This window comes from Miniopterus schreibersii, assembly GCF_964146895.1.
Source record: "Miniopterus schreibersii genome assembly, chromosome: 17".
Classification (NCBI taxonomy): Eukaryota; Metazoa; Chordata; class Mammalia; order Chiroptera; family Miniopteridae; genus Miniopterus; species Miniopterus schreibersii.
In genome coordinates, this window is record NC_138117.1 from 26,505,496 (window position 1) to 26,649,674 (window position 144,179).

At 36.8% G+C, this 144,179-nt stretch overlaps 3 protein-coding genes and 1 pseudogene across 10 annotated transcripts in view; 1 reads left to right on the top strand and 3 right to left on the bottom strand.

The window, feature by feature from the left end:
• LOC308546960 (large ribosomal subunit protein uL22 pseudogene) overlaps positions 1-30,288 on the bottom strand; it is a 45,114-nt pseudogene extending 14,826 nt beyond the window's left edge. The window contains exon 1 of the transcript in view: positions 29,937-30,288. The product of the transcript in view is annotated as a large ribosomal subunit protein uL22 pseudogene (transcript). The remainder of the gene's footprint in view (positions 1-29,936) is intronic.
• TRAM1 (translocation associated membrane protein 1) lies at positions 837-27,031 on the bottom strand. Of its 2 annotated transcripts, none has more exons than XM_081117203.1 (11): positions 26,738-27,031; positions 19,405-19,468; positions 18,111-18,232; positions 17,880-17,996; positions 16,488-16,546; positions 14,558-14,642; positions 9,242-9,312; positions 9,031-9,135; positions 8,098-8,241; positions 7,636-7,793; positions 837-2,417 (listed from the first exon to the last, which is right to left on the bottom strand). In XM_081117203.1, exons 1-11 carry the CDS (start codon positions 26,858-26,860, stop codon positions 2,344-2,346), a joined length of 1,122 nt encoding a protein of 373 aa, XP_080973329.1. In that variant the 5' UTR covers positions 26,861-27,031; the 3' UTR covers positions 837-2,343. The 2 variants fall into 2 exon arrangements, with proteins under 2 accessions (XP_080973329.1, XP_080973330.1); XM_081117204.1 differs by having other exon boundaries at positions 18,111-18,229; positions 26,738-27,030.
• Positions 30,289-36,822: 6,534 nt separating the features above from the next.
• Positions 36,823-59,559, bottom strand: LACTB2 (lactamase beta 2). The gene is made up of 7 exons (XM_081117205.1): positions 59,296-59,559; positions 54,900-55,063; positions 50,001-50,127; positions 43,338-43,516; positions 41,047-41,195; positions 38,631-38,712; positions 36,823-37,974 (listed from the first exon to the last, which is right to left on the bottom strand). The coding sequence occupies exons 1-7, from the start codon at positions 59,415-59,417 to the stop codon at positions 37,931-37,933; spliced, it is 867 nt and encodes a 288-aa protein (XP_080973331.1). The 5' UTR covers positions 59,418-59,559; the 3' UTR covers positions 36,823-37,930.
• A 21-nt stretch (positions 59,560-59,580) lies between these two features.
• On the top strand, positions 59,581-84,258 carry XKR9 (XK related 9). 6 transcript variants are annotated; one of them, XM_081116750.1, is made up of 6 exons: positions 59,581-59,881; positions 61,887-62,108; positions 62,564-62,635; positions 67,275-67,800; positions 80,209-80,429; positions 83,610-84,258. In XM_081116750.1, exons 4-6 carry the CDS (start codon positions 67,529-67,531, stop codon positions 84,236-84,238), a joined length of 1,122 nt encoding a protein of 373 aa, XP_080972876.1. In that variant the 5' UTR covers positions 59,581-59,881; positions 61,887-62,108; positions 62,564-62,635; positions 67,275-67,528; the 3' UTR covers positions 84,239-84,258. The 6 variants fall into 6 exon arrangements, with proteins under 6 accessions (XP_080972876.1, XP_080972877.1, XP_080972873.1 ...); XM_081116751.1 differs by having other exon boundaries at positions 59,612-59,760; XM_081116748.1 differs by having other exon boundaries at positions 59,862-59,881; positions 62,037-62,108; positions 83,610-84,257.
• The last annotated feature ends 59,921 nt before the right edge of the window (positions 84,259-144,179 follow it).

Below are 144,179 nucleotides of genomic sequence, written 5' to 3' on the forward strand. Positions count from 1 at the left end.
TCTCTCCCCTTTCCTCATCTACACAAGCTTTGCTGCGGGATTAGTCCTGAACTTAAGGACTGTGGTTCACTTAATTTTAGTGAACACAGTTAATTTCTTAAACTCACAACCATATTCTAAAATGCAGGCAAAAAGGCATTTTGTAGAGGGAAGTCTAAACCCTAGAATGGCAAAGCAAGTAGTTCAAGGTCACTCAATGAGTCTAAGAGCTGTCCAGGTTCATGGGCCTACCCTGATGTGTCCTGCCACGTTTTAACGTTTGACCTGAGGCCAGATGACACTGGCAGACTCTGCTGAATCTGGAGGCCAGTGAAGACAGACTTTGCTCAGAGCATTTGGGAGAAGGAAGTCTAGGGCTTCTGATTTACTGTTACACTTGTGTATTTTAGTGTCTTATAAAGTTTTAACTACACTATCAAGGGCTTTTTTCCCCTTCCCCTAAACCCACAGCATATGCTGCAGAACACAAATGCTGTAAGTAATTCCACAGAAAGAAGTTTCCACAATTAAATGAGTTGGAAAACTGCATATTATATCTCTACTGCCAACATTCTTGGTACATCAGAAAACACATTTGTATATAAAGGAATCAATAGTCCTGTAGTAAAGAAACACCTTGAAGTTTGTTTAAACCAGTAATAGTCCCTGAATTTGGTTACGAACCATTTTCCCCCAAAGTAGCCCCTGATCATGTTTTATAGAAAACACTTTCTGGGAAAGGCTTTTCTAAGTGATTATTAAGAGTGTACTCTGTAAATAGGGTACATTTTTAAAAGTTTACATTCTAAAATAGCATAAAAACTTGCTAAAAATGAAGAAAATGTCCAGGATACCGCTTGTAAAAGTAAAAATTTTTATTTTGATTGATTTCTCAATGAATGGTTCAATATAATGCCAGTTTTTAATGGCAAAAATTTGGTTCCAAACTCCATGATGCTACAGAGAGCTACTGCTTTTCCCAGAAGTAGGTGAACAGCTGGAAACAGAAAGCACAACTTCCTAGCAGCATGGGAACTCCTTACCTGCAGGCCCAACAGGCTGCACCTTTACACTGAAAGTAGCACAAAGATGAGCTGGTGACAAAAGTGAGAAGTGGGAACAAGATGCGAACATCAAAAGGAGCAATACATGTACTAAAGACAACAAAAACCCAACACAGCTACACAGATTTTAAAGGATAATTATAGAAAAGAGAACCACATATTTTACTCAAATGTTTTTTAGAGACTTTCTGTAGAGATACAAATATATATATATATTTTTTTATCCAAAAATATGTTTTATACAGATAAATGCTTCTCAATTAAAGATGGGACCAAAGCTATAGTTGTAACATAAAGCACTATCTCCTTTTAAGACTATTTATCCACCTGAATTTTCAGTTTCTTTAAGGTTAGTACATTAAATGTTTTCCAAATATAATTACCTGACATTCTTTTTATAGATATAAATCAAGTAGGCATTATTTTTAAAAAGGGTTTGCAGGTTAAACAATGTTCTTCTAAGATGCTGTGCATATTGTACTTATGACAGGCCCCATTAAGAATCATTATTAATAAACATATCAAAAAGGGCTATATCAGATTTTCTTCTTTATAGTAAATATTTAATTTTCTGATTTCCCGTTTACAAGTGTTGAAAATGCACAAGAAAGATTTTACTTCACAGGTACTTTTATGTTAATAGAAGATATTTTGATTCAACAAATATGATAATAAATCTCCACATTGTAACCAAGAGTATGTGTTTTTTTCCTTAAAAAAAGAAGAAAAAAAAGGGATGTAACACTAACAACCATTACCTATAAAATAAAGCACACTATTATTTTGGCGAATTTACAAATTTTTCCCCCCTACAAAAAATCCTAAAAACTCCTAAAAATTAGAGAACACTGAAAACATATTAAAGTTTGACATCCAACTTTATATTATTTCCATTTTACCCTGAAAGATAACTTAAAAAATATGACCTGGCTGGAAGAGGCCATCTTGCTAATATAAAAAAACAGTGAGAGCAAGAAATTGTATCATTGATATGTAGAATTTTTGTAAATAGTTCTCTCTCCAAATCATTAGAAAAATGTTGAAAGATAGAAAACAAAGTAAAATATGGTGGTGGTCCCTAAACTATTTTAAAGGCAAGGAGCTTAGTCTAAGCTAAAATAGTTCTCATTCAATAGTAATTATCCTCCGCTCAACTGCCCTTTAAAAAACGCATGAAACAGTACAACAGTGAGAATCAAAGAGCACAAACTGCATTTTCAAGAAAAAAAATCTCTAGTGCTGAAAGATATAGTACAAAGCAGATTTCTTTGGGGACATTAATCAATTAGATTATAATTCATTATGAAGATTTCTCTTTTCTATTACGGGGAGAGTCTGCTCCATTTGAAGTTACTGTTCCATTTACACCATTTTCTGAAAAGAGAAAAGAATCAGTGTTACTCTCTTTTATGAAGAAACACAAATATCTTTATACATAAAGGTACCTTCAGAGAAGAAAACTTAAAATCCAATATATACTTTGATGCCCACAGGTGAAACTTATTCACCAGTCCTTAATCTTTACTAGCGTTTAGCCAATCATAAAACCTGATTTAAACATTTAATTGAAAGTGGCAAATCAAAAGCAAAGTAACTATAATGTCATTAGATCTCAATAAAAAAATAAAAAAGTAACTATTATTGAAAGCAGAAAAAAGTGGTTACAGATAAAAAACTCCAAAAAACAATTACAGGAATTTTTAGTCTTCAGAATAGTACTTTTGGTAGAAATAAAGAACCTTTTACATTTGACAGTAGACAAAGTTCTTGGGAATGTTTCCTTATAACATACTAAAAGTTGGCATTTAGGATAATAACTCTTATGTGTAAGAGTATATCATGGCCTTCTTTTTCAAGCTATGATAGAATAACTGATTCCAAAAATACCCATAGAAGTTGAATACACAAATGGCTCTTTAAAGGTACTGGAAAGAAATCAAGGCAGCTATGTGTATTTCTCCCTCAAGATATTTGCCGACTATTAAATGTGCAGGCAAGAAATCAAGCAGAAAGCAACTCCTAAGGACAAAGCAAGCTACACAGAGATTTGAGGAGTCTCACAATGATAGGAAGACAAAAACCTGAATTTGGGGCCCATCAGGGAAGACAGCCCTTATATATAATTTTTGTCCTGAAAATGAGGGCAAACTAGAAACAGATCAGTTTGAAAGAGATAGAATGCTCTACCCTCAAGGAGATAGAATGATCTACCCATACTCAACTCAGAAGTTAAACAAATTCATCCCGATCCTCCACATATTTTACCCAAAACGTCCAATATTAAATTAAAAATTACCAGGCATGCCAGAAAACAAGATCAAATGACTAAAAACTAAGAGAAAAACAGTATCAGAAATAGATCATCAGGTGATTCAGACTCGTAGTTGTCAGATAAGAACAATGATTAATAAAAAATAAATAAAAAGATGGAGATTTCACTAGAGAACTGAAGTCTTTAATCCCAGAACTTATTATACAGTAATTAAAATATAAATTTAATAAATGAGTTTAATAGATTAGGCGCAACAGAAGAGATTAGAAAACTAGATTAATACTCAGATTAAAAGAGAAAGAGGTAGAAAATACAGAAAGTCTGAAAAGATACAAGGGACAAGGTAAAAGGGTTTATTTAACTCATATACTGGTGTCCCAGAAGGACAGGACAGGAGAAAGAGAATGGGGCAGAAGTGATACCTGAAGAAGTAATGGGCAAGAATTTTCCTAACACCATAAAAGAAACCAAACCAAGATTCAGTAAACTCTACATAACACAGAGCAGGATAAATACAAAGAAAATCCTACCCAGGTACATCACAGCATAACTGCCAAAACAAAGACAATAATTATCAGACTGAGTGAAAAAAATCCACTTATGTGCTGCTTAAAAGAGGCACAGTTATATTTAAGGACAAAGAAAGGTTTAAAGTAGAAACATATACGAAAAGCTACACCATGTAATATTTCACCACAAGAAAGTTGCTGTAACTCAAGTAAATTCAGAAAAACTAGAGATGAAGATGGACACTTGATAATAAAAAAAGGACAAATTTTACAGGAATTTATAATGACCCTACATTTTTATGAAAACCTTTAACACGTCATCAAAATAATTAAAGCAAAACCTTACAAGTTATGAGAAATGGTCAATTCCTCTTGCAGTAATTGACTGAACAAGCAAAACTCCTTTAACCAAATCAGTAAAGATAGAAAAGACTGAACAACACAATTAACAAATTTGACCTGCCTACAGAACATAATATTCCAACAAATGCAGATCATGCCTTTTTTTTTTTAAATATGTTTTTACTGATTTGAGAGAGAGGAAGGGAGAGGGAGAGAAAGAAACACCGATGATGAGTCATTGATCAGCTGCTTCCTGCACGCCCCCTGCTGGGGATTGAGCCAGAAACCCGGGCATGTGCCCTGACCGGGAATCGAGCTGTGACCTCCTGGATCCTAGGTTGATGCTCAACCGCTGAGCCACGCCCAGACAGGCTACACCTCCTATTGAAGTGCAAAACTGAATACATGATGAGCCATAAGGAAAGTCTCAACAAATTCCAAAGAACTGAAGTAATTCAGGGTATGTTTTTTAACCAAAGTGGAATTAAACTAGAAATCAGTAACAGAAAGAAAACTAGAAAATGCCTATATATTTGTAAACTTAACAATGCACTTATAAATAAGGCATGGGTCAAAGAAAGAAATCACAACTGGACACAGACAATGGTGGGTAGAGGACTGGGGAGGGGGGTGGGACGGGGTGGAATGGGTCACTGGGGAGAAAAAGGGACATCTGTAATATTTTAAACAAAACAAAACAAAAAGAATGTGAATCTATAGTTAAAAATCTTCCAATAAAGAACACTCTAGATGACGGAAGGAAGCTTGACTTGGGGTGGTGAACACACAATACAATATACAGATGTATTATAGAATTGTACACCTGAAACCTATATAATTTTATTAACCAATGTCACCCCAATAAATTTAATAAAAAAGTTAAAAAATAAAGAACACTCTAGGTTAGATTTGGTGAATCCTTCCAAACACTTAAATAAAAAATAATGCTGATGTTACACATGGAACAAACTGCCCAAGATTTTCTATAATGCTAGAGTGACCCTGATACCAAAACCTGACAAGATTATTACAAAAAAAAAAAAAAAGAAAAAGACAATTACAGGCCAATCTTTTACATGAACACAGATACAAAAATCCTCACAAAATTCTGAAAGAAATTAATGCAGGCAAAAGGGATGTGTTATTATCATCACCTTTGGTTTATGCCAGGAATGCAAGATTAAATTAGATTTGAGAATTAATACATTAAAAAATACACATCAATATCCTTCATGAATGCAGATGTAAAAATGCTCAACATCCCCGCCCCCCAAAAACCTAGCAATCCGAAACAAGCAACATCTGAAGAGGATTATGTGCCATGACCAAGCAAGATTTATCCCAGGAATGCACTATTGACTTAACATTCAAAAATCAATTAATGTAATTTATGATATCAATAGAATAAAAGACAAAAACCACTTGATGATTTTAGTAGATGCAGAAAATGCAAGTGACAAAATCTAAAAGCTTTTTATAATAAAAAATACAAGTGAATAGAGGAAACTTTCTCAACCTGAGAAAGACCATTTAGGAAAAACCCACAGGTAACATCGTACTTAATGGTAAAAGACTGGATGCCTTCCCCGTAAGATCAAGAACATGGGAGGACATCTATCTGCTCTTGCCACTTCTAGTCAACATTTTTCTGGAGGTTCTAGCCAGGGTATTTTGTGAAAAAATGAAATAAAAGGCATCCAACCCTAGTCAGTTTTGCTCAGTGGTTAGAGTATCAGCCTGTGGACTGAAGGGCCCCAGGTTTGATTCTGACCAAGGGCATGTACCTAGGTTGCAGGCTTAATACTGACCCCAGCTGGGGTGTGTGAGGGAGGCAACCAATCAATGTGTCTGTCTCACATCGATGTTTCTCTCTCTCTCTCTTTCGCTCTCTCCCCCTTCCACTCTCTGAAAAACAATGGAAAAAATATCCTTGGGTAAGGATTAAAAAAAATAAATAAAAGTCATCCAGACTGGACAAGAAGTAAAACATTCTCTATTTGTAGAGGACACGATCCTGCGTACTGAAAATACAAAGGTATCCACACAAATACTATTAAAATAATAATAATTTTTTATAAACCTAGTTAAGTTCAGCAATGTTGCAGGATACAAGATTAATATGCAGAAATCAATTGTATTTCTACAATTTCTATACTGGCAATGAAAAATCCAAGACTGATATTAAAAGATAGTTCTATTTACAAGAGCATCAAAAAATAAAATACTTAGAACAAATTTAACGGAAGAAGCGTAAGACTTAAAACATTGAAAATACAAAATTTAACTGAAAGAAATCAGAAATGGAAAGACATTCAGTTCAGACTCCCCAAGGGAGTCTACAGATTCAAGGTAGTTAGCTTTTTTGCAGAAATTGACAAGGTGATCCTAAAATTCACATGGAAATGCAAAGGACACAGAATAACATAAAAAAGAACAAAACTAGATAAAACTCACATTTCCTAATTTCAAAACTTACTGTAAAGCTACAGTAATTAATACAGTGTGGTACTGATATAAGACAGACATACAGATTAAGAGAATAGATTTGAGATTCCAGAAATAAATTATTACTTTTAAAATCAACTGATTTTCAAAATGAGCATCAAGACAATTCAAGAGATCAGTCTTTTCAACAAATGGTGCATATGCAAAACAATGAGTGGTTCAGTCACTTTGGAAAACAGTGTAGCAGTTTCCCATAAATGTTAAATACCCATTTACTACATGACTCAGCAATTCCACTCCTAGGTATATACCCAAAAGAGTGAAAAACAGGTCATCAGACAACAACATGTACAAGAATGTTTACTGCATTATTCCTAATAGCCAAAAAGGGGAATAACCCAAATAATCAGCAACTAATACACAGATAATCAAAACATGGTATATCCAAACAATGGAATATTATTTGGCCATAAAAGGGAATGAAGTATCAGTACATGCTAAAACACGAATGAACCTTAAAAACATGCTAACTGAAAGAAACCAGCAGCAGAAGATCAGCTATTGCATGACTTCATTTACACGAAATGTCTAGAGAAGGACCAAGCAGCCAGATGCTATTAAACACACACAAAACTATTCCACTTGGGACTCAAGGGCAGAGGAGAGAGTTGTAAAGAGGTTTTGCTTTTTAAATATGAGTAAGATGCCTGGAAGCAAAAACTATACTTTCTAGGCCAGTTATTCACTGAAACTGCCCATATACTTTGGTCCACAGTGGTTCAAAGTAATCAAGCAGGGAAAGCCTGTGAGAAAGTGAGTAGACAGCTTCTGAGGGAAATAAGTGACCCTACGGAATCACCAAATTCTAGAGTAGGGCAAGATTATTTTGCCTCTAATTTTGCTTAAAAGTAGAATAAAAATTTCTTTATAGGATTTTAAATCTTAGTAAGGTTATAAATAAGACCCAAAACATTTTTTTTTATGTTTTCTACTCTAGGTTTTTCATTGTTTACTGAATACAAACCTGTTCCTTTTCTAGATCTGCCTTTTGTCACTGCTGGTTTCTTCTTCACAGTTGGTGCCTGAAAAGCAGAATGTTCCCTCCACCTGCGAAGCTGAAAATTAATGAACTTCCACATCATGAATGCTTGGGTGATGCAAATCGATGCCAGAACTGCAATTCTGAGAATATGAAGAAAAAAACAAAAGATTAGAGGGCATCAAAACAATGCTACTGAATAAAGTGGTCTATCTTGTTTTGATAGTATTTAGTGCTAAATTCCCAAATTATTATCCCATTAATAATAATCCCAGAAGTTAAATAAATGCTTTGGTATTTAAATTTAGACATACAAAACAGGTATAATATCAAACCAAATGAGTATTTTCCCCAACCTCCATATTTTTTAGGTAACTCATATCATAAACTGATATAATACACACTACACAGCTGTACAAAGTGAGGAAGATTTCAAATGGACCATACCTTATACCCAACACATTGAAGTTTCCAGTACTGAAATCCAGCTTCTGGTTCTCTGCTCTTGCAAGACCAAAGCCAACAGTGAGAACCGAAAGAATTAAAGTCAGAAGTCTTCCCAAAACAAACAGAACTGCCCACAGAGAAAATCTGCAAGAAAAATTGCAACAGTAAGAAAATATTCTAGTAGGAATCAGATTCTATTAAGTAAAGCACACTAAAACAGCATTTATTTTTCTGCAAAAAGAATTCTGCAAGTAAAATGTTTGGAAGATGCTACATTATATATCACACTCTGAGAGATAACATATTAGCATATTTAAGGCTCTAGGCAGTCCAGTAAAGAAATGTTTTATTTTTTGTTTAGCTGATACTTTTTTTTTTACATAACTACTATTAATGACCCTCACAACAACGGGTATATATAATAATTTTGAAAACTGCTAGACAAAACACAACAAAAGCTGTGCTGTAAGTAGGACACCAATTCTCTTATTTAAGAGTCCTAGTTCTACTTTTTTTTAAAGATTTTACACTTTTATAAGTCATGCCGCTTCAATTCTGTTTTCAGTTCAATTTTCCCATCAAAATATTTTAATATTTTTAAGGTTATATAATCTATTATTTCATTTTCTTCTGAAAAGTTCACTTCCCTCTTATCCCTTGTCCAAAAGAAAAACATGTATTATGCAAGATTGGAGAAGTTAGAAAAGTAAACCCAAAAAGCCTTCAGAATTACAAGTTCCCACATTATATCTCTCTAGCTTAAGACAGACTCCATTTTAGAGAATAAAACACCAACCTGAATTGCTATTAGTTTCATTTTATTTAAAGCTGCTACTAACAACTTATAAAGTAATAAAATGCCCACAGCATGGGCCTTGGCAACGCAGGCCCTGGCCTCAATTACAGGAAGACGAGAAAGGCTAACCAACTTACCCTTTCTGGTACTTTTCATCAGTGAAATAAAACAGGCGGGAAATGTGGAAAAGAAATTCAACAAAATAATGCGGCACCAAAAGAACAAGTCCTAGATGATTCAAGCTGTTAAAAGAATAAATTTAAAATGTAAAAGTTACTTATCAATTAAAACAGATTAGCATACTATCTGCCCAGTCCACATCCACACCCAAGAACAATCCCAACTTACTTCAAAAGATAAGCTCCAGCAATGTGAAAGAGGTAAAGACCTATGTAGACAAGCTGCCGAGGAATATCCTCCTGTAAGTAGAAAAGCGCAATGTAGATGAAGGCATGCTGAAATACTTCTGTTCCTTAGGAGCACCGTGGCAGGGTGAAAAACGCACTATTACAGAAGCCCTGAAGGTGATTCTGCCCCTGCACCCTCTCCAACCACTCATCCCAATTAGCGGCATGGCTCCAGCAAGTCATTTAACTTTGTCTGGCTTCAGCTACCTCATCCATAACGTGTGACTAATACTTGGGTTTGCCTGAGTCAGATGAACTCAAAATCCCTTTCAATGCTAAGATCTACGTTTCTTTTTATAATAAACATTTATTAAATGACACACTATTAATGCCCATGATAATGTCCTTCTAATACTAAAATTGCTATATTTAGCAGTAGAGATGCTTTTGTTTTACCTAAAACAGTATTTACATTTTTAGCTCATACTTTTAATCCCTTTCATTGTTGGTTTCAGTTAAAATTTTATCTTCTCACTTAGGCTATCACCTAATTGTGTATTCTTCCTCCTCTTAATAACCCTGTGAGCCAAGTATGCACATTTGAGTTTTGCCTCTTTTATTCTTCTATAGTCCCTAGCAACCTGATTATCTTAGAAACAGTGTGACGTAAGTGAAGACATACTAGTGGATCATAAAATCAATTTAGGGGGTCACACTAACCTCTTTTAAAATATGAAATAGAATAGAAAATGCTAGAGTGTACAGCAAGCACACTGTATTGTTTCATGAAAATTTTATTCCATATTGTACACACACACACAAACACATATACACAGAATCCTGATGTAAAATCTAGTTTTCATTTTGGGTTGCAGTAAAAAATATTCACAAAATAGCGATGGGTCCAATAAACGCTAATTTATGAAATGCCTGTACCCTGGCATTTCTACTGTCTCTGGTTTTGGCAGTTTTCCATATACAGGTATCCCCCGGCATTTCCAAAGTTCACTTTATCCCACTTCGCTTTTATGAAAGCCCTACATTATTATCTGCTTTTATAACCAAAAGAAATCCAAAGAGGATTATATGAAAAATAGCCAACAAGTAAAAAAAAGTGTTCAGCATGTTTGGCAGAGAGCCCTTAGAGAACAGCAGGTGGTTCCACCAAGCTCCTTCCCCAGGAACTACACCCGGCATCTCAGCATCGAGCCGCCATGACTCTGAACTGTGTCTGTGAGCATCTGTGCTTTGAGTTATTTTGTGCATCTGTAAGCAAGGTAATTAATTGTTTCTTTGCTTTATGGCATTTCTTCTTATGAATAGTTTCACAGGAGCAATCTACTTTTGGATAGCGGGGGAAACCTGTGTATATATATGGCTATGTTAGTCATTTTAGTAGAGAGTTACTTCGTTGAGTCTTCTAAGAGTAGAGATTGTACAACTCTAGTTTTGAAACTGAAAACTCCCCTCTAGTAAGAATGGTACAAAGATCAAGTGTTAGAAAGGTGGGACATAGGACAGTTGAATGGTCCCATAGACAGTACTAAGTTTACAGTGGTTCTTCCAATTGCAGAGAAATATCTCTGAGAATAAGTTGTCTTAAAATCCTCTCCAAATAATTTTCAAACTTCAGATAAAATATTTATCCTTACTAAGGGAGAGAGGGAACCTCTTTCTTCTCTCATGATTATTTCAGAACAGCTCAACTGTAGTGTTATAAATGTGATCTGATATGCTATACACATGCTTGATACATGATACGCTATATATGATTTTGTTATATAAATAAACTTCTCCTATGAGGAGCCAGAAATGAGGTGTTACTTATTTGTTTGCTTAAAGATTAACAAACATTATGCCCCAGCCAGGTGACTCAGTTAGTTAGAGTGTCACCCCATATACCAAAAAGGTTGCAGGTTCAACCCCCGGTCGGGGATCGTAAGGGAAGCAACTGATGTTTCTCTCTCCCCCTTCCTCCCTTTACAATCAATAAACATACCCTTGGGTGAAGACTAAAAAAAAAAAAGATTAACAAACTTTTATATACTTGAATGGAAAAATATATAACGAAAATGAGTTATTAGAAAAGCTTTGCCATATATAAGCTTTGTTTGTATATTCTTAATTCTAATGTTCATGTAGCTTATGTAAGGATGAAATCATGGAATGATGACTTAAAATTCTGATTTTCTCATTTTTCTGAAAATCTAATAAATATAGAATACTAAATCAAACCAAATTCTAAAATTATAAATAATTTCAAGTGACATTTTTGGTTGTTACTCCAACAATTTTTTATTATATACTTTAATGAATTTCTATTTTTCTAAAAAAATGCTTTTCTTAACTATACCATACTATAAAACAAACTTGACTTTAAACTAAGCATCACATATATGCCAATATAAGGCAAAGCTTTCCCCTTAAACCAGGGATGGAGTCATCTCATATTTAAATCTTTTCAAAGCTCTCGCATTATAGTAATCTATACTGATTTGTTTATTTTTAATAACAAGTAAATGTTTGGGTAAGATACATAGCCTTAAAAACCTCAATGTCATTTCTAAATGCTTACGGGTGTCTAGTGGAGGAATCAGTAAGACAGAAGATGATGTACTTTGAAACACTGAATTAGATGATTCAAAAAGTAGCTCTAATGATGAATGACGTATTAACAAGGTTGCACAAGAAAAGTGTGAATATAACTGTCATGAAGTAGGAGTGGGGGAAAAAGCATTATTTCTAGTTTAATATACTTTATATGATATACAATTATATGTATGTATAAGTAAATTAAATAAACTAAATATCAGAAATAAAACATTTGGCTCTTCAGCCATGCTTCCCTGAAACTTCATATATTCAATTTGGCTAAGAGATCACATTTTGAATCTTATCATGGGCAAAATGGAGGATTGTTGTTTATACTGAAGCATACATATTATATGTAATTAAAAGTTTCCTTAAGAAAAACTGAGTTATTTGTGACTAACACACCTCTTGAACTGCTACCAGCAATATTCCTTTCTTTCTTCATTTCTCTGTAGGATCAGTTCAAAAGAATCACTATGCTAGTTTCTTCCAGCTAAGAGTTCTTCCAAAAATAATTTTCAGAGCAAATTTTAAGAAACTGTTTAACACATATGCAGCTGTTACTTTCAAATTGTTAATTACTTGAAACAGTTACTTTTGACTGTAATGTGTAGGTGTTAAAAATAGTTTCAGTTAAGTTCTAAGTTATGCAAATTATTCCATAAAAATTAGATTGCATTTCTGGAGAAATGCCATCTGGCAGGAACTGATAAGGAAAGTGCTTTGAGAACTAAAATGAACAATTACTTTGAAAGATCCCTCTTGACTTACATGGTCAATTGACACAATATAGAGTATGGATTAATAGTGAAACCCAGAGGTATAAAAACATATGAAGAAAACTTTCAAAATTCAAGCCATGGTACTAAGGACATCAAGAACCTATGTTATTTTCAGCAGCACTGTCCAAAAGAACTTTCTGCATTGATGAAAATGCTCTCCATTGATGGAAATGCTCTCTGCTATCCAAAATGGTAGTGTAGCCACATGTGGCTAATGAGAACCTGAGATAGGCCTAGTGTGACTAAGAAAGTGACTTTTGTTTTTATTCAATTGTAATTAATTTAAATGTGACTAGTAGCTATTGTTTGGACAGTGCAACTCTAGGATGTTTATGGTTCACACTGGGGGCTTACTGAATATGGAAGGGCTACTCGAAATTTTAAGTCTAAGAATTTTATCTTAAGACAGTTCTAGATCAAAGGTTTTATGAATTATCATCCTAATCCTTACAATCAACTCAACTAGAAAAACATTCTACAGTACTTTATTAAAGAAATCAACATAAAAAAGACTTATAAGCCATAGTACATGGACTCTAATGTGGTGCTGTTTTTTCACTGTAGTAGACACATCAATGATGACAGATACATAGGACACAATACAAACATAGAACAGTAGTAAAGCAAGACACTCATGAATTAACTATTTGCAGCATATATAGAAATAAGTGTGGCGTTTGACAAGACAGAGAGAAACTGGTCACTAAAAGGGTTGTTACACTTCTATTTGGGAAACCTTCTTAAAATAAGCAACTAAAAATGTTTTAAATGTGGAAAAATGTAAATATTTATACAACAAACAGGGAGTTAAATGAATACCCATGTACCCATAACCCAGCTTCAACAGTCGTTAACTCATGAGCAAACGTGCTTTTGTCCATACCCTCACCCATGTATAATTTCATATATGGGAATTTTAAAATAATCTGTCCCCCCAAAAAGGAAATAAAAGTGCTTCATTAATTTATCATGCGGAAAGGTATTCCAGGAAAGAGAACTGATGTGTTGGGGTTATAAAATTAAGAGATGAATGAGAATGAAGCATAGGAGAGAGAAGAGAAAGGGACCAGGGGAGGAAGCCCAGGTGAGAGACCCTTAAAGTACAGGTCAGCAGCTCTATTTTAGTTTAAAGCAACAGGGAGAGCTAGTGTAGATTTTAGAGGAGAAAGAGTTCAATAAAGGAAATCAATTGCTCTGTAATATCATGGAACTCTGACTTCACAAGCACTGAGGGTAAAGCTAAAAAAAAGAATACTGCAGTGCCACAGGAGTTTATTTGTCCAGATAAAACAAACACCTCTCCCACATGCTAAAAAGAGAATGCTCCACCCAGTTCAGGAAAAGCTTCACTGGTGAACATTTAACTATGGTTTACTTTTTCAATACTGAATTTTTCTTTGGGAATTACATACAGACCATTAATTGTAGTAAATCTGATTAATCTTTATATCAATTATATGAAATTAATATTACACTCCAAAATTTAATTTATTTTAAATTACTATTAACATAATTTTAAAACAAGCAATTAGCATGTCAAATGTAAAAGATCCCCCTCTAAGTTAAAATAGTGACTAAGGGTTTTTTTTCCTTTTTTTTTTTTTATGTATCTCTTTATTGATTTCAGAGAGAGGAAAAGAGAGGGAGAGAGAGAGATAGAAACATCAATGATGAGAGAGTCATTGATGGAGCCCACAACCCGGGCATGTGCCCTGACCAGGAATCGAACCCTGATTGCCTGGATCCTAGGTCGATGCTCAACCGCTGAGCCACGCCTGGCCGGGCAAGGGTTTTTTTTTTCAATAAATACTTAAGGATACCTAGTTTTTGTGGAAAGAGGGGAGCTAAGAGAAGAATGGGGTAAGAGTTGAGGTGAGAGGGGGGTTAGAGACACTAAAAAAAAAAAGACAAGATAATTTTAAAATCACAAAATCTCAGCTTACTTTTTTGGTTTTCTGGAAGTAGAGCTCAGGAAAAGCATGAAACCAGTAAGCCAGCTGTAATATGTAGAAAAACTTCACCTGAAATCTGCATAACACAAGAAAGTAAAAAAATACATTTTAAAGCCTGATATTTTTAAAGACTAAAGTTAAAAACAAACACTGGAACTGAGGATTTACTAAGTAGTTATGTTTGTGCTATCATTTCAGGTGCCCTTACAATAAATACTCTGTGTACCTTTCAACAACTCTCCCTTAGCCACTTCCCCTGTCTCCCAGGGATATTTCTACCATGAGTCAATTCCTCTGTATTAAACAGCAGAAACAAAGACATCATCTGAAGAACCCTGTTAACATGCAAGCTAGCTGGGAGGAACCAGAGCCCCTGTCTATTAGTTAATTCATACTGATTCATGTGTCACGTTAGCTACCGAACACATAAGAAACATGACTGAGGGAGGTAGTTTCATCAAAAGGGAAGCGGGAAAGGCACAAGACTGACACAAAAGCAAAGGCACACAGATTAAAAATCACCTGAAATGGGGATAATCCCAATTTCAAACATCCTCAATTTCCTGTTAGTGAAATATGGTAACTGCCTGGTTGGAACAGGCCCCAGATAAATGGAGGCAAACCAGGAAAAAAGAGAGGAACTGGCAGGAAGCGTTCCCTGGGAGATAAATCCTGATCAGTCAATAGTCTCCTCTTTACACTGTACCCCTCCAGTCCTTCTGCTTTCTCTTTTGATTACTATTACTTTAAATAAGTTTTTTATTGATCTCAGAGAGAAGGGAGAGACAGAAACATAAATGATGAGTGTCATTGATCAGCTGCCTCCTGTACGTCCCTTACAGATGATCGAGCCTGCAACCTGGGCATGTGCCCTGACCAGGAATCGAACCGTGACCTCCTGGTTCATAGGTTGACACTCAACCATTGAGCCATGCCAGCCGGACATGCTTTCTCTTTATTCTCCCTTCTCCCACTCCTTCAGAAGTCTAAAATAGAAACCACAAAGCCAACCTGAAATAATAATTTCCGGGGGTGGGAGAGAAATACAGTCCCACACAAATGTGATGTTTATAACCCATTCTATAAAAGCTCACTGCATTGATAGAACTTTAAAAAGTTACAATGATTCAGCAGAGTGGACATTATTGCTGGACTTGAAGATATGAAGGTGGTCATGTCATGGTCATGTCATTCCCTTCATATCTTTTTTCCAATGCTCAGAGCACAGTGCATTTACTGAATGTCTAGGTGACAAGCACCACAGCCAGGCACAACAAAGGATATAGAATAAAAAGAGGTATGACTTACACAAATGACACAATTATAGAACAGTCAAAACAATGTATGGATGCTACATAAGATATTATACACCACAATGACAAATTCAGGAAAACAAAAGATAACACAGGCTAAATACGAGAAAAATCTGGAATAACTGTATTAGAACTAGGCTTGAAGAATGAATAATTTAGTTGAATGCCTTTGCCGCCACTAAGCTTCTGAAAGCACCTTATAGAAACTTTGGGGGCTAGAAAGATAAAAAAGAAACAATCCCTACCCTGAAGCTTATAGTATAAGAGAATAAAATATGGAAGGAGTGAAGAGAGTGAGGCAAAGAAAAGGAGTAAACCTATGGGGAAGATGGAGCAGGGAGACGGAGAAAGGATGAGGGAGAAGACAGGGACACGGAGTACTAAAGTAGAGATTATTGTTACAGTCAGTATTCTCAAGTTAACAAACACACTGAAAAGATTATATTCATGAAAAAAGCACAGGAATTTTCTTCTTATGGCAGCAGACCTGCCAAAGAAATACTATCGTATGAATTTGCCTAAGGTCCTAACGAGAATAAGAACAAATTCTGCTTTAGGTGACATGACCATGGTCCTTAACTAAGAAAAGCCTGCTAGAAATTACTTACGTCATCAGGTTAGGGGGATAAGACCTCCACAAAATTGTTGGGTCTGAGATGTAGTTTTCCTAAGAAAGAAGATATAAATATCAGCCTGACAGTAATGCAAAATTCTTGGAAAATAAGACAATATTTTCATTTTTTGCACGTTTACAACTTCCCACAGCAAGTTCCAAAGAGCTCCTGAAGTCAAAGATTTTATTAATTGCTTAGTTATTGTCAACTTAGCTGAATTGTTTACTTTAGAGAAGTAAAAACCAATGGACATATGAAGTCAAATAAGACACAATTATTGGCCTTCTAAATTCTTTCAGTACAGTCGAGTAGAAAATACATATATGCAAACAAACATCAACCAAACAAAAAACAGAAATGGTCCATAACAGAGGTACAACAGCTGCAGGAGAGATGGATTTTATCTTGAGTAATCAGAGAGGGTTTCAGGAAAGAGGCAGCACCAGCCACAAGATGGAAGATCAAGGTATTACCAAGTTTTACAGATTATGTCCACATACTCACCAAATCTTTTTCTTAGATAACCATATCTAGTCAGTAAGAATTATTGCATAAGGAAAAAAAACACAAAACCTAAAGTGACTATATTTAATAAAAATATTTTCCCAATGAAATGTAACGTTTTTAAAAAAACTTTATAAGATAGATTTTAAGCTAAAATGTACATATATCTATAAAGTATTGTTACAGCAGCAGTGTAAAGTGGAATGAGCACTGGATTGAAAGGCTCAGTTTTAGCCTGTCTCCAACATTAAGTGTCATACCCTGGAAAATTCACTTTGCCTATTTATTCATCTCTAACATGGTGATTAAAAAAAATTACGTGTCCTGACAGACTCAAAAACATGTTAACTCTGGAGCACTAAGATTAATACTAATACTAATACTAACACTAAGGTTGATACTGCCTTCCCCCTCATTAGTTAGAATGATACTCTCACAGGTTTAGAGAGCCTTAACTGCAAAGTCAACCAACGTTTTAAGTTGCTTGGAAAATATCTGAACTGTTTTCAAAGGGGGAAATAACTAGAATCATTACAATTCATGTAACCTAGCAGAGATATCACTGACATCTTACCCTTTGTGCTAAAACAGAGATACCTGCAAATGACTGCAAGATATAAAAATAACATTTGATTGACTAAAAATAAGTAAGGCTTTCAGAAACACTAAACATAGGTTAAAATTTTTCCTGTATAAAAACTAACTGAAAGAGACTTATCGATCAAACTTGCTTTCTATTAGTTCATTAGCAGAATTCTTAATCTTAGATAACAACAGAAGAGGGATTTTCTAAAATTAAAAAACAGGACATCATTTTTTGTTCTGGTTATATACTGTAAATACTTTAAGAGATGAAAATTTAAGCATAGTATATATACTTACAGATACTAGAATGAATGTGCCCCAAATACAAGAAAATAGGTAGAATGCACTAAGCTGACCAGATTCATTAAACTTGCTGTGTTTCGTTTTGGAGAAGTGCATTCGCCTGTTAATTTTCTAAAAATAAAAACAATCAATAATTAAGATTATAAAATGTATTTAATATATGACAATCATAGTATGGAGAGCTAGTATTTTACAAAGTATAGATTTCTAAGATTGTATACTTACATCCAACACATACTCCTGAATTATGGCATGAATAATTATCGCCACTAGCATGTAGAAGAAAACTGTAGCCAAATCTTTGATACCATAGTAATAAAAAGACGCTGATTCAGTAGCTTGTTCTTCTGAAGGCCAAAAAGGACAGGACACACATACACAAAAATATACATGAGATTATAAAAACAGCACTAGGTACAACATAATTATGGAAACAAACAAAAGATGACTAACCTAATAAATAAGTACTACAGAAACATCATGGTAATTGCTTCTGGACATCTTGAGTCATGGTAACAATGAAAATTGAGGAGACTATCTAGAAATCGAAAGCTTCGGAAATTACTTACAAAGACTTGACACATGTTATGTTAGTCACAGCCACCAAAAACCAAAAAAAAGGAGGGGTGGCCACACTTAGCTCCTTGGGAAGACTGTAAAATTGACATTATCTCAGGTGTACAGATTAGGTTACACTTAGCCCATCTGCCTGTATTTTTAAAGAACTTTTGAAACTTTCTACTTTTTACCTCTACTTTCCAACTAGACATCACATTATGATTCTAAAGGAAAAAGTGATTTAACCTGTATTTGATTTAGTTTTGATCTATGCACAGTGGAGATAAAGTAGCAACTGCTACTTAAAATTGTTTTTAACCTCTGAAATTGCTGTAACTGTTCAGAACAAAGCTTAACCAAATACTTGGGAATTGGTAAAGTGCTTCATTCTTCTCTGGTATATTCAATTTCAAAATAACTTTGTGGTTTTCAGTTATCTGGTAACTAAGTCACTAAATCAAATATTTACAAAACTATATAATGGAACAAAAACCCAACTCAATGTTATATACTTGATCTTACATTTTAAATAGAGAGGTCCAGAGCAAGTTTACTGCTTGGATATGTTAATATTTTATGAACTGAGTACCCCATTCCTCACCCATGCTAGCATTGTGCCTTCAGAAACCTTGGCTGAACAATGATACTTCAAACAAATGTAAAATATCTATGCCAGAGGGAAGAGAAGGCAAAAGAAAAAAGTTCTGACAGAATTTCAAGCCCATTTACAAAAATGTACAACAAACACTAAACACATAAAAACTGATTTCCATGTAATACATAGGGTGAAGTCAACCAAAAACATCAGATCTTACATTACAAAAATATCAAAATAATGTTCAGTCTAATCATGAATGAGATTTGTGCAATTAATGAAGAACCTAGTGTACATGGAAATTTCCCAGGTTGTCCAAGTGAACTTTTCCACTTAAATAGAAAATTCTAAAAGAAAAGCACCTACCTGTTGCAGGGAGGGTAACATTGTACTGAAGAGTAACGAAAATGATAGCAACTTTTGCTGTTATCTAGAAAGAAAAAAAAAATCAAGTCAATCTGTGACCTCCTGAAATGTTGGGGGGAAAATATTGTAACTTCTGCCCCAAATCTAAGAACCAAGGGCACTCTAGTTCCTGTGGCATCCTGGTGGCACAAATGGAATTCTTGATCACCAAGGAATTGAGGGTGGGAGTTCACCTAAGAGCATTCTGTATAATTCACTCCTAACTTTAAGGTTTCAAAAGAAACACTCTCTGTAGTTCCACTAAATGGTGATTTGACAGATAGTTTCTCTACTCTAGACCTGTCCAGGGAATACACAGTTCCTATCAAGAAAAAATTTTAATGTAAATTAATAAAAGAAACAAGCACAGTAGCCATCACAAAAATGGATCAAAGGTAGGGTCTGTGGTGTGTGTGTGTGTTAATCTCCCATACACCTGGCATAGCTAAGTGGTCAATAAATATTTAAATGACCTGACTACAGGTAAAGTAAAGTGGTCAAAACAGAGAAATGGAATGCTTACTGAATATTCATAGGTACAAGCACTGTGCTAGACAAGAAAACAGAACAAAGACGAATGATATAATCCTTGATGACTAGGAGCTTAGTTGGGCCAGGAAGACAAAATTATTATAATACTATAGAATCAGTGCCAATGGGTATTCAGGATAAACAACCTTTTTTGGTTTTGGTTTTTTCCCTGGGTGGGGAATGAGGCATGTTCTGGAAAGGCTTCTCAGAGGATGTGGTGAGGGTGAGGGAGCTGTCCCGCTGGAAAAGAAGTCAATGAGGGGGCTGAAGAGGGCAGTGCAGGTAGCAGAGACAGAAAGTGCAAAAGTCAGTAGCAGTAAACACAGGCCTGGCATGGGCACACATCAGAAGTGGTAGAAAAGGCTTGGACAAGCTATCAAATGCTAGAAAGGACCTTGTTTCTTAAGCTAAGAAGTTTAGATTTTATTTTAGCAGAACTGGAGAATTTTGAGGAGGGAAGTTCATAGGTGCTTTTTGGAAAGGTGGCTGGCTGTGGCTTACTAAGTGGTCTCTCAAGTCTCCTCGGACCCAGCTCCACATGGCAATCAGAATCATCTTCTGACTGTGTTAACACCTCTCCCCATGCCCACTCTCTGCCCCAAAATCCTTCCCTGGATTCCTGTTCTTTCTAGGATAGAGAACAAATCTCCAATGTGGCCCATACAATTCATGGTCTGACCCCTCCCCCGGGCCTCCAGCGTCATCTCAGACCATTTTCTCAGGTTCCCTTGCCCGTTGCATTCCTCCTCCCACAGGGTCTGTGCATATGCAGCTTTACCTGAAACTGCTGGGAAATATTCACACTTCAGGCCCGAGTTCCACCGCACCTTTTCAAGGAAGCCTGCTCTGTCTCTCTTAGAGCAGGTCATTTCCTTTGTTTGATTATCTGAGAACTGTCTTCCTTTCAAAACACATACTCTTGGTGTGACGATACTAACAATTTCTGTCTCACTCTTTAGAAAGTAAGCCCCATATGAGCTGGGAACATGCCTGATTCTGCTCATCACCATATGCTAGAGGCCAGCATGGGGCCTGGCACATATTAAGTGATGGATCAATATTATGGAATAAATACTAGATAAAATATAAGCTGGAGTAAGTATGCAAGTCAAATATAAAACTTCTGCAAGAGCACATGAAAGATAATAAGGCCCGAACTAAGGCAGTGGTAGTGGGATAGAGCGGACTTTTGAGGCAGAATAAGGTTTGGTAAGCAAGAGTCAACAATTATGTATTGATGCGTATAGCCTGAACAACTGAGTGAAAAATAATGCCATTAATAAAAATGTGGAATACAGAAGGAACAGCAGGTTTGGGGGAAAGGAGAAGAACCGGAGTTCTAGATAAACTTAAGATTTCTGTAGGAAGCAAAAGCCTAAGCCTGGAACTCTGAAGGGAGACCCTAGCTTAAAGATTTGGGTGTCTCTATTTACAGGTAGTGATTCAAGGTGTGGAAGTATATAAGCATCTATGGAGAGGGTACAGCATTTCGCAGGCAAGTAGGACATCAGACTGTGGAGTGGGCAGAGAAAAATCTGATGGCAAAATAAAAAGTGATCAAAGAGGCAGAAAGAAAATGAAGAGAGCTTGATATCCCAAAAGCCAAGGGGGAAACATTTCAAATAGGTGTGGTTAATAAAGTCAAAGTTTCAAAAGACACGTGGCAGGAAAAGAGTGTAATGGACCGGACAATTTAAGAAGTCATCAATGGTCACGGCTTGAGTAATTCCAACAAAGTAATGAGAGTGAAAGCCAAATCACAGTGGACTGAAGAACAGAAGAGGGACAAAGTGGTACCTAGCAACAGATGCAGGTCAAAATTTATGTTGTTTTTATGGGAGAGACCAAGCTTGTGTGCGGGCAACATGCGTGAGTGTATGCCTATCTCTGGCAACTTTTAGCAATCCACGAATGGGGAGAAACAGGAAAGATGGTGGGCTGGAAAGATGGTTGGGCATTCGCAGGGTGAATGGGGAGAAAGACCAAAGGGGAAAGGAAGCTGAGAGCCTGGGGAGAGTGTGGATAAGTAGTTAAAGTCTGCAAGGAAAGCAAAGCAATGAGGAGGCTAATATACTGGAGAAAATGAAAGGGGGCCACAGGATCATAAAAGCTTGGACTAGCTGGAGAGCAGGCATATGAGGAGAATGAGGGAGGTGAACAGGTTAGTTGTGGCTGAGCCTCTGCTACACTGGAATTCAGGACCTGGAGATAAGGCAGGTCTGTGTGATAAAGCCCAGGGTATGACACTCAAGTGAGTTGCTTAACTGTGATAGACATATAAAGGTCACCTGAATAGAAAAGGCCAGTAAGGCTTTTTGTTACAATTTGAATCATATACATGGATGCATTAGAGCAGGATGACCGCATGAATTTCTGACATAACACTGCTTCCATGCACTTATTTTTAATAAAGTTGATTACTAAACTTCATTTAAAAAATATCTTTGCTTTGACTTCATATATATATAAACATAAACACACACACACACATCCATTTCTAGTTTAGCACATGAAGTCACTGCTACATAACTAAGATAACTTTTTAAGAGTTTCTCACAAATGACAAGTGAAATTCTTCAAAAAAAAATTTAATATCAAATACCAAAAGCAAAAAAATTAGATTATCCTTTTATGCTGGGCTTCCAAATAAAATTAAAGTCTAGCCTCCAGTTAGTTTATCATGTGACATTAGTAGATTATAAGAAGTGAAAAAATACAAACTACATGCCCCCAAAAAGTTTACAGAAAAATTAAACCAGTTATCACATTCCTAGACATTTCTAGGCCCCCCAAGTCACACAACCGCAGCCAGCAATGCTTTAGTTAAACTAATTTTACAATTAATTAATAGTAAGGTAAATCAGTTTGGAATGAAATATACTACAGAAATACATAATGCACTAAAAAGTAAAAATTACTGCATTTATGACATTCTGGGCATTTACAGCACGGCTCTCCATTTACAAGGAAAAAATGACTTACTTAGATATCTCTTAAACAGGTTACCACAAACTCTAATGAACTGTTTAATTCTATGTTGTATGCAACATCAGGAATATAATAATATTTCTTTAATTAAGTAGCCACCAGTGGGAGTTGGTGTTTATTTCTTTTTGTTATACAGAGATGCTAACTATTTTGTACTTGTTAAAGGCTGATGTGACTACTACACTGACTGGGTGCCTGAAAGATAAAAGGACAATTCTGAATATCAAATTCTACTTTGTTTATGTAAAATTAAGTTCTTAAAAAAAGGGAAAGAAAATGTTGGCATTAAGACAAGTTATGCTTAAAAATAAACCTCCAAAACTATTCCAAGGTGGTTGTATAAATGTATCCCAAACCTGCACCACCCACACAACCTAGACTCCTGAATACCTGGAAAGTAACACCCTTCCAGAAAATACTCTTCTTGGAAACCCACAACTCTTCTTCTCCAGCCTCACTTTCAGAAAGCTTCCCAAGTATTCTTCCATTTTTTGACTGTTCAAACTTCCGTAACTCAAATATGAAGCCATTAATTATAGACCATAATTTGCATTATGTGGTTGGAGGCCGACTATACTAAAAACATGATTTCAAAATTTATAAGCAATTTTTGATATCACAGTTTCCTGGAAATTAAACACATTCTGCCAAAACAAACTACAACTTCCATCAATCTTTTCAGTATACGCTGGGTGGGGCAAAAGTAGGTTTGTAGTTGAGTACGTGAAACAGTTTATTCTTGTATTATTTATTAATTATTGTATTATTTTCCATATGAAAAACTGTAAACCTACTTTGACCCTACCTTGTATAATCTCTTTAGCTACTAATGGTTGGACCCTTCTCTCACATAAAAATACTGTCTTGTATTTTCCCACTTTGATAAGTATTTAAGGAATACTAAAAGCTACCACTCATGGCAAGTCTCCTGTATGCCAATGAACTAGGCAGACATTATACATATTAATTTTACTCTCAGAATTAGCCAATGAGCCCCATTTTACAGAGAAGGAAACAAGTTCTGAGAAGTTAGATGGCATGCCTTATGTCATCCAATTAGCAAACTGTAAAGTTCTAACTTAAGCTCCAGCATCTATAGTATTTCTATATTGAATCCTCATTTTGGCTAGTAATAAAGTATCTGTTATTGCTTTGTCAATTTCACCATAAATCCTGATACTTCCTCAATATATTTACACAAAGGGCTTAACAACTCTACTGTAAAAACATCTTTTCTATAATTCTAGCACAATTAACTGTCATTCTACAATTATGTTAACTTTGAGATTTATCAGCAATTATTTTTAAGTTACTTAGTTTTAATTTATTGATTTTAGAGATAGGAAGGGAGAGAGGGAGGGAGAGAAAGAAACATCAATTTGTTGTTCCACTTATTTATGTATTCATTGGTTGATTATTGTGCCCTGACTGGGGATTGAACTGGCAATGTTGCAGATGGGGATGACATTCTAACCAACTGAGCTACCTGGCCAGGGCTATCAGCAACTATTTTAAAGATCAAATAGCAAAACTAACATGGTCAATTTCTCCCCATATGTAGACAACATGCTTTTAAATCCTAACTTTAAATATGGTAAGAAAAATGTACAACTTGCCCAAACTTCCCTCTCCTATATGCTACTTTAATGTTCTTTTGAACTGACCCTAAAAACTTTTTAGATTGCTTTGTCTATTGAGCTTTACAAATTTTACATATTTACATAAAGGCGAATACCCACTCACTGTTAAAAAAAATCATTAACATGTGAGACAAGATAGAGATGGTGAACTTCCCTAGAGTTGTGATAAGACAATGTGAAATATTTTATATAAAAGCAAAGTTATCCATTTCTAAGTGTATTTTTTATTTATATCCCATTTCATTCAATGCACTGTAAACATATCTTGTAGGTAATAGTGCTCCTAAATTACAGTTTTAAAGTCAGGAGTTTTTACCATATGGAGATGGGTTAAGACAAATTTATACAAAAGTATTACTTTTAAAAAAATATTTATTGATTTGAGAGAGAGGTAGCAAGAGAGAAAGGGAAACATGGACTTGCTGTTCCACTTATCTGCACATTCATTGGTTGATTCTTGTATGTGCCCTGACCAGGGATGGAACCTGCAACCTTGGCATATTGGGACAATGCTCTAACCAACTGAGCTATATGCCAGGGCACAAAAGTATTACTTCTAATAACAAAGCAGGAAGTATAAATAAATAAAAAACTCAGAAAATGAGTACAAATGTTGAGCACTGCATTTTTAATAATATCATACATTTATATAGTACTCATATGGTGCTTTTACGCCATATTACCCGATCCTTGCATCACTGACTGTGAGAATGGCACAGGTGATGTAATTTCCTTAAAGAGAGCAAAACCCTGAAGTTTAGCCTTGGGTCGAGGGTAGGTCAAGTAGCATAGGCCCAGCCTAAAGTGAAGTGATTGACCTATGTTAGTTCCCTTTACCTTTCCTTCAGCTACACCTGCTCCCTTCTTCACAATGGACTGAGTGGAAATAAATGACACTATCAGAAACTTAAAAATCTGTATTTAGACTCAGAATAGCAAAAGTAAATGAAAATATTAAGTTACCTAATAATAACATTAAAAAACCTACATGGACTACATTTAAAAATTTTACTCATCCTTTGGCCACTGGCAGTCTCATTCCACTAGCTTTTTGTTTTTCCCCCAAGAATTCATAATGTCCCTCATTCAACAAATATTTAAAGCAGTTCCTACACCTAGGCACTATTCTAGGCACTGAAAATACAAAAAAAGTCTGCCCTTACATTCCAGGAGAGGCAGAAGGACAGTAAATAAGTAAAATAAGTACATTGGACAGGGCGTAGGGGTTATCGAGAAAAATAAAAAAGGGAAAGAAGACAAGGAATGGGCGTGTGTATTGGGGAGCGAGGGAAAGAAAACAGTAGGATGTTACGCGTTCACCTCGCAGTTTATCACCCACATTGAACAGCTGTTAAGTCGTCAAGATACTAGGTACGTGGGAAGAGAATTTACACACTCCTGACATTTCCAGCCTTTCCGACTTCAAGAAACAATAACAAAATCGCTCGACTCCTTGGCACTGCTGTTCAGAACCTCGACTTATGTATCAGATCTTGTTTCTTTAAGGAAAAAGCAAGCGTCAGGGCAAAAAGTTTGGGAACTGGCTGGCGATACCACCAGTTTGGGAGACAAGAGTCCAACAATCGGCGTGGCTCCGTGTGCCCACGCGCGGCCCCTCGCCGCCCCGCGGCCGCCGCCCTTCCCGCGGGCAGCATATGCCGGGCTCCGTTTGTTTCTCGTTCACCCCAAAGTCCGGGCTGCCGGGCCCCCACCCCCACCCCGGCACGCGTGCTCCCCGGCCCCCCGGCCGGGCCTCCGCGGCGCCCCGGCCCTCGCCCGCAGACGCGCCGGCGGCCAGGCGGCCATCCCCCAGCCCGCCCGCCCACCCTCCGGAGCCAGCTCGGCGGAGCGGGGCCGCCCCCGCCGCCGTCTGCCCCTCGCCGGCTGCCACGTAACCCTTCGCGGGAACCAGGAACTGCGCGGCCGGCGGGAGGGGGCGGCGGCGGGAGGGGAGGGCAGCGCGTCCGCAGAGGGGGCGACGCGGCGGCCCCCGGCCAGGCCCGCCCGGGCCCCGCGTCCCCAGGCCCGCACCTCGGGGGGCGGGCACCTCCCCCTCGCCGCAGTCCCCGCGGTCCCCGGCCGACGGTGGCCCGGGAAGGGGGCACCCGGGCGGTTGGGGCGCGGGGCGGGCTCACCTCGAACATGAGCCCCAGCAGGAAGACCATCGCCACACAGGAGACGATGTCCGCGTGATTCTGCAGGATGAATTCGTGGCTCAGGATCGGGGGGCTCTTGGTGCTCTTCCTGCGAATCGCCATGGTGAAGCCGCCGCCCGCGCCTGCAGGTGCTCCGCCCGGCTCGCTCTTCCCGGCTGCTCACCGACCCGCCGCCGCCGCCGCCTCCCCCTGGCTGCTCCTCACAGCCCCGCCGCTGCCGCTCGCTGGGGCTGCACTTCCCATCCCACAGCCAGTACGCAGCTGCCGGGGCCGCCCGGAAAAAAAAAAAAAAAAAAAAAAAAAAGAAAAGAAAAAAAAAAGCGAGCCCACGGCGGGGACGAGCATGCGCAGCAGGGAGACGGCGCTCGCTCGTGCCGCTGCCGCCCCTGCGAGCCCACAGCGCCGCCTGGCGACCGGAGGCCGTGGGCCCCGAGCCCGCGAGGGAAGGAGCCTGAGCGACGCGCCCCCTGCTCGGCGCCACGCACAGGGTTGAGGCTCGAGCTTCCCGCGCAGTTAGCGGCTGAGTCCCCGCCCGGCGGCTGGTGGTCACCTGCTGCGGCGTGCAGGGGCCGCGAGCATGCTTTCCCGCCCTCCTGGCCACCCGGGGCTGGCTGTCATTGTCTGCTTCCGTACTGATGGTCACTTCTTGAAAGCCACCGCCACCGTCGAGATCATCTGAACCTAGGACTCGGGCCTAACTATTCAAGGGTACGGTGTAGTCTTCTGTTTTAGCATCCGCCTTGCAAATGAACCTCAGAGTTCTTTTACACGCTCCTGGCGACTTTTTCCTACTCTTGGTAGGCTTGAGCTAGTTTTTTTTGAAAAAGAACAACTCGTATTCGGTCCCACCTACCTATTCATCCCCATCATTCCCGGGGCCTCCGACTGAAGACGACTGGATCAGTTTGGGTTTACTTGCTTTATATTTATTAACACTTCTTAGTAATTTAGGGAGAAGGTAAAAAAGGTTTGTGGATTAGACGTGTTCCTTCTGCCCAAACCAAGATTCCTTTGTATTCTTGATCCTGATGAGTTGTACCTCCATTTACCCATTTGCCAAATGTAGAAACCCGTCATCCTGGACCGACCCGGGCGGTTCTCTCCCCGCTCCCTCCTCCCACTGCCACAGCCCCAGGAGGGGTCTTACCTCTTGCCTGCGATATTACAACTCTGGTGAATCACTTTGCTTTAAGAACGCAGGGTTTTGAATCAGAATTCTGCCACTTATTACCTGTATGATCATGGGCAAGTTACTTAAACTCTATGAGACTCTATTTCCCTATTCATTTATGTATTGACTTATTAAAAAAATATATTTATTGGGTAGCTAGGCACTGGGGATACAAAACTGAATGAAAAATACAAATTAACCTATTTTTATTAGCTTTCATTCTAGACATGGGGAGAGCATCTTTAAACAAGATTTAAAAAGTCAAACATATTAAACTGAGATGAGTCCCAGAGAAAAATAAAGCAAGGATAATAGGGACCATGTTCGGAAGCTGCATTTGTCTGAAGACCTGAAGGAGGTGAGGGAGCAAGCCAGGTGGATATCATCTATAAAAAGATTACTGTAGCCTGGCTGGTGTTGCTCAGTGGTTGAGCGTCGACCCAAGAACCTGGAGGTCACCGGTTCGATTACCTGTCAGGGCACATGCTGGGGTTGCCAGCTTGATCCCCAATAGGGAGCATGCAGGAGGCAGCCAATTGATGATTCTCATCGTTGATGTTTTTACCTCTCCCTCTCTCTGAAATCAGTAACAACATATTTTTTTAAAAAAGATTACTGTAGTACCTACTTTAGCCATTAAGTGAGATGATTCAAGGAAAGTGCTTAGTAGGGGGTTAGGGCTCTATAAATATTAGCTATTATTTTCTTCCTTTCTGGTCAAATGATTACTAGTTTCACTCACCTCCAAATTGCCTTCCAATTTGTACATTAGAATGATGCTTCGAACAGGCTCAAAAGTTTTTGGTGGTTTCCCAGATGTCTAGCCATTATGATTTGCCCCCTGCCTATCCAGACAGGCTGAAACCCTGCCTGGATAGACCCCAATCGCCTAGTACCAGCATTACTGACTTCACACACTGTACGCCCTACAGCACGCTCTCTTCCCAGGCTCTCCCTGGCTTTGTGTCTGCCGTTTCTGTCTGGAATGTTTTCTCCTCTCCCCAGGACGCTCCTCCTGTCTCATCCAATGATGAGAATGAGAAACATCAATGATGAGAATCATCAGTTGGCTGCCTTTAATTCTCATTCACATGTGAATTCTTTGAAACCTTCATCAACTACTGTGACTCTTATGATTCAATTGTGTTTTAACAGCTTTGAGATATATCACACAGCTCACCTTTTTCAGGTGTACAATTTGGTTTTTAGTATATTACAAAGCTGTGCACCCATCACTACAATGTAACTTTAGATCATTTTTATTATCTCCAAAAGACATAGTCTTTGTTCTTAAAACTGATGGGTGGTTTCAAGACTTGCTTGGTGAAGGGTGCAATGGAAGTGTTCTAGGTCACTTAGAAATTAATTGTTCCATTAAAGTTGAGTTTTTAAACTGAAATGCATTCTTTCATACCTTGAAAATACCCCACTGGTCTTTCAGTCACATAAACCTACCATACTTTGGTCAGCCACAGGACCTGAGATGAGCATTTGTATTTGGCAAAACACAGGATGTGTGGTTATGTAATTGGGTTTTGTAGGAAACAGATGCCAAGACCGACTTAGAATCACAAGAGATATATTAGCAATAACATTTGTGAAATATAAAGGGGAGAGGAGTCAGTAGGGAAAGCCTTCAGACTATATAGTACAGGTCTGACATCTGTGAGAAGGAAGGACGACTGGGCAGGAAGAGCTTCAGACTGAGGTACAGTCAGAGAGAGTTTCGGTGGGCCCAGTGAGGAGCTGGGCAGAAATGGTGGGTCCTTGTACCACTCATGTGCTCAGTCAGGGACTATATGCTCCCACCCTGCACACTCAGGGTGGGAGTCAGGAGGCTCTGTCCCCACAGCTCTCTTGGGCTCTGGTAACCACTCTTTTGGTTTAGGAACAATCTGCTTTTTTTCAGTAAGATCATTTCAATGCGGCAGGGAGAGCTCATGTCTGGGTTAATCTGCCCATGAGCTCTGTACAAGTTCTGCACCATATCTTGGGAGCTTTGTTCACCTGGATATGTTCAATGACCAGAGAATCTAAATCCAAACCCTTAAGTTCAGCATTACTCCCTGCATTTTAAAACATGTGCAGCAAAAATTCAGTGCTCTTTTTGGGCCACTGACCTTGAGTCCAGCCCCACTGTTTGGCCTGGGCACACCTACCAGCTCCACCATTGTAACGACAGAACGGCACACATTGCTTCTGTAAAGTGACATCCTTCAGATACTTGGTGGCTTTTTGGATATGCATACCCTTGATGGCCTGGACAGTTCCACAGGTGTTCTTAAAATGAATATGAAGATTCGAACCTCTTGATTTGCATGTTTGTGGGGATTTCTGGGTCAAGTGAATAGTGAACCATTTTCAGAGGTCACCTCAGGCCACTTACAGAAAGAGGAGGACTCTATTTCTTCCTCTCGTTTGTGTGTTTGTTTCAGTTTGGCTTCATTTCCCCCTATTGTAAATGGATGTTATTTACATGCCAGAGAATATGGTTGCTTGAGGTTCTATCAGAGCAATACCAAGGCTTAGACTAGGCTGGCTTGGTCGTTTGATCATTTCTGGGTCAACTTTTGTGGTCCACCTTAGTCACATGATTTTTCCTATGGGTAGGGTGAGTCTATTACCAGAGTTGTGGAGGAAGGGGCTTTGGACAAATAAGTACATGAACAACCTGGTGGAAAGGTTCTGGAGGTAGAAGGAATAGCAAAAGGTGGTTGGATCAGGGGAGAAAAAAATCAACAGTAGCATGAACATGAGTGAACACGAAAATAGATGGGTGGAGTGACTTGTATTTGAGGCAATGGCCAAGGACTATGGGGATGTATGGTAGGGTGGATATCTTAAATAATCTCAGCAGACACAGATGGAGGAGGGGGGGTGTCTTAGTTTGAATTTGTTGGGCTTTCAAGAGGGTCCAAAACGGTGGTAGGTCAGCGGTTCCTGGGGAGGGTGGCACCTGCTGGACACAGGAGCATATCTGGGGATGCTTCAAAAGGCAGCTGGGTACTTACAGCTGCCAGGAAGCCAGTGCACCACTTTTACCTGAGGAGAATGAATCATTCTCTTTTGCATCATTCTGTGCAGAATGCTTTCGTAAACTGCTTCTATAATTAGAAGGTCTTATGCCTTAGGGAATTTGTGACTGGTTGAACTGAGCTGATATCTTGTAGCCATCAAAAAGTGATGTATGGCTCAGTGCCCAGTAGAACCAAGGTCTTGGGTTGGTGGCCAAGGATTCTTTGGAGCTGTTTTCTTGATTACATCAGCCCCAAGCTTACAGCACAATGAAAACAGCTAAAATGTAGACAATTCTTTGCAGTCCTCCAAGCATTGTTGATATATACATATATTAGTAATTTTAACCTTATATTAACTGGAACATAATGTTATCCCTATTTCAAATAAGGAAACAGAGGCTCTGTAAAATAACTTGTTTAGGATTTTGTAACTATTAAATTTTAACTCCCAAGGTGAAGAATGTGATTTTATATTATATAGTTATGTTAAGATTTTACTAAAGAATAGATATGGTATTTTGTGGAGCTTAAATGGTATAAGTCAAAGTAAAATAATCATAATCATAGGCAAGTGTGTGAAAATATTCTGTTAATGACAATGACAAAATAATAGCACCTAGTATTTACTGGGTGCAAAGGGTTGTATTAAACACTATGAACATTTATACTCATAACAACTCATTCAATTATTTATGATGATTTCTTTTCTACAGATGAGGAATATTTTTACTAAACTGTTACTACCACCACCAGGACGAATGGAAACAGGAATAGGCCATGTACACTGAAATAAATTATTACTACTTTGTTTTAATTTGGGAAATGAGCACTAGGCCAGGGAAGAAGAGAGAAAGGGGTAAGTCCCTGATACAGTCTAAGACAAATGATAGCCTTTGTCCCTGTGAAGCAAGCCACTCGAATTTCCTAGGCAATTTATCACTCCTTCTGAGCATCACTCACACCCACCAGCATTTTCTTTGGCCTTCAAATTGAATCTACATTCTCAGACTATAGTGCAAATATTGCTCTGCTAAGTGGAGTGGGGATTAAAAGAAATAGGAGAGACCAAGGACCCATGCAGCTTGGGACATGGGAGAATGGTGATACTATTTACCCAAATGGTGAGTTGGGTAAAGGGTGGTAATTAGGAATATAAAATTGTGGAATAAGCAGAAGAGTTTGGTTTGAAATGTATTGAGTCTCTTCACATTGATGTCTGGGCTTTGGGAGACAGTCAAATGAAGAGTTCCTCAGATAGCAAAAGACTGAGGCCTGGGGTTTTGTTGAGTGGTTCAAGTTCAAGCACATATGTGGAACTATTCAGCTTGGTGGTGATGGTTACCACCACGAACATGGATCATATCTTTGAAGTGGTGAGTAACAAGAAAGAAGGACAATGTATTCAATCTTGGGGGTGCCCATAGCAAAGGGACTAAAGGGGGACCAGGAGCTTAAGTGTGTATACGGCATTCAATAGTAATGATTTTCGGCCTGCTTTTCAAACAACAATTTCCTGTGAAGCCTCCATAAAATCTGAATGATGAAACTTTTACGCTCACAATATTCTTTCACTCTGTAATCCTAAAAACTGATTTATTTTAGGTTTAAATGCTATTGCAAAAAATGTGATGGTCCAGAGGATACTATTATTGTTATTCCCTCTGAAGTTGAAATTCATTAAAAACATACTAAATGAGACAATAAAATGGCAAAGAAAAGGGGAATAATTATATTAAACAACAGAATTCCAGGAAAAAAGTGTTGTAAGACTAGCTTCCAGGAAGCCAGAGCAAAAAGTGAATATTAACTAGATATTGTCCCATGTTGGGTTTCTGAAACATGGTGAACCATCACTCTCGAATGTGGACATCCTGATAATGGCTCTTGCATGGGGTCTGGGAAGTTGTGTATGTTTTAAAAGTTCCTCAGGTGATTCTGAGAATTAGTTAAATTTGATGAGCACTAGTCTAACAAAGGAAAAATTACCACCAGTTCAAGGAAAGACAAAGTTTTCTTCTAGCTCTGAAATCTGAGATTTCATTCCATGGACACTGGAGAACATTGAATAATAAAACCGAACTGTCCTCAATAGCGTTAAAAACAAACAGGTAGAGGTTTTATATGTGTGTACCTCATTCTGACTTCACAACCCAATACTAAATTATAATTGTTGTAGGAAAAGAACCAATGGAAACGTTACATTCCTTGGTCCTCCTCAGAAATTCTGATTCAGTAAATCTGGGTAAGGCCCAGAAATGTGCATTTGTAGTAAGAGCCCCAGCTGAGAGTGATAAAAGTGGTCTGAGACCACAGTGTTGCTGAGAATGGATGGCTACAGTATTTCTTAAAGTTTCAGGTTTAGATATAAAATCTTGAGACACGCCATTTGTGATAAGCATTTTTAAAAAATTGAAGCGGGGAAGGAAGCACGATTAATCTACTTCCACAAAGTAGGCTGGGAAAACCTCTGTGGTATAAAACCAGAGAGCTTCTTCTAGTGAAAATTTTCTTCCACCCTTGGGAAAATATCTGAGCATAGGTTGCATCATATGCCAAGAGAACAGATGTTCATCTCACCTTAAACGGAAAAAAGTTGATACTCAACAGATTAAAATCTTATAGAATCGTGGGAAAAAACATGGGAAAACTAATTGACTAGTAGTCTTTTGGTAGGGATTCATTTTACTCAAAACACTTAAGTACCAAAATATCATGGTATTAATATAACCATGCACAAAATAGGGTCATATACTTGAACCCTGAATTGCTGCAACCTACCTTATGTTTGGGAACCTCTGATTTATAGCAACACACACTTTCATTCTTCATTCTAAGTATATCAGGAAAAAATTTCGTTCCAGCTGTACTTCTTCAACTCTTCATGGGCGTTAACCACCTCAAACTTCTTAAAAACATTAGTAAAAATAAGTGAGGCAATCTGTCAAAGTGTTAGCTTTCCTGCAGAATTTGTATGGGTAACTTGACCAACCACAGAGGAAAAGTGGTGTTGGCTGAAGACTCTGATGAAGCCAAGTCCTCCCTCTTCTCTTTACATTGGTTAGTTACTGAATCCTAAATTCAGTTTAGATCTCAACAAGAGAAATAAACTGTGATAGATCTTAAATACTCTACCATACTGTGACTGGAAAACAAAGTTGGGATCTACCATAGTTATTTGCTGGATCCGGTAACGCTGGGTCTAGTTCTCTTTAGATGGGTTTCATACTACAGTGAAACTTTAAATGTCATAAAAAGTTTCCAGATCACCTTAATTCTCCAGGTCCTTCAGCCTAGATAGTAGGTGCAGAATTTCCTCTTAGGGAAAAGTTTATGCCTGAGAATTATATCCATTAAAAAATATGAACTTAAAGATTCTTATCTTTAGTTCTAGGAGAACATTAAATAAGCATGTACTTCTAATTGTTCCTAATTCCTAATAACTTTTCAGGAGAAAATTCTAGTACAAAAATGCTTGCTCCATTGGACTAAAGAGTTGAAACTCACTCTTTGCATAATGATATGAGGATTTTGACATTAAAATGTTTGGTTTGTATCAAACTAATAAATGTACCAGATTTAAAAATTAAATACTACCAACAGGAGAAAATATCTCCCCATCGTAGTTCTCTTTTTAACATTTTTTCCTGATATTAACCAGTAAGTTGCTTATACTTTTATTTCCAGATTGTCAATTTTAGACTTTATTGAGTTGGTATGATCATAGGTGATTTCATATTGTCAATTTCCTACTTCCTTTCTTCATTATAACACAATTTTTAGTCAGTATTTACATTACTGTCTGTAAAAATACAGAGGAAGATGGCATTTCATAATTATTTCCTTCATTGCATAGCTTTTGTTTTTTGGAATCAATTGCCTTTTTTTTTTTTTAATCCTCACCCAAGGATATTTTTGCCATTGCTTTTCAGAGAGATCAGAAGGGGGAGAAAGAGAAACATTGATGTGAGAGAGACACATCCACTGGCTGCCTCCCACATGCTTCCCAACCAGGGCCAGGGATGAGCCTGCAGTTGAGGTGCGTGCCCTTGGCGGAAATCGAACCTGCGACCTTTCAGTCCACAGGCCGATGCTCTAACCACTGAGCAAAGCCAGCTAAGGCGCCTCTTTTCGCCCCCACCAGTATGACTTTCTATTAACTGATTAATGTTTTGATTGCTCAGCTAGAGCTGTTGTATGGCCACCCGCAAGTTTGTATCCCTCACAAGGCTCAAACATGGCAGGTAATCTCAGTTCCACTTCCCACCCTGGAGATCTCTCGCTGAAGCCCCCACTTCCTCCTGCCCCTAGTGGAGTAGGCTTTGGGTACACCTTTGACTCAGAACCTTCTTTTGACATTTTTCTGTTGGATTTACTATTTTAATAATGTGCTTTCCTTTTTCTTGTTTATCTGGAGTACCTTGCCCAGCAATTCCCTAAAGAGAAAATAGGGAGCAAAGACTGATAATGATGAGTTTTTCTGCTGCAACAATGCCTGGAAATTGTTACTAAGATTCATGCTGATCCACTGCTCTGGTAAGCATGGAAACGCTTGCAAGGAGGGGACACTGATGTATACAGTCCTGGCAGAAGAAACAACCTCACTTGAATCTTTCCTCATCTTCTCCAGGAGTCTAGCTTCCCTGCTACTGGCCAACTTTACTGACTTTTTCTTGAAGTGACGACCTGGAGATATAAAAACACTCCCAGATAACTTAAAAGTCTTGTGGAAACACTCAGAAAAGGTTCAGGCTGCACAGAGTTGGCCCAGTCATTCTGTGAGCTGCTGCAGAGAATTCTGTTTTATACACATTGGGAAGAAAGGAGAGCTATTCGGTGAGGAATTATTAGTGGAGGAATCTTCCGGAAATACTCTACTTTCATCTGAGAGCAGACCTCACCCACTCTGGCACAGGGGTAGGCATGTGACCAAAGCTGGGCCAAATACAGCACCTCATGTTTTCTTGACCCCAGGGACTGGCCTAAGGAATGGTAACGAGATAATATAAATAATTGAGTCCTTCCCCTAGGATTTTCCAAACTGAAGCTGGAAGAACTGAACATTCATATAGTCATAGAATCAAGATTTCTTGCCTAGATTTTGCTGATAGGTGTTATTCTTAGGGAATAGGAATATTGATTTTTTGGGAGGGGGTGCTAGTGTTGGGGAGGATATTTATAGTTATTTTTTAATTTTCCATTTTAGCCATTTTAAATGTACCATTTGGTGGCATTAAGCACATCCACCTTGTTGTGTGTGTGAGATCATGACATCTCATCTCTAGAATTATTTTCATTCTCCCAAACTGTGATTTCTTACCTACTAACAGTAATTCCCCTTCCCCCAGCCCTGGCACCTGCCATTCTACTCTCTGTCTCTATGAATTTGACTACTCTGGATACCTCAGAATTGTGGAATCATATAGTATTTATCCTTTTGTTACTGGCTTTTATTACTTAGAATAATGTCTTCAAGTTTCATCCACGTTGTAGCATGTGTCAGAATTTCCTTCCTTCCAAGGCTCAATACTATTCCAATGTATGTATATACAACATTTTATTTATTCATTCATCCATCAATGGATACTTAGGCTGCTTCCACCTTTTGGGTCCTGTTAATAATTATGCCAGAAACCTGAGTGTGCAAATATCTGCTCAAGTCCCTGGTTTTAGTTCTTTTGGGTATATACCCAGAAATGGAATTGCTGGATCATGGCAGTTCTACATTTAAGTTTTTGAAGAACTGCTATATTATTTTCGTAGAAGCAACACCATTTTACATTCCCACTAGAAATGCACAGGAGTTCCAGTTTCTCCATATCCTCCCTAACACTTGTTATTTTGTGTGGGGTTTTTTTTTTTTTTTTGGTTTTATTTTTAATAATGGCCATCCTAATGGCCATAGAGTGATACCTTACTGTGCATTTCTTTAACCACTAGTGACACTGAGCAATTTTTCATGTATTTATTGGCCATCTGTGTATCTTCTTTAGAGAGGTTTCTATTGAAGTCCTTTGTCCAGTTTTGAATTGGGTTGCTTGTTTTTTTATTACTGAGTTCACAGTTACTTTGTAATATAGGATGGTTTCATGCCCTTATTCTCCAGGGCATGAGAATAAATGTTTAGAATAGTATGAAAATGCTATGGTCTTGGGGGAAAGGGCAGAAAGAAGAGAGGATGTCAAAGAAAGTTAAAAAATTAAAGTCTTATCTTTAGGGAAGAGTAAAGAAAGTACATTTTCAGGATTCTGAGCTCATCTTAGTATTGTATTTTAGAAACCTTATTTATAAGCATTTGGTGGGCTACCCAGAGAACCTAACCACTATTTAAGAACATTACTTACATAAAAATGCCGATGACTATTTATATACTAAAACCTAAACTTGGAAAGTAAGTTGGTTGTAATCATGAATTACAGAAATAATTATTTATTATATAATGACTCTAACTAGGAATCTATTATTTTTAATTTCCAAAAGTTGCTGTGCATGAATCATTTGTAGAATACCATTCTAAGAAAATAAACTTGATAAAGAGCTACAGAAGTAATACACAATCATGATATAATCAATAGAAACATGAAAACAAAGCTATTATCTGTAGATATAGACAGGGTTGCAGAAAAGGATTACATAGAAATCTGTGCTGTTACTGAAGAGAAACAGTATTATTGGCCACTGGTAATAGATAAACAATTTCCAAGAATAATATCCAGTTTAAATTACATACACTTTATTATTTTTAAAGTAATCACCTTATCAATTGAAAGTGGATAAACATTTGGTAAAATGTTGTAAGTCCTACATTAGATAAATATTCTATATTATACATGTAAAATGTAATTTATATATTTGAAAATAAATATGACACTATCTTAAAGTATATCGGGTTATTTTTAATGGTATACACTCTATATTCTCTGTAAATAATTAATAGTTAAACATACCATTCTCTAAAAACAAAACAAAACTTTCACTAACCTAAAACTAAAGATGAGCTTTCCATTTCTTATCAGGATCTGTGTTGCTAACTGTGGAAGAAAATTAGAGAGTAAAATTTTAACAGCAGATAAACAAATTCACTGGGTTTTAAGTTATTTTCTGGCTAAAAACAGCATTCATTCCTAAAATAATTTTGTTGCTCAATATAAAGTTGGGGTTTTTTTTGGTACATTTAAAAACATTGAAGCTTCTATACAAAATTCAAGCTTTGAACCTGTTGATTTTAAGGATTAAACTTCTATAAAGATTCTTAATTTGACAAATTAACCTGACACTAGTAAACAATTGTAGAGTTACTGCTTTAATATCTTTGAGTTTACTACCTTTAGTACTGCTAAAACCTTTAGCTGTTCCCAAATCTTCTACACCTAAAATTCTTGTGGACTTGTGGTCTGGGAGAAGAGAAGCTATTTTCCACTGCATGCCTTTGACTGTCATTCTGGTGGGTGACGACTGGAACCTCTAAGCGAGATTCTAATTCCTGGGGGAGCGTTTGGTTCCCACTTGTGGTCCACTGGCCTTTCACTGCTAACCCTTCCTAGTGCCTGTCTCTCCAACTTACAGTGATATTCAAGGGAGGACTCTGAGGGGTGTTATTTTTCCTAAAGGAAGCTAGTTCATTTGTGTAAAAAAAAAAAAAAATTTATGCTGGCAATAAAAGAAATAAATTTAGAAGTATACTTACATATCATTCCATCTTTTTCTAATTTTTTCAAATGAAGCAAGAGATTATGTCCAGCCATTTTATGTAAATGCTCAGGAGTATTCTAAAAACAAAACAAAATGAGAGTGAAAGAAAACATTTCTTTTTAAAAACAGGATAGAGTTAATCCTTTTGAAACTTAAAAAAATAGAACAAAAGAAAATTTTAACTTAAATTCATTAAAAAAATGTTTAGCCTTACTTTTTTTATAGTTACATTCCAGATGCCCCCATTGAATTCATTTTTATATAGTAACAGCCACAATGATTTTGGCTTGTACATGCCTGGCTTTAGGCACCATATTCTTACCTACATTCCTACAGATAAAAGAGACTGCAAACTCCATAAAGGTAGTAACGGTATGTTGTTCACTACTGGATACCCAGTGCTTAGAGTAATGGCACAGAGTAGGAACTAAATATTTTATGAATGGGTGAATAAATAAATGTAAAAATTATTCTAGATAGCTTTAATGATGCTACAGACACTGGCCCTATGGTTTATTTATTAGGTTACATGATAATAACTTTTCACATTTCCTTGATTATTCTACCTCTTTAATCATTTAGTTTTCATCCTGGGTACTCCTCCTTGGGATTTCAAACACACGCAATGCTCTTTTATTACTCCCAGTGTTTGAACACATCTTTCCTTCTGTTTAGATCCAATTAAATGACTTAAATTTCTTAAGCTTTTCCAGACCAGCCTCATTATCCTGCATCTTCACCAGGGAGAACTTATCCCTCTTCCTTTCTGCCCTGACATGCTGTGCATGGGCCTTGGAGGAAGCCTGGTGTGACAGAAACAAGATCTGAGTGTCTGTCATCTGATGTTTAAGAATGACATCTGCTAGTTGTGTGCCCTTAAAAAAGTTACTTAGCTTATACTTTCTGAGTCAGTTTTTTAATCTATTAAATTGGAATGATTTTGTCTTTATGCAGTGAAAACCTGAGGTATTTAAATTAAGTACCTCAAATTACATTTGTAAAGGTAAAGTATTTAAGGACAGAGTCTAGCACATAAAAATGCGCTAAAAAGGGAAGCTATTATAATAGTATTACAGGTATGTTTTTTTTAGTTTTTTTTAATGAGTGCACTTTCCCTTTCCACCGATACAGGTGTGTGCTGTACCCACATGAACTGAGTCCTTTGAGGGCAGTTGTCATCTTTATATCTCTGTACTAGTTCAGTGTGTGGCACATGAAAGGCAGTCAGTAAATGTTCGTTGAATGAATAAATCCCTCTGCAATACTTAATGCCACTCTATATGCAACAGGTACCTCTCACATAAACAGTGAATATACAACTGAATACAATTCTGAATGCTAAACCAGTATTTTTTAGGCACAGGCAGGTGCCTGATGAGGAGTTATCCGTGAGGGTCCTCAAAGCAGTCTGTCTGTACTTAGGATAGAAAAAAGCTCCACTGTATCAATGAATAGTCTTGAATGACTCTGTTCTAGTATTATGAGGAAATGAACTCTTTCACAGAATTTAAATATTTACACTACCTTTTTGCCAATGGCACTTTTTTATCTTTAGTCATTTTAAACCTTCATCCCTCCCTTTTCTTTCTTTTTTTTTCTTTTATCATCCCTCTCTTTTAAAACAAAACATACTGAGTATGATCTAACTATTTTTTGATAACTTGGGCCTATACGATATTAAGGCCCCTTACTGATTTTAATTGGCTCCAGGTACCTTTTCAAGCTCATCTTTAGGTGTCCTCTCATGTGTCTTCTGGATGAACAGGATGTGGTGGTGGGAGTTTTTAAACCTAGGTAACCTAATACCAAAGCCTACATTCTTAACCTCTAAGCTATACTGCCTACACAGCAGGTGTCTAATAAACATGCACTGAAACACTGAATTATACTAATCAGCTGCCACACAGTGCTGTCATATAATGATGTGCTCAGAGGCCACCTTGGTAAGGGGGTCTCTCTATACACTAAGCTTCTCCACTCATGTTCTTTACATGTGCTTCCCCCACGGTCAGGGATCACTGCTGCTCCTCACTGCTGTCATCCCAGTATCTGTCTCCAGCAGATCGCCTCTTCTCACTTGCTAAAGTAAAGGCTAGGACACCAGATAATCAAGATGGCTAGAACAGGCAAGTCCTTACAAAACTTCATCATCAGGCTGTTGGGAATGGTCTCTCCTATAGCATGAAGTATTTGGTTTAATGATGGCTCAGAATGGTTATTTCTGTTCTGCAGGCAAGGTTTTGTTTAACTTCTGTGTTCTAGAAAGTTGAGGCTGCTGGTCTTGAATCTATTCAAGTGGTATTACTTATTTATTCTGTTCAAGGAGGTGACACGTTTTTCATATCTAGTTTATTAAATAGATTGTCCTAATAAAATAGTGGCTATGTACAAATAAGGTAAACAAAAATTACCTTGTAAATAATTTTTACAAGCTCCATTACTGTAAACGATTTTTCAAAGTTATCACGAAATACTTGAAGAATCTGCTCTTCTCGAATATTTCTGTGAGAAATGTATTGTTGAATTTTAGCTTCAGCATTATGGATTACGGGGCCATGTCCTGAATTGGAATAATTATAAAAATTATTTCAACCAGATAAAAAATATTAAGTATAATTGGAGTTAATTCATTCTAATGAATGATTATTCATTAAATGATTTAATGATTATTCATTAAAAATAATCCATACAATGTATTGAAATATACTAAATACACAACAAATAAGAATTACTTGGAAATTATACAGATATGAGACTTAAAAATTATGTACAATGTCAAAAAACATTAGACAGTTATATCAAAGTTTACTTATTTATTTATTTTTAAATATATCTTTATTGATTTCAGAGAGAGGAACGGAGAGGGAGAGAGAGAGATAGAAACATCAATGATGAGAGAGTCATTGATCAAGCCCACAACTGGGCATGTGCCCTGACCGGGAATCAAACCCCGATCGCCTGGATCCCAGGTCGATGCTCAACCACTGAGCCACACCCGGCCGGGCAGTTATATCAAACTTTAAAAGTATAAAATAAAAATATATCAATAATAACAGGAACCACAACAGTAATGCTAGGTAGTATTTATAGAGTACTTACTGTTTGCCAGGCACTACCCTAAATGCTATACGTTATTCTTAGAAGGGTACCGAAAGCTAAGTATTTTTCTTATCCCTTTTTCGTAGCAGAAACTGAGGCATTCGGAGGGTAAATAACCTGCCCAGTAACACAGCTAAGGAGTGGAGCTGGGATTCTGACCCGGGAGCTTTTAACCAGTCTAGGCTCTTAGCACTGTGCTACACTTACCTATAAAAGACTGAAAAGGGGAATGTAAAAGCAGCTTCACATAAGTGACCAAGCGCTATTAAAAATTCACAGGAACCACAGTAGAGCTTTAAGAATCTTATGGATAGGCTTGTAATTCAGAAATGCTGGCAACCCAGATAAAGATATTGAAATTTACATGCTCTTTTAACAGAGTGCAAATTAATATATTACACAAGTCTGCCAGAGGGATGTTTAAAATATTTGAGGACAGAATATGCAGAAGCAGGCTAACCTATTATCATGTAACGAGCACGGGCTTTGGTTGGAATACCGACCGTCATTTGCTAGCTGTCTGGCCAGGAAAGCTGCCGAACCGTTTCTTCAGCTGTGCAACGGGGACGCCACTACCTGCTTCATTGGGTTTTTATGCGGACAGCGGCTAGCTGGAAAGGTCTCTGCAGGTACCTGATGTGTAGCAGGCTTTAATGTATGGTAGCTATGGCTACAGAACATGATTTACACATAAGCTCCTGCTGTGTTAATAAGCCAGGTCACTGGATTCACTAAAGCTAACTCTCTAAGGGCCTTTCCTAGGCAGCCTCTCAGTAGCTTTGCTTGAATGTGAGTGCATCAAACGTCTATTCTCTTCGCTTTAAAAACAGCTGTCAGCTTCCATGCCTTTTATGACATAATATTAATCCAAATGCCCACAGTGTGTTTTTTGCCTCCTCGGCAGTAGAAATTCATGAGAGAATATGAGGGTATGGAAGACACTGTATTTGCAGATCTTTCCATGGCTCTTTGGTTAGGAACAAGTTAGAAGGGTTTAAAAAATTAAGTAACCTAGTCTCTTTTCCCTTCTGGGCCCTATTGTTGGGTTCTGTATGTTTCTTAGCTTTCAGGATGGAGGGGAGATTCACATTGCAGAGCAGTGCAGTGATAGCTGGGATACTAAGAACAGGTTTCTTTTTTTTGAGAATCAAAATAAATATACAATTTTATAGTTCATATGGAAGCTACTGATATTTCAATAGTGTAAGTTAAAACAACTAAAGCTCAGAGGTGAAATATTACCCATGGTTACGTGGCTAAAATGTGATCCACAACAGAAATCAAGTTAACAAAATTGAAGATAGCTTATAGAATAAAAAAATTGTCTTGTTCCAATGTAAGTTATTTCCCTCATTTAATAGTCCTATTAATAGCTGTTTAGATGTTAAAAATAACCCTCATGTGTATATAAGAAGTTATTAATATCACTTTTGGCCATTTGTTAAATTGCATGGCTAGACAGGACTTAGGGGTATAATTTAAAGCAGCAGTTTACATGTCTGTCTTCAAGACCGAAAACACAAAGAAACACGCCCCCCCTCTCAAAATAAACCTTTCTCATCATTTGACACAAATGGTTTACCAGATTAAAAAAATTACTCACCTGGATATATAATACCAGCTTTGATTTTCAGTAACTTTTTTAGGGAGTTCATATAATCATAGAGGTCTTCAAATACAGTTGTTCCTTCCCCTAAGATGCAATCTCCAGAAAAGAGAGCATTTTCCTCTTCTAAAAGTAGGGCCATATGATCATCAGTGTGGCCAGGGGTGTATATAACTCTGGTCGAAAGAAGAAATAGAAACAATTATGAACTCTTAAGCTTAGAAGAAATTTTGAGAAGCAAATTACTCTCTATCCTTACCTCTGGACAGACACAAATAATGTCAGTGAGTTAAAATGCTCCTTTTTTCTCTTGTTGCCCACTGAAAATTATCACCCAAAGTATTTCCCCTTTAACAAAATCAAATTTCTTACTCTGAAGTGCAAACTTAATAGTTTTCCCACTTTTTTTCTTGTTTTGTAGGTAATAAATACTGATTACAACAAATTTGGAAAACAGAAAAGTACTTAAAATAGATGAAAAAAACCAATCTTTCCACTACTTAGAGATAGTACCTTTATTTTTTAAGAACATGTATTTTCTTTGTATGTCAGAAAGCACATGTCACAATACGTTTTATGGCAAGATTATGAGAAAAAAGCACTTTCATATGTTGCTGGTGGGTAAGCAAAATGGTATAGCTTATATAGAGGGGAATTTGGCATTTTCTAGCAAAATAGCACCCTCTGATCCATCAATCTCACTGCCAGAAATTTACCTCCAAAAATGCACCTTCACAAATACAAAAAAAAAGTGTATAAGTTATTCATTACATTATTTTTAATAACAAAACATTAGGTACAATCCAATGCCAACTCATAGGGCACTCTGGATAAATTATGGTATATCCACACAATGAAACACTATATAGTCATCAAAAAGAATGAAGAAGATCCTTCTGAACTGATGTGGATTAATTTGTACGATATACAAAGTGATAAAAAGCAAAGCACCAAAGAGTGTTTATAGGATGATCTTTTGTATATGAAAGAAGGGGAAATAAAAACATAAATGCATGTATTTCCCTATTTTTGCAAAAAAGAAAATCAGGAAGGATAAATAAAAAACTAATAAATATAGCTGCCCATAGGGGATAGGCAATTCGGTGTAGGGAATGGAGGTGCAAGCAAGACTTCTCTAATTAGAACAACTTTTTCAGTAGTTTTAACTTACAAAAATATATAGATTTTTATAGAGAGGAAGGGAGAGGGAGAAAAAGAAAAACACTGGTGTAAGAGCAAAACATCAATTGGCTGCCTCCTGCATGCCTCCCACCTGAAATTGGGCCAGAAACGCAGGAATGTGCTCTGACAGGGAATCGAACCAGCCACCCTCTGATGGATGCACAGGATGATGCCTAACCCATGAGCCATACTGGCCAGGATAGCAAGTTTAACTTTTAATCTGTGTAAATATTTTATATATTCTAAACAAAGAATTAAATAGAAAGGAAAAAACCTTAACATTGAATACAGAAACTGTATTCTAGAGAAACTGTACACTAGAGGTAACATAGCTACAGTAAAAAAATGGATTGATTCAAATAAGTTTTAAATACAATACCAAGGCTGTACATTTTTAATGGAATAGACCTTACCACCAAAAGAATTGCAAAGATATCCTGAACTTTACTTAATAAGTTTAACGTTGGCAGAGTTATTAATTACTGTGATTCTGAAACTATTTTGTGTTTACTGTATGTTAGTATTAACAAGTAAATAAATTGATGTTGAGAACCGAGTTTTTCACTGTGGGATAAGGAAAAACTATATATGGAATCAGGGAACTAAATTTTGGGTTATTATTTGAAGTGAGGAATCACGAATTCACAATTTTTTATCTAGCTGTCTATAAAAAGGCCCAGGAGCAATGACACTGCAGTAGTAGTAAGCACACCTCACACTCTGTTTCTAAACACCATTTCCCACTCAAAGAAACCAGGGCTGCTTACATACATGCTGGCTCCAGGGCAGGGAAAGTAAACTGTGGTATTGAGACAGCCTGTGTGACACAGCGAGGAGGTACTGAAAGATTGGGGGACTATCAAAAGGAAAAAGGAGCACTGAATAAAAAAAATAAGTCTGTAGTAATACTCAAAAAAGAGGAAAGGGGGAAATCTCTTCAAGAAGAATGTAAGCAAATAAAAAAAATCCAAACACAAAAGGAAAGTAGAAGAAATAGAATAAGAGAAGTCACAATTGTGCCACCTTCAATATGATAATTGATTAAGGCAAGTATCATTAGATGCTAAAGCCACTGGATAAAAATTGCCGGGAAACAGGACGTTCACAGAAATATGTTAAAATTATTTGTGTTAAGCTAAACTCACTGGACCATATTACTAAAAGCAACAATGAAACTCCACTAAAAAGGCGTATAAATGTCATCAGCAACTAAAGGCTCAGTATTTTCACTGGATAACCCTACCAAACATTTAAAGTCAGTTACTGCACTGCTACTTAGCTTATTCCAGAACACAGAAAAAGAAGGAAAACTTATGAATCCCAAACCTGACAAATGATGCACAAAAAGAAAACTACTGCCTGATCTCACTAATGAATATAGTCATAAAAATCTTAACTAAAATATTAACAAATACAGGGTGTCCCAAAAATGTATACACACTTTAATAGCTGATAGCTCAATTTTAAAAATAAAATGTATTTAATAACCATTGCCTTTACAATTATTCAAGGTGTGGGTATATACTGTTTGGACACCCTAGAGATCCAAAAGCATATTTAAAAATAATAACATCACGATCAAATACAATTTATTCAAAAAATGTCAAGGTATTTCAATTTTATGAGATCCCTGCCAATCATAATAAAGCTATGGAGAAGACAAGAAAGATCATCTTCTAGACACTGCAAAGACATTTGACAAATTTCAACTTTTAAAGAACAGTATTTAAGAAAACTGAAATGACTAACTTAGAAGAGTTTCTCATTTGTCAAAAAACCCAACCAAATGCTTAATGTTAAATATTGCAACTGTAAAGCCTTCGTAAAGAATCTGCTAAAAATGTAAGAGATATACGGTATGAGAACATGAGGTACTCCTGTAATGGGAGCAATTATTTTTGAGAGGCATTAAGAACTGATTTTAGGAACTATTATGCTTTTATGGTTTCTAAGTATATACTTTACAGATTGCAAATGATTACTATATTTAGTAATGGTGAGATATTAAAGAGATGTTAGAAATCATCTCTTTTGTCTGATTAAACCTGCTGCAACCAGTAAATGAAAGTATCTCATGTTATATGAAAATAATTGCAGGAGATATATTTCCAACAACTATAAAAATTCGTGGTGTGGATGTCTATCTTATCTTATGGAAAATCTTACGAACAGTAGTCACACATAGAATGTGTTTACAAATGGAAACTCAATCTTTTTTTTAATCTACAGAAACTCACTTGCAGGGCCATTCTTTCAGAGTCTGCAACTGTCTTATCTGTCAACTTGCTTGCATGCAGGAGGGAGGAGAAAAGGAAATAACATCAGAGGTGCTTTGCTAAAGATCAGAGGAACTGCAGCTGTGCCTCCCATTCATCAGGTAGAGCATTTATCTAGTTCTGCCACTTTTGCAACACAGCAGACTTTATAAGAATGTCTCTCTTCGAAATTCAGAACAGTCAACAAAAGCTGTCAGATTAACTTTGAGAACTTAAACTCAGTTCACTAGAAATTCCTGAGGGTTACATCCAGAATCTTTACTGAAAACCTTGCTAACTTTCTATTTTTTACTAATGGGTTCTTGGTGGGTATTATCTCTATCTCTATTGTTTTTTTTTTTAAAAAATTGGCAGATAGACAAGATCAACTGAACATCAAATATTTGGGAATTAAGTAAATTTTAACCTTCTGTTTACGGAACTTTTGCGTAAGAATAAGTCTTTGTGTTAATGTTTAAAACAACTGGATTTTACTAACTATAAAAATGGACATTGGAAACCACATCAACAGTAAACTAAATGTTTTATTCAGATTTTAGCATACTTGGAATTTATATTTTGAGAAAAGATTATTTACTAAGTCATTTAAAAAAAAGTGCTCTTTTTGGTTCTTTCTGTTAGTTTTCCCCTCAAGTCTTAAAATAGATTCCCATACTTAATCAGAATGCAGTGGAAAAAAAATTAAATGGTATTCACAGAATATTGAGATCCTTGGCATCAATTCACTCCATGAAACAAGACAGTATCCAACTGAGGCGGCAGCGTAGTGACAGGAAGCCAGTTTGTGGGCAGCTCTAGGGTACTGATGTTTCTAGATCTGCAAAATGCTCATATGGTTTGTTCAGTTTGTAACAATTCACTGCCTTGCACATTGATAATATGTACACTTTTCTGTTTGTATACTTTAAAAACTTAAAACGTGGTCTGTTCATGGCAGATGGGTAATATGCAGTTAACTTCTAAGGTTGAACAGTCTAATCTGAACATTAGGTATAGATCTAATATCCATGCTTCTGTGATAAATGATAAACCAGTACTGAGGGTCCCAAACCTCTGAGACAGAAGACTAGATGGAACACCTCCTCCTGTCTCTATCCCCTTCTTTAACTTGGCCTAGGGCTGGTGTGTGATGGGGGACATTCAGTATTATCAAGAATACTTTTTGAAGAAGTAGTAATGTAATGTTTGATTTTCTGTGGTATCATCAGCAAATTATACAACATATCATAATTTGAACAAGGAGCATTTTAAGAAAATTGCCCAGCAATTAGTTGGTTTATAAATTAAATTTTATCAATGGTTTAGAGGAAAAAAGAGGACACTGGTTTGAAAGGGGGCATGGATACCCATTACCTCATCTCCTCTCATTCATCATTTCATCTACTCTTTGCAGACATTTATTACATGTAGGATTACATTTGTTACATGCCTCCTATGTGCCAGGGACTGAGGATATGAAGATGAATTTGGTATCTGCCTGTGCAGAGAATGGCTCTCTTATCATCAAACCTATTTCCTCTTTTTCCTGGGCAAGAAGTTAAACTATATTTCCCAGTCTCCCCAGAGTCACCAGTGGCATGTGGCTGAACTGTCAGCAATGCAAGAGAAGGCCTGGTCAAGGAAAACCTCCCACAAATCCATGCTCTTTCTCCACCCGCTGGACTGATGAACATGGCAAGCCTGAAAGTCAAGTATTGAGGATGGACGAATCCACAGGGATCCTGAAACATTACATGCAGGAGGGCCACTCACTAATCAGGAACCATTTTTGGCCTTTATGTGACTGAGAAGTAAACTTATTTCATGTTTGAGCTATTATACATTTCTGGGGTTGTCTGCTATAGCAACTGACATTAATTAATATTGTGAACCTAGGGAATCGATTACCTTTTAAGGAGATACCTACTTACACACCAAAAAATTATAATTTAATAAGCGCTATAATAAAATAATAAAAATTATATAAACGTTGGAGGAAGCAGTTAATTCTGCCCAGAAGGGGTTCTTGAAGTAACATGTAAACTGAGGTTTGAAGAATAAATGGGTAATAATTTATCAGGGGGACAGGACGGGGGAAAGGGGCGAAGCCTAGTAAAGGGGAGGGTACGAGGACAGAATGTGCTCAGGAGTACTTGGGTATGGCTAATTGTGTCTGTGAGGGGAGCGGTAGGAGCAAAGGCCAGAAAAGTGCTTTGGAGCCAGGCTGTGGTAAGGAGAATAAACATTATCTTGTATGCACTGAGTTACTCAAGGTTTCAGGTGACAGAGCATACTAAAGGTAGACTGGAAAGGGGAGAGCTTGGAGACAGGGATATTACCAAGAAGTAGTGGGAGTGCACATGAAGAAAAAGGGACAGCAGTGACAAATATTTTTGAGGTAAAAACATAGCCCTAGCCAATGTGGCTCAATTGGGTGTCGTCCTATGCACTGAAAGGTTGCTGATTGACTCCTGGTCAGGGCACATGCCTGGGTTTCAGGCTTGATCTGCAGTAGAGGGTGTGCAGGAGGCAGCCAATTGATGTTTTGCTCTCACATGGACAGTTCTCTCTCTCTCTCTCTCTCTCTCTCTCTCTCTCCCTCTCCCTTCTCTGTCTCTCTTTCTCTTTCTAGATGTGGTGGGCAGGGGGAGGGAAAGTGATCAAGGTGAAGCGGAGTCAGCTTCTATCACAGAAGAAATAATAGAATCTTAAATACTGAGAGAAGTTGAAGTTCTGAAATCAGGAAGCCAGGACAGACGGTGGGGGAGAGAGGAGAATCATAATTAGTCGTTTTAAAATTACTGAGTTGGAAACACCTTTTTGAGTCCCTCAAATAGGTCATGGGGGATTATGGGTCTGGCCTAAAATGTATTTACTTTAGGTATGGGTCATCTTTTGAAAGTGAAAACATGAGGAAGCCCTGAATTTCCTAGCAGGAGATGCTAATCTATTTTTTAATATTTTATTCATTAAAAAATGGTAATCATATAATTCAAACAACTATAAAAGGATAGAGGGAGAAGACTTTCTTTTTCCCTGTTTCTCAAGCAACCCATTTTCTCTTCCCAGAGTATCCAGGTATCAGATCTCTTGTACTCTTCTTCCTCAGATAGTCTTCACTCATACAAGCAGACGTGGAAATCTTCCTTCCCCCTTTTATAAAACATATACATAGACTGCCTGCACCCCCACAGCTTGGCCTGGCCACAGGTCATTTACGTACCTGAGAGAGGCTCCCTCAGTCTTAATCACATCTCCATCTTCCAGATAAACATACTGTTGCTCTCCATCTCCTATCGTTTCTTCTCTATGAGGATTCCGTGGGAGTTTTTTAATGCAGTATGGAGTGTCTAGTGACAAAACATGTAAAATATTTAAGTCATACTTTAAAGGATAATTCAGCCTTTAAAGAGACCAGTTTTTTATAGAACACTTGTGAGTAGCTGCAAAAAAATATTAACGTTAAGAGACAACAGAAAATGGGAGGAATTACAGCTGCATATCTCTGGGATGGTAACTACTTCTTCTACCTCAACAAAAGAGCTTTTTACTCTCTAATGCCCTGCTAAGTCTAAATAAAAGCCTTTGTGTTTTTCTAGTCACTCCTACTTTATATAATAATTTGAAAGTTCATAATCTCAGCTGGCTTTGATATCAAGATGGGTGTTGAAGAGGGAGTAATGCAGAATGTAGAAACTTTTCTGTCTAGGTGCCTAACATATGGTAAAAGAAGTCATGACATCATGGCAGGAGTTAATGATAAAAGGGTGATAATGTAAAGTTCTTTCTGGGAATGCTGAAAGGAAGCCCCAAACCCAGGGCTAAGATATTAAAACATTATAATAAATTTAACCCATAGTACCTGTCATAAATGCAAAGAAAAACAACTAATTAACCAACCAATAACTGATTGCCAATTATTTAACCAGTATAGTGAATATAAGCACCATGACATCAAAGTGCTTAAAAACGGTCATAGTTGGGAAAATAAAACTTACAGACAGGAAATAATTAAAGAACTATACTCAGTACCATCTAATGAATACTAAAGGGGCAATTCAACTAACAAAAGCAAAATGAGTTTAGAGAAAGTAGAAACAATTAGGAAAGGATTCATAAATGTGAGAGAACTCCAGGCATGTAGGATGAACGGGATGGGAAAAAGGCTCAGAGATGTAAGGGGAACAGCATTAGTGAAGCCATAGAAATGAGAATGAAGCCGGCATACGGGCAACAGAAGAAAGCTACCAATTTGTCTAACACAAAATACTGGCTGGGAAGGGTGGAGATAAAGTGGCATTCGTAAGGTGAGCTCAGATCCTGGAGCGCCTTCAATTGGCCTTCACAGAATAGAGGAATTTACGCTCTGCCGTATGTGGCCCACGTATGCTCTTTAGTAAGACAATGAAACAGTGTTAACAGGGCGATCAAGACGGCAGCTGCAGGTGGGGAGCCTGGAGGGGGAGAGAGCAAAAGACTGGGAGGGGATGATAGTAATAACCCAGCTGGAAGGCAATGAATATTAGGGTTAGGGAGCTAGCAATGGAAATATGGAGTGAGAAAAAAACATTCAGAGGAAAACTGACAAGGCATAGAAATCTGGCTAAGTACGGCGGATAAAGAAGATAGAAATACTGCAATGTAATAAAAATAAAATAACACCAACTGGATTTTCTGTCTCCAGCCCCAAATTCCATTATTTTGTATCTTTGAGGCTGCAATAAGAAATAACATGCTATTCTGGAAACTGTCTTCATTATAGAGTGACATGGTGAGGGTTTTCTGGTTTGTTTTTATTTTTAATCTGTGTAATTTTGTCTTTCAGTAAAGAAATAGAAGTATATTTCTAGTTATGAGACGTTTGGCAGACAATCTTTCCAAAAATTTCACAATTACCTCAAAATTACAAGACAAATGTCATACTATAAAATAACTTTGTGTCAGTTTTAAAAATTATATGTAAATATGAAAGCACACATCCTATTCTCAATAACAATCTATATATATAGACAGGATGGAGAAGGGCATGCTGAAAGCAATCATATAATAATTATTTTAAATCAAAGCTTATTGAGATGTAATTCACATACAATAAAATTTACCCCTTTAAAGTGTAAAATTCAGTGTGTGTTTTTTTAGTATATTCAAAGAATTGTACAACCATCACCACTATCTAATTTTAGGACATTTTCAAAACCCCTCACCAAAACCCCATACCCAATGGTAGTCACTTTCTATTCTCTCCTCCCAGCCCCTGGCAGCCACTTATGTAATTATTTTAACAGGAAGAAACCCTCAGTCATTTGCTAAGTTCTGAATAATGGATTCTAACATCATTGCTAAAGCTAATTATTTAAGCAGATACAACCATGTGATATTTTTTATGTGTTATGCTTTCTAACAGAAACACATTCTAACTGAATAGCATAAAAGCAAATATTTGACTCCCAGGACTTGAATGTGAAATACATGCCAATGACCCAACTTCAGCTGCAAAATAGTAATTACCAGATAACAAAATATATTTTACAAGATTTACTCAAAACCAAACCAAACCAAAACAAAACACTCAAGCAACCTGGGTCTATATAGTTTTCATGTCTAGTAAACTTTTGGCTCCCTGTAAGCCACCAGGAGTTCCGAAATGAAACTGACTTTATTTTAAAATTTGTAAGCAGGTTGCTTCAGAGTTGCTCTACCTTCCCATAGACATCTTATAAATGGGATTCATAATTTTGGTGTGGCCAGTAAAAACACAGATTGTTAGCACTGTAAAGTAGTTGAAAAAATTTCTGTCACACTAGATTTAAAAGAATAATAAAACAACATGAAACAAAGGAAATAATAATAAAATATGGAACAAGAATGGTAGTGATTAAGAATTTAGGGAACGAAGAAATACGTGGGACTTTTGGGGGAAGACTCTGACAGGTACCTCTGTACAATTTCAGTGCTGAGCAACTCAAGGTCTGCGTGCAGCTGGTCTAGCTTCAATGAAGTTCAGAATGAAAGATAACAAGCCACGTCTCAAAGTATTAAAAGTTTAGTGGTTAGCCCGGCCAGCATGGCTTAGCTGGTTGAGCATCAACCTATGGTCCAGGAGATCACAGTTCGATTCCCGGTCAGGGCACATGCCCGGGTTGCGGGCTCCATCCCCAGTCAGGGGCGTGCAGGAAGCAGCCGATCAATAACTCTGTCATCATTGATGTTTCTATCTCTCTCTCTCCCTCTGCCTTCCTCTCCCTGAAATCAATAAAGATTAAAAAAAAAAGTTTAGTGGTTATAAAGCAGTATTAAATTCCTCCTTGATTTTCTTTAAATTAATCTCATAGGTCATCTATTATGTAAATATTCATTATTTTGTATGGAATCCAAACCTACTTTAATTTTTAATTTACAGAAAGTCAAATGTCTATTAACAGATGAATGGATAAACAAATCATGGTGTATTCCTACCATGGATTACTACTTGGCAGTAAAAAGGAACAAACTACTGATACATGAAACATGGGTAAATCTCAAAGATGTGATGCTGTGTAAAGGAAGCCAGAGAGTGATTCTGTATGCTTCCATTATGTGACACTTCAACAGGTAAAACTAATCTATAATGAAATAAAACAGGTATGTGGGTATGGAGGTGGAGGGGAAACACTGCAGAGGGGCACAAAGGGGACCTCTTTCTGGGTAAGTGTTCCTTACCTTGATTGGATTGGTCACATAGGTGTTTACAAATACACACTTAAAACAGGTACATTTTATGCATGTAAATTCAAGCTGAATAAAATTGATTTATGAAGGGAAAAGAGCAGGCCATAAACATTTTAATGTTTCAAATTGACTCTCATACTAAAAGAGTTGACCAAAGCTAATTAAGGACCCTCAGCATAGTTTTTTAATTCACAAACTTGAATGGGTAGATAGACAAGTGAAAGAAAGGTGAGGAAAAGTCAGAGTGGGAGAGAATGATTTCCTGTGGCACACAGTCCCCTTCCATTGGAAGACAGGATGTAAGAGGGTAAGAAAGTTAGGGTGGATAGTTTTTTATAATGAGCAGTCCGCTGATATTGGCTGCTGTAGCTGAGAATATCTCTCCAACCCAATTGTAGTCTTAAGGCCTACAAAGAAGATACTTAAAAATACTTAAAAATATTTGTTGTGAATGAATACTCTTGACCACCTTGTCCTTTACCTGCCTTGAACATGTCAAGCACACCCCCATTCTAGTATCTGCTCCTGCAAAGTCCTTTGCCTGGTATGCCCTCCTCTGATGCCTACATAGTTTACTCCCTCTCCCTGTCCACCCTAGATATAATAGCCACTGCTCTCTTCCACTTTATTCTCTCTCCCCTTTTTCTTCACTTAGCTTTACTTTTCTTCATAACACCCATCACCACCTGATCTATTATTTATTTACCATTTACTTTCCCTACTAGAATGAAAGCCCCATGAGTGCGGAGTCTTAGTTTTGCTCACTGCTACATCCATTGATTGTGCCAAGAACAGTGCTTGGATATAGCAGCAACTTGAATATTTGTTAAAGGAACAAATGAATGAATGAATAAATGAATGAATCAATGTCTGTGATAGTGGGATGAGGGAATAAGGAGAAAGATGGCAAAGTGTTAGTACTAGATAAATTTCAGGGACAAAGAATTATCAATACAATGATCTTTCATCAGTATTATGGTATGTCAGAGTAACTGCTTTAAAGTTTTGGAAGACCTGAGATCACATTTACAATGTGGACAATAACAGCAACTAGCTCAAGTATCCATGTAAAGTATACAGCGCAGTGCCCGGCACACAGTAAATGTTCAACAGTGGTTAGTTATTATGAAATCTGAAGTAGTAACTGTCACACGGACTAAATTAAAACTGACCTTCATCACTGGGCAAAGGGGAAAAATAAGAGGAAGAAGAGATTTGAAATAGAAAATAGGACTTCTACATTTTTCCTTTGTTAAAAAGTCACAGTATTCAAGTTACATTAATTTCTAAGAGTACTATTTAAATATAAAGTATACAGTAAATTGTTTACTAGCTTACTTAGCTCTGTAATGGAAATAAATTATTCTGAAAACATAGGTTTCCTCACTGAGCTTAATGAACATATTCTGTTTACCATTATTGATGTTTTTACAAATATCTTCTATGCCTCCAGTATGATCACGATGCCAATGAGTCACTATGATTTCCTGGATTGCACTGTTGAATTCGTTCAGAGCCTGCTTTAAACAGATGATATATTCTGGAATTGCTGGTTCTCCAGTGTCAATGAGGATTCTCCTGAAAGTTAAGTAGAAGATAATCACACAACTGGGACAGTTTATATTAGCATATTTCTCACACAGATAATTTACATTTAAGAAACTGCATAAATTTCTAATAAAGGGGACAAGAGTGCAGGAGAATCTGCACAGGTCTGTGGCCATTTATTCACTAGAGTACAGTGCCTGGCATATAGTAGGCCCACAGTAACAATATGCTATGTGAATACAGAAAAAATTCTTCAACTGATGGAAGTTAGTGGAATCAACTTCCTCTTTTAGGTATTTTTTATCAATTTTAAGATAGCCAGTAAATGATCTGTCAATTCTTACAAAATCATTAGGAATTTTCTAAGCACCTACTATGAACCCAGAATTGTCTGGATGTTATGAGGGAAGCAGAAGTGATAAAAATAATAGCTAATATTATTGTATACTAGAATTTGTTAAGTGCTTTTGATGTGATTTTTCACTTAAGTGTCACTGAACCCTCATAACATCCTTATGACATAGGTATGATACAACCCTCATTGTACAGAGAAGGAATCTGAAGCTTAGAGAATGAACTGTCTTTTCCAAAGTCATAAGCCAGGATTGGGATCTAGGTAATCAGAGTCCAGAGTCTTTACTCCACTAGACTGCCTTTTCCTATTAATAGGAAATACAGGATGTCCCCCCAAAATGTACACACACTTTAACAGTTGATAGCTCAATTTTGAAAATGAAATGTATTTTACTAAACAGTGCCTTTATAACTATTCAAAGTGTGTGTACACATTCTTTTGGGACACCCTATAGTATATTTGCTCTCAAAGTATTCACAATTTTGATAGTAAAGTTTAAAATTGCAGTTTTTTAGAGGTTCTTAGGCGGAGAAGGAACCTGGACATACTCTTTGGAAAGTCTGGCTATTATTGTCTATTCAAATGTTTACTGAGTACCTAGGCATCACAATAGGTCTAGTAGTGCTTTAGGGAAGTTCACTTCCCATCCATGGCCTGATCAGAATGAGGATGGAAGACCAGCTAAAATTGCAGTTATCCAGCAGTCTTGGAATCATAGCAGAAAAAACGAAGAGAGGATGTAGACAACACTCATTCATTCCGCAAATATCTCCTGTAACACCTGTATTATGTATAAGGCTCTGTGCTAGGTGGTGGGGATATAGTAATGACTAAGCCTTGATTGAACTTACATTTTAGTGGGGAGTAGAGGTAGGAAAAGCCATTCAACTTCTTACACACACACAAATCATTTTATTATAAAGATAAGGGCCATGAAAAGTATGCAGTGCTAAGGCAATGTATTACATTAACCCAACATAGTCTAGGGGTCAAGGGAGGCTTCCTTGAGGAAATGCCATTTTAACTGAGCTCTAAAGGATGAGCAGGGTTAGTTGGGTAGAGAGGAGGGACACACGGGAGACAGCGAGGAAAGCATGCACGAATGTCCTGAGGCAGAATGGATATAACTCACCTGGCTGGGATGGGAGAGAGGTCTGAGAGCAGGTTGATGAAATGGGTAGAGGCAGAATATGCAAGGCCTTCTAACTTTCATTAAAAAAACCCAAACAAACAAACACACACAAACTACTCTGGCTACATGAAGGAGAATGGACTGGAGAGGGACAAAAGTAGATGGAGAGGAGCCAGTTAGAGGCTATTTTAGAAGCCTAAGCAAGAGTTATATTGGCTTGGACTGGGTGATAGCAGTGGAAATGGGGAGATCTCAATGGCTTGGATGTGTGTGCAAGAAGCAAAGAAAAATGTGAAGGAGTGTACTTAAGAACTGGCCTTGACCAAATGTGAGGACGGTGAGGACAAGTGGCTGGAAGAGGGTGAAGTTTAGCGGGAAGGCCTGCAAGTTCAGTTTAGGAAACACTGAGTTTCGAGTGGCTGTGAGTCACCCCAGTAGATATTTAAGAAAGCAATTGACTACCCTGCTCTGAAAATCAAGTTTGGATTTTGTCTGAACTAGAGCTCTAAATTTGGGAGTTATTAATGAACAGATAATAGGTGAAACCAAGGAAGCAGTACCAAGATCACCAAGGTAGAGAACACAGCACAGGAATAGAAGACAGACTAGGATTGCACCTTGAGGAACTCAAACACTTCAAAGGTCTGATAAAGAGGACAAGTCTATAGAAGAGACTGTGAAAGAGCAGCTATAAGGGTAAGAGGAAGCCAGGAGAAAGCAGTGTTAGATCAAGAAGGAGTGGAGCAAAAGATACTGAAATTCAAATAAGATGGGAATAGAAAAATGCCATTGGGTTTAGTGATATAGAAGCCACCTGTGATCTTAGAACTCTTTTGTGCAGTGGAACAGGTGACTATCAATATCAGAACCTCTTACTTGGACACAATTAACAATAATTTCTAACCACCTGACTTCTACTTTATAGAGTAGCATCATCTGTACATTATTCTAGCTCAATTATATGGACTCATCATCATCATCTCTCTCTCTCTCTCTCTCTCTCTCATATATGAGTGATTCCACTGGCCATTCCACTCCATGAGTATATGTGAGTAGTGGTGTAAGCAGTATAAGATGGGAGACTATGGCCTGGCTGGTGTTGCTCAGTGGTTAAGTGTCAACCCATGCACCAAGAGGTCACTGGTTCGATTCCCTGTCAGGGCACATGCCTGGGTTTCAGGCTCAGTCCCCTGTAGAGGGCCTGCAGGAGGCAGCCTATATCGATGTTTCCCTCTCATCAATGTTTCTAACCCTCTCCCTTCCTCTCTCTCTAAAATCAACAAAAACATATTAAAAAAAAAGATGGGAGACAATGAATCTGGTCTTCCCTCAGTCAGTTTCAGGTTCTTTATGTCTCTTTTAGCACAAACACCTTGCTACACTGAGTGTGATTCTGGTCTTTTAAAGATACAGTGTGTATTTTTCATACAACGTGGCCCCTAAACACAAGCCAACTTCATTTGTTTTCAAACAGAACCAGCCATCTGTTTCACCCCTGGAAGAAAAGCAGGCTATGTTGAACTTATTGAGAAACAGTATATGATCTCCAACATAGAGACTTTCTATGGTAATTTTGACTATATGCAGTTTTCATTTTAGGTATTGTCTTTAGAACTAGTTTAAGATGACACACCGAAGAGAGACAAAAATGCCTACGGATTTCCTGGGGTGAGCGAGTCCCAGCCAAGGGAAACTTTACTCTAGATGTTCGGTATTTTTTTTCTACCTAATTCTCTGTCCTCTCAGATCCTGGAGGCAGCCCAAAGGCACTGTACCTAAGTGACCCTGCCTTGTTTGCTCTGGACTTCACCTTTTGCTTGCCTGACTTGCAATACTTTAGTTCCTTCATCCTGCTGCTTCTAAAATTCTGATTTGCTGGAAAAAGGCAAATACAGTAGGTACTTCATATAAAATCTCAATAAACTATACTTATTAAACTGTATTTAATATTCAAGTGTATTTTATTAATTGTAACATGTCTTGATTGCACAACTAAATTCTATGCCTAAGAGAACTATATCTTACCTTTATTCTTATTATCTAGGTTATACTAAGTACACAAAAACTGCCCAGTGCACTTACTGTGCAATAAACCACCTCTTCATTTCTGCATAAAACAGAATGCTGCTAAACAAGAGAAAAGAAAATCTAAGAAACAGAGATAGGTTATTCCATCCGCAAAATAACCGAAAAAGGCCACACAATATTAGCAAACATAAACAAAAGTAGTAAGCTCTTCTTTCCCAAGGGCTGGGGCAGGGGCGTGTGTGGCTCTTTTGGGTTTCAGGCTCCAGCAACACGGAAGCAAGATAACCCTGCCGCCCTCTGCTGCCGAGTTAAGAAAAAGGCCTCAGCACGATTGCTTTTGTGAAGGGGAAGTTACACTCGGGGCAACAGACGAGTGAAAGGGGAGCCGAGTCAACGTTTTTCTGGATTTTTAAAAACTCAGGGCGACACTAATTTCTCAACCACTTAAACACGCTCACCCTGGCATTCGACATCAAGCAAAGTAAACCGGGTTTCAAAAACAGGAAGTTTTTTAAAAAAAGTACTTCTCCCCCAGAGAGGTTACCACCCTGGGTGGTCGTGCTTTAGGGGAGGTCCGGGGTCCGGGCATCTGAGGATGGTTCTGGCGGGGCCGGCCCGGCCGGGGCCGCAATCCTGCCAGCGGCGAGCAGCGATCGCGGCCCCAGCTCCGCGCGTCCCGCCGGCCGGCGTTTAGGTGGCGGGGTCGGGGTCGGGGTCGGGGTTGGGGTGGAGGCAGGAGGCGTTTACCTGGGGCCGGTCCCTACCAGGTAGGTGTTGGTGCCCTGCAGGGTCATGGGACCCGGGTTACAGCCCAGGACGCGTACCACCCGACTGGACAGGCGCTCGATGCGCTGCAGAGTGGTCGCCATCTCCGCCTAAGCCACGCGTCCGTGCGTAGCTCACCGTACCGCGGAAGCGCTAGATCCGCAAGGAAGCTGAAGCCAGGCGTCACCTGACCCCGGGCGGAGAGGGCTGAGTTTCTACGTGGGGGCGGGGCCAGAGTCACGTGTCCTCGCGTGAGCAGAGTGGGGCGGGATCAGCCTCGGAGCTGGGGGCGGGGCCAGAGGCCACGTGACGCTGCTCGGGCTCGGAGAGCGGCGGCCGGAGCGAGTTCGCCGGCGCGAGGGTGGAGGCGGCGTGAGGCGAAGCGGCGCTGGGGAGCTGCCTCTGCTCGCAGAGCCGGGTGCCTTCACCGGAGTTGAGTTCGGGCAGGCGAGTTCATCCACGTGGCCGAGAGACTTTTTAACCTGGGAAGACTTGTGATGGAGCAAAGGGCAGCAGGCAGTGTAGGGGTAGTTACCGAGTTATCCATCCGGGAAGCAGCGCTCGTCAGGTTCGTGGTTGTGTGTGTGTGAGGAGTAACCTGTTTATCTTTCATAATAAACAGTTGTAAGTAGCGTGTACCAAGCGCTTTCCATCGGCTAGGTGCCCTTTAGAAACATCATCTCATTTAACCCTCACAGGGACGCTCCTCCCCGTGCTCCCAGCCGCCCGGAGTGCGGGGTCGGCCTGAGACTAGCGAGCTGGGCTTAGCAGACTAACCACCCGGTGTTAACTACCGCTCCCTATTTAAAAGACCCGAGTTACAATTTACCGAAAATTAAACGCACAGATCCTCTGATCAGTTTCATCGAGTTTGCCAATTGCACTTCACCTGCCCGCGGAGATTCAGCACACACCCGCTATCCCAGCCCACCCTTTCCCAAAACTGAGAAGTGGACAGTTAGATGCGAGCGGTTCCAAGATCTACCACCGCGTTTTAAACATTCTGGTTTTTTCAGGTATTTCTGAAGAAAAAGACTTTCCTATTAATTTATAAAATGTTTACTTTACAAATCAGCAGTTTAATATTCCAGAATTCTTGAAAGACACACCCGTAGTGTGTGTGACACATTTCTTTGCCTTGTGTCCCAAAGATGTCCGTTTAATGGGAAAGTGTTTCAGAAACATTCACTGAAATAATCATGTAAATTATCCCCTTTGCAAAGGGAAGGCAGGAAATATGCCTTTAAAAAAAATGCTTGGAATAACCATTAACATTCCCTATGTCAGGAATATCAACTTACCAATATTTATGTATTTGTGAGCATGAATTAATGGCTGTTCAGGCAGGAAGCTACACCAGTCTTCCCTCATCCTAAGAAGTCTCTGTGGGAAAGCCGGCAGAACCTTTGAGAGGAGGGCGGGACAGTACTTTCTGCACCACAGCCTCTCCCTGAGACCCATGGGCACCCCAGGCTCTTACCCCTTAGCTTTTTTTTTTTTTTTTAATTGGAATTTCCTTTGTGCCTATCGTCTTGATTTCATTTAATTCACTACCAGGCTCTTCATTTGGCAAATGAAGACATGGACCCAACAAATAATTTTTAAAAAAAATATGTTTTTATTGATTTCAGAGAGGAAGGGAGACAGAGAGAGAGATAGAAAGACCAATGATAAGAGTCATTGATTGGCTGCTCCCTGCGAACCCCCTACTGGGGATGGAGCTGGAAATGGGGCATGTGCCCTGACTGGGAATTAAACGGTGATCTGGTTCATGGGTTGAGACTCAACCACTGAGCCATGCCAGCTGAGCCCAACAAATAATTTAAAGGTTAAGTGCCCTGGCTGGGTGGCTCAGTTTGTTGGAACGTCGTTCCCTACACCAAAAGGTTGTGTGTTCAATTTCTGGTTAGGGCACATACCTAGGTTGTGGGTTCAATCCCCTGTTGGGCGTGTAGAGGTGGGAACCAATCAATGTTTCTCAGTCTCTCTTTCTCTAAACAATCAATGAAAATATATCCTCGGGTAGGGATTAAAAAAAGAAGAAGAGCAGGAACAGAGGGTAGATAGTGATCTTGGTTTAGATAAGTTGAAATTGAGGAGATTGGGGATATCTTTGTAATGATACCTGTAGATAGTTTGATATGTGAGTTCAGCTCAGAAGCGAGATCGACGCTACAGATACAAAACTGAGTCTTGTTGATATGTTTAGCAATGTGACTTGAAGGTTAACTTCCTCTCCAAGAAATAAGACCAAAGGTTTTAACATTCTGTCCAGTAACATTTGCAGTCATTTATCATCTGCCTATAACATGCAAAGTATTCTTGTAGACATATTGTGGGGGAGGGGGTGTTAAAAATGAAAGATAGTAGGCTCTTTCTAGATGCTCATAACCAGAAAGGAGATATACATGGTCTCATTTTAATGCATATTTGGGTAAATCCTAGAGGAGAAGCTAAAGTGATGGGATTGTAAGGAGGAAGGGGGGAATCAAATTGGGAAGATCTGGGAAAGCTTACAGGTTTCGAGCTGATTCTTTTTTTTTCTTTCTTAAATATGTCTTTATTGATTTCAGAGAGAGGAAAGGAGCGGGAGAGAGGGAGATAGAAACATCAATGATGAGTCATTGATCGGCTGCCTTCTGCACGGTCCCCACCGGGGATCAAGCCTGCAACCCGGGCATGTGCCCTGACTGGCAATCAAACCTCAATCTCCTGGATCATAGGTTGATGCTCAACTGCTGAGCCACGCTGGCCGGGCTGAGCTGATTCTTAAAGGATTGATAGAACTTCATCAGGTAGGTGGAGGTAGAAGGGCATTATAGACAGGGTTGGAAATAGAAGAAATTTAGTGGGTGTTTTTGGGAACAGAAACCAACAATCTTATGGTCTCTGAGCGTAGGGTCTGAGAAGGTATATAGTTTGAAAAAGTAGGTAGGGCTAAGTTAATGATACTTTGTAAATTCTTTATCAGAGTATTTCAAATCCAAGAATCTCTCTTTCTCTCTTTCAAACATGACTTGTTCACTTGGATATGCTGTGAGGCAAATAAATAAAAGCTTGTAACCTAGTCAACCTATAATAGGAGCCATTCCCCATTGTGATAGTTATAAAAGGTTGTACCATAGTCACAATGAATCACTTTGTCATCACTAGATTAGAAAATCCCACATATGACTAACAGGTGATTTCAGTTTCATTTTAGCCTTTGGTCTTAAAGGTTTACAAACCCTTTAATGATACTTGTTTTCAGTGAAGAAGAAATAAAAGAAATGAAGATTTTTCTGGAAGAGACTTTGACTTGAAGACTTTTTATATTTGACAAGTAAGTCTATATTTTATGTCTGGTAAATTTGGTCGACAAATGAAAGTTTGCTAGTTTTTACTCTTTAAATATCTCCTTTATTGGAAAGAGATCCTGTACAGTGGGCAAAGGTTATATATTTTGGCCAGCAGCCAGGAAGCCACACAGCTGGGTTGTAGGTGGCATTATTTCTCGTAAGGTGGTATTGGAATAGTGATAAACTGTAGGGATAGAGATGAACTGTCCTTCATACAAGTTATACAACTATGTGACTATATAAAAGAGCTGTGGTTCCTCTTTGTGAGAGCTGCTATATTTATTACTTTGCTGTGTAGGTTTCTTTCCAGTTGGCGTTATGTCCCTGCCTCATTAAATTCGGAATATATAAGTTTTCATACCAGATTAGTTTATTGAGTCTGATATTCTACCAATAATGCAGTTAATAAGTTTCTTAGAAATTATTTTTCCCATCTTATAAAACTTGACTTGAAATGGCTAGTGTTTTCCATACCCATGCCAGGTAAAGGAAGCTCTCTTTGTGGGGAGAGTGATTAAGAAATGTATGCATGGAGTGCTTAGGTATTATGGTCTGTAACTTTAAGGAAATAATCTACAATTAAAAAATGGTTTGCTCTTTAGAGATAACTCACCTAAACACCCAGTATCTCTAAATTCAGTTTTCTGATATGTAAAATGGGTCCAATAATATCCTTCTCATAAGGATTTGTAAGGATTAAATGAAATAATATACATAAAACACTTCACATGTAGTAAACACTCAGAAGTGGTAGCTACTATTATTACTATCTACTCTTCCACTATATGTGCAATATTTCTTTTCCCCTACATAGTAAAGCTTAAGAAATTGCATTTTTACAAATGATGTTAAGACAGGACTTATATACACATTAAACACAACCAATATAATCATGCTAAGGAATCTCTGCCAATATTTTGTGGAACTTTTGTTTTTGTAGGACATACTCAAAATGTAGCGCATTACACTTTTAAACTAGCTATTCCTTCCACCTGGAAAGCTTTTCCATATGATATCCACATGACAGATTTCATTGCTCAAATGTCACCTTCTCATTGAAGCCTGCCCTGACCATTCTAATTAAAATTGCAACCCATGACATGCCTGCCTCTACTCCAACTCCTGATCTCTCTTAAAATGCTCTATGTTTTTTTCCATAGCACTTATCACCTTTGAATATAATATTTACACATTAATTTATTTTATTGTTAATGGACTATCTTTCTCTGCTAAAGTGTAAGTTCTACAAAGGCAGGGATTTTCATTTCTTTTGTCCCTTGATATATCCCAAGAGCCTAAAACAGCACATTGTGGGTTCCAAGTAAATATTTAATTAATTCAGTTAAACAGAATTTTCTGATTAAATCTCATCCTACTAAAATTCATGCTTATTCTAGGCATGATATTTTTTATTTTAAGATAAGAAACCTACTGCAGGGAAATTCATGGCCTGCTAGATTGGAAAAACTTACATCTTGAAATTATTTTTTTCATCCTGTTGGCTACAACATTCTTGACAGGAAAAGAATTATGAACTTTTGTGTGTTTTTCTCACCTAAGAAGAGTGAAATACCTTTTAATATTATTCTGAAGACTTAACAAAATATCTATAAGTGGTAAAATGGCAAGAACACTAAGTATTAGATTGTAGATGTTTTTAATACCACTTTTCCCTCCTGGTTTTTAAAGTAATAAATATTCTTTATAGAACATATAGGGTGTTAGTCTACTTAGGCTGTCATAACAGAATACCACAGACTGGATGGCTTAAACAACAGAAATTTATTTTCTCACAGTTCTGGAGACTGGAAATCCAACATCAGGGTGCCAGTAGGATTGGTTTCTGGTGAGGCTGCTCTCCTTCCTTTCAGATAGCTGCTTTCTTGTGTCCTCACGTGCCTTTCCTCTGTGTTTGTGTTGGGGTGGGGAGGGAGGTAGATCTCTGGTGTCTCTCCCTCTTCTTATAAGGATACCAGTCTTATTGGCTTAAGGCCCCATCTTAATGACCTCTTTTAGCCTTAATTGCCTCCTTAAAGGCCTTTCTCTAAATGCAATCATATTGGGGATTCTAACATGATTTTTCAGAGAAACAATTCTGTCCATACATATAGAAAAGAATGAAGAAAAAAATATTAATTAATCTATAACACCATTAATTCCATAAATAAAACCATTGTTAACATTTAAAAAAATTTCTCTAGTAATATTTTCTTTGCGTTTTCAAAGCTTTAACATCATACCATAGTATTTTTTCATTTAACATTATTGAAGGTGAAGTCAAAGATTGCAAACTGAGATGCTTACAGGGATCAGGTGGGCAGGTAAAGTAGTGATGATAACTAACATTTATTGAGTACCCTGTGCCAAGTATTTTTCTAGAAGTTTATATATGTGATATGTATTACCCTTCTTAACTTTGAGGTATGAGGCATACACCATTATAATCTCTGTAGTTCAGATGAATAAAATAAGGCGTAAAGGATAAAAGAACATGTTTAACAACACATAGCTAGTAGGTAACTGCATTAGCATTAAGACCTAGCTGTTGAAATGACTGAAGTGGGGTAGCTGGCTACTGTGGTGAACTTGAGAGAGCATTCTCCATTTGGGGGGCACCCACTATAATGGAGGAATGGTAGTCTAGTGTAGGAGATTTTTATGCTGGGTTTTTTTTTTTTTGATAGCAGTAAAAAATCTGGATTTTAAAATATGTTTTTAATGATTTATTTATTCATTTAGAGAGACAGGAAGGGAGAGGAAGAGAGAGAGAAACATCCATGTGAGAAATACTGATTCGCTGCCTCCTGCATGCCTCCTATTGGGGACCAAGCCCTCAACTTGGGCATGTGTCCTGACAGGGAATTGAACCTGTGACCTTCTGGTGCATGGGATGACTTTCAACCAACTGAGCCACACTGGCCAAGGTGAAAAACCTGGATTTTTATATGAAATGTTGGCAATTAATCAGGGAAATTTAAAAAACACCGTTGAGTCAGACAGATTTCATCTGCAGATTGGATCCAGCCCACTTCATAAAATAGGAATCATAATAGTATCTACCTCCCAAGTTTGATGTAAGAATTAAATGGGGACAGTTTATATGTAACATTTAGTTCAATTCCTGGCACATTGTGCTAAGTAAATGTTATCTATCATTAGTAGCATAAACATTTTCTTCAGTCATTGAAATTCTTTATAAGTATCATTTACTATTGTTTTCATTTTAAGAAATTATATAATACATAAGTACAAATCTGTTGTAAAAAACTCAAACAATATAAAAGTATGTTTAATTGAAGTATTGAAGTTGCATTTGCGCATTTGCTTTCTACTCACAACCCTTTTCCCCTCTCCCTATATAATTAAAAACCATAAATGATATATTTATCCTTCTGGCACTTGTTTTTTTTTACTTCATATGTCTTGGAGATCTTTTGAAATCAGGTTATACAAAACTACTTCATTCTTATTAAACATTGCATGGTGTATTCTTTAGTGTGCAGGTACCATAAGTTGTAGAACTAAGCTTCTCAATTGTCATCTAGGTAGTTTTCAATTTTTTGCTGTTGTATAAGAAGTTCTGCAAAGAGCATATATATCTTTGTGCACATTTGTGAATATTTCTGTAGGCTTGATTTCTAGATGGAATTGCTGGATCAAAAGCATATTAAAAGTTTTCATAGCTATTGTACTTTTGTTAAATATATTTTTATAGCATTGTAATATTCCATTTTATGAATCTACCGTTATTGACTTTACCAATTCTTTATGCTGACACATTTAGATAGTTTCTAAATTTTTGCCAATATAAATGGTCCCATGATAAATATCTTTGTAAGTAGGTTAAGCTTTTATTTTATCTTTAAAATGTATATAAAAATCCTGTATTAAAATGTGTGGATTGATAGTAATTACATGTATATGTATACACATATATATACACACACATACATATGTACACACACATAGCTCATAATTTTTTACTAATAAGGATATATAATCAAAGGTGTTTGGCAACCACAGCTCTGTCTATTTCATTCCTTCAGGACCTTGATAGTTATCAATTTAAAAAATTTTAAGAATTATAAATGCTACTAATTTATGGCTATATGTGTGATTCATCTTAGAAGATATCTGTATTTTAAAGAGGAGAATGTTTAACCTGGAGGAATCCATCTCTAGTGGAGAGCTTCAGGCTTTCTGGTTGGCAGGCAGATGAGAGTTGGGATAGAGAAGCCTTTTCCAGGAGAAGCATATCTGAGAAGAAACAGGTTTGGAGGCAGGAAGTCCAAGATCAAGGTGTCAACTTCCAGTGTCTGGTAAGGGCCCACTTCCTGGTTTGCAGATGGTCATCTTCTTTTGAGAAGAACAGAGAGAACTAGGTTAAGCTTTTTAAAAGGTAAATTAGCTTGAGAGGAAGTTGTCATTTTGTTAGTATATTGCTGAGACTTTACTTTCCCAAAGCTATTATAAGAGCTATATTTAGTGGTAATGTATTATTATTATTATTATTATTATTATTATTATTTAAGTAGCGCTTTGATAAAGTCATGACCTAGAGTTTTTAATATTATACTCAAGAGTTTAAGAATCTTATATATATGTAAATATGTTTTATTTTAGGTATTGTCATCTGTAATGAAGATCATTGTGAAACAGAAGATTGAATAAAGCCTTGTAACATTGAACCTAGATTAGAGATTTAGAAAAGAAAGTTAAAATTATTCACTTTGATTTTAGTGTTCCAATTTCATAATATTTATGCTTCTAAATAGATATAGAGAGTAGAAAATAAAATTCAGTGCTATACTAAAGCTGTTTTTTTTTTCTTTTTTTGCATAAGAGAAGTAGACAACCAAGAGCTATAGTGATACATAATGAAATATACTAAGTCGAATTTTATGATGTCTGTTCTTGGCATTATAATCTATATAACTGATTTAATTGTGGACATATGGGTATCTGTTAGGTTTTTCCGTGAAGGACAATATGTTTTTGGTGTTTTAACAGTAAGCTTTATGCTCTTTGGAACACTTGTGGTCCAGTGCTTTAGTTATTCTTGGTTCAAGGCCGATTTAAAGAAAGCAGGCCAAGAAAGTCAGCATTGTTTTCTTCTACTTCACTGCTTGCAGGGAGGAATTTTTACAAGGTGAGCATACACTTTTGATCATTAACACTATTTTTCTTTTATTCAAACAGAAACCACTTTTCTGTATCTAGGTTGTCAAATGTACAAAGGTCCCCTATTTGCATGTAGCACAAAGGTTACTTGCTCCTTATTATTGGTGTTTGTATGAGTCATTGCTGTACTGTCAGAATTTTCCAGGTTTATTAATAGAATGTTTTAGCTTACCTAGTTAAGTTACTTTTTCTGTTATGTACTTCCTTTTTATGGAAGGAAAAAGACTCATTTCTATGTCTGTGATCTTCTGTTTTATACTCAAAGCCCAATAGTGCAAATATAGCCTATCACTTTCACCTCTGTTAGAGCAGTTAATTTTTAAGTTACTTGTACCACTGATTTAACTAAATGAAAAATTTACTGCAATAATGTATTAGCCATATGGTTAGCTTAAACAACCTTAAGAATCATGTTCAATACTTTATTTTATTAGTTAAAGAAACTAGTATATAAATAGGCCTCGAGAATTCCATGATTCTCTGTATATCTAATTTCATATAACCTTTTCATTATTACCTTAAGGGATTTAATTCTGTTAAAAGCAATATATATATCTTAATAGTAAAGAGAAAAGTTAAAAACATATTAAGAGTATAACATACTGTTTTGTTACAGTTAGTTTTGGAATTTGGACTATTTTAATAGCTTACATGAAGATTAACTTCTGATTCTGTCCTGTTTAAAAGCAACATGTTTATCGCAATTAGTTGAAAGTACTAAAAAATTTTCAGGCTTTTTATATGTTAATCAATGGCAATAATAAAGTGTCATTAAATTTGTGTGGAGATTTATATTTTTCAAAGTATTTTCATATTGTCTTTTTAAAGCTAGAGTTATTAAGGTTATAACATGTAAGAGAAACAAAATATGCAATGAGAAAAAATTACAGGTTTTAGGGAAACTGGAAATTACTTCAGGTGTTGACATTGGAAGTTAGTTTTGAAACTGTATGTTCTCAATAAGATGAAAATGTTTAAAGGGATGGAGTAAAAGCTAGTGCTGATAAGTATTTATGTGTAATAAATAAGATTTAATGGGTATTCTGCATGAGCAATATAGAGAATTATGTAGTTATGATATCTAGAGAAGGATGAAATTTACTTTTGCCGAGAGTTTAAAAATATGGTAAATTCTTTGTTATTTGCCATTCTATAAATGTAAAATTTTCCTATCTACAGAACTGTTTTCATTGGTGTTTCAAATAATGACTTGAAGGTACTGCAAGACATTGTGTTATAAGTTATAAATTGAATTATGAAAAAAAGCAAAATTACCTTGATTTTCATTTTCTTTTGACATACCTAGTAATTTTTTATTGAATGTTAGACATTATATATAAAAAATTATAGAGGCTCCAGATAAGACAATTTTCTTTTCTCCCCTGTGCATGTAGAGTAAGGGTCAGTTTACACTTGGTTTGCTCCTAGGGTGCAGCCTCCAGGGCACTGAGAGTCGGGTGTGGTCATGCTCCCTCCCACAGGTCCTGAATACTACTAGTCCGTATCTCCTTCGCACCACAAGACCGGCAGAAATCCTGCTTTGCTTTTTCAGGACGTGCTGCTTAGCTTTTATTATAGTTCCAGAATTTGGTAAACGTCCTGGGGGAAAACTCACTGTGCTTTTGAGGTCCCTGTCTTCTGTCCTGCAAGATCCTTGAAACCTCTGCTACTGTTTGTGTTTTCTAACAACAGCCCTCAGCCTGGGCAAAATCCAGATTTTCAACATCTTGTCCTGAGTAACAGAATCAGGAAGTACTTCCAGGCAACAAGTATGTGCAGAAACATCAGCTCAGTTTCCAGTTTCTTTAGTTGTTTTGGCAGGAGCATTGGTCTGCTCCAATATATTACATCCTACATAGAAATGTAGTCCATAAAGTGCAATCTTGAGTTATCCCATAATGTGCAGCCTTAAATTATCCCAAGTCTGAAGTTGAACAGAACCTTTATTGTTCTCATAAATAATACAAAGACCTCAAAACACTTGAATTCCATGTCCATATTCCCAACATATACATTAATGTTGCTGGCATTTTAATTCTTGTGTTTAATCTCACTAGGTCATATTATTGTTATTATTTCTGTCTTACATAGTTAGATTTTATTAAATTTTGTTTATATTATCTATATATTTACTATTCTATTTTTTTTTTTTTTTATTCCTTCTTAAATCTCAGAGTTTCTGCTCAGGATCACTTTTCTTCTGCCTCCCTGTGGTCCAGAATTGCATATATTGTGAATATGTTGGTGACACCATCTCAGTTTTTGGTTGTCTAGAAATGTCATTATTTCATTATCTTTCTTGAAAGATATTTCAGTGGCTATGGAATTAGAGATGATTAGTTATTTTCTCTCTTCATATTACATTTTCTTGTCTTTTGCTTTTCATTGTTTCTCTTGAAGTGTTAGGTGTCAGTATTTTTACCCACTGGTTGCTCTTAGGATTTTTCTCTTTATCTTTGGTTTTCTACAATTTAATTATGATATATTTAGGTGTAGATTTATTTCTCTTGATTGGAATTTACTAGTCCTCATGATTCTTTTAAACTTCCACCAGTTCTGCACAATTCTTAGTCATTACTTTCTAACATTTTCTTTACCATATTTCTCTCTTTGCCTTCTGGGACCGCAAGCAAATATAAGTTATATGTTCTCAATGTATCTAATAGACTCTTACATCTTAGTTATTTTAAATTTTAATTTTTTTCACTTTCTGTGGTACATTCTGTGTAATTTTTCATAACTTTTATTTTACTAGTACTTTCTTTTGCTATGGGCAAGATATTATATCTAACCACTGAGTTTAAAATTTTGATTATTACAATTTTTATATTTAGAAGCTTTATTTGGTTCTTTTCAAGTCTGTCACTTTTTGTAAGTTTCCTGTTCACTACAGATATTTCAGACTTGCCATTTATATCTTTAAACATAGTAAGCATATTTGTTTCATTTACATTTTCAACATCTGAAGCTTTTACAGATTTGTTACTACTCGCTCTGCTTCTATTATTGGGTACTCATATTGCCTTATTTTCCTGCATGCCTAGTATCAATAATTATGTTCTGTTCATTGCCTTTAAAAAATTAATTGTGAGGCCTTTACTAAGTCTTCCCTAGAGGCTTTGATTTTATTCTTAGGAGATGTCTAGGTTTCTGTAAGATGTAGTTTACACTTAAATTCATGTCTTGAGGTGCTTCCTCATTCAGTCTTGAAAGGTTCTATCTTTTTAGAAATTTATGCCTTTCTTCTAGGTTGTTCAGTTTGTTGGCATATAATTGTAGTATTCTTTAATGATCCTTTATATTTTTATGTTGTTGGTTGTAACTTTTATTTTATTTTATTTGGACCCTCTTTTTTTCTTGGTGAGATCTTTATTTCCTTCTTTCTACCTATTTTGGGTTTTGTTTGTTCTTCTTTTTATAGTTCTTATAAATGTAAAGATATGTTGTTTTATTTGGGATTTTTCCTGTTTCTTAAGGTAGGCATGCATAGCCATGAACTTCCCTCCTAGAACTGCTTTTGCTGCATCCCATAGGCTTTGGAAAGCTGTGTTTTAATTTTCATTTATCTCCAGGTATTTTTTGATTTCCTGTTTGATCCATTGGTTGTTTAGTAGCATATTATTTGTCTCCACGTGTTTCTGTTTTTTTCCAGCTTTCTTCTTGTAGTTGACTTCTAGTTTCATAATGTTGTAGTTGGAAAAAATGCTTGATATGATTTCAGTCTTCTTGAATTTATTGAGATTTGTTTTGTGGCCTAATATGTGATCAGTCTTAGAGAATGTTCTATGTGCAGTTGAAAAGAATGTGTATTCTACAGTTTTTGGGTGAAATATCCTATAAATATCAGTTTGGTCTAATGTGACATTTAAGGCCTTTGTTTCCTTATTGATTGTTTGTTTTGTTTTGATAGTATATCCATTGATGTAAGTTGGGTATTAAAGTCCCCAACTATTATTGTAACATTGTCAATTTCTCCCTTTATGCCTGTTAATTTTTGCTTTATATGTTTAGGTGCTCCTATGTTGGGTATGGGATGGCCCAGTGTGCACATGTATGTGACAGCTCCCTGTTAATTTGGTTGTCTGAGGCTGGAGCAGGGTGTGGGTTGGGCAGCCTGGTGCACATATGTTGTGCTGCTCTCTTGGTTTCGTTAGAATGAGTTCAGGAGAGGGTGGCTGGGAATGTGTTGTGTCTGTCTTGCACATTGGACAGAGCACCTGGATAGAGTTCGTGCACACATTATCTAGGTGTAGGGAGAATGTAAACAATGGCTTTCATTGGTTCCTTGGATCCCAGAGGGTTTTCTCAGATCCTGGAGAGCTCTCACAGTTCCCCAACACTCTCTATGTGGGGTCTCTCTCTCATTTGTTATGCAGACGTGGTCTATTGGCCCTCAGTTATCTTTTGGAAGAAATTGGTCTAAGTGTGTGTGTCTATTCCATATGTTCCTGGGAGGGGCTGAGTCCTCCTGCAGTGCCCATTTCCCTGTGGTGGTTTATTCATTATTTTTGTTGGTTGGGGGGAGACATGCATTGGAACTTTCTATTCCACCATCTTGCTGATGACCTTCTCCTTTGATTTTGAAGCATAATTTTGTAGGATGTAGAATTCTATATTTCTTTCAGTACTTTAAGTAGTTCACTCCACTTTCTTCTTCCTTGCATGGTTTCAGAGAAGTTGGATGTGATTCTTACCTTTTCTTCTCTATAGGTAAGATCTTTTCCCCCCTCTGGCTTTTTTTCAAGATTTTTTATCCAGCTTTGATTTTCTTCAGTTTGAATATGATTTGCCTAAGTAAAGTCATTTGCTTGTTTTTTTGCATTTAATTTTTGGCATTCTGTGAGCTTCCTGGATATCTGGTTTGGTGTCTGACATTAATTTAGGGAAATTCTCAGTTGTTATCATTTCAAATATGTCTTCTGTTGCTTTCTCTTTTTCTTTCCCTTCTGGTATTCTTTCCCATTACATATATGTTACACTTTTTGTAGTTGTCACACAGTCCTTGGGTAGTCTGTTATGTTCTTTTTATTTTTTTGGTCTTTGTTCTCTTTACTTTTCAGTTATGAAGATTTCTGTTGATATATCTTGTAGCTCAGAGATTCTTTCCTCAACTGTGTCCAGTCTAATAAGTCCATCAGTGATGTTCTTCATCTGTTAGAGTGTTTTTGATTCCTGGCATTTCTTTTTGATTCTTTCTTAGAATTTTCATCTCTCTGCTTACATGAACCATTTGTTTCTGCATGTTGTCTATTTTCCCCACTCTCATCCTTAGCATATTTATCATAGTTCTTTTTTTTTTTTTTAAATATATCTTTATTGATTCCAGAGAGAGGAAGGGAGAGAGATAGAAACATCAATGATGAGAGAGTCATTGATCTGCTGCCTCTTGCACCCCCCTCCACTGGGGATTGAGCCTGCAACCTGGGCATGTGCCCCAAGAGGGAACTGAACCATGATCTCCTGGATCCTAGGTCGATGCTCAACTGCTAAGCCACGCCGAGCCGGGCTCTCACAGTTCTTTTAAATTCATGGTCTGCTATCTCCAACATCCTTGCCATATCTGAGTCTGGTTGTGATGACTGCTCTGTTTTGAAGTATGCCTGGTAATTTTTTGTTAAAAATAAGGCATGATGTATAGCAGGTCCTTGAATAATGTCATTATGTTTCATATCATTTTGTTATAATGTTGATGAGATACCATAGGAACTAACAACTCTAGTTTATATCAATTAGCTTATGGTAAAATTGGTTTTGATATATGTTATTTCACTGCAGGTTCTAAGAACCTATTAATGAAAGTGAGGACTTACTGTACTGGGTGAAAGCAACTATGGTAAATAGGCCTTTAGTAATATGATAGTGAAGTGTGGGAGGAATACTACAGTATTTTATCAAATATTATTTCTGCACTTATTGAGATGATCATATGGTTTTTCATTCATTCAGTCTTTCATTGATTGACTTAATGTTGTTAAATCAACTGCATTCCTGGGGTAGAACTTAATTGATTATTATTTTACTGCTGAACTCCATTTTAAAATATTTCTTTAAGCATTTTTGTGTTCATACTTATGAGGGATGTTGTTTTATAATTTTCTTTTTTAAATATCTTTTGCAGGTTTTAGATTAGTTTTATGCTAGCCTGATAACAGAAGTTGGAAAGTATGCCTTCTTTATTTTCTGAAGGTGTTTGTACAAGATTGGTGTTTTTTCTTCCTTAAATGTTTGATAAAATGCCTGGCCGGGCGTGGCTCAGCGGTTGAGCATTGACCTGGGATTCAGGCGATCAGGGTTCGATTCCCAGTCAGGGCACATGCCCGGGTTGCGGGCTCGATCAATGACTCTCTCATCATTGGCATTTCTCTCTCTCTCTCTCCGTCTCCTTTCCTCTCTCTGAGATCAATAAAGATATATTTAAAAAAATAAATAAAATAAATAAATAAATAAATAAATAAATAAATAAATAAATAAATAAATAAATGTTTGATAAAATGTATTGGATAGTTAATGTTATGTGTAGATTTTTTAAACAAATTAGATTTTTTTGAAAGATAGAGATTTATTCAAATTTTTCTAATGATCTTGTGTCAGTATTAGTAAGTTGTGTTTTTCAGGGATTTTGTCCATTTCATCAAAGTTCTATTTATTAGTATGAAGTTGTTCCTAATATTCCATTATTATAGTTTTGATCTTTAGTGATGTCACCTTTTCCATTCCTGATATTGTCATTTTTTTGTTCTCTCCCTCTCCTCACTTTTCAGCATCTTGTTGGAGGTTTATCTGTTTCTTTATATCTTTTCAAAGAACCAATTTTGGCTTTTTAATTTCTATTGCTTGTCTCTTTCTTATTGCATTGATTTATGCTTTTATCTATATTATTTCCTTCCTTCTATGTAACTAGGCCTTACTTTGCTTCTCTTTTTCTAGGTCATTTTTGTTGTTGTTGTTAATCCTCACCTGAGGACATTTTTTCCATTGATTTTCAGAGAGAGTGGAAGGGAGGGAGGAAGGCCGGGGAGGGAGAGAGGAACATCAATGTGAGAGACACATCGATTGGCTGTCTCCCGCATGGGCCCTGACCAGGGCCAGGGATTAAACCTGCAAAAGGTACATGCCCTTGATTGGGAATAAAATCCGAGATCCTTCTGGGTGTGGGCCAACACTCTAACCACTGAGCAAAACCAGCCAGGGCTCTACGTTATTTCTATAGAATTTGTATAATTACTATTAACTCTTTTCTTTTCTAATGAAAGTATTTAAACTATAAATTTTCCCCAAAACCTGTTCATTAACTGTATCCCCCAAAATTTGATATGTTGTGTTTTTATTATTCATTAGTTAAAAATATATTTTTAGCTTTCCTTGTAATTTCTCTTTTACCCAAATGTTAGGCTGTTTTTATTTTTTTTTCAGGTATTTTGGTCTTTGGTAGATATTTTAATATTGAATTTTAATTAATCCCATTGTAGTCAGATAACATGCTCTTAAGATTTTAATTTTGACATTTATTTAGTCTTGTTTTATTGCCTAAGATATGGTCCACCGTTATGATTTCATGTATACTTGAAACATATGTGTTCTGTTACAGTTGTTGGTTGGTTGTAGTATTTTAGAAGTGATATTTAGTAAGTGTAGTTGATAGTGTTGTACAGATGCCACATTTTTATTGATGCTTTACTTAATAGTTAGGTGTGTGGGGACAACTGGGTAGCCATTTGAAAAAAAATTATGTAAATTATAATTGAACCTTCACAGGAAGGTCACGCTTAGCCCATACCCTAGTACATAATCTTGAAAGGAGTTTAGCCTGTTCTGTGATGAAGGTGAAATTTTCAGAAGTATATTGATAGAAACATAGAGGTGTGTACTGAGAGAATTTTAAAATGTAGTCTAAGTTTTCATTCTCCCAGTCTTTGATCTGATAAAATATGGGATCTAATTCCTTTTAGCCAGAAAAAAATCTGAAAGGATAAACTGGAAGGGTTTTGTTTCCAGAGTCGTACTCTCCCCCCAGTCCAAACCACAAGGACAGGAAAAGAGAATTTTTTCTGTATGCTATACAAACAGGCAGACCACACAGAGATTGTAGAAACTGACAAGAATGGAAGTAAGAGGAAGCAAGAGCCAGTATATGAAGCATAAGAACAGTAAAGATTAAAAAAAACCATAGTGAAGGTTTCTTTAGAGTTGAGATAATTTAAGATTGCATGTTATGGACTATAATTTCAGGTAGGATATTAGACAACAGATACATTGCAAACAAATCAAGTAGAATTGGAAAAGCCTTTGTAACCATAAATCAGATTTCATAAACTATAAAAATTATAGATTTGACTATTAAAAATGCATGTCAATAAACAAAAACAAAAAATCCCCAACAAATAAACAAAAACAAAAGCCAAGCTAAAAGAAAAACAACATTAACAGGGAAAAACATCTGCAACTTATAATGGGCTAGTCTTCTCGTATTTAAAGAGCTTCTTTAGTCAAAAAAGGTTATGCATCCAGTAGAAAAGTGGGAAAAGAATAGGGGTAGTTTATAGACATGAATATATGAATGGCTCTTAAGTTCTCTGAAGGATGCTAAACTTCATAATTTAAAAAAATGCCAATTGAAACTTCATTGAGATATTATTATTCACCTACCAGATTGGCAAAAAGCCAGGTGATAATACACTCTTGGTAAGGCCTGCGAAAACAGGTACTGTCATACTTAGCTGATGGGAGTGTGGATTGGTACAATCCCTGTGGAGGGCAGTTAGACCATATTTCAGAATCATATACCTTTAGGCCAGAGGTTCTCTTCTGGGAATCTGTCATACTTGTATACATATAAAATGACATATGCACACAAATTTTCAATTGTAGCATTGCTTGTAATAGCAAAATATTGGAAACAATTTAAATGTCTGTTGATAGAGTTCATGATATGTCTATGCAGTGGCAATACTACATAGCTATTACAAAGAATGGTAAAGTACTTTATGCACTGAAAAGGAAAGAGCTCCAAAATGTATTCTTAAGTGAAAAGACAAGGTGTAGACAGCAGGTATAATATGCTACAGTCTGTGTGAAAAAAAGAGATGGTGAAAAGGCATATATATTTATGTTTGTTGCATATGCATAAAAAAACTCCAGAAGGTTACACATGAAATTAGCAATGGTGAATTCTTGTGGTCACGGGGGAGGGTGAAAATTGGGTATGTGGGTTATAGAAGTGGGATTAGTTTTTTCACTGAATAACTTTGTATTTTTTGATTTTTAAGTTATGTGAATTTTTTGTCTATTTAAACAAAAAAAGAAAAGGAAAAATTGAATTAGGTTGGCTATTAGCAAAAATGTCAGGTAGATAAACAAAGATGCTTTCCTTTTTTTGTCTTTTTCTGTGTATTTTTTTAGTGCAGGAAGTGGCATAATACTGAGACAAATAGAAGTAAGCAAAATTAAAATAGTTCATAAAAATGGGCTAAATTGTCCATGGGTTTGTCCAGGCTAAGTGTGGAAAACTTTGAGATTTTTTGAATTATGGATTCATTTCCCTAGAAAATAGATAAATTGAGTTTGTGTTGGTAGATGGAAGACAAAGAATATCAACATGAATTATTTATCAAGTATAAGTGCCTGTTGCTATTAAGTATGCTGTTATTGCTCAGGGGTCTGTGGAATAGAATGTTTCATTTTCCAGAATATAAGTTAGATGACACTTTTGCATTTCCATTTTATATATGATTTCTGATAAAACCTCTCTCTTTGCCCAAGGAGATTCTCCTTTGATCAATGTGTGATAGGCATTTGAATTACATCTTTAAAATATGGAAGTTATTTTTTCCTCTTTTAAATACATGGTAAAAAAAAGTACAATGGGAAATTAGTCTCCTTTCTCCCATAGATTCCTAGGCCCTTCTTTATAGTTTCTTAAATGGGAATTAAATAGTTGAACCTCTTTCCTACCTATTTTTTAATTTAAAACTCCTTAGAGAGAGGTCATCTAGTAATGTTAAAATTTCCTAGGGCGCAATATTTATGAAACTCCAGGATTTGGGCCCTTTTCCTCAATCTCTAAATATTTGGAGTTTTTCCTGGATATCTTGTTGTTGATTTCTTATTTAATTTTGTTTTAGAGAACACTTCATATGATTAATCTTAAATTCAAGACTTGTTTTATGGCCAGTATATATATAGTCTAACTTGGGGAATGTTCCATGTGTATTTGAAAATAATTTGTAATCTTCCCTTGGTGAGTATACTGTTCTACAAATGTAAATTAGGGCAATTTGGCTGGTAGTAGTATTAAAATCTTGTATATTCTTACTGACTTTTGAGGGGAGAGGGGCCTACTTTTTCTTTCAATTACTTAGAGATGAGTGTTAAAATCTTCAACTAAGATTTTGGATTTATCTTCTCTCCCATCACTTTTTGACAAGTTTTGCTTCATGTATCTTAAAGCACCATTATGCAACAAAATATTGGGTTGAGAGGGAGAAGCAGCAAAGACAAAAGCCTTTATGTTGGGAAAAACAGCAAGAAGGGTACCCTGGAAATGTGGGAGAAATTAGATGGGAAAGTAGTGGTAATAGTGTGTGTAGGAGGAAGATCATGGAAGGCCTTATAAGATATGGTAAGGACTTTGGATTTATTCTAAGTGACGGAAATCAGTGGAACATTTTTAGCAGAGGAGTGACATCTGAGTTATATTTAACAGATTCAGTCTAGATGCTGTGTAGAGAGAAGAATGTATAGGAATCAAGAGTAGAATCAGAGAGACCAATTTTGAGGCTATTGAAGTAATCCAGGCCAGAGATATTGGCTGCCGAAACTAGCTTGATAGCAGTGGAGATCAGTGTTTAGATTTGGGTATATTTGAAGTTAGAACTAAGAGAACCTGCTGAAAATTTTTTACAGGTTATGAGAAAAAGAAGGAAGTTGGAAATTATTCCCACGTTTTGGGTCTGTGCAACATGGTTTTGCTTCAGTAAATGTTAGTACCATTTACTGAAATGGGAAACACTGACAGAGGAGCAGATTGAAACAGGATATGGTATATCTACTGCTCTTATTTTATATATGAGGAAACTGAGGTGTAGATAAAGAGTTTTGATAAACTTTGGACTAGAATCCTGGCTACTTTATTGCTAGACTCAGATTTCTTCTAAGTAAGTGTTTCAATTTTTTAAAATTAATTTTACTTGAATGATAACTTATGTTCACTTTAAAATTCTTTGAAGAGCCCCAGCAAGGATTTTTTTTGTTTTTGGTTTGTTTTTTAGAATTGAAGAAATCTTTTTTTTAAAAAATACTTTTATTGATTTCAGAGAGAGGGAGCGAGAGGGAGAGAGGGAGGTAGAAACATGGATGGTGAGAAAGTTGTCATTGATCGGCTGCCTCCTGCACGCCCCCACTGGGGATCGAGCCCGCAGCCCGGGCTTGTGCCCTGACCAGGAATCAAACCATGATCGCTTGGATCCTAGGTTGATGCTCAATCTCTGAGTCATGCCTGGCCGGGCAGCAAGGATGTTTTGAGTCTGAGATTTTCTCTATTTTCTAGGATGATAATGGTCAAAGAGACTAGCACCATGCCGATATTGAGTAATTATTTGCTAGATTAACTTGAAAGAAGATCCAATCTCATCTTCAACCTTGACTTAATCATAAGGACATATTTGCATCTTGTATTTAAGATAAATTGCCTGGCTCTGGCCAGTGTGGCTCAATTGGTTGAAGCATTGTCCCATAAACCAAAAGGTGGCAGGTTATATTCCTGGTCAGGGCACACACCCAGGTTGTGGGTTCAGTCCCTGGTCGGAGTGTGTGCGGAGGCAACCAATCGTTGTTTCTCACATCAATGTCTCTCTCTGTCTCTCTCCCCCTCTCTCCCTCCCTCCCGCCCTGACTCTCTATCTCTCTCCCTCTCTCTCTCAAATCAAGTTTTAAAAAAAGATAAATTGCATGAATTGAAAATTGCAGTTTGTCTTTCAGAAAGTAGTGGTTAAGACTAGGAATCATAAGATCAGTTTGGACTCTAGGTATGCCCCTTACTCTCTGTGTAACTGTCAGTGAATCACCTTACTGTTCTCAGCCTTAGTTTCCCCATCTGTAAAATGGGAATAAGACTTACTTATCTCACCTAATTATTGTGAGGATAAAATAAGATCATGTATGTTTAACAGTGCTAGCACAAAATGGCACATCAAACATGAAATAAAAAGTTATGGACTCTGAATCTCAATAAAGCCACAAGAAGAAATTTGTAGTAGAGAAAGTTTGTGGGAAAAATATGTACTTAAATATGCTGCTTTTTTCAAATTTATTGTGTATATTAGCATATATATTATAAAATATACATTACACAAGATAAGTATTCATGTTTATTTTACAGGTATTGGTTTGCCTTGAAAAAGGGTTATCATGTGGCTTTCAAATATAGCAGGAAAACTGATAACTTCATAGAAGAACAAAGTGATCCACGTAAAGAAGTTATAGATAGAGTGACTGATCTGAGCATGCTCAGGCTGTTTGAGACCTACCTGGAAGGCTGCCCACAACTTGTTCTTCAGCTCTATCTCTGTCTGGAACAGGGTCAAGCAAATATCAGTCAGTGTAAGTCTTTTGGGCAGGTTTTAGAATATTTTAAATTGTTTTTCTTTATAGAATTGTTAACTTTAAAAAAAGAAGTAGATGGTTTAAATATTTAAAAGTATATAAAAATGTATTGTCTCCCTCTCCCTTCTTCCCATTCCACTTGTCTGCCCAGAAAGGAAACTATTGCTGGTTTCTCAATGATTCTTTCAGAAAAGTTTTTAAAAAGCCTATATTAATTCTTTCTTTGTGTGTTTCTCTGTCTCTCCTTCTCTCCCTCTCTCTTCTTCACCCCCTCTTTTATAGAAATAGTAACATAAAATAAAAACTGTCTTTGTATTTAACAGTATGTCTTGGAGATCTATTCATATCAGTACAGAAAGAGCTCCCTCATTCATTTTTATTTTTTGTACAGTATTACAAATTATGGATGTACCATAATTTATTTAACAAGTCCATTTATGTTAAGTTAGGTTGTTTCTAATATTTTACTGTTGCAAAAAAAATGCTGCTATGAATAATCTTACGCATGTGTGAAGTATATCCATAAGGTAAATTTCCAGAATTGGAATCATTAGATGAAAGTGCAAATGCTTCAGAACTCATGAAAGTTGGCCAATATGTTGCTCTAGTATAGCATATTTCCTTGTTAGGGCAAAATATTCAATTTTAAAGGACAGTTTCATATTTCCATAAAAAAACTTTTAATAGGTGTTTAATTTGAGATGTTAAAAAAAACTAATGACTAAGGTTGCATGCAGACTTGGATTCATCTCAGAGACCAGATTGTCATCTTTCCTGGGGTTGCCTCTATGCTAGACTCACCTGTGAGATCAGTTCATTCCCCTAAATAGTCTTTCTGTTCCCAGTTTCTCATAAACCTCAAGATTGTAGCCCCCTTCTAATACTATTATTTTTACCTTGGTTGTTAGTAAGACACTGAAATGAACCTACTGTGTACGAGATCTCTTTTTCCTTGTGATGCAAATAATTTGTGGGTTGGGACTTAGATGTTCTGTGTCAAATAGTTATTGAAACTAGCAGTTCACCATTTAGAGTTTATAGCCTATCACATGGTAGATCTGCTGATGATTCCAAGTAGTACATGGCATCCGAATCTGCAATGGGACACAGTGGCCGTTATCTTCATATTATGGCTCTATCCTCATTCTTTAGTTTCTCCTTGAAGTAAGAAGTTGAGGTATTAGCTAAAAATAGCAAAAAATAAATAAATAAATAAATAAATAAATAAAAATCAGAATCTGATTGTCTAACAATAGAAGAATTGGTAAATAAATTATTGTACACTGTTACTATAAAAAATTATGTAGCCACTGGAAATAGTGATAACTTTTAATGACACAGGAAAGTAATTCTAAAATAAAATTTAGAGAAAAAGCAGTTTATAAAATTTTCTATCAGCATACTTTTAAGGATGCAAAGAAATTATTATATAGGATAACATCGGAAGAAAATATGAAAAATGTTAACTATGGCTGCTTATGGGTAGTGGGATTATGAATTTATTTAATCTTCTTTATACTTTTCTGAATTTCCAACTCTTCTACAGTAACCATGTGTGGTTTTGACAATTAAGAAGAATAACTCAAAGAATATTAAAAAAAAATCAGATTGCTTGTAGAAGTACTACAGAAGACTGAGCATATTCTTTTATCTTTGCTCCTTCCTGAAATCACACTAATAAGGATAGTAAAGGAGTAAAAATAATATAAACCCACAAGGACAAAGAATGCAGAGTAGAATAGCAGATTAGAAATATCAACAAGTGTTTAGACAGTGGAAAGCAGATAAAAACAGGTTATTTAAATCAGCTCTACAACTAAAGACTAAATTATTTGGATCTACTCTCTCTCTGAAAATACCTAAAACTATTGGATATTTTCAAAATCCTGCATAACACAATCTGATACAACAGTCCAAAATATTCATGAAAGTAGGAACCCAGCAGGGTTAAGTAGGACTCTGAAGGCATTTATACTCTGAGGGTTTTTACTGAACCTTATAAATAGCAGATTCAGCTGAGGTTTTTTGTTTGTTTGTTTAAATTCTCACCCAAGGACATGCTTAAAGAGAGGAAGGGAGAGAGAAAAAGAGAAACATCAATCGGTGGCCTTCTGGGGATCAAACTCACAACCCAGCTATGTTCCTTAACCAGGAATCAAATTGGCAACCTTTAGGTACAGAAGACATCGCTCAGCCAACTGAGCCACTCCAGTTGGGCAGCAGATTCAGTTTTCATGGCTTCCCAGGGTGTGGAGGACTGAAAACAAAACTCAGGGTCTTCACCAGGGAAGGATGTCTGGTAGAACATTCTAATCCATAAAGCTGGATTAATTACCTCCTAATGGCCCCTATCTCAAGGTACAGTCACATTGGTAAATGTGAGTGTAGTCTAGATATAGTTTCATGAAAGTCCCAGTTTTAGCAGTGGGGCTAATGACATGCCTTTCTAAAGTAGTAATGAAGTTACTCTTCTGTTATTTGTTGGGGGGAAAATAGGGTAAAGATGTCAAATCTATAGAAATTTGTAAGTTTTTTAGAACATATTAATTTAATCCATCTTAAAGATATGGGATATTGAGCTTGTTGATACTCAACTCATAGGTATGTTACATTTTCCTTCCTTCCTCCCCTCCCCTCCCCTCCCTTCCCCCTCTCCCCCCCCCTTCCCTCTCATGATGCTGTCTTTCAGTGAGTTAGATACATGCCTAGGGTCAAAGCTAAAGACTGGAATAGATAGGATTATAACTGTAGTGTTTTAGAGAATTTTCAGAGTACAGTATATAGTTTTCACTATACCAGTTGCTCAATAAAATGTGTCCAAAATTTGTACAATTTATTCAAAAATTTGTAAAGCAGTCTAATGCAGTGGTTAATACACCAAGCAGTCTAGTACACCAACTTTGGAATGAGGCAGCTTTAGATTCAAATCTCAACTGTCTGCAACTTTGCTAGCTGTATGACTTGGGTCAAGTAATATATATTCTTCAATCATTAGTTTTTCATATGTAATATGGGAATATTAATATTTATCTCAAAGAATTAGATGAGTATATACAGTGACTGATGTGCTTGTGTGTGTGTGTAAATACAGATAAAGCATGTATGGCTTATGGTAATTTAATATTGCTATTATTATTCCTATAACAATATACCTTTTAAAATTTTTTTGTTTTGTAGATGCAGCCCTCATTGTCTCTTGCTGTGCTATTTCTTGGTCGACTGTTGATTATCAAGTAGCTTTAAGAAAATCCTTGCCTGATAAAAATGTCCTTAATGGGCCCTGTCCCAAACTCACATATCTCTTTTACAAGTTTTTTACATTATTATCTTGGATGCTGAGTGTTGTACTTCTTTTATTCATAAATGTTAATATTGCTTTATATCTGTTGTTATTTCTTTGGTTTTTAGGTATATTGTGGGCATTTAAAAACCAAACTCAGTTTTGTGCTTCCATAAGTATGGAGATCTTATACAGGATTGTTGTTGGATTCATTCTTATTTTTACATTTTTTAATATTAAGGGACAGAATACCAAATGTCCAATGTCTTGTTATTATATTGTAAGGGTACTGGCCACATTGGGGATATTGATTGTGTTGTGGGTTTGCCCACTTTCTATTTTTAATTCAGACTATTTTATACCTATCAGTATTATTATAGCTCTTGCTCTTCTCTTTGGAATTATTTTTCTTATTGTTTATTATGGAACTTTGCACCCAAACAAAAGTGAAGAAACACAACCTGATGAAGTTGATGGAAAACCAGTACAAACAGAATGTAGAATGAAGTATTTCCTAATGGAATAAACTATTTATTTATGAGATGTATTCTGCTGTTTTTTGTTTCATTGGTTAGTAAAGAAAATGTTGTGTGTCTATGTGTGTGTTATTTCTTAGTTTTGCTTTCTTTAATTTGAGATCAGTTTTGGTACATTACTTATGAATGTGAGAGTGAGTATATTAATATTTTTATTGTTTAAATTAGTTTCTCATTTGATTTTGAAGAAATTTAGAACTTAGATATATTTGCCTGTTGTCTGGCAAAGTAGCCATTTGGAGCCTGAATTAGAAGTAATGGTCTGGTTCTCATAATATTATAGGAATTGACTCAGGTGGTTATGGAGGCTGAGAAGTTCCACAATCTTCTGTCTGCAAGCTGGAGAACCATGAAAACCCATAGTGTAATTCAGTCCAAGTCTGAAGGCCTGGGAACCATGGGGCTAATAGTGTATGTCCTGATCTGAGTCTGAAAACCTGGAGCACCCATGTCTGATGGCAGGGAAAGATGGATGTCTTAGCTCAGGCAGGCAGAGCAATTTTGTTCTTGTGCTTTTTTTGTTCTACGTAGGCCCTCAACAGATTGGATAATACACCCACACTGGGGAGGGCATTAGCTTTACTCAGTTCACCAATTCAAATGCTAATCTGTTTGAGGAAAAAACCCCTTCATAGACACACCCAGAAATAATGTTTTACCAGCTCTCTGGGCATCCCTAGTCAGGTTAGCACATAAAATGAACACTCACATATACCCATATACTTTCATACCTACTTGAAATATGAATAGAAGGCTTTCCTTATACTAGTGGTTCTCAAACATTAGTGTGCAATAGATCATCTAGATCTATTAGATTACCATCTATAGTTTCTTTTCAGTAGATCTTAGGTGGGGCCTGAAATTTGTATGTCTAAGAAGTTCCTGGATGTTGTCGATGCCTCTGGTCTGCCCACCCTGCTTTGAGAACCACTGCTGACTTTTGAAGGTTAATACTACTTTTAACAATTAGTTTCAAAATAGCCACTAGAGGGCAATGGAACCACAGACAAATTGTATGTGCTACTTAATAGGTTCCCTGGTTTATGCTAATCAACTACAATATTGCTTCAAGTCACTAGAACACCAAAGCCAAATGTCAATTTCCTGTACAATATCTTCAGTCTCATTCTCAATTGTAATGTAAATCAAAGCTTGTCCTTATGATTGTGGGGGCTAGAGATTTATAATGAACTCTAACTCCGGCTAATGCCCATTTTGTGATCACAATAAATTAAAAGTTTGATTTTTCTAAGTGGGAAGAGACTACATTTTGATAGTAGGTTCAGTTTGTTATAGAGAAAATTTTATATTTAAGTTGTATTTATTGTTTTAAGACATGCACCTCTTATTTTGTGAAAGTAACACCTAACTACTTTAAAAAAATATTAAACTTACTATGTATTAAACCTCAGTCCACAGAACATAAAGATCCATGGAGTGCAGGGAATTTGTAATTCCTTTCTCCTAGATATATTGCTTTGATGGTAGGACTAGAGAAAAATCAAAATATATAGTTTTCAGGGATGTTGTTATATTTTCTTTTTGCCTAACCTGGTACTGAATTTGAAAGGTACCTTTACTGCTGCAGTTACTGCTCTTTAAAAATTTCCTTTTGATACCTAGTATATAGACATAAGCACCTTTGTGAGTAGTACTAGTTCTTAGCTGGAACAAGCAATTTCTTTTCACCATATTGTAGAAAATGTTTTTTCTTTTCCTATTATTTTATTTTATTATTTTTCATCACCATTTAATCCCCCCGATACCCTCTTCCACCTCCATCAGCCCCTTGACCCCTGCAATCACCACACTGTTGTCCGTGTCCATGAGCTCTTTCTCTTTTCTTCTTTTTTGCTCAATCCCTCCACCTCCCAAAACATCCCTGCCCCAGAGCTGTCTGCCTGCTATCTATGCGTCTGTCTCTATTTTATCAGTCCAGCTTGTTCATTAAATTCCACATATGAGTGAAATCATATGTCTCGGTGCTGCTTCAGCTCCCTGGTTGTAGGGCTTCTGTTCAGCCAGATCTCAGGAGGCTCTGAGTGCTGGTGGTTCTGTATTTTAGTTGTAATTTTGATGTGGTTGGGGGGGCAGCAGGTGCAGCTGTTACCTGCGCCACCATCTTGTTTCTGCCCTCAAATATTGACTATAAAGGTGTGGGTTTATTTCTGGGCTGTCTATTCTGTTCCATTGAGTGATGTGTCTGTTTTTAATGCCAGTACTATACTGTTTTGATTACTATGACCTTGCAGTATAGTTTGATATCAGGTAGTGTGATTCCTCCAACTTTGTTCTTCTTTCTCAAAATTGCTCATGCTATTCAGGGTCTTTTGCGGTTTCATATACATTTTGGAATATTTGTCCTAGTTCTTGATCTTTTTGGTAACCCAGTCATTGTTTAAAAACACACTTTTTAGCCTTCATGTGTTTGAATGTTTTTTAGTTTTTTTATAGTGGTTGATTTCTAATTTCATGCCATTGTGGTCCGAGAAGATGCTTGATATGATTTCAGTCTTCTTGAACTTGTAGGGGCTTGTTTTGTGTCCTGCCATGTGGTCTTTCTTTGAGAATGTCCCATGTACGTTTGAAAAGAATATATTCTGCAGCTTTGGGGTGTAATATTCTGTAAATGTCAATTAAATCCTCTGATCTAGTGTATCCTTTGGGTTCACTGTTTTCTTGTTGATTTTTTTGTCTGGAAGAGCTATCCAGTGAAGTCAGTGGGGTGTTGAAGTCCCCTAGTATGACTGTATTGCTGTCGATCTCTCCTTTAAAGTCCTCTAGAAGTTTTTTTAAATAAATTTAGGTGCTCCTATATTGGGTGCATATATGTTTATCAGGGTTATATCCATTTGTTGGATTGATCCTTTTAGTATTATGTAATGACCTTTCTTGTCTCTCATTATGGTCTTCACTTTGAAGTCTATTTTGTCTGATATGAGTATTGCTACCCCAGCTATTTTTTCATTTCCATTTGCATGGAAAAACTTTTTCCATCCCTTCACTCTCATCTTGTGTGAGTCTTTTGTTCTTAGGTAGGTCTCTTGTAGAGAGCATATATTTGGGTCATGTTTTCTTATCCACTCAGCCACCCTATATCTTTTTATTGGGTCATTTAATCCATTTACCTTTAAGGTTATTATTGAAAGATATTTATCTACTGCCATTTTATTTCTTTATGTGTATGTTTCTTATTCTCTAGATTCCTACCTCTAATTACAGCAGTCCCTTTAACATTTCCTTCAATGCTGGTTTGGTAGTGATAAACTCCTTTAGCCTTCTTTTTTTTGGTCTGGGAAGCTCTTTATTTCACCATCTATCTTGAATGATAAGCTTGCTGGATTGAGTAATCTTCATTTCAGATCCTTGGTTTGCATTACCTTGAATACTTCATGCCATTCCCTTCTGGTCTGTAGAGTTTCTGATGAGAAGTCATCTGACAGCCTTATGGGGGCTCCTTTATAGGTAACAAATTGCTTTTCTCCAGATTCCTTTAAGATCCTCTCTTTGTCATGAATTCTTGGCATTTTCATTATGATGTGTCTGGGCATGGGCCTCTTTGGATTCTTCTTGCTTTGGGACTCTCTCTGCTTCCTGAACTTATGTGGCTTTTTCCTTGACCAGGTTAGGAAATTTTTTTGCCATTATTTCATCAAACAGCTTCTCTAACCCTTGCTTACTTTTGACCTCCTCTGGCATTCCTATAATGCAAATATTGTTACATTTTATGTTGTCCCACAGCTCCCTTAGACTGTCTTTCTATTTTTTAATTGTGTTTTCTTTTTGGGTCTCTGATAGAGTGATTTTTTTCTATCCTGTCTTCTAATTCACTGATCCGATCCTTAGCTTCCTCTAATCTGCTGTTTATTCCTTCCAATGTATTCTTTATTTCTGCTATATCATTCGTAATTTTCTTCATAGTTTCCATAGCTTTTTTCATGCTGTTGAGGATCCTTACAATCAGTATTCTGAACTCTGTAGCTGAGAGATTGCTTATCTCCATTTCATTTAGCTCTTTCTGGAGACTTCTCTTGTTCTTTCATTTGGGGCTTGTTTTTTGGTCTCCTTATTTTAGCTACCTTTTTTGGGTTGTTTCTAAGTATTCGGTAGATCTGCTAGGACTCTCAGTCTTTTTGGAGGGTCTCTGGTACAGGCCAATGTCAGATGCAGTTGTGACTGGTCCTAAGTCTCCTGTTTGGAGCTATCAACAACCCACAGCTTGAGGTCCCCTCTGTTGGGGTTGGGTGTGTTTGGACAGGACCAAGATGCACACCAAAGTCTGCTTTTCCAAGGCCTGGGTCCCGAAGCAGATCAGGCAAAGACTCAAAGCATTCTGAGGTCTGCCTCTGCCTGCAGGCTGATTAATCTGATTGTCTTAATGAGCCTCAGGCTGTAGAAACTCCCCTGGGCAGGGCCAGAGGTTTTCCAGCAGGGTGGGGCAATTGTTTTTCCCCTCAGGCAAAAGCCAAAAATTTTACGCCCGAGAAGGATGTCCTCCACAGTCTGGGGGAATGACTGGGCACAGGAATGCAGATGGACGTCCCCTGACCTCAGTCTCCAGAACCCATAACCCAGACTCTCCCCACACAGCTCCAGTCTACTCTGTTCCCCCTCCACCGGAGCCCAAGGTGAGTGACTGCACAGGAAACTTTGTGCATTGGCTCTTTAAGGGGGTGCCTGCAGTTCCAGTTGCCTCTCCCTGGCAACAGCAAGTCGGCTGCTTTTCACAGCCAGATGTTATGTGGGCACCTTTCTCAGTTCTGGTGCTCTTGGCTGGGAAGCCCAGCCTGGGGTTTAGGCCCCAGAGTCCTCAGTGGGAACCCCCCACATCTGAGGCATCCCTCCGAACCTTTAGCTGCGGCCTGTGGGAGCCCGGCCAGGCCTCTCGTGCCTGTACTTTCTTCCAGTCTCTATGCGGTCTCCACTTTTCCTCCTTGGTTATGAGGGTGCTCTCCAGCTGGTCTTCAACTGGTTTTTAGGATGGTTTTTCTATGTTTTAGTTGTAAACCAGATTGGTCCTGGAAGAGGGTCAGCGTAGCTTCCACTCAGTCCGCCACCATCTTGGATCTCCCTATAAAGGTGTTTTTGGATGAAATTAACATTTAGATAGGTGAACTTTGAGTAAAGCAGATTGTCCTCCATAACATGGGTGAGTTTCACCCAATCAGTTAAGGACCTGAATAGAGCAAAATACTTATCTTTCCTGAATAAGAGGGAATTCTGGCCCTTGGACTTGATCTACAACATCAGGTTATTACGGTTCTTCAGGATCCTGGCCCACACTGCAGGTTTTTTCTTACCAGCCTCTGTAATTGCGTATCAGTTCCTTAAGTCTTATTTATTTATTTATATACACATCTTCATGGTTCTGGTTCTCTGGAGAACACTAACAAACACCCCCCCCCCCATCTTCTCTTCCACCACTCCCAGCTTTAAGCAACCACTAATATACTTTCTGTCTCTGTAGATTTCCGTATTTGGACTTTCATATGAATGGAGTTATATAGGATGTCATCTTTTGTGACTGGCTCCTTTGACTTCAGATAATGTTTTCAAATTTCATTTATGTTGTAGTATGTCTTAGTACTCATTTCCTTTTTTTCAGAATAAAAAGTGCTGGTCGTGGGGTGGGAAAAGTGGTCTTGATTCAAATACCACAAACTTTCATGTTATAGAACACTTCTTAGGTTTCTTTGATGTTTCTTCACTTGCTGTTTACACTTAGGGCTATTTCCAAGATTGCTTTGCTTTGCTATTGCTTTTTAACAATTCTCACCAGTTTCACCAGAGAGTGAGTCAGTGGAGCTCTTCCTGCTGTCATGCCACTATTCATAGCAGTCTGCTGTCCTCGACAACTGTCTACTAAGCTGACATGCAGATTCATACAACTCAACCCAATAAAGAGTCTCTTGATTCATTATGGGAATGCAGGGCCCTTCAGGTACCCATTTAGAAAGAACTCTTCTTTATATGAGGCTGCCCAGATAATTCCAAATCAAAGATGCTCTAGGAGAACTAGTTCCCAGTTCAGTTCTTTCTAAACACTTTTCTATGATACAATGCTAACATTTTTTTTCTTTCACAAATAACAGCTGTATTTAGACATTGTCCTTTTTAAGTCAGTCTTGATGACATATTTCTTGGGTTTATTAAAGTAGCTAGATCGACAGCTAGCATTTTAAGTTGTCACTCACCCTCTTGTTTATATTATCAACAATAGCCAAGCCAGCATGGGCACTGTAGTTACAGAGTAATAGCAGAGCTCTGCATGTGTGGCTTTACCCTACTGGCACTTCATGTGGAGCTGCCTGGCTGGTCTGGAGGCAAATCTCTGATATACTGGCCTGTGTTACTTGCAGTTGTTTGGGATGAATTATGCAGAGGTCTGTCTAGCAATCTGTGACAGGCAGAGGTCTTTCAGTTTCCATTGCTAAATAGTGATGTATAAACAAAAAGGGCAGAAGCCTCTTTTAGCTATATTGTACAAGAAAGCATAAATTTTCTATTTCCCACAGAATATCCTTAAATCATACATATCATTCTCTCCATAAAGGAAGAGATACTTTGCCTACATAGGAGTGAAAGTGAGTCAGTCAGTTAAGGGCTTATAAAAAGGAAAGATCGAAAACAGAAATAATTGTAACAAATTTGGCAATATTGATGAGACTGAATTCTTACATTTTATTTTATATATCATGCTAATCACTCAGGTCTGATTTTTTTACATCTTCCACTGTGGTTTAGACAACCAAATGTCAAGAAAATTTCCCACTTTTGGCTATAATATGCAAATGAATGCTTTCATTTAATAATACCTTATCTCCTTCACTTTTCATGGTCAGCATGTTTGGGTATATAGGGACTTCAAAAATCTTGAGAGTAAAAAGTGTTTCTAATTTTAAGAAATTTTTTACCAAATGTTTTCTTTTTGGTAATGAAGAATGCAAGCTTTTATGATGGAATTTTTTATACAACTCAGCCCATGCAATATGCAGCTGAATGTGCATTGGTTCAGGTACACTAGCCATTATTAATAGGACTTGCTTCTTCAGGAAATAACAGTTATTTAAAAGGCAGAGTGGAGCCCGGCTGGCATGGCTCAGTGGTTGAGCATCGACCTATGATCCAGGAGACTGCAGATAGACTCCTGGTCAGGACACATGCCCTGGTTGGGGGCTCGATCCCCAGCAGGGGGTGTGCAGGAGGCAACAGATCAACGACTCTCATCATTGATGTTTCTATCTCCCTCTCCCTCTCCCTTCCTCTCTCTGAAATCAATAAAGATATATTAAAAAGAGAAAAGAAAAGCAGAGTGGAGGACAAGGAAGGGAAGGAAAGGAAGGAAAAAAGAAAAAGGAATAATTCTTCTAAGGACATAGCTCAGTCATGGGATATATGAAGTGAGTTTTTCCCCCTTTTTATTGTGAGGAATGTTTGAAAATCATCTGTCTGACATATCATGCATCATTCTTGACCTTGTCATTTTAATTCAATGTAAATAAAAAAGTTTCTTTTTCTTGAAGGAATGATCGGGACCTCTTACAAAAGCATTTTCAGTGAGTTAAAGATAATAAGCCATTTCTTTCTCTGTTTTGTCTGCTGTCATTGTTTAGGACAGAAACAGCATTCCATGGAGTTGTTTTAATTACCCTATTGGTATGCACCGTGACATCTGGTGGCATTGGAGAGCTCACCTGATGGACAACAAAGAACCCTGATTTATGAACCCATAATTGGGTTTCCAATAAACATTTGTCAAAATAATGTATCAGTTCAAACCAAAGCCTTTTTTATTTATTCATATAAAAGAGCACTTAACTTTCAACGAAGAATTGCCTATCATCAAAAACACTCTATAAATGAATCAAATTTATGATTTGAGTGGTCACGGTTCTAGAGAGTGACCACTCAAAGGCTGCAGCTTATTTTAACTCTCTGGAGGACTTCGTGTTGTAACTTGCTTGTTTTCACCATATTCTTTCATATTTTATATTCAAATAATGTATAATTTAATATAACTTGTTAAGGTATTTGTTACAGAATGGCTCTAGTGACTTTAAAAAATATAACAGCTGTCATTCTAGAGCTATTTCAAATTCTGTTATGACAACATATTTTCATCCCTTTACTTCCAAGTAAGAACAAAATGTACACTGCAACTAGTTTGTAAAATGGTAAGGCTTCTGATACGGAAATGATCTTTGATCCTTATTTTAAATATTTCAGTTTTACCTGTTTGTTTGTCAACAGATTAGTCTTTTTTCTGTTGGAGGTTCACATCAATGAGTAAGATATTTAGTTTAGTAGCATGTGTACCTTGGAGCCTTCACTTTGTAGAGTATGTTATTATAAAGCACCTTATTAAAGTATTATTTTAATACTTAATAATCACTATCCACTTATTTTTATTGTGGTATAATATTTATAATGTACAATTTATCAGTTTAACCAGTTTTAAGTATAAAATTCAGTGGCATTCAGCACATTCACAATGTTGTACAACCATCATCACTATCCATTTCTAGAACTTTCTCATGATCTCAAACAGAAACTGTACCTGTTAAACATTAACTCTCCATTCCTCCCTCCCCCAGCCCCTGGTAACCTCTCTTCTACTTTTGTGTGTGTGTGAATTTGAGTACTCTAGGTACCTCATATAGTTAAATCATATAATATTTGTTTTTGTGTGTCTGGCTTATTTCACTTATAATATTTTCATGGTTCACCCATGTTGTAGCATGTATCAAAATTTCATTTTCTTTTATGGCTGAATAATATCTCAGTGTATGGACCACATTTTGATTATCCATTCATCTGTCAATGGACACTTGGGTTGTTTCCATCCTTTGGCTATTGGGAATAATACTGCTATGAACAGTCATGTACAACTATCTGAGTCCCTGCTTTCAGTTCTTTTGGAGTGGAATTGCTGGATCAAATGGTAATTCTGTTTAACTTTTTGAGGAACCTCACTACCCCCTTTAAGATTTATTAAAAGTGTCATTTCTTCTGCTAAGTATTGGAATCATTGTAAGTCATCATAGTTTTTGAAAATGTTAATATATAACCAGCTTAAATTCAGCTTGTTCATATCAGTAAGTATTTAAAGAACAGTGGCCATGTTCCCAGTACAGTGACATCCCCCTACCTACCTACACACAATTTGAATGTCATTCCAATGCCTTTGGCTTCCAAGGCTTCTGATGAGAAATCAGCTGTTAAAATCAGCTGTTAATCTTTCTAAAGGTACATTGTGTGTGATGAGTTCTTCTCTCTTACTGCTTTCAAGACTGGCTTTGTCTTTTGCTTGCAACAGTTTTATTATGATTTGCGTAAGTGTGGATCTTTTTGATTTACAGGGTTGGACAAAAGTAGGTTAACAGTGATTCCTATGGAAAATAATACAACAATTAATAAATAATAAAAGAATAAACTCTGTGTTTTGCATACTCACAGCTGTAAATCTACTTTTGCCCCACCCTGTATATTCTATTTCAAAATTGTTGATATTCTTGGGTGTGTCTACTAATGTTTCTCAACAAATTTGATGCCATCTAATTAAAATATATAGGTTATTATAATCATTAAAAATCAAACAATATTACAGCTAACTTAGAAACTCTTAGTTATTTGCATGTATCATTAGTGTCTTAATCTTAAAAACTACATTCACTTCTTTTAAGATGTTTATTAATGTAAATAAAATGTAACAATTCAACTTAATTACCCAAGTTTATTCTGTGTATTGATATTGTGGTCCATAATTTGAATGACTGTGTTCTATCTCTAAATAAATGAATTCAGAAAAAAACCAAAAAACCAAATTTGGAAAATTTTTGGCCATTATTTCTTCAAATATTCTTTCTACTTTTTTCCCCTCTTCTTCTGGGACACTTATTTTGTATATATTAGTGCAGTTAATGGTATCTCACATATTTGAGGCTCTGTTCATTTTCCTTCATTCTTTTTTTTTCTGTTCCTCAGACTGGATAATATCAATTGATCTATCTTCAGGTTTGCTGATTTTTTCTTCTGCCTACTCAAATTTGTTATTGAGCCCCTCTAATGAATTTTTAAAATTTCAGTTACTGTACTTTTTGACTCCAGATTTTCTATTTGATTCCTTTTTATAATTTATATTTCTTTATTGGTATCCTCTATTGAAACATCATTTTTATACTTTTATTTCTTTAGACATGGCTTCCTTAGCTTTTTGAACATATTCAGAATAGCTGATTTAAAGTCTTTGTCTGGTATGTTTAATGTCTGGCTTCCTCAGGGACAGTTTATTTTTATTAACTTTCTTCTATGTTTATAAAATTCTTTTGGTTATTTGCATGTCTTGTAATTTTTTGTGGAAAACTGGACATTTTAAATAACATAGTGTGACTCTCTGGAAATTAGATTCTGCTCCATTTCCAGAGTGTAAATTTGCTGCTGCTTGTTGTAGTAGTAGTTTTTGCTTGCTTGTTTGTTTAGTGGCTTTTCTGAACTAATTTTGTAAAGTATTTATGTGTGTTTTTTAAATGTGTGGCTACTGAAGTTTCTATTGGTTAGCTTAGTGGTCAGCTAATGATTAAAGAGAGATTTCCTTAAATAGGTGCATCATTAACTCTCTATTCTTTTCCAGGGGACTACGGCTGCTTTTTAAGGCATGCCTTGAACACTCAGACAAGAAATTTACAATTCCGTCTTATCCTTCACTTCCTGCTTATACAGATCCTTAAACTCAGTCGGAAGTGAGATTAGGGACTTTTCTAATCTTTTCTTAGCATACTAACTGCTATGAGTATGCAAATGGCTTTTTACCTTTCCAGGAAAATGTCAGGTTTTTTTCCCCAAAGCTTATATGGACATAATTCCCTAGGCTTTCCTTTTAAACTTTTTGGTTAGTCTACTGTTTATCGCAACCATTACCCATTGCCTCAGGCATCTGCGATCTTTGACAAATGCTCCCTAGGTAGAGGTATTTAGCACTGGACACGTTCAGATGAGGTCAAATAAATGCAAGCATTTTGAGTGGGGTCTTCCAGGAAACTACCAGACAAGTCAAATAATAATTCTTTGAGAATGAGGTCTGTTCTGCTCCTACTGGTGCTGGGAATGTGAGCTGTGATTTTTTATTTTTATTTTTACGATTACTGTTGGTCTGGGGTATAGGACTAGTGCATGTTAAAACAAAGATCAATTTCTTACTGAGATTTAGTGTTTTTTTCTTGATTAAATACTTCCTGATTGCTACAAACATTTTGTTAATTTATAGAGTTCTGAAAAAGTCTATTTTGACAATTTTTGACATCTTTTGGGTAGCTTTTATGGAGGGGAAACTTTTAGAGGTCCTTTCTCTGCCAGTTTTGTTGATGTCATTCTGTAATCAATTTTGATGTTAAGGCACACTAATTTTGAGCTCCAGTTAAGTGAAATATTATCCTCCCAAAGCATTCTATTATTCATATTAATATATTCATATTCATATTGTGGACCTGTATTTAAAAATTAAACTCAGTTATCATTATATTTTGATATTAGTAGATTCAGAAGTCTTGACTTCTCTTGAAGGTGGATACATGTCTAGCTCTATGCAAGCATCTCTTCTGTATGCTCAAATCCCTAGCCAAATATTTGGATAGTAGAGAGGTACTTGTGACAGAAGGGTGGGGGATTGGTAGATATCTACTCTAGAAACCAATTGGTCTTAAAAATATGAAGAATTTCTAAGAGAATAATAATGGTCAATATTTACTGAGTCCTTTTTTGTATAATGTACCATTCTCATTTATTAGAATATTCTTAAGAAGTATTAATTGGTTTAATCTTCAGTTCTTGAAATTTAGTCCTATCCTAAACATCCATGCTTAGAAAACATCCCTGGGTTCAAAGAGCCCATGTTTACTTGTACTTTTGTTTTACAGAATACCTATGTAAAAAAATTCTCATTTTTTAATAATTGTGTTGTGGCTGTATTCCCAATAGTAACCCTTCTTGCCTCTGTAACCTAGCTGGTAATGGCACATGGAGTAAGGTAGATAGGTTGGCATGGACCAGTTGTCTCCATGGACATTTAAAAATATATATATTTTTATTGATTTCAGACAGAGAGGAAGGGAGAGATAGAGGGATAGAAACATCAATGATGAGAGAGAGTCATTGATTGGCTGCCTTCTGCACATCCCCTGCTGGGGACTGAGCCTGCAACCCAGGCGTGTGCCAGGAATCGAACCACGATCTCCTGGATCCTAGGTTGATGCTTAACTGCTGAGCCACACTGGGCAGGCTCTCTATAGACATTTTAGACAGGACTTAATGTTTGGCAAGGCTATCCCTTAACAGCTCTTTTATTCTTGACTTCTAAATGTTTGGGTTTCTCAGGTCTCGGTCTTAGTCCCATTCTGTTGTCTAGATATTTCCCTCCTAGGGGATATCATCTAGTTACATGACTTAAATACTCTATATGTTGGTGATTCTCAGATTTATATCTTTAGCATAGACTCTTCTTCTCTTACACATATAGCTGCCTACTTGGTATCTTCTCTTGAATGTTTCACAGGTATTGCCAACTTAATATGCCCCAAACAGAAATTTTAATCCGCAACCCCATTTTGCCATTCTTGCTGTTCTTCCTTTAGTCTTTTCCTTCTAAGTAAATAGCACGTCATTCAAGCCAGAAACCTAGGAGTCATCTGTGGTTCTTTCCCCTCCCTCAACTTTCACCCTCTTCCTTCAGTCCATCAATAAGACTTTCAAACTTTATTTCTAAAATATATCTTGAATCTGTTTACATTTTTCTATCTCTGCTGAAATTATCTCAGTCAACCCACCATCATTTTTTCTTATCTTTTTTTTTTTTTGCATAAACTGCAACAGACTGGTGTTTTCCGTCTTGTCTTTTCTTCCAATCCATTTCCACATACCAGTGAGAATGAATGGTCTTTTAAAAATATAAGTAGGTTTATGTTAATCCTCAGCTTTGAACACTTGACTGATTTCCTACTGTATAAATAAAATCAAAATGTTGTGTCATGAACTACAAGGTCTTACATGTTCTACCCTATGATACTTACCTTTCTAGTCTCAATATTATTATATTTGCATATTATACTCCATCCACCATGGTCTCCTCTCATGTATTCATGTACAATGCTCTTTTGTGCTTTAGCATTTTTGTTCAGGTCACCTGCTTGGAGTGCTTTTTAATGTGATTTTTTTCATGTAATTAGCTCTTTTTTATCCTTCAATATTCAGTTTAAGTCTTCAAAACACCTTGCCCTAGTCATCCTTTCTTAAAACCATTCCCCATCCAGGCACTCTTATTTCCTATTACAGTGCCTTATTTATTTATTTTTCTTTTGTATCACCTTCCTTACTTCATAATTACATTCTGTTTATTTACTGATTTACCTCTTTATTGACTATCTCTAACCTAGATTATAATGTTCATGAATGTACAGACTATGATGTTTATTTGTTGTAATATAACCAACACTTAAACTATGAGTGTTTCCTACCATATAACTAGTGTCTGGCACTATTTGTTGAATGAGTGAATGAATATATCTGAAGGTCCTCAGAGATTCTGGAGAAATCTGGGTGCAAATGGCCATACGAATTGATAGCATTAAACAACATTTGTGCTGGGATGTGCAGAATATATTTGATGGTCTGGGACTTTTGTTTTCACTAAATTGCTATAGGGAAATATCACTGGGGACTGAGTGGTCTTAGAGACTGTGTCAGTTTGACATACTTTTGCTAAGTCATTACTAGAGAATTGGGTTACACGCTGGCCTATTTACAGCGTGTTTGCAGTTTGGCAAGGCCAAGTCCGTGGCTGGCCATCTGTGTCCTAGGTCCTTCTTTTGCTCTGGATTGCTGAGACAAAAGCACTCCTGTCTTTCTCAAGCTGATGAAGAACAGACTTCTTCCCTGGAATAGGGCCGAATGGTAATGTGCCTCTAAGGACTGCACTGAATAAACCTTTAGAGCAAGGTACAGTCAAAGCTGATTAAAATCACACTATTTCATAACACTGCTTGCAGGCAAAGACGTATACCAGGAAGCTGTGAAGAAAGAGAGCTGGCTGCCCAGGGAACGATAGCTTGGATCTGTTCTCTTACCCCCTTGAGCTGTTTGTTCAGCACTGCGTGGAAACAGTTCTCCCAGTTTGTCTCTTACACCTCCAGCTTTCTCTCTGTGTCTGAGTTATTGATAAGATACCTATAGATGTCTCAGAGTTTTCCACTTTGAGATGGAAAGTTGAGCTAACACTCTGTTTCTCTGTTGCTTCCTTGAAAGAAAATATTTAGTGATATCTTAGGAAAACTGAGAAAAAGAATCATACCCCTTAGAAGTCTTAGTATGATATTAACATATATAGAGTTGTCATTCTCTTTTTTGAGAGACCAGACTCTGTTTACAGGAAGCTGTCCACTGGTGCTGGTATACAGTCTTTCCTGAATGGTGATGAAAAGAGTGTTGTTTCTGGAATTTAAAGAAAGGTTCGAATTATGACTCTGTAGCTTAACAATTTGAGGACTTTAGGAAAGTCACAACATTTCTGAGCCTCAATTTCCTTATGTAAAATAGAAATAACAGCTGCTCTACCTAGTTTATAGGGCTGTTTTAAGAAGCAAATAAAATAATGGATGTGAAGGTGCTTTGTACGCTGTGAAGCTCTTTGCAAATGTAAAGTACTATTGTTCTTGCCAAGGTTTTTCTCTCCTTTCTTTAGGGAAAATGTTGACATTCTCCAACCATTAGTTAATCATTTCTATAGGGCCACAGTTTTTGTGCGTGGACAGAACAGGCTGTGTGATGAGATTTGGAGGAAAGTGGAGAAGAAACTCTAGAGTCTTTTAAGTGACCTTCCAGTCTGCCAGCCTTCAAAGAGAGGCTGGCTCATATAAAACCCTTTTCTTTGTCATGTTTCTTCTTAACAAGCTCCCTTTGGAAGTACAAACTTCTGACAGAGAGCATATAGTTGGATGGTCTGGGACTTTTGTTTTCACTAAGTTGCTGTAGGGAAATGTCACTGGGGACATTCCAAGGCCTTATGGGAGATAAAACTTACCCGAAGTCACTATTTCTTCTGTCTGATATACCTTATTTGAATGTCTGGATGAATATTGTTAGTATGTATTTATTAAAGGGGTTTATAGAGTCCTTAATTTAAAAACTTAACCCATTATTTCACTGTAAAGAAAATCAGAACCACCTCAACATGTATATTGACCTGACTAAAAGTCAGTTTAATTCATGTATTGTATAACATTTTTAAATGTTTTTTTCTAAGCAATAATATTTTTATTAAAAGCAATCCTATTTTTCTTCTATAAATTCCATCAGGGCAGTTTTTAGTGTTTTTATTACAGGTTTTGTTCATTTATCATAATTTTCATAGAAGAAATTCTTGTCAAAATTATTTCAGATCATTTGGGGATAACAGGAATATATGTGGACATGAGCAATACAAGTAGAAGATGAAAGACTCTTCTTTATATTTCAATCTGACAACTTCCCCCCAAACTATTATACTACTTGTTTTTGCCTCAAAGCATAGAAATATAATCTACTGATTGTATTTTATAATAATTAATTTCATAATAATAAATAACATAATTTTAAACAAAAGGGGAATACCTTAAACTTCTGGCAGTAGGCTAATCACTTTAACATAATGACTGCCCAGGATGGTGAAATGAACACTTTCAGTACTCAGCAAAAGTTGGTTCTGAGCAGTTAAGGTGCTTTAGCAGCAAACATGACTTGTTTTCTTCCACCCCTGTTTCCCACCTCCAGATTTAAGACTCCACCTACTCTGAAAATGGGGTGGGAAGCAGGGATGTGCACACATGTGCTCATGAACACACACACGCACGCGCACGCACACTGAGAGGGCCAAGTTTCTGAAAAATCTTTGGTAGGAAAATTCATAGTTAAAATATATATTATTAGAAAAATAGAGTTAGAGAGATTGAAGTTTTTAGGATCCTATAAAAGTTCTCATAAATAATCTATAATAAAATCAAGTAAATAAAGTAATGAACACAGTACATGAAATAAAGAGAACAGTCAGTAACATTTCAACCACTATATTAATAATAATGGATACTTTACAATTAATTTCCATTAATAACTGCTTGCTTCTTAGAAAATTTTTAGGACCTCTGTCTACAGTTTTAATAAGAGGTAAAAAAAACATGTTGGCCTTATAGGAGATAAAACATACACGAAATCACTATTTCTTTTGTCTGATATGCCTTGTCTGAATGACTTTAGGACTTTATGATCTAGAATCGTTGACTACAGTCTCCAGGTTTCACTGTGGTCCCAGAAATACAGCATAACTAGGCGCCTGAAATTTATCAAGCTTTGGGTAGCTGTTATTTTACATATTTGACATAACTAAACAGATATTTCCTAAATTATGTCCTCAGCCCAAGATTCTATATCCTTGGCTCTGGTCACTGCAGTTTGCATAAAAACATCCTACCAGTTCTTATGTGTAACTTGACTTCCTCGCTCCTTACAGAAGTAGAAGTGTAATTTCAAGGCCCAAGGTTACCTTTCCTCAGCTTCCTTTATTTCTGGAGAGGAGCCAGTTCAAAAATTTCTATTGCTGCTCTGCCATCCGCTCTATCTTTTCTTTTCCCAAACCCCAGTTCTTCTTTTTCTACTCATCTCTAATAGGAATGACTTATAATTGATGCATTCAGGAGCTCACATTCTTATACTTGCTAAAAAGGTACATAGGAGACTAAAATTTCTGGTAAGAGAAAAATGCTGTTGGAAAGAGGTTAAGGTATTTTTATTTAGTATTTAAAATATTTTCATATCTCTATCAAGTGGGTTTATGAGATTGTCCCCCTGAGAGAAGTTTTGAATGGGGATGGGGTTGGGGCAAGGCGTGGGGAAGAAAGGGGAATAAGAGCTCCTGAGTCCTCCATCAGTGGACGGGCTTACACAAAGGAGTTGGGGTGATGCTGAAGGAAGGGCACTAGGAGGGCTGAGGGTAAAACTTTGTCTACTTCACTGTTTTGCCTAAAGTAGAAATAAAGTCTTCATCCCTAAAGAATATGAAATCTAATTTCAGTAGCAAGAATTTCTTGCTCTGGAATTGTGAATCACTGGAATATATCATCAAAATAATCTGTAGTCTTTTGAGAATTTTTAATGAAAAAATAGATCACAGTATTTTTAGGGCTGGGTTGACATAGTAAAATACTGTGCAGAGAGTACTAGAAAAAATGAGCTGTATACGCTGCGATTCTGTGATTGTGAATAAGAAAATACAAAACAGACTATTTTTATTTAGGAAAAAACAAGCCCATTTTCAGCTATTGTGTCTTTTAAAAAGGGAGTCTTTGATTATTTGATTTACTTTACCCTCTGTTGCACCTGTTTTAAAAGTTAACATGGTGTCTGGCCCATAGTAAGTACACAACACCTGTATATTGTTTTTAGTACAATTATAAGCACAAGATTATTGTTTTCAATCTAGAATTTTTCTATAGTATAAGTTATGGCCTATGTTTGCTTTTCTTTTCATTAGGTCTGATAGCTCTGTTTTTTCCATTCAGGGCTGATCTTTCTTATTTAGCTCTCTATTTCCTACCCTAATAATCTTACTTTCAATTTTTTCTATTACCACTGTATTAGTTTGTTAGGGCTGCTATAACAAAATACCATAGACTGGGTGGTTTAAACAACAGAAATTAATTTTCTCACAGTTCTGGAGGCTAGAAGTCCATGGTCAAGGTGTGAGCGTCTTTGGTTTCTTCTGAGGCCTGGTCTCCTTGCCTTGCAGATGGCCACCTTCTTGCTGTGTCCTCACATGGTCATCCTTTGGTCTGTGTGTGTTGTCTGTGTCCTAATCTCTCCTTATAAAAATAGCAGTCATATTGTATTAGGGCCCACTCATATGACCTCTTTTTAACCTTAACTACCTCTTTAAAAACCCTATCTCCAAATACAGTCTGAGGTACTGGGGGTTAGGATTTCAACATATGAATTTTGGGGACACACAATTTAGCTCATAACAACCACCTTGAGCAAAATGCCTTTTACTGCATCAGGAGTTCAGGTAGACCTGCTAAAATATGTCAGTCTATGTAAAAGACCAAACGAAGACTATGTAGATTTGAAAACCTATTAAGGAGATTATAGCCTCTTGCCAATTACATATCAAGGACCTAAAAGACATTAAGCACCAAGTCTATAAATTGGTAGTTACAAAATAATCACAAGGATGTAAAGTACAGCATAGGGAAGGTAGTCAGTAATACTGTAATAACTATATATGGTACCGGGTGGGAACTAGGCTTATTTGGGGGATCACTTCATAAATTATATAAATGCCTAACCACTATGCTCTACACCTGAAGCTAATATAAAATAATATTGAATGTCAACTGTAATTGAATAAAAAGTTGTATATTCTCTCTCTGAAATTCTATACTGGAGCCATGGGCAGACATGTATACCTTAGAACGTTAGGAAGGGCAAACAGCATGTCTGGTAAATATCAATGATTACATGAAGAAAGCTATTTTATAGTCTTCTTGAATTGTGGCGTATGGTCTTAGATTTCGGAGGGTTTGATTTAAGTGGAAGCACTTCCTGAGAGATGTAGCTCATATACAGTGACTCTTAGGGCAACAGGTACTAACGAGTATAAATAAAGATGTTAATAATAATAATATCACGGAGGTCCTGCAAGATTTTGATGCTTTCTCAATTCTCAAAGTAAGGTTGTTAGAATGTTCAGTATAGTTTCAGTGGGAAGAGTATTTTATTTTGAGCAGAGCCGAGTTCCACATTCATCATGATTCTCTGGTTTCTTCTTTGTGTGTACTCTTGGAACATGGATGTATGATCTTTGAAGTTTTTCTAGAAGTCCTTTTCTCTGTTTAAGTTATTTGATGAATGATAAATTGTAATCTGTAGCTCTTCTCACCCCCACCCTGCCCCACTCTCGTACTGATCAGATCCTCAGGCCAATCCTTTTTCCCATTGGGGTACTCAGTTGGACTTGGTTGATTTTCACTTACTTCACGGATATCTTGAAAATTTGTTAGCCTGAATTATTTCCTGAGTTCCATTGCCTGGGAGATTTATTTCCTCTTTTCATGCCTTCCCTCAAAGTTTTCCTGGATATAGCAGAATGTTTTAGTTCTCTCACAGAATCCTAAGATATCTTATCTTGAAAAAATAACTTCTTGTTTCAGTAAAAAAGATATTTTCCTGAAGATTTGCTTAAATCGCCCCAAGTTCCTGTATTTCGTTTCTGGGACCACCCTGAAAGAGCTGCTTTTGATGAGGATCCAGTCACTTCTATGTCTCCCAAACTGCACAGCCATGTCTGTGGATGTCATTGTTGTCATCTAGAATTTTAATAGATAAACCATGGGGAAATCTATTAGACACCTGGAAACTTAAGAATCCTTTGAAAATTGATCATTCATTTGTGGAACCTATGGACACGCTCTATTAAGTATCCAACTTCCTTCCTCTTTCCTCCACCCCTGCAATGACCACGCTGGAAAGTAGAATTTGCTGCAAAGAGATTTAAGAATGAATTGTATTTCCTTCAGGAGGTCCAAATGGTTCTTTTGGACACAATTATATAATTAGGGTATGTAGTAGAATAAATAATTTATCAGGAAAAATTAGAATCAGAGAACTCAGAATAGTAGATAAATGTATGTTGGTAAGGTGCTCTTACTCATAGCATATTTTGGCTCTTTGTATTTTTTAAGAGAAAGCTGCATTAGCTGTGTGTTGGACCAAAGCATTTGTATAGTAAATTCTCAAATGTTGAATTTTTACTCTGACTTCCCAAGTTTTGAGTGGGTCTCAGTATATCTTCCAAAGTGTGGGCTGCAGAAATGAGGTGAAATTTGAACTAGCCAGTTTTGCAATGTGTCAGAAGCTTTGTAAGAAGTCTCTTTGCCTGTCTTCTATTACTAGCAAAATCAAATACTGACTTCTTTTGGTTTGTCTACTATTTTTTTTTTCATTGTTGAATGTCCTTCACCCAATGACATAATTAGATAATGTAAATTTTGCCTTTTAAAAATAGAACTCATCAGTTTAGCCTAATTTAAGTGAGACAAAATGGCTTAAGTGGGTCTTACGAGAAATTTCGAGGCATGGAAACTTGCCTTCTTCTACCCACATAAAGTCTTTTATATTAATTTATGTTACTTCCTTTAAGAATTGTAATAGCTCTGACTAGTTGACTTTGCAGACTTTCTGTTGCCAACATATAGAAGATCTTTTCCTGTTACAGCTACTTTGAGAAACTCTTTAGGTAACATTGCTGTACTAGTCTCAAATATTGTGTATGTAGAAGTGGAGCTTAGCTGTTGATATAAATAAAGGATTAACTTCCTTTGAAATAAAATGCTCATGTTATAACATTAAAATGAATAAATTTGAGGTAATACATTTGTATCCTATTCTAAGTGTAGTTTAAAAAGAAAAATTCCTTGAAACTATTTTTTGAAGGCCATTTTTTTTTAAAGGGGTAATAAGTAAAACACGATGCAGGCTACAGGCACATAATATGTAGCTTCTCTAATGATCCCCCAACTTTTAAAATTTGTTGGACATAAAAGCGGTGCTAATCTGATTAGTAACTGTGATTGAATAAAGCTACTGTAAAAATGGACTGTGTTCTGGTTTTTAACATGATACCATGAAAGTCATTCGAGAACTGCCGCTGTGGAACATAAAAGTCTCTTTGATGGAATATTTATTCTATGATTAAAAACTATATATATATATATATATATATATATATATATATATATATATATATATTTGTGTGTGTGTGTGTGATTTGTGTTGTTTATTTTCATAAATAGTTATAAAATTTGTTCTGGGAAAATTGATAGGCAGGCAAGAAAAATAGTATGACACAAACAAATGTCAATCATGTCTGGATGTGAATGTAGTTCCCCAAAATTAAGACCTATGATTATTCAACTCTCTTTTTAACTTCCACTCTGCCCTTCTGCCTGCCTCCAGACATATGTAGAGAGAAGAGAGCTAATATATGAGAGTCTATTGTGTGTAGGCATTTTACATGTGGTGCCTCATTTAATTAGAAGAGTAAAGAGGAATTTTGGAAAGCTCGTGATGTTGAAAAAAAGCCTCTTGGCTATATTGTGAGACCTTGGAGATCTTTCTCAGGCCTCCTAGCTAGGCTGTAACATATTTTTACATGTCACTTTAGCAGTCCCAGATACTTCTTTTAAAACTAAGAAGTTCATTCCTTGGCACCCACATACACTGCAATTAGACATTTTGCAAAATGCCAAAAATCTCTAGCAGTTTTAGCAAAGTCCAGAGAAATGTCAGCGCTGCTTATTAATGTATTTATTGAAAAAAAGTCATTTTCAAATTGTTAATATGTATGAAAATATGCCAAGAAAGAGAAGGTTTTAAGCAAAAAAATAAAATAAAAATTGCTTAATTTGTAGTTAATCTGGAATTTAAGCTGAACTTTCCATTTTTAATCAGAGTAGGTATCTGTTAAAATGTCAAATTCTGTGATTCTGCTTTAATATATTTTTAATAAATGCAGTGAACATCTTATTTTATAAATAAAATTATTTATAATGCTTTTTGCACAAGAATTTCATTATTAACAATGCCATAAAACATGAGTGCAGATATCATGTAAAACACTTTATACTATATGAGATGAGAGCAATTGGCTGAACAAACTTAGGGTTTTGTTCCAACTTGGCCGCTTGGCATTTTTCTTAGTTCCAATGGCAATTTCTGAAAGAATTAACCAGTTTGGTAACTTTTTAAAGATTTGAACAGCACACTGTTTGTTTTGTGGAGGAGTCTTCCATCTTCAAAGGAAATGAAGGTTAATAAAAAGTTTTCAATGATTATAAAAGTAAATTCCAGGTAAACTTGGATTTAGAGACATGATTGAACTGGGAAATCAATAATTCATACATCCCTTAGTTCACAGTAATAACATGTAATAACATTGGCCTCCCTTCTGTAGCTTATGACCATATAAGGAGGAAGCTAGTAGTGGGAGTCCTATATGGAGAGTGAGACAAGGGCTTCCAAGTTTTGGGAGGGGGCTCTGGGTTGAATACCTAACCATTTGGTTTAATATATAAGAAGGACTGGTAGGGGGAAGATAATGCTTGGGAGAATAGAGTATATAAATGAACACAACATTTAAATTATCCCTAATTATATTATCCTTGGGTCATTAAGAGTCCTGAGAATAAATTCCAAGTTTCTATTCTAAGATATATACATGTATTAATTTTTCCATCTCTACTTGTTACTCCTCCAATAATTTTCAGTTATCACCTTTTAAAAGAATTATACTGTTGCCAAAGAAATTCAATCTGTTTTCTTCCAAAAAAGGGAAATTCTCCTTTTGAAAGCCATAATAACTTCACCAAGAAAATAAGTGGCACGTAGGGTATTTCTTTGGCATTTATTGTCAAAATGCTTGTATCTTGGTTTATCTTTTAAATAAAAAGTGGAATTTATTATCCAAGTGTGAATTAAATCCTGGATCCTCTTCTTATAAATGTGTGACCTCTTATAAATTACTTGATCTTCCTCTGTCTTTATTACTTATTTGGAGTAAAGAAAATTACAGGATTTCTGCATAGATGAAATAGGAAAATAAAAGAAAGGCACTTAAAACAATGAGCACTGAGTAAGTGCTGGCTACAACCACCGTTGTTTGTTATTACATACTTTAATTTCCATGAACTTTGGAGAACCCTTAGGACCTACACCCAAGTTAGGAATAGAATTGCTGGACCAGGGATTAGACTATTTTTAAGCCACTTGACATGTATTACTGAACTGTATTTCCAAAAGATTCTACTAATTTATTCCCAAAACACCTGTGAAAGTTCCCATTTTACCAGTATCAACACACTATTATTTATAATTTGAATCTTTGCTAATGCTCAAAAATGACATCGTATTATGGCTTTAATTTTTGTTACCTTGATTAAGTAGGTTGATTCTTTTGATTCTTTTGTTTTATTTATTTTTATTGACTTTATTGGGGTAACATTGGTTAATAAAACTACATAGGTTTCAGGTGTACAGCTGTATAATGCATCATTTGTATATTGTATTGTGTGTTCACAGCCCAAAGTCAAGTTACCTTCCGTCACCATTTATCCCCCCTTTACCCCCTCCTACCCCCCCACCCCCTTTCCCTCTGGAATCACTATAATGTTGCCTGTGTCTATGAGTTGTTGCGGTTTTGCTTACTCCTTTCACTTTTCACCCAGCGCCTCAACTCCCCTTCCCTCTGACAGCTGTCAGTCTGTTCCCTGCGTCTATGAGTTTTGTTTGTTAGTTTATTTTGTTCATTAGATTCCACGTGTAAGTGAAGTCGTGTGGTACTTGTCTTTCTCTGCCTGGCTTATTTCACTAGCATAATACTCTCCATGTCCATCCCTGCTGTCACAAAGGGTAAGATTTCCGCCTTTATTATGGCCGAGTAATATTCCATTGTGTAAATGTACCACAGCTTTCTTTTTTAGTTTAATTTTTTCCATCACCATCTATCCCCTCTATGCCCTCTTCTACCTCCACCATGCCCTCCACCCCCACAATCACCACACTGTTGTCCATGTCTATGAGTCCTCTCTTTTTCTCTTTTCATTTTTGCTCAGTTCCTCCAACCTCCACCTCATACCTCCACCCTGAGCTGCCTGCCAGCTCTCCATGAGTCTGTCTCTATTTTGCCTCGTAGTTCAGTTTGTGCATCAAATTCCACATATGAGTGAGATCATGTGGTGCTTGTCTTTCTCTGAATGGCTTATTTCACTGAGCATAATGGTCTCCATGCCCATTCATTCTGTTGCAAAGGGTAAAATTTTATTCCTTTTTACAGCCAAGAGGTATTCCATTGTGTAAATGTCCCACAGCTTTTTTATTCACTCATCTACTGATAGACACTTGGGCTGCTTCCAAATCTTGGCTATTGTAAATAATGCTGCAGTGAATATAGGGCACATCTATTCTTTCAAATTAGTTTTTCAGGATTCTTTGGATAAATTTCCAGAAGTGAAATCACTGGGGCATAAGGCAGTTCCATTGTTAATTTTTTGAGGAAACTCCAAACTGCTTTCCATAGTCACTGCACCAGTCTGCATTCCCGCCAGCAGTGCACAAGAGTTCCCTTTTCTCTACACCCTCGCCAGAACTTGTTGATTTATTGATGGTAGTCAGTCTGACAGGTGTGAGGTGATATCTCATTGTGGTTTTAGTTTGCTTTTCTCTGTCCTCTTTGGAGTAGTGTCTAGTGAGGTCTTTTGCCCATTTTTAAATTGGATTGTGATTTTTGTGTGTATTGAGTTTTGAAACTTCTTTATAAATTTTGGATATTAACCCTTTATCAGATGTATCATTGGCAAATATATTCTCCCATTCAGTGGTTTGTCTTTTCATTTTGTTGATGGTTTCCTTTGCAGTACCAAAATCTCTTTAGTTTGATGTAGTCCCACTTGTTTATTTATTTATTTTTGTTTCCCTTGCCCAAGGAGATATATCAGAAAAAATATTGCTATGAGAAATGTAAGAGATTTTACTGCCTATGTTTTGCTCTAGGATTTTTATTGTGTTGAGTCTAACAGTTAAGTGTTAAATCCGTTTTGAATTTATTCTTGAGTATGGAGATCTAGTTTCACTTTTTTGCACATATCTGTCCAATTTTTCCAGCACCATTTATTGAATAGACTGTCTTTAGTCCATTGTATGTTATTGCCTCCTTTGTCAAATATTGATTGACCATAAATGTGTGGGCTTATTTCTGAGTACTCTATCTGTTCTATTGGTCTGTATGTCTGTTTTAATGTCAGTACCATGCTGTTTTGATTACTATGGCCTTGTACTATACAGTGGTACCTCTGTTTTCGAACTTCTCCATTGATGAGCATTTTGGTTTACGAATGCCATAAACCTGGAAGTAAATGCTTCGGTTTTTGAACTCGCCTCGGAAGTCGAACATGCCACATGGCTCCTGCTGAGGGCAAGACCCCGAGGCCTAGCTGTCAGCTGTTGATTCCTCGGGTTTCGAACATTTCAGAACTCGAACAGTCTTCCAGAATGGATTACATTTGAAAACCGAGTTATCACTGTAGTTTGATATCCTGTAGCATGATGCCTCCAACCTTGTTCTTTCTCAAGATTGCTGTGGCTATTCAGGGTCTTTTTTGGTTCCATATAAATTTTCGGAATATTTGTTCTAGTTCTGTGAAATGTGCCATTGGTATCTTGATAGAAATTGCATTGAATCTATAGATTGTTTTGGGTAGTATGGACATATTAATGATGTTAATTCTTCCTATCCATGAACACGGTATATGCTTCTACTTATTTGTGTCTTCTTCAATTTCTTTCTTCAGTGTCTTATAATTTTCCAAGTACAAGTCTTTTACATCCTGAGTGTGAGCTCCACAGGGTAGGGTGACTAGGAGTCCAGAGGGTGGGACTATTGCATTCCCCCAGGCTGGTGTCTTTTGGAGCTGAGTACTCTACCCAAGAAAGATGATGTCTGTGACATGAGAGTGATTCAGCACAGGGATCCTGGAGAGTGTCCCCTTCAGCTCTCTCCCCAGAGCCACAGACCCCAATTTCTCCTCATATGACTCTAGCCTGCTCTGCCATTCTTCCTCTGGAGTCCAGGATGAGTGACTGTGAATGAGATTTTGTGCACTGGCTCTTTAAGAGGGTGCCTGTGTCTTTAGCAGACTCCTGTCTCTCTCTGGCAGACAGAATCCCCATGGATTTTCATAGCCAGATGTTATGTAGGTGCCTCTTCCTGGCTCTGGTGCTCTGCTTTGGGGAGTCCGGCTTGGGGTTGATACCCCATGCTTCTCAGGGGGAACCTTTGCAGCTGAGATATCCCTCCAGAATCTCAGCCACTGCCCATGGGAGTGGAGCCAGCCCTTTTCTAGCCTCCACCTTTCCTACTAGTCTCAATGTGGCTTCTTCTGTAAATCTTTGGTTATATGACTTCTCTTCAGATAGTCTGCAGTTGGTTATTCAGGTTGATTGTTCTATATTTTAGTTGTAATTCCAGTTTGGTACTGGAACGAGGTGAGTGTAACATCCACCTTAAGTATGTGTTTTTCATGAGTTTATTTTTATTTTTTGTACAAGGTCCTTAAACTATTTTTCTTTGAGGTCTAATTGTTTTGCTCATCTATTTTTTTAAGCCTTTGTTTATTAAGGGGATAATATGCAAATATTTCTTCCTTTTAATTTTATATTTAATATGCACAGGAATTTTAAGTGCTTATATAGTAAAATATGTTGATCTTTTCCTTGTGATTTTTTTCCACTGAAAAGCCACCGTTCTTAAGATTTATGAAACCTAGAGCTAGTTCAGACTAGGTCCTGATTAGTGCACTAAAGAGAATTGTTTACTCATCAGTTTCAAGGCTTTGGAGTCTTTTATTTGTGTGAGTTTAAGAAGTCACTTACTCTTATTACATTAAAATGTATCATAAATATTATAGCAAAAGTTTTCTACTAAATATGAATTTATATGAACCACTTAGGTACCCAGCATCTGTTAATATAGCACATTACTGTTTATAAAACACTTCTAACATGCATTCTGTAATTTTACTTCACTCCTCACAACTATCTTATGAAATAGAATAAGATGGGTATTATTATATTATTACATATACAAATCTCAGAAAGGATGTGGGTTTTCTAAGGTTATACAACTAATGGCAGAATTTGGACTTGAACCCAGATCCTCCAATTCTAAATCTATGCTTTGCTCACTTGTCTTCATGTTTTTGAAAAACTACACTTGTACCAGGTAAAATTTTAAGAACCTAACTTTTTTGGGTTTTAAAATTTCAGGTTCTTTCTGCTCCAGATGTCCTTCTAGAGAAGATGAAAGGAAACATTTGTTGAGCTAATACTTATATTAAAAATATTTACTTTTGACTCTTGACCTTAATGAAAGTATCACTTAATTCCTTTTTTATTTTCCATTTAGCGGGAACTATATGCTGCCCCATTAATAAAGACTATTCATGAATTTATCTTATTTCCAGTTATATACTTTCTCTTTTTTTAAAAAAATCATCTTTTGGTAAGGCTCTGCATTTTTACTCCTATAGCAATTTGTGCTGATTTTTCTCAAATCAGTCATACTTCTTTCCCCTTCTTTCCAAAGATAAAACCTATGTCTGGTCCTCATAAATGCTTTAACTCAGGTTCCTTTACATAATCATTATCTCCTTTAATTCTCAAAATAGTATCTGAGGTAGAGATTACTATTATCTTTTCCTTGTTACTGGTAATGAACAAAATTAGACAGTTACCTAACTTGCTCAAGACCTCGTGGATGGTGAATATTGGTGCCATGATCAAAACCCAGGTCTTTTCCTGCTGCATCCTGCTGCCTCCCTGGCGGGGATGACTGAAATTCTTTTCACCTGTTATGATCCTAGAAGCAGTTTTTCTTATGTGTCTGAGCAGCTGTAAATGCATTTCTTGATTCCCATCCCATAAACCTAATTCCGTCTCAGGGCCATTCTGCACAGCTTGACTTACACATAAAAATTAACTTTTAAGAGGTTTACTTTAGCTTGATAGCCATCTATTCACTGATCTAGAAAGCAGGTATCCTGAGTGCAATTTCCTTTCTATAAATGAATACGTTGCCCTGCTCTCCTGTGACCTTATCTTTATAAAGTATCACATTCGCATTATTGTTCCAGACTAGGTGAGGGCATTCTGACCTACAGTTCTCAAACCCTCTTGGTCTTCGGATTTCCAAAAACAACTGGGTCTGGGGTGTTCATGGGACCTTGACATTGACTTTTTTTTTCTCTTTTGGAGAAAAGTAAAAAAAAAAGAAACAGAAAGGGTACTTGGCAAAGATAGATACAAATAGCTCTTGGAATGGAAGCAAAGATTCGTAGAGTAAGATGAAGGGAGCCGAATTCCTACAACATAGAGAAAAGACGATTGAGGGAGAAAGTCATTACTTACAGAATTGTTATTAAAAAGGAATTCTGCTGAGAGAATGAGCTGAAAAGTGTAGAAGTAGCAGAGTTTTTAATGTAAAGTATATATACATAAACTTGGAATGTTGTGTAATCACTGAAGTACTTGTACTAGTATTACTAGCTAACCCCTGTTGTTACGGTGTGCTAGACAGTTAACTCATTTGGTCCTCAAAACAACTGTAAGGGTAAGGAACACTTTAGCTGTTTTATAAATGAGGTTTAGAGAGCTTAATAACCCGCCGAGGTCACAGAACTGGTGAGTAGTGGGACTGCTACACAAACCCTTAACAGCACTTACCATGCTCTGTAATTATTTACTTGTTTACTGTCCATCCCTCCACCAGAATGTAAGCACCGGGAGGGGAAGCCAATGTCTGTCTTTTCACTGCTGTATTCCCAGTGCTTGACTCAGGGCCTGGCACTTAGAGTTTGCTCAAAGGATATTTATCCAGTGAATAAGTGAGTGAATAAAATCCATTCTAACCCCGGGACCATACTATTAATCCTTTTGCATTAATGCATCAGAAATTTCTCAGTGGTTAGTCATGTCTTCCTTCAAGTACCTATGTACAACTTTGCTGAAGCTTTTATAGAATTAGGGTAGAGGGTTAGCTAATCAATGGAGGATTCCCTGTCTTCCACCTCCAGAATGAGTTTACCTCCATCTGGAAAGGGTGGAGAGAACATTTAGAATTTAACCAATTTGAGTCAGTTGTAGTTCTCAGAATTATAATTTACAGCAATTGTCCTCTATAATTTTTGTGCAATTCAAGTGAATGACAAGTAACAAAGGGCCGTAGTAATGCCTGAGATAGACATAGTCCTTGCCCCATGGAACTTACAGTCTAATTACTAGTTTTGAGATTTATGTCAGACTACATTAACTTTTGAATTTAATATTATACAGAATGCACTATTTTCCCCAAACATTTTAAGTATCATAAATGAAAAGTAAAATTATGGAGATGTTACTCTCTAAGGTTTAAGAGTTGCTAGTAAAAAAATTGTAAGAAACGTGAAGTGTTTGTGGAAGGCATAGCCCCCAGCATCTAGACCAGTGATCTCAACTCTGTGCATTAGAAACACTGGGGGAGTTTTAAAAAATACTGATGTCCAGGGTCTGCCTCAGACCACTTATATCAGAATACCTGGGACTAGATCTTGGCACCTATGTTTTAAAAAATGCAATGAGCTTTTTTTTTTTTTTAAACAAACCAAAAAACAAAAACTATTTTTACTATGACATAGACTTGAATCTCTTCACAGGGCCTTTCCCTCTCACTGTACTTTCTTTTTCTATATCTTCGAATGCTTGGTGTTCCCCAAAAGAATATAGAAGTCAACATATGGTCTCATTAGTGTAAAACAGGACTTTCAATTACCTTCTTTTTCTAAATTCAATCTAAAATATAAAAAATCATGTACTACTTAAGACATACAAAGAGATATAAAGAATAATGCAATATTCTGTAGTACCCAGAGACTCACCACCAGATTAAAGATATAGCATATTACCAAATTCATAGTCAAAACTCTGTGTAGCTCTCCCGAATACACTCACTCCTGAAAGTTTATTTCTGTTTCTCTTTTAAAAAAATTATATACTGTGTATTTCTAAGCAATATGTAATATCATTTTGCATTTAAAAATTTTGAACTTTTAAAGAAATGTTCATATATATATTCTTCTGTAGTTTTGTGAGATTTGACTATGTTGATAAGCTTCAGTTCATTCATTTTCATTGCTATATTGTGTTTTATTGTAATAACTATACCAATATTTATCCTTTCTCTGCTGATGGACATTTAGGTGGTTTCCATTTATTTTAATGGAGTCCAAATTAATATTATCTTTTGAATAATCAGCTCACACTGTTAATTAATTTTCACATCTGCTGCTTCTAATCTATGATTTTCTCATCCCGTCAAAGTTCATTTTCTGAAAATTTTAATGCAAGGACTTATATTTTGTTTCAATTATATTTTATGTTTAAATTTTTGAGGTAGATTTTTCACTTAAAAACCCATCTTGTGAACTTCATCTAATTTTTCAGCTTTTCAAAATATTTTTGGGTTATAATTTGGTGACCTGGTACTTTATCCTTTCATCTTATTGTTATTCACAAATTTGATAAGTGATCCTTTTATATATTCATTTTAGCCATTAATAAGAATCATGTTGAAGTAGGGTAGGACCTGTTACACAGTGAAGCAGAGTCTATAATTTATCATGCTATAGTTTGGGTCTACCATGGATCAAACTAAAAATAGTGAATTTTTTGTTTAGAACTACATTTGAGTAGCTAAACCATGCTACTTTAAACCCCCACAGGTTCAAGAAAGATCCTGAGACTGAAAATTGTACTCTGGATTCTTTCACAAGTCTGATGACTGAGCTGAATTAGTTGATTAGAAGGATGAGTGGGAATCTGGGAAAATGGAGTAAAGACAAAATCATGCTGGTGTTTTTCACGTTAGAGTTAATTTTAATACAATCACATCAATTTTTTGTAACTCTTTGTGTTTGGAATTTAAGGGTCTTATAACATCTGTCAACCACGAGGAGGAGCTGTAATCTAATAAGGAAGAGGCTTGCTGCTTCTGATTGGGAGTAGCAGCTCAAAGATAATCTTTTATATGAGAAGCAATACTTGGAAAATGTTCTTTCTCAAAAATGACATTTATATAAACATTTTAAATGTGTAAGCTAGTCTTTATTTTCAAATGGAAAAGAAATAAGGCAATTATATATAATTAAAATAAAGCCCTCTCCACTAAAAAAAAAAAAAAAGAGCTTCCTTTTTAAAAAATTGATTATATATATGGAACAGACCAACTGGCTAATTCTTTCATTCTGCATCTAGGATCATAGACCTTAGAGTGAGCAGAGCTCTCAGGATCACCCTGTTTACCGCTTTGCCTCCAGGCATTTAGGTATTAAGTTTTTAAAAAATATACCGTGGACTCAATAATTATTTATTGAATGAATAAATTAATGACTATAAAAATCTGTATTTCAGGTAGGTTAATTAAGTTGACCATGGGAAAACAAGTAGTCATCCAACAGGCTCAGAATCTGGGAAGACAAAAGATAATCACACCAAACCCCAGTTTCCAGTTCCTTGGACTATAGTTCTTTTATAAAATCATCCTATCCCTTCTATATTCCCTGTTTAAGTATAGTCTAAATGTAAGTTAACTATTTGTAGTTATGTTCAAAGATGCAGTAGTCTACCTTGGGGTGTGAGCTTTCACCACTTACGTAAACTGAGGCTGGCACAATCCACTTGTTTTTGGGAGGTTGTAGAGAAGATTCCTACATTAGATGGAACTTTAGAATAGATGACCTCAAAGATTCTTTTCAACTCTAATATTTTGGATTATTTTGCTTTGTTCTATTCTATTTATTCATTTAAAGAAAACTTTTTTATGGCGATTTTTAAACATACAGAAAAGTTGAAAGAATTTTACTACAAATACCCATATATCTACTACATGGATTCTATCACTAACATTTTGCTCTATTTGCCCTATGACATATCTACCCATCTATCTGTCTTCTTTTGGTGCATTTCAAAGTGGATTGTAGACATCAAGTATGCTCCCCTTTAACCACTTCAGCATGTATAATCTATATGTAGAGTTCAATACTATTTTTTCATTTTTTTTTAGGTAAAAATTTCACACAAGAATGCAGAAATCTTACATGAACATTTACTAAATTTTGACAAATGAAGACACCTGTGTAACCTAAACTCCTCTCAGCTATTGACCATACCATTACACTAGAAGTTTCCCTATGTATTATTGTACCTATTTTATAGATGGCAAACTTGAGGCTCAGAGCAAGCAAAGAAAGAGCATGTGTCAGGTATTTTATGATGTGATTTTGTTAAGCAGGTATTATTGCCTGCAGGCAAGGAAACAGACTGCAGAAGACTAAGGGAATGAGCACTTGCTGAAACTGTGCGGCCGTTCTAATAAGTGCCTTCCTGTCATTGTCAGCTCCATTTCATGGCTTTATAACAACCCTGTCAGACAGGTACCATTATCCCTACATTACAAATGAGAAAACAGACCAGGGACATTAAATAATTGGCCCACATTTATACGTTCAGTGAACAAAAACAAAACAGAACTGGGGGTCAGAAGCAGTCACATCTTCCCCTGAAGTCCCTGTTACCTCAAAGATACGAGGTTCTGTCTCTGACCAAGGCCGCAGAAGCAGAAGCAGAGTGGAGCTCTGGCGCTCAGTTTGGCTGCTCTTTCTATTACATTCTGCTTCCGCTCTGTGGCTTTAGTTCATTTCCTCATGTCCGCTGCAAAGGCAGAGAAAACAGGTCAAGTGTTTGCTCTTTATGAGACGTTTCAAATCCATGGGATTAGACAACCTTGTATACTCCTTGTTGCTAGACTAAACACCATGCTAGCAAAGCCTCTAGCCTTCGCTTATAGATCATGTTTTCAGCCTCTAATATTTTTGCTTATTCTTTTTGATTGTGACAAAATAAAACATCTAACATGAAATTTACCATCTTAACCATTTTAAGTGCACAGCTTGGTAGTGTTAAGTATATTCGTATTATTGTGAAACAGATCTCCAGAACTTCTTCATTTGGCAAATCTCAAAATCTGTACCCATTAAACATTAATCCCTCCTCTCCCCAGCTCTTGGCAACTACCTTTTTACTTTGTTTCTACAAATTTGACTACTTTAAACTCTGCATATAAGTGGAATCACACAGTGTTTGGGGTTTTTTTGTGCCTGCATATTTCACTTAGCATAATGTCCTCAAGTTTTCCCCTGTTGTAGCATGTGACAGGATTTCCTTCCTTTCTAAGGCTGCTTATTATTTTTTGTATCGCCTGTTATTGTACATTAAAGAAAAGAGCACAAGCTGGTCTATTCGGAGGGGCTGTTTCCTGACATAGAGGGCCCGCAGGGTTCCTAAAGAGAAGATTGTTGCTTTGAAGAGTGAAATGTGGGTGAAATAATACGACCTAATTTCATGTTCATTACACTCATATGACTTGAAGATGTACTCGAGCAGATTGTGAGGGAAATGTCATAATCTCATACCCAGATTCTGTGTCCTGAATTACTGAAGTTTGCCTGCACAACTGTATCTACAATAGTATGCTTCCGAGGAATTTCACTAAGAAAGGGAATTTTAACCTCTGTTTTGAAGGCTGAATTGCAGCTTTGTGCTTCAAAGCTAGGGTTTCTTTCTTTTTTCTTTTTATGCACCACGTGGAAAATATATTCCCCAAGAGATTAGAACTCGGGAGATTTAAAACTTGGTCTTTAAATATGTGCTCAGATGAAGCAATAGAGCACATTTCTGCTTTTTTTCCCCAAGCAAAGGCATCACTATCTCTTTCATAAAAATTTGTTAATATTTGCTTAAATATGAGGACAATTTTATCAGCAGGATTTTAGCGTACCACTTGGACAAAACCTGCTCTTCTTGCAAATGGCTTTGTCATCATTCTTTCTCTCTTATTTGTTCTTCAAGATACCTTGCCCAGCTTCCAGAGAATTTTATATCTCTCTAATCAACAGAGAAAACACTCTAATTTTAACAATGAAAAAGAAACTACCACTTGCTGAATGTGTGTGCTCTGGAGTAAGGCACAGTCCCCACATTTCAAGGGTATCTGTCTCTAAGAAGAGAATCACCAGCAGGTGGCAGTCCCCCTACGTGGAATCTCCCTCCAGACAAATGGCAAGTACCTAAGTAAACGGATACCTCGGTGAAGTCACACGCCGGTTCAGGGAAACCTGATAGCTTTGGCTGGGTAGGACCCCATTTAACAATATCTCTCAGCTATTATCTCATCTCCCCATTCCATCTGACGATTCTCCAACTCAGCATTTTGTGTAACCATCCTAAAGGTCAAGCATGGCTACTAGGGTGGGTGCTTTCACCTGGCCCTTGGGTATGGTACAAGGACCAGACTTTTTAACAAGCACCTTGTTGCTGATGCTTTATTTAAATAAGAAACATAGAGCTTTCCCCAGGACAAAATGCTCTAGTTTTAAATTTGGTTGGTTGGTTGGCTCGATCTAGTTGTCCATGGCCTCGTTTGTCTCTGCGGACTAGGCCCTGGTGGTAGCTTCTATGGTAACTCTGGACTCTGCTTACAAAAGCCACCTGTAAAGTACTGTAACCTTCCAGAAACTGGTTGAGACATGGAAACTCTTAAGTAATTTGAGGCCTGTGGCTATTTTATTTTATGCATATTTTAATATATTCTCTTACAGGAAAGTTTCTCTGAACTTATACTTTTTTCATTGAAGTACGTGTGTCAAGATACTTTTGTCTGCAACAGAAAACCCACCTCAAACTGGTTTAAATAATATTTGTTACTTTCTGTAATAGTAAATACTGAGATAAAGCAATCTTGAGGGTTGGTGAATTCAGTGGATAAACAGTGTTGTTGGACACTGAGATTCTTTTGTATGGCCACTTTGTCACTCATAGCTTTGGCTCCATCCTTAGGCTCCTTCTTTTGATCAGTGTCATCCAGGAGAAAAGACTAATTTCTGTACCCCCAGCGCCCCGAGAGGCCTGTGCATTCTTGAACCAACTACTGGCAAGGGAATAGGGATAAGAATTCTTGATTAAGAGTATTATTCGGGCTGGAGTGAAGATTAAGGAGAAATTCACAGTGTCTGCTACAGTATCTGTGGAACTCATTTGTACCTCAATTTAAAAATAATAATAATTTATTTACTAATTTTAGAGAGAGAGAGGAAAGGAGGGAGGAAAAGAGAGGGAGAGAGTGAGAGAGAAACATCGCCACGCATTTGTGCTTCATTGGTTGTTTCTTGTACGTGCCCTGACTGGGGATCGAACCTCAGTGTTGGTGTATTGGGAGGACACTGTAACCAACTTAGTTACCCGGCCAGGGATGTACCTTAAATCTGTTTTTAAGTTGATCTATATACTCTTTTAGTCCCTGGGAAATTTGAGGAACAAAATGTTAAAAGAATAGTCATTTCTAATGTAAGATTAACAGTGAAATTCCTTTTATGTGAGTAAAAAGAATTTGAGCATAAATTCACAGAGTTTTGGGCAGGTTAGTAACTAAAAAATGTGTATCATTTTGACTACCCTTTACAAAAATTACTTGAGGCATTAATTGTACTGTGAAAGCAGGTATTTGCTTTAATAATTTTAAGACATAAGATAATAACCTCAAAATTTTTAAAGAAAAACATTTTATTTATGAATAATATTCTGTAAGTTTGATGAAATCATAGCACTTTACATTTGTTTATTTTCTGGGCCTCAGTTTTTAATTGTGTAAAGGAAGACCTGGGTTGATTTCTCAGCTTTAAATAAGGATATAATTAAAAATAAATATTTCTGCCTACTTAGGCACTTAATTGAATAAAGAAATGGTTCATCAGATTTCCATGAACTTTCTCTTTAATGTACAAATCAAAATTTGGTTTTATGCTGTGTCATATTCAAAATTACTTAATCATCAATTTGATATTTTTAGAAATAATTTATTTGAATTTGGCAACGATTTCAAACTTACAGAGAAATTTCTAGAATAACACAAAAAGCTCCTGCATACTCTTCACCTAGTGACCTCATTCAAGTTTCCCCAATTACTGCACTGATATCCTTTGTAGCAGGAGCGTCCGGGATCACACCCTGCAGCCAGTGGCCACGTATTGCCAGGGTTTTTCAATCTGGAACACTTCCTCCGTCTTCCTTTGAGTTTCATATCCTTGATATATTTTAAGGTCACAGGTCAGTCACTTTGGAGAATGTCCATCAATTTCAGTTTTTCAAATGTTTCCTCATGATCAGGTTATGCAGTTTTGGGCAAAAATATTACAGAAGTGATGATGTGTTACCATTGCATTTCAATTGGATGGCAGATGATATTGATTTGGCCCGTTGCTGGTGGTGTAATCTTGATCACTTGATTAACATAATGTCTTCCAGGAGTCTCCACTGTAAAATTGCTTTTTTTCTTTGTAATTAAGTGAGTGTTTTGTGTGGAAATACTTTGGAACTAAATGCCTGTTCTTCACCACATTTTTATCCACTAGCTTCAGCATTCATTGAGGTATCAGGCTTGAATTATTTCTTTTTTATATACCCTTTTAAAAATTTTTATTGAATTTATTGGGGTGACATTGGTTAATAAAATTATATAGGCTTCAAGTGTACAATTCTATAAAACATCATCTGTATATTGTATCGTGTGTTCACCATCCGAAGTCAAATCTCCTTCTGTCACCATTTATTCCCCCTTTACCCTCTTCTGCTTCTCCCCACCCCCTTTCCCTTTGCCAATCACTGTACTATTGTCTATGAGGTTTTTTAGGGGAACTTAATACCTTCATCTTTTGCATCCAGTCTCCCAACCGCTCTTCCCTCTGACAGCTGTCAGTCTGTTCTCTGTCTCTATTTGTCTGTTTCTATTTGTTTATTTTGTTCATTAGATTCCACATGTAAGCAAAATCATGGTAGTTGTCTTTCTCTGACTGGCTTAATTCATTTAGCATAATACTCTTCACGTCCATCCATGCTGTCACAAAAGGTAAGACTTCCTTCTTTTTTATGGCAGAGTAGTATTCCATTGTGTAAATGTACCTCAGCTTTTTTATCCACTCATTTACTGATGGATACTTGGGCTGCTTTCAAATCTTGGCTATTGTAAATAATGCTGCAATGAGCATATGGGTGCATAGATTTTTTTGAATTAGTGTTTGGGGTTTCTGGATATATTTCCAGAAATGGAATCGCTGGGTCATAAGGCAGTTCTATTTTTAATTTTTAAAGGAAACACCATACTGTTTTCCATGGTGGCTGCACCAATCCACATTCCCACCAACAGTGCACAAGGGTGCCCTTTTCTCTGCACCCTCACCAGCACTTGTTGTTTGTTGATTTAGTGAGCCACTCTGGCAGGTGTGAGGTGATATCTCACTGTGGTTTTAGTTGGCATTTCTCTGATGATCAGTGATGTTGAGTATCCTTTCATGTCTACTGGCCATCTTTATGTCTTCTTTGGATAAGTGCCTATTCAGGTTCTTTGCCCATTTTTTAAATTGGATTGTTTGTTTTTTGTATGTTGAGATGTTGAGTTTTGAAAGCTTTTTATAAATTTTGGATATTAATCCCTTATCAGATGTATCATTGGTGAAAATGTTCTCCTATTCGGTGGGTTGTCTTTTGTTTATTTTCTTTTGCTTTCCTTGCCCCAGGAGATATATCAGAAAAAATATTGCGAGGAGAAATGTCTGAGATTTTACTGCTTATGTTTTCTTCTAGGGTTCATTTTTTAATTGATTTTTTTTTTTTAAGAGAGAGAGAAACATCTATGTGAGGGAAACATTGGCTGTGTGTTTGTCATATATGGCCTCCATTACATTGAAATATGTTCCCTCTATTCCCACTTTGCTGAGAGTTTTTATAAAAAATGATTGTTGAAATTTATCAAATGCTTTTTCCACATCTATTGATATGATCATGTGATTTTTATACTTTATTTTGTTTATGTGGTCTATCACACTTACTGATTTGTGGATAATGCACCAACCTTGCATCCCAGAAATAAATCTCACTTGATCATGATATATTATCTTTTCAATGTATTGCTGGATCTGGTTTGCTAATATTTTGTTGAGGGTTTTTAGCATCTATGTTCATCTGGGATATTGGCCTATAATTTTATTTCTTTGTAGTGTCTTTATCTGGTTTTGGAGTTAGGATAATGCTAGCCTTGTAAAATGAGCTTGGGAGTCTTCCTTCCTCTTGAAATTTTTAGAATACTTTGAGAAGGATAGTTGTTAGTTCTTCTTTGAATGTTTGGCAAAATTCACTTGTGAAGCCATCCAGTCCAGGACTTCTGTTTGTTGGGAGTTTTTCTTTTGTATTACTGCTTCAATTTCATTAGTTGTAACGGGCCTATACATATTTTCTGATTCTTCCTGATTCAGTTTTGGGAAGATTTTATGTTTCTATGAATTTGTCCATTTCATCTAGACTGTCCCATTTTGTTGGCATATAGTTGTTTGTAATATTTTCTTACAATCCTTTGTATTTCTTTGGTGTCAGTTGTTATTTTTCCTTTTTCATTTCTGATTTTATAATTTGAGTCCTCTCTTTTTTTCTTGATAAGTCTTGTTTAAGGTTTGTCAATCTTGTGTGTTTTTTCAAAGAACTAGCTCTCGGTTTCATTGATCTTTTTTATTGTTTTTATTGTGTTTTTTAGACTCTATTTTGTTTATTTCTCCTCTGATCTATAATATTTCCTTTCTTCTATTCACTTTGGGCTTTGTTTATTGTTCTCTTTCTAGTTCCTTTAAGTGTAAATTTAGATTGTTTTTTTAGGTTTTCTTATTTTTTGAGATAGGCCTATAATGCTATGAACTTACCTCTTGTGACTGCTTTCAGTGTGGCCTGTAGATTTTGGGTTGTATTTTCATTTTCATCTATTTCAAAGTATCTTTTGATTTCTTTCTTGATCTTATTGTTAACCCATTCATTGTTTGGTAGCATGTTATTTACCCTCCATATCTTTGAGTGTTCTTCAGTTTTTTCCTTCTGATTGATTTCTAGTTTCATACCATTACTGATAACTCCTATTCCAATTCAATACCATAAAATTCTTCTCAATTATTGAGAAACCTGGCTGCCATTGTCATCAATACATTTACATATTTTAAAAATCTTTTCTATGTAGTCAACTTCTGAACTTGTCATGGCTCCCCTGCTTTCCTACTTCAACACCATCTTTATCTGGGCTGTTATTACCAGCTGTAGCCAGGCTGCCCCTGCCACCTGGTTTCAACACTGTTTTAAGGGGCACCATTACTGAGGTGCTCAGGCTGCCTTTTCTGCCCAGTTCCAAAGTCATCTTCCTGCAAACCACCATTATGAGGTCTGCCTGATGTCTTTTGGGCTGAAGAATAAGAGAAGAAAGGAAGGAAGGAAGAAGAATGAAGACCTGAAAAATTATGGATTAAAATAAATAACAGGGATTTGAACTATCATTAAAGTTAGGATGCATGCATATGGTTTGCTGTTTATGGTTCACTAGTTTCTTTTAAGTTTCATATTAAAATCTACTTTAACAGAAAATTTGCACAATCCCTTCTTCAAAATTGAAGCATACAAACTTGAAGTATTATTTTAAAAAGCATAATGAAAATGCATATAATTTGCATTTGGCATACAAAGTCACATATACAAGTACATGTACACCTAATACAACAGATAATAGCAGACTTCCACTATGAATATCTTAAAGGTAAGTATAGTATGAATAAATTGCCTGAATTGCTTATTGTATGGCTTTCTTTACATTATTTAAACTCTATGTTCCTTAGTTTCCTCATCTGTAAAATAGAATAGTACTTATTTTTCAGAATGATTTTAAGAATTAAATGAATTGATAAAGTCCTTATAATAATGTCTGATCCTTAGTAAATAGTACCTTAATTGTTGCTATTATTACTTTACTATTATTATTTTATTACATATCCCTTTTTCATAAATATCTGTCATTTGTGGAAGTTTTTATTGTTACATATTTAACTTCTTTAAATGTTACCCTAACAAACCTGCTCTAAACTTTATTTACAATATTTCCTTTTCTATTTGAATTGGTGATTAAATTTTTCTCCTTTTGCGCAGACATGTTGGCAGTTAGTTACTTAAGCTATCCCCTTGCCTCTATAACTCTGCTCTGTTTTCACCCTTTTTATCCTGTTATTCATAAGTGACTTACAAGTTATGAGGACTTTGCGGAATCATCTAGAACTTTCAAGCCCAAACAGTTTGTTGTGGGCTCTGGACTTGGCTGTGTGACCTTGTGACAGCTGCTCAACTAACCTGAGCCCCAGGTTTCTTAAACTATAAAATGGAACTAAGTGCTGTTACCTCATGGGCTACTGTGTGGTTTAAATGAGACAATTTGATAAAGAAGTTAGGATGGTGCTCAAAAAATGTTAGTTATTTTTATGGTTATGGTTATGATGATACCAAATTGGAGGGGTTGATTCTAGCCTTCTCTACTTTAATTTTCTTCCCTTTCCTTGGGCGCCTTTCTCCCACTACTTAAGTATTTGCTCGAATGCTGAGAAAAGTGCATGTATGCATCTTCATACATGTTAGTCAGAGTGTCTGTGAAAAAACTAAAATTTTGGATGTTTTAAAGTGATATGATGAATTTAGGATTATGGAATCTAAGACTGACAACTATTGAGACTGAAAACATTGTATAATGTTTTTAAGAGTATGGGTTCTGGAGCTGGACTGCCTGGCTTTGAATCCAATTTCTTCCACTTACTAGTTGTGGGACCTTGGACAAGTTACTTACCCTCTCGGTGCATCAGTTTCCTCATCAGCAAAGTGGGGATAATGATAAGATACTTATTTAATAAGCCGTTGTGAGAATTCTGTATGTTAAAATATGTTAAAGTACTTAGAGTGGTGCCTATCACTTAGTAAGCACTGTATACCTGTTAACTATTCAACTATTGATTGGTAATGGCCTTTCCATGAGCATGGAGGTTTTTCTGTGACCACAACTGATTGCTTTTATTTCCTCTTATATAGATATTCTTTACCTTTATATGTAGGAAGTTGAATATTTGTAGTGTATATGATGCTGCAATTACATTACTTATATAATTTTTCTTTTTTACATATTCATTCCAATATAAGATTGATTGTGTTGTGGGAGAGACCTTTTTTTCCTCTTTAGCCACCACCCACATGACCAAGTGGGACAGAAGTGGAACCAAAGCATGTTACCAATATGATTCCCTGGAGGATGGCTACATGGCTGGGAAGCAGTGATGGGTGCCCCACCTTTCCTCCGTGTGACTCAGATGCTTAAGGAGCCATGGGGAACTAAGTCGACCAAGTGTTTTAGCTCCATTCATTTTGTTTGTGGCATAAAATCTCATGTGCCCTCTTAAATCACTGGTACTTTTTCCCCTAGCTGATTAGTGCCCTTGAGGTTAGAGTGTTTTATTTTAAACTCAGAGAAACTAGCAAAACAGAATTAAAAAAAAATGCATACCACAGTACTTTGGTATAATACCTGTTTTTTGAACAGTGTTTTGTTAGTTTGTCTTAGGTAATTTGGGCCAGTACAGATTAGGCTTTGGGTATGATTGCTCTTTAAAACATAGATCGTAATGAATATCTGTTCAGATTTTTCTTAGAGGCAGCATGGTATGGTTTAAAGAACATTCATTCATTAAACTAATATCTATTAAGCTTCTAATACATGCTAGCCAACTGTGCTGGGTGAAGATGAAAAGCTATTTCTTCTCTGATAACTTCATCTAGTGAGGAGATATATTAATCTAACAATTCTGTAAAAAAGAAAAAAAAAAGAATAATTATAACTGGGGTAAGAACATGGTGTTGAGAGAATGTATATTAGGGGAAGTATATTTGAGAGGGGCCAAGGAAGGCTTCCTGGCGCTTGAGATCTGAAGGGTGAGAGGGAGATAGCACTGCAGACGTGTCAGGGAGTGAAGTACGGAGAATATTTTAGATCAGAGAATAGTGCACACAAAGGTCTACGGTAGGAGGGAGCTTGGATTGTCTGAAGAGCAGAAAGAAGGTCAGAATTGCCAGAGTTCAGAAATGAGGAGGAATTTGATGAAATAATGAGGCTGCAGAGTTAGGTAGGAGCCAGAGCAATCAGGGTCTTATGGGCCATTTGAGCACTTGTGTTATCCTGAGTTCACTGGAAAATGACCTCTCAGGTGTTAAGCGAAGGCTAGGCCATGGCTTCTGGTATATTGAAATTTAAAAAAAAAGAAGAAATGCTAAAAAATGGCTAATAATTAGGGCTGTGACTTTAACACTCGATATATAAAAATATAATTCAGTATACAAGTATGATATTCACAAGATAATTACAAAATTCACAAAGCAAAATCAGTTTAAAGCATGTAGGTGGTTACCAACCCACTGAGAGTGTCATCTCTCAATCCTAGCACTGTGTCTGTGACTGAATATGTGGCCTCATTTGGAGGTAGGGCCAGATTTGAAATTTGTGGCCTTTCATGAATGCAATAGGCTCTGAATAAGGAACTATTGAAATGCCACTAGCAAGGGAAAATGATGTAGTCAGACATGCATACTGAAAAAAACCACTCAAAGTGAATTGATCAGATTTTAGAGGGGCCAGTGAGAGTTTGGAGAGATCAGTTAGGAAACTGTTGCAGTGGTCCTGACAGAAGGTGCAAGAAGCACGCACAGGGTGATGGCAGTGGAACTGGAAGGAAACAAATGGATTGCTTGGTCTTTGTTTGTTTAGGATGAGTATAGAGGACAATTGTAATTTTGGCTTTTATAGAATAGTGTCCCCATATTGGCGCTAGAATTAGGTAATTTGACAGAAAGGTAAACAAAAATCACTAAATTATACCAATATAGTGATTCTTTTTATTTATTTTTTACATAATAATGTTTTTTCATGTTCACATATCTCCAAACTGCTATTTGTATGTATAGTCACTTGGGTATGGAAATAACACAATTTGCATGTTACTACTTATACTTTGGCTTTATTTTTAACACAGAAATTGAACAGAATTTGCCAACAAACATTTATTGAGCATCTACTATGTGCCAGGTGATAAAGGATTTTAGTTAATGACCTGTAAATCTGTACTTTTTTTCCCATATAGCCCATATAATCTTATGTATGATAATTCTGAAAAATTTGAACTATTTCAACTTAGTTTTAAATAGCTTAAAAGGTAAAAGTATTACGATGTAAAAGGGAAAAAAAGTTCTTTAGTTCTTGAATACTGTGTACCAAATGCCCTAAATGTTTTACCCTCTTAGCCTTTTCACCCTGCTCTCCCGCTGTGTGCCCAGAATAATTGATTATCCACATATGATCCTACAAGCATTGCAGCAAAAAAGGGCAGAAAACAATGGACAAAGATAATGAAATTTCACATTTTGCCCTGCCTTTTTAAAACTAACCTAAGTTAAGAAAACTTTACATAAAAGGCTTTGAAATTTCATCATGGGTTTTGTGAGGGGGGAGAGTTGACCTAGAAGCACTTGACTTATAACTTGGCGGCTACTGAAAGTCTAGCCTCATAATTCAGAGGTCCAGTGACAGCTTTGCCTATAAACCCAGGTCTTCATTTCACTGACATTTTCAGGTTTAGTCTCCTTGAAAATGTTAACAAAAGTGAAGCATATCATTTCTCTGCTTGGAAGAGCAGTGGTGATGTTTATGGAACCGTTTGCTGTCTCAGGGGTAATCTCCCGGATAATTTGGATTAACCTTATCAGGTCTCTAGATACCACATTACCCAGGGTGGATGATCTCCAGAATAACCTTTCCACATCTTAAAGTTTTTACCCCGACACCCTGTTTTATCAAAAAACTTTCAACAGAAATTCATCAAAAACTATCCAACCAGACTTCCTTCAACCCTTTTGGGTTGAAGTGGTCTTCATCCGGGCAAGAAAACGTAGTATCTCCTGTGAATAATTCTCATTAAAAAGTGGGACATCCTGACATTTTCTGTTTCCTTTTTCACAAGACAGTTGGTATATATCAAAGTGACTCTCGTCTCATATTTGTTCAGGTTTTAAAATTGATTACCTTGTGCAGGGAGGAGGGGTAGAAAGAGTTTGCTTAAAGGGGTGACGAATTTTCCCCAAGGAAGACTTTGTCTTTTGGGTTGGCAACAGAAAGAATCTTTCATTTGTATTGATCAAAAGTCTTTCTGGGCTTCTTTGTTTTTGAAAGAGGGATGTCAAATGCCTTCTGAAGTTGTCATCAACCCTGAAATCCTGTCCCACACTCTAATTAAACCTGCTTTTAAAAAATCTTTTTTTTTATGTTAATAATAACAACTTCTTAGTATCATAAAGTTAGAGCTTATAGTTCCAGTGTAAGGCTATGAATTTCACTGTCTCAAAACTAAAAAAATAGAAAAATAAAATAAATTAGCACCTGTAAAGGTGTGAGAAGGTGAGCCCAGGTGATTCACTAGTTTTTCTGAAAAATCTTCATCCAATTTGAATCATTTTGAACTGGTGGAGCACAGCAGGGATGGCTGATAAAGCCAATATCATATGTCATGGTTGGAGTAGTTCGTGGTCTTAGTTGAAACAGATAATAGAAGAAAAAGTAACTGACTTCTTCATACTGAAACCTGGCCTGTTCAGAAAATGAGGTGTCTATGAACCTTTACACAATGCACATTAGTTTGTTCCTAAAAATGAGAGTCTGAATGTGGGCACCTGGATTATCATGCATAAGATGATGTTAGCTGAAGTCAAAGTCCTGTGAAGTCAGTGATGCTAGTTAGGGTGCTTTTTTTTACATGCAGGAAAATATTAAGGTTGTCTTCTAAAAAAAGATAAGGTCCTATTCTATTCTATAATATAGCTTGGCATAGTCAAAGTAAAAGATCTGCCAATTTCGCCTTAGAAGGAACTGGTAAAACACTCTACAAAATAATAATAATTTCTATTTCTTGAGAGTTTCTTTATGCTAGATGCTTTGCATGTATATGGTCTCATTAACCCTCACAATATTATGAGGTATATATTATCATCTCTATTTTACAGAGAAGGAAAACTGAGACTCGGGACCAAGGCACTTGTCTAAGTTCACCCATCTGGGTTGGAATTCCACCGTGGAGGAGCTAAGATTGCAACCTGATCGGTTTCGGCAGCCCATACTCTTTCCACTCTGTGCCTTGCCTACAAAATTCTTAGTCACTTCCTGCTGTATCTTCTTGGAAATAAAACCCGAGAAGTTAATGGGAAAAGCCAGAATATGGGAAAGGAAGTGAATGTGGGTGTAGTGGCATTTTGACCAGAGAGTTACATATATTAATGTGTGGAGCTGTGGCCAGGCGATGAGAGGGTGAGCCAGTTAGCTAGCTGGAAGGATTTCCACTGAGCTTGAGAGCACAGTCTATTAGAATCATTAATTTAAAGAATGGTTGCAGGATTTCCTTGTCTCAGACCAATGGAATAATGGAAAAAATTTGCTTATCAAAAGTAGAACAATTCCCTTCTAAAACTGGAATGTGATATTTAAAGAAACAATAAGAATAGTAGTTATACTTTATTGGACTTATCCTAAGTATGAAGCACTTCTCATGCATTATTTTTAACCTCACAACACCCTTGTAATGTAGGTATATTATCACTTTCTGCTGTTCACTTAAAAAAAACAGAAACCAAGTATCATGGAGGTTAAATGAGTTTCCCTAGGTTGACAAATAAATGGTCCATCTTGATCTTGAGTCTTCATTCTTTCCACTATACCTTGCTGTCTCCCCAAAAATATTTGATGTCTTTTCCTACCTATTTCAGGTTAATAAAATGATCTGTATTTTAAGAGTGACCAATTTTGCATATCAGATTAGAGGTACTGGTGAAGACACAGCATGTGAGATGGGATGGAGTAGGTCTCTGATAGGAGAAATCCACCTTTCCTGACCTTACTCGGGTACCTTAGGCTAATGTGGTCTGGAAACAGTGGCACTGGCCTAAGAGATGGACCATGTCTGCCTCAAAGTAGCTGGGTAGTAGACAAGTCATGTAACCTCCTGGTCCCCAATTTTTATGTCTCTCTTGTTTTATCCCCAACTTCTAGCGCAGTGCTTGGTAGGTACATGGTAGAAATGAAAATGGTCCATGATATAAAAAAGAAACCCCAGATTTCTAATTTTTAGGTTTTTTTTTTTAAGTTCTAAGTTCTGTGATTCAGGCTTAGTGACTTTGGTTTCTTCATTCTTTCAATAAGGCAAATCTGCCAACCTCTTTTGCAAGGTTAACATGAGAATTAACTAGTGTATTTTCCAAGATAAGGAGGTCCTACAGAAAAAGGTAAGACCATATCTTCTTTCCAAAAGATACTTTTTATTGATATTTTGCATTGATCAAATGCTGCAAATGTGTCAGGCACTATAGAGGAAACAGAACCTTCCCAGTAGGTTCCTAATCTGCCTACAATTTCATAGCACTGGTATTGGTGACTGAGTTTAAAAGTGACGGCATGAGAGATTCTGATCACATATAGTGTAGTCCATGGAAGAGTCAGACTGACATCAGCCCAGACATTGCCGGGGGGAAGAGAATTCCCTAAAAGCCTGTTCTGTTGGTGGGATTTCGCATTGCTTCTTGTTTTTGTGGTTTGGAATGGAGCCATGATTTGTGGTGTCATAAATATGGAAGCCAGGTGCTTTGTGCTCCAGGCCTGGTAATTTGCTGCGTGAGGGTCAATCATCCATCTTGATTCTCAGTTTATTCGTTTTTGAAAGTTGACAGTAGTGTTTACATCACCAGTTTATTGTGGAGATTCATAATGAGTGACTGTAGGATAATCAGTAAGTTTACTTTCTATGGCAACTCTGTGGATACTGCGTATTTTCCAAGCCTGTGAAAAGATCAAAATAAATTAGAACCTCATATTTACTAAAATGTTCCAAGTGGAACCTAGGCCATGTGATTTTATCAATCCCTTTTCTTTGCTAACAAAAGAAAAGAAAATGAAAATAAGGGGGAAACTGCTTGTTTCTCTACTGGCAATGACAAGTGTGTTATTTGTAAAATCCCCTGAAAGCATGGTGTTTTCTTCAACCATAGGAGTGGGCTATCTGTAGAAGTGTTAGTGTATTCCTCAGATTTGTACTAACGACATACAATCATTCCAGTTGCAACCTATACCTTACACTTTACTTGTAGAGAAACTGAATCAAAAGAGCAGTAATGTTATATGGGAAAAATCCAAGAGTGAGATGTTAATGATTTCCTAATAATTTTTTTTTCATTTCCCCCTTCCTTCCTTCCTTCCTTCCTTCCTTCCTTCCTTCCTTCCTTCCTTCCTTCCTTCCTTCCTTCCTTCCTTCCCTTTTCTTTCTTTCCCATTCATTCATTCATACACTTATTTATTCAACAAATATGTAAAGTTCCAGACACTAAGCTGGGTGATGAGCATAAAAAGATAACTAGTCTCATGATTTTTTATTTAATTTCTTTCTTATTAATATTTATGACCTATACTTCAGTAAATAATCTATGAAGATTTATAATGGGTTATCTTGATCTTTCTGTTCAAATGTACATTTCTCTTTATTTATGAAGAAACACACTCTCTACCGGAGATTCCTATGAATGGGGAAAGCCTTGAATACTCTAATGTATCTGTAATAAATAAAAATATACCCAAATTAAGAAATTAAACAATAACATCCTAACACAAAAACATGGTGCTTGCCAGTGACTCTCCCTCTTGCAAACAGAAGGATCTTTTGAGATTGACACATGAGCTATGTGACTGTGGTACTGATTTTTCTCAAATACTTAAAAGTGTAGACCATGAGTGTATCTTAGACTAATCCTTTAGGATATCTCTTCTTAGGGGGGACTTTCTTTTAGTTAATAAATGGCTTAAGGGGGGGAAAAGATGTACTGACTCCATATCTGAAAAGCCTAAATCTGATCCAGGAACTCAAATGATGTCAGTAGGTAGGAGCTCTCTCTTTCGGCTCTGCTTTTATCTGTATTGGCTTTATTTTTTGAGCAGGCTCTTCCCTCATGGTGATAAAATGACTGTCAGTAGTTCTAGGTTTATGTCCTATTTTGCCAACAATTCAAGTGGAAGAATATGCTTTTTTCCCAGTAGTTCGAACCAAAATATAAGAATTGAGTTTTATGGACTCTGGTTGGTCTGTCCTGAGTCACATGCCCTTCCTTCAAGCTGGGTTAATGAACTGAGAGTAACGAAAATAAGGCTTCTGTTACTAGAAAGAGAGGACATGAATGTCGATGTCCACTGTGTTACTTTTGGTAATATTTAGTATCTAAGAAGATTCTCTGTCCTCTGCCTTATATCACAGCAGAGGATTTCCCATTTGGCTGCCTCCCTCTCACCCCAGTGCACATATTTTTCCCTTTCTTACATATTTGGGTTTGCTCATTAGTTTGTATATGAGACCATGGTTTATAACCAGGGATTTTCAGGACTGTGAAATCCTTAAGTTGAGAATATTTCCATTTAAAGCAGAAAAAATTGCTCTGTGATAGCTGGCCTTGGTGGGAAGACATGCATTCTTATGTCACCAAAATCCCTTGGTATTGATATAAAATCAACTTCCATAGAGCAGAATATGTATTTTGTATCCTTTTCATAAAGAATTTTTAATGCTGTATGTCTCCTCAGAGAAAAAACACCATGAAGTTGTATGAATTATATTAGAAATCATTTTAAATTTGGCAATTAAACTTTACATCCTGTTGGATGTTTGTACTTAATCTAATGGATTTCTAAGTGTTCAAAAACAGTTAACATCTGCCCACAGACTCATAAGGGAATTGTAACGATTAGTATGAAACTTAAAAATATAACTTTCTGCCTGGCAGGTGTGGCTCAGCAGTTGAGCATTGACCTATGAGCCAGGAGTTTGAGGTTCAATTCCTGGTCAGGGCACATGCCTGGGTTTTGGGCTCAATCCCCAGCAGGGGGCATGCAGGAGGCAGCCGATCAATGACTCTCTCATCATTGATGTTTCTATCTCCCTCTCCCTCTCCCTTCCTCTCTCTGAAATCAATAAAAATATACTTAAAAAGTAACTTTCCATGAGGATGCAAGATCAGTATACTCCACTGAAGAATATATATGGAGTTGTTCAGGGAAGATTAATTATATTGCTGACTACCCTTCCATAATTTATTTCTGTATGGGTTTCTGCATTCTAAAGACTAAAACTCTTTAGTTAAACTAGCCCTTGTCTTAGTATAAGATAGTCAAGATAAAAACCCCATTATTTAATTTAAAAACTCTTACTGGGAGTAGTAGAAACTGAGCTAGATTCCTAGTACATCAGTAAACCATAAATGTAGGGGAAGAAAAACTCAGGAGGACTTAAGTAGAACATAGTAGACAAACATCCAAAATATTTAACACAGAAATAATTACAACACAGCATAAAGGTAATACTCTTAGAGTGGTATGAATTCCATACTCTAAAATAAAGCATTAGAAACATTCATGCTACCTAAACTTTAAAAAAAAGAAAATATCCTTATTGATTTCAGAGAGAAGAAGGGAGAGGGAGAGAGAAACATCAATGATGAGAGTCACTGATCGGCTGCCTCCTGCGCCCCCGACTGGGGATCGAGCCCGCAACCCGGCCATGTGCCCTGACCTCCTGGATCCTAGGTCGATGCTCAACCGCTGAGCCATGTCTGGCCGGACAGCAACCTAAACTTTTAAGAATCACTGAGAAGTCTATTAAGTCTTGGATGAAGAAAATAGGAACCTCAGAAAGTTTACTTTTTTTTATCAGAAGATTTATTCTTAACAAGTGTGTGGGTGGGCAAGCATCCTTTTTCTTTCTTTACTTTCACGTAGATTTGGCTCTTGGTTTAATATCTCCAGCATGAAAAATAGTACCTAGCTTATATCAATAAAAATCTCTGCTTTGAAGAAATCTGGACAACCTCACTACATCACTTCCCTAATAGAAATAAATCCACAACTGACACAAATTCCACAAGAGTGGTTGGAACATTCATGAATGAGAACTCTGATTTAAGAAAACCCACAGGAGTAATACCTTCCACTGGAAACCCTGATTTCGTGAGCCTGAAACTATGAGTCTTGCATTGGATTACAGGGACAACTTTGTGAGCAGGTTTCTTCTCAAGTCCATTGCAATGGTTTCCATTTTGTTTTTCAGTGGAGTGGATTTTAGGAAGTGACTGCCGATGCTCATTACTATAGTATATTATTTTTCTTTTCTGGTTTTATTTCCCTTTTGTTTGATTTTTTTTATCAACTTGTATTTTTTTCTTTTGGTAATACTGGAGACATTTTGAGATGTGGGCTATTAAATATTTCAATCAATAATGCAGTATTGATGTGTGATAAATATAACTTTTATTATTGTGTACATAATAATAGGAGCCATTTTCACCATTTTTATTTATTTATAATTTTTGTCTTTATTTTTATTGTTGACACTATTACAGGTGACCCCATTTCCCTCCCCTTCACCCAGTCCCCACCATGCCTTCCCTCTGGCCATCACCATACTATTGTTTGTGTCCATGGGTTATGCATATATGTTCTTTGGCTAATCCCTTCACCTTCTTTCATCCAGTCCTCGCCTCCCCCCTCCCCTCGGACAGCTGTCAAACTGTTCTATGTATCTATGCCTCTGTTTGTATTTTGTTTCTCATTTTATTTTGTTTATTAGATTCCACATATAAGTGAGATCATAATGGTATTTGTCTTTCTCTGACTGGCTTATTTCACTTAGTATAATAATCTCCAGGTCCATCCATGCTGTTGCAAAAGGTAAAATTTCCTTTTTTTGTGGAAGTAGCATTCTATGGTGTAAATGTCCCACAGCTTTTTTATCCACTTATCTACTGATGGGCACTTGGGCTGCTTCCACATCTTGGCTGTTGTAAATAACACTGCTATGAACATAGGGGTGCACATATTCTTTTGAATTAGTGTTTTGGGTTTCTTCTGATATATTCCCAGAAGTGGGATTACAGGGCCATAAGGCAGTTCCATTTGTAATTTTTTGAGGTAACTCCACTGTTTTCCACAGTCACTGCACCAGCCTGCATTCCCACCAACTGAACACGAGGGTTTCCTTTTCTCCACACCCTCACCAGCACCTGTTGCTTGTTGACATATCTGTGATGGGTGTGAGGTGATATCTCATTGTTGTTTTAGTTTGCATTTCTTTGGTGACAATGAGCATCTTTACATATATCTATTGGCCATCTGTATGTCCTCTTTGGATAAGTGTCTGTTCAGATCCTCCACTTATTTCTTTATGATTCAGTCTATATTCTTTACCACAAAAAATGATGAATTAAAAGGAAACCAACATTTTAACTTAGCGGGCTCATGTATCCTTAAATAGATTTTCATACATGTCTTACACATCTAAGTCTAATTTTGGAATAGAAATAACTTGATATTTGATTCCTTGACTTGAGTTTAGCATTTTATTAAACTTTATAGGGTAGCCTATGCAGGCTGACAAAGCAAAGTGCGGGGAAAAAATTCAACACATTAGTTTCTGTCCATGCACGTAGCCCTTTTGGTTTTTAGGGCTAGAATAAGGGGCACTAATGGGTGTATTTTCAAGGCCAAGCTGCTCTATTCCATTTGCTGACCTGAGGAGATTTCAGCATCTACTTGATGGCTATAATGGATATTGGCCACACAAACCATTGGCAAAAATGTAAACACTTATCTACATTAATTGTCTACCATTGAGCTTGGATGGTAAATTGAGGAAGGAAGTAGAGAATGGGCTTTCTATTCTTTCTGAAACATTGGCTTAAAAGACATGGGGATAATAAATGTGTTCCATTCATGGAAATGCTTTTTCACATTGATATCTATATAAATGATGTGTCCCCTCCTCTAATGAATGTATAAAATGCTTTCCAGATCATTAGATTTATATATATGATATTTAACATTTTTATTTAAAAATTTACATACAGTAAAATTCACTCTTTTTGGTGCAGTCATATGAGTTTGAAAAATGCATAGTTTTTGTAACTACCATCACCATTAGGATATGGCTCTGTCACCCATCAGATTTTCCTTGTGCTCTCTCTGAGGTGAACCCTTTTCTCATCTCCGACCTCAGCAACCAAGGAAATGTTATCTGCATTACAGCTTTACCTTCTCCAGAAACATATATGACATTTAAAAATGGAAATGTGGAAAATGCTAATGTATTTTAGTCACCATTTCTCATGAAAATCATTGTTTTGTAAGCATGCTCTGCATGCTAGAGACCTAGAAGGATTCTGTTTGAAATTCCATGGGCTGTTTCCGCCCAATCTCTGTGGACTAATAAATATTTTCTCAGGGAGTCAGTAATCTTAGGTCTTTGCTCAAAACATTGTTATTATGCTGTTTTGTATAAAAGTTTATACAGTTAAAAACAGTTAACAGAGATAGAATAGAATACACTTTCTATTTTACGTTGCTTTTTCAAAAGTCAGACAACTTTCATGACAGTCTGGACTGGAATCATACTCATTGCCATGATTAAGGACTTTCTATAGCTTGATGTACCCATGTATTTATAATTCCTTACTCCCTCTCACCTTCTTTTTCTCTTCCTGTCTTCAAAAAAGTATATGCACATTAAAGAAAGGAAAAAAATATTGATGAGCATAGCAGAGTTGGGAAGGGGATATAATTTAATTATTAACCATCCTTATATAGTGTAGAAATGGTTAACTGCCTATGATTGATATCTAGACCTACTTTAGACACCACAATAATAATTTTTGAAGGGTTGTTACTTTTTTCTTATACTCAAGCATGACCTCTAACTTTATTCTGTTTTAATCTTTATCACTTATTTAAAATATCACATCATATTTATTCTTTGCTTTGTAAGTTTTGCAAAAGCCTTTGGCCAAAAACAATAATTTTCTGATATAACCTAATCTGATTTGACTATTTGAATTAGTTTAAATATTAAAAATTGTTATTAAAATAATTTGTGCCAGAGTTAAAAGGACATTATTGTTTCAGAAAATTGAGTAACTGAAAATTGACTTTTTATTCTGATTGTCTTGTCATGCATGATTTTCTATTAATTCTTTGGAACATTACTATGTTAATCTCTGGAGGTCTTATTCAAGTTAAACCTATATTTTCTGTAAATATATAAGGCCCGCTTTTCAAAAGTTTTTGTGATATTGAAATGAATAAAAACTATGTCCCCAGTGTCTTGGATGGAGACTATTTCAATGAGGAGTAATTAATTCATACACTCATACAGGAAAATTTTTACTAAGCACCTCTACTGCATCAGATACAATGCTAGGTGGTGGGAATATAGAAAAATTTTATTATTTACTTTTAAGGAGCACATAATAACAACTACAGTCTTCAAAAGTATGTTTTTAAATTCATACACTCTTTCTTTCCTTCACCAGTCACATCTAATCAATCACTAAGTTCTTTCAATACAACCCTCCAAATTGGTGGTTCTCATCATTGGCTACACAGGTTAAAGCTCACCAGGGAGCTTTGAAAAATACTGACGCCCGGGTTCCACCCCCAGAGATCAGACTTGGGAAATGCGGATAATGTCAATGTGCAGCCAAGAATGAGAACCACTGCTCTAGAGCAGGAGTTGGCAACTTTTCCTGGAAAGGACTAGATAGTAAGTATTTTAGTCTTTGTGGCCATATGGTCTTTGCTGCTATGACTCCACTCTACCATTGTAGCAGGAAAGCAGTCACAGACAATATGTAGACAAATGAGTGTGACTGTGTTCCAATAAAATTATTTTTATAGACACTGATATTTCAATTTCAGATAATGGTGATGGAAGAAAACAATTTCCCCAAAACATCGTGTTGGGTTTTGAATTGGCATTATATTGATTATATAGATCAATTTGTGGAGAATTAACATTTTAAAATAATACTGAGTCTTCTAATCCAGGAAAAGCTATATTCTCCATTTACTGAGGATTTCCTTCAGTAATGTTTTTCAGTTTTCTGTGAGAAATTTTGTACATCTTTCATGAGACTTGTTCTTACCTATTTGATGCTAATGTAAACGGTAGAACATATTTGCCAATGACACATCTGATACGGGGTTAATATTCAAAATATAAAAGGAACTCATACAACTTAACAAAAGGAAGAAAAACAATCCAACTTAAAAATGGGCAAAGGACCTAAAAAGACACTTCTCCAAAGAGGACATACAGATGGCCAAGAGACAGATGAAAAGATGCTCAAAGTCACTAATCATCAGAGAGATGCAAATTAAAACCACAATGAGGTATCACCTCACACCTGTCAGAATGACCGCCATCAACAAATCAACAAACGACATGTGCTGGCGAGGGTGTGGAGAAAGAGGACCCTGGTGCACTGCTGGTGGGAATGCACACTGGGGCAGCCACTGTGGAAAACAGTATGCAGGTTCCTCAAAAAATTAAAAATGAAACTGCCTTATGACCCAGCAATTCCACTTTTGGGGGTATATCAGAAAAACCCCAAAACAGTAATTCGAAAGAACATATGTACCCTTATGTTCATAGCAGCTTTATTTACAATAGCCAAGATTTGGAAGCAGCCCAAGTGTCCATCAGTAGATGAGTGGATAAAAAAGCTGTGGGACATTTACACCAGGGAATACTACTTGGCAGTAAAAAGAAGGAAGTCTTATCTTTTGAGACAGCATGGATGGACCTGGAGAGCATTATGTTAAGTTACATAAGCCAGTCAAAGAAAGACAAATGTCATATGGTTTCACTTATATATGGAATCCAGTGAACAAAATAAATAAACAAAATAGAAACAGACTCATAGATACAGGAAACAGACTGACACCTGTCAGAGGGGAGGGGAGTTGAGGGGCTGGGTGAAAAAGGTTAAGGGATTAAGCAAAAAACCAAAAAAACCAAAAGCCTCACACACACCCCTCATAGACACAGACAATGGTATGGTGATTACCAGAGGGAAGGGGGGTTGGGGAGGTAAAGTGGGTAAAGGTGGGGAATAAATGGTGACAGAAGGAGACTTGACTTTGGATTGTGAACACAATGCAATAGACAGATGATGTTTTATAGAACTGTACACTTGAAACCTATAATGTTATTAACCAATGTCATCCCAATAAATTCAATAAAAAATTTTTATTTTTTTAAATTTATTTTTTTAAATATCTTTATTGATTTCAGAGAGAGAGAGAGATAGAAACATCAATGATGAGAGAGTCATTGATTGGCTGCCTAGCCTGCAACCCAGGCATGTGTCCTGACCGGGAATCGAACCCCTATTGCCTGGATCCTAGGTGATGCTCAACCGTTGAGCCATGCCTGGCCAGGCAATAAAAAAATTTTAAAGTAGGATATCTGGGTAAATGTATTTAAAATCTGGGTGGAGTAGGGGAGATGGGGAAGAATTAATTTTTTTACTAACCACAAACCCCAAGCAGTTATCAGAAAAGTAAACACAATGGTCAATAAGTTATAAAACAATACTCAGCCTCAACCATTACAAAAAGAAATGTAAATCAAAACAAGATACTTTTTCACTTACCAGATAGATGGGTGACCTCCACCCCTCACCCACACTCACCACACTATTGTCTGTGTCCATGGGTCATGCATATATGCACATAGATTCTTCTGTTAATTTCTCCCCACCCCTCCCCACCCCCCACCTTCCCTATGATCTTCTTTTATTCTTCCCTTTGCTTCTTGTCTGCCTCTTTCTTGACCTTACCTGTTTGTGCCTCAGGGCCTTTTCCCTCACAGTTCCTTTAACTAGGAGACCTCATCAAATCTTTGCCTGGGTCAGTCTCACCTTTCAGTTCAAATAACACCATCTCTGAAAGACTCTGATTACTCTACCAAAGGTAGATTTTCTCTTTTCATCACATTTTCTTTCTATCACTTTTTATTATTGGAAATGACCTATTTGTTATTTGCTTATGATCTGTCTCACCCCAATAGAATATAGGCTATAGGAGGTCAGGTCCCTTATCTATCTTGTTCACTTCTGTATCCAGTTCCTAGAATAGTATAGTTCTTGGTTTTATAACTGTTTATTCAAAGAATTAATAAATGCTATGGTTGATTCTATTCAACTTTCTCCAAATGCTGGCATCTTGTAAACACAGATTGTGATCACCTTTAGAAGTACAGCAGTTAAGCATGTAGTTAAGCATGTAGTTAAGCCAGATTGCTTGGATTCAAATATCAGTTTTGCAGATTCCTAAATGGTGTGATGCTGAACAAGTTACGTATCTCTGTAAGCTTCTTTCCTCCCTCTCCACCTGTCATGGGACTAAGACTAGTCAGTATTTACCTCAAGGGTTATGGTGGGGATTGTATGAGATAATCCATGCAACTTACGGAGAACAAAGTCAGGTACATAGCAAGTGCTCCATAAATATTAGTTATTAGTTGCAATACAGGGAGTTATGTGGAGATCTTACCATAAATATAGGTAGAACCAGTAGTCATTTGTCTGGTAAGTTTTGAGGGACAGTGGAAAAGTTCTGCTTCAAATGTTCTACATGTCTGCTAAACTGCTTGAGATTTTATCTTTGGGTATTTTGTCCTTTGGATGATTTGTCCTTACCAAGCAGCTATGCAGGTTGGAATGATTAAGGTTGAAAAACAGAAGATAGGGAGCCCAGAGACTGGGGGAGACCAGTGTGGAAGGAAACCAAGGTGAGGGCAGGTAGCAGATAGACTGTTCCAGGGAGACTCAAAGAGGGTGAGAACATAGGTGAGAGACTGTACATAGACGGGCTCCTCTCAGTGGAAGGACTTGGTGGAAATAAAGCCCTCAGATGCAAAGGAACTGGATCTGGGAACCAAGTCAGAGATAAAGGAATAGACAAAATCTAGTTCCTGGACTGGAGTATAAGATAGTTAATACCACTGGGAGCAACTCAGTTGTCCTCAGGCAGAACCAAGGAGTCTTACAGAGCTCCTGTAAAGGGAATGATATAGGTCTCAGATTTGGTCATTTGGTTATAATAAAACTAGAGGCATTTAAGGGCTGGTTCTAAACAGATCAAGGGATCTTTACTGTGGAAGCAAGGTTGGTACTGTAACAAGGACTTGGGCTAGAGTCAGACACTGAATTTTGTCCCTCCTGTTTACAATATGTCTTACTTTGGGTAGGTTACTTAACTCCTCTGAGCCTTAGTTTCTTTATCTGGTGAAAAAGAAAAAAAAAAAAAATATTTTATGGAAGTTCCTTTGGAAGATTAAGTGAGCGAACATGTGAAAGCATTCAGCAGAGTTCCAGGCATGGCATAGAAGCTCAATAAATGATAGTTTTCCACCCTATATTTGGTCATTTATATGTTAGGGTGAATGTTTTATGCATTTGCTCTGTTAATATCAGTTCTTTTTGCCTGCTAAGGGCAAAACATTGTAGCAACAAATGGTTAGATTAAGGGAAGGTGGGAAAAGAAAGGAAGAAGAAACAATATTGAATGTCAGGTCTGGCGGAGTCTCCAGTGGGGATCACTGATATGCTCTAGAGCATTTTAGAGCAGTGCTTTAGCACCCGGGAAGAGCGGCTTGCACATGCCCTCGTTAACTCCTCACTTGTCCTTTCTCTTCCTCGGGGAACTTTTCTTTTCTTTCCCTACCCGCACTGCAGTGATTTGTTCCCGTGATGATGTGATTACCAGCCGGCTTCCTCACTAGGCTGCCTGCTCCGGGCGGGCAGGGAACCTATCAGTACGCAGTGTGTCCACAGCATGCAGAGTGACCACAACTGCACCTAGCACATAGTAGGGGGACCCGGGATTGGGAAGGGGAATGTTAGAAAATGGGAAGTGTTGAGATCATTTAAAACAAACTTTTCTTTCTTTATAGTTTTACCTAGGGCTGTTAGAATTGTTCAAATGCTGCACAGATGTTGAGATTTATTTGAGAGATCTTGGAGATTTATAAACTCTTTTGATTACCTACATCATGGGCATAATTTCTTTCATGGAAGGTCTTGATGTAGTCACTTCTAAAATCTCTGCTGGTATCAACAACAGTATGTGTAATGCCAATAGGGCAACAATTATACAGCTGATATAGGTATTTTAAAGAGAATGAATATAAAAATGATCTATATCTTAGTAAGGTTTAAAAATGGTATTTTAATAATAATTATTTCATATCACCTCTTTTTAGGAATACATGTATTTTTCACCAATTAAATTATATTCATCAGAGTACCTAAGAGTAGTAGTAGAATTTTATTGTGAAAGTGGATATTATATTAATGATAAACAAAATTTTGTCTAAAAATATTGTGGAATTATGAGACTGATTGAAGAATTAAAATATAAATTCTACCATAAAAAGTATATTTACAATAACTTATGTTCCTATATTAACTTTTACTAAGATTTTTTTTTTGTTCAGGCATGAAAAATAACCTGAAAATCAACACTACTTACCAGAACTTTTCTATCTTTTGGCATTAGCACAAAAATGAAGGTTGTTAAATTTGAACAGCTAGAGATTTTTCTTGGAGTGGATATGAAATATGACATCTTCTTTTTTGATAAAACACCAAAAATAATGATGTGGAATTAAGTGAGTTCCCCAGTTTTCAAATGAAAACAGTTCAGGGCAAAGAATGCATACGAGGTAGACACTTAAGGGAAATTTTTGCACTCGTCTATCTCAAATTGTTAGGCCATGATTATGATGTTTTCCTAGTAACCAGTCTACATTTTTGAGTAATTGTTTCCATTATTTTGAAATGAAGCAAGCAAGAAAAAATATTTAACTTCACTAGAGTAAGCAAAATAAGAATTTTCTACATACTTTCCCTTAGCTAACATTTATTGACCCTCTACTATGTGTTAGGCATTGACTATGTCCTTTAAATATGTTCTCGCTGTCTTCACAACAGTTCCAGGTATCATTATTCTTATTTTATAATTGCAGAAACGAATGCTTGCCCGAGGTCACAAATTGAGTGGAAATAGCCTAAATTTTTATTTAGATCTGAGTTTTCATTAAAATATGTTGCATCCTCCAAGTTAAAATTCTAAAAATGTTACCATAATAAATGTAACTGTAAATCTAAACATAAATCAAAGAATCCAATAAAATAAAGTAGCTTCTTTTCTAATGTATTCAGTTAATAATCATACTTACATGAAAAGATTTTTATATAAACATTTTTATAGAAATCTCTTAGATATTGGGTCACTACAGATAACGTCACTGGTTTTCAACCCCCTTATTGGGGATAATGACCTATTGAGCTGTTTATAGCAGTGACATTTTCCTTGGATAGGGAGGAGAGTGAAGACATTTTATCAATGTAAACATTTATCAATTTAAAATCTTTTCCCTGCTGGTTATGGGTTATTATCATTGTTGATGAGATGAATCGGCCTAAAGAAACACATCAAAAAATTTCCTAACCTGGCTACTGGGCAAAAAGCTCCTTTACCTGACGGAGACAGGGTATGCAGCCCCTCACACCAACAGTGACAGGATGCTCTCAGGGACAGCAGGATCCCTCTGCTCCTGCCTCGTGTGGCCCATGACAAACAGTAGTGAAAATGAGCAATTATCAGCATTTGTCAACTCTCTGGTTCTGCGGCAGGAAAACGGAAACAGCAGCAATCATGCTCAATTTAAGTCTCTCGTGATGTCAGGCTTTTCACGGACTCACACGGACATCAGAAGAGACTCGAAAAGGTTTACAGATGTGCAGTCGGCTATGACAGTGACGCTGCCAGCGTGGCTCACGGATCAACGAACTATTAAGATATCAAAAGCGATCCCTGCAGCTTGCTGACAGCTGCTTCAATTGTTTGCACCTGTTTCCCCTGCGTTACACATGCGTCTGGAATGGATTATTCTGGCTTGCTCTGGACGCCTTTCACCTTTCCTCGCTGCGATGTCCTCCAAGGAGCATCGCTGCTGAGGAGCAGGCGGCTCTCCACAGGGGCCCGCAAGGAAGGAGTCAGTCTGCGTTCGGAAATGACTCTGGCCTGTTGGGTTATCAGCTGAGGTTGGTTCTTGATAACAGTTAACGTTGGTATATGAGCAGTGCTTGCTTCCTCCAGGAGTAAGGGGGGAGCTCTGATTTCCCAGGATACTCGGGGCCCTTGCCTACTCTTTGGATAGCAGTGTCCCCATTCACCCAGCCATCCTGCATCTGTTGTGGGACTAGGTCAGAATATAAATAAGTAAACCAATGAGCCACCCTCCCACCCCCAGTCTCCTGAACTTTCACGGTACCCTGGATACCTCCCTCACTCTCAGAGGCAAATTCACCCGGAATCTGACAAAGCTCAGACTTTGAATTCTTGCAACTGCATGGGCCAGGTTCTGA

Coding starts and splice junctions, on each gene's coding strand:
- TRAM1 (XM_081117203.1), bottom strand. CDS start 26,860: ATGGCGATTCGCAGGAAGAGCACCAAGAGCCCCCCGATCCTGAGCCAC. Junction 19,469..26,737: donor TGCTGGGGCTCATGTTCGAG/GTGAGCCCGCCC, acceptor TTTTCTTTCTAG/ATAACAGCAAAAGTTGCTAT. Junction 8,242..9,030: donor GATGAAAAGTACCAGAAAGG/GTAAGTTGGTTA, acceptor TTTTTCTTGCAG/ATTTTCTCTGTGGGCAGTTC.
- XKR9 (XM_081116750.1), top strand. CDS start 67,529: ATGAAATATACTAAGTCGAATTTTATGATGTCTGTTCTTGGCATTATA. Junction 67,801..80,208: donor CAGGGAGGAATTTTTACAAG/GTGAGCATACAC, acceptor TTTATTTTACAG/GTATTGGTTTGCCTTGAAAA. Junction 80,430..83,609: donor TCAAGCAAATATCAGTCAGT/GTAAGTCTTTTG, acceptor TTTGTTTTGTAG/ATGCAGCCCTCATTGTCTCT.
- LACTB2 (XM_081117205.1), bottom strand. CDS start 59,417: ATGGCGACCACTCTGCAGCGCATCGAGCGCCTGTCCAGTCGGGTGGTA. Junction 41,196..43,337: donor AGCTGGTATTATATATCCAG/GTGAGTAATTTT, acceptor ATTCCAATTCAG/GACATGGCCCCGTAATCCAT. Junction 38,713..41,046: donor TTGTAAAAATTATTTACAAG/GTAATTTTTGTT, acceptor TTTTGTTTTTAG/AATACTCCTGAGCATTTACA.